Genomic DNA, 144,179 nt, shown 5'->3' with positions numbered 1-144,179 from the left:
TCTTTCCAACAGTTTATGCTCAAAATGTGTTTTGGGATGATTGTGCCTGAAAATGACACTAATATAATGAGTCACAAATGGTGACTCATTATATTAGTGTGTTTTGGGAAATTTTATTGAATAAATTACATTTTTTGTAAGGCAACCTCGCTTTTTTATTGCTTAATCATAACATGCTCTGCTGTACTGTCTTACCAGCTTTTCAAAACAATGCTATATACTGCTTTTATAAAGAAATATAATTAATATTATGCAGAATTGAGTTAAGCCTTTGGCTTGGCCCCCCACAATATTTTCTGTTTCTCATGTGGCCCCATGGAAAAAATAATTGCCCACCCCTGGGTTAGAGGGTCTGCCTGGGGGACATACTGTCCGTGGCCGATACAGGATGCTGGGTGTCCACTGTTAATTAAGTGGTGAGAACACCCAGAGCAGAATAGATCTTATCGAGATGGTCTTCACTTTCTAAACAGTGATTTTTAATCTAGTGAGGAACATAGAATATCTTTGTGCCTCTATGTAGATGATTTTGAAATCTGCATCCGTTGGGGACATCATGCAAAAGCATAAACTTTGATCAGTTTATTGGGTTCTAGGAAAGATTCTCATTCATCTCTCTCCTCGATTTATCTCTTTGTTTTTAATGTTAAAGTGACGATATAAAGACCTTTGGCTATCAGAAAATATTTCAGCCACTTTTGTATGACCGTGTCACTTTAGAGCAGGAAGGGGTGTTCATTGACCATCTAGGAGCATTTAGCAAAGTCACAGTCCAGTGTGTAGTGGCAGATAGTCTTGGAGCTCACAGATTGGCCGGTTTTGTTGAAAGTTTATCTGGAACACTGCCAACACGCTCAGAGGTTCAGTCAAAAGAGGTAAAAACTGGTTAATTTCAACTCAGAACTGAAAAGCTGCAACGTGTACATGTAGCAAGAGCACTTGAAGAAGGAAAACACTGTTGTGGTGTGAAAAATAAATGTGTTTTAGCTGAGAGCCTTTCTTACTTCAAGGTTACTTCAGGCTTCCCCCCTGATGTTGCTTACGATCTCTTCAAGGGCATAGTGCCTGTTGAGCTAGCTGAATGTTTTGGAGCTCTAATAGCCAAGAAGTATTTTTCTTTTGATGCTCAAAATCAGATGGTTCAGACTTTTCCATACAAATGGGGAGACAAGAATAATCGCCCTCATTTATTACCACGTACCTTCAAAGAAAGAAAACTGTCAGTGGCAATGCACACAAGAATTGGTGTCTTTTGAGACCGTTTCCACTAATTGTTGGAAATCTGATACCAGAGGAGGAACCAGCCTGGCAAGTCACACTAGACGTGACGGATATTGTTGATTTGGTGGTTTGCCCCATCCATACCAATGAGTCGATTGCATACTTCGAGAGTAAAATATCAGAGTACCGATATAGGTACCAATAACTTTTCCTAGAAAGAAGACTGCTGCCAAAACATCACTTTCTGGAACATTATCCAGCCATGATTCGCCACTTTGGTACACATGTTTTCTTGTTAAAGATGATATTTGAAGCAAAATATACGTTTTTGTAACAAGTTCGTAGGAACGGAAGCGTAGTGCATTCACTTGGAAAAAAAAATACCGTGATAAGTTCTTGTAAAAAATTTAAAAAAGCTCTAGAGAGTAAGATATAGACAAAGATAGAGTAAGAGTTGGATTGTGTTAACATGTATTTCCCCTCTATTATGTTCGTTATGGTAAAAGGAGGTGTTCCCTTTGACCCCTTACCTTCGACCACGGGTCTGCTGCAACTTGTGAAGGCCAATCAGGAATATTGGAAAAACTGCACCTTCCTGAACCCAAAACTCAAGTGTGCCATTTTAGAGTCATTGGCTTCAGAAATAATTAAGTAGAAAGCTTATGCTACAAGTGCAGAGTTCGCTAATTAAGCAGAAGCTTTGATTAAGCATGCATGCCTAAAGGTGCAAGGTTATATCACTGGATTCTATGATTGGAAGATCTGTTTAATACAAAATGGCGAATTATCGCACTAGCCTTAAAAAAATAACCTCTGAATTGAGCATCAATTCCCTGAAACGCAAACGAGGTAAAAAAAAACAGGAGAGCTGATATATGACTTTCCAGCTGGAGAAAGAGAGGTTGGAACTACTATCTGAAGTCAAAAAGAGGGATAACCATCAGATGATCAAAGTGAAGATGGACAAAACCTTTACCCACAGGAGGCATGAGGTTGTAATCAACATGCCCTGCATTGCAGAATTCAAGAACAGATGGCCAGCTCTTTTTTCTGAACAAGTCCAAATTAAGTCCAACTCTTTTGCAACAGATCCTGATAAAAGTGCAGATCAAGGATTTTTTCATGTTTACATATAAACAGCTAGACAATGTCCCCTGCGTCGTCTGTGTGGGATTTTCACAATTCTGAAGGGCCATTTGAAAAGCAGACACATTGATGAATACAATGATTTCCTGAAAGCTAATATTAAGCGGCAAGATGCACTGGCTGCCAAGAAAATGCAATCCACCAGTAAAGCCAAGCTAAAAAACTCAATAAGAAAGTTATAGAGTTCATCGCATACACAATGGATTGTTTTTAAAAATAAAACAATCCATGAAAAAGATAACAGTGGCTAGAACACCGACCAGTCGCCGTCATTTTGGCCGAAGTCTGTCTCCCCGAATTATACAGCGTTGTGGCTGACCACATCCATGATCTACTGGCTGGTGACGTCCCTGCCATCAGTTTCACCGCTGATATTTGCAGTTCAGACTCTAGCCCTGTGACTATGCTTAGCCTCACAGCACAGTGGATTGACACCGAGTTTAACCTGGTGAAAGCAGTGTTACACTCCCAGGAGTTCACAGGCTCCCACGCCGCAAATGTTATCTCAGAGACTTTTGAGAAGTTGTTTGAAACATGGAAAATTCCAAAATCCATGCTGACGTGAGGGTTAATGCCAGAAATATGGCAAAAGCAATGAAGGACAGTAAAACTGACTAGCTTTGGTTTCATGGCGCATTCTCTGCAACTAGTAATTCATGATGGCGTTCTGACCCAGCTCAGCGTCGAGAAAGCGTTAGCAATATGCCGAAAAATTTGTCGGCCACTTCAAACATTCACTGCTTGCCTACTCACGTTTGCAGGCTGTACATACGAAAGTTAAAAGACTACAGCAAGATGTCCCCACTCGGTGGAACAGTACATTTCTCATGATGGAAAGCCTTCTGGAACAGAAGCATGCACTAGCTACATATGCCGCTTGTTACATACAATGTTCTGTATGAGTATTTTGAGCGAGTTGCTACCTCACTAAAATGGCAAAAAGAGGTCTGGTCGATACTGCTTCAGTGTAAACTGACAGGTAAAGCCCAGGAGTCTCATTTATAACCATTGCGTTAGCACAAAACGGGGCCTGAAACGTGTGTACGCCACTTCTCTTTGCCAACGTTGGGATTTATAAAAACAAACTTGAGGGGAAAATGGGCATATTTCTACGCAAACTTAGACCCATGCGTACAAACGTTTTGGAGACGGGAAAACGGCGACACAGACGTGAGGTGGTGAACTGCAGCCAGATTATAGATCCACTTCTTCATTACCACTAAAATAAAGAAGTTATTTGTGCTGGCGCAACATTAGCACCCTTTAATCGTAAAAGATATCAAATAAATAGAAAATGTATAGTTTCATGGTTAAGTAGGACTGTAGTTTACTATTTTAATTATTATATATTTTTGTGTATAAAATCGCTGAAGTTGACATGACTGTGCTCCCAGGCGCACGAGCGCACAGACAAACTTAGCAAGGTGTGATCAATTTGTCAGATTGTTGTAAACCTATAAAAACTGCAGTCCCTGTCGTGCGTGATGATGGATGATGGATGCACTGGCTCTATTGTAAGACTATGCGAACAGGCGAATTAGGATGGAACGTGTGTTTTAGGACCACACAGACCTCCTGGCCCATGATGATGACTGGCTAATCAGCCGATTTAGATTCCCGAGAGCTGTGCTCTTGGATCTATGTGCTGAGCTGGGTCCAGCATTAGAGAGACTGACCCGACGTAACTGTGCCATCCCGGTGCCAACGCAATTACGAACAACTCTGGGGTTTCTGGCAACCGGCTCTTATCAGCGGGAATAAGCCGACAGGTATGTGTTTGATATGATCGAAAATATATAATATTTTCCTTTCCGCCAAAGCCCCTTTTGAGAATAATATATCTGTTAAATTCTATAGGTCGGGGATATCACAGTCATCCCTGAGTTTTGTGATGTCTGCAGTTTTGGATGGCATTATTAAATTACTGCTTGATACATCCCGTTCCCTTACACTGTGGGAGAACAGGCCAACATTAAAAGGCAATTTGCAGCACTGTCCGGTTTCCCAAATAAGGGCTCCATCAGAAAACGAGTATGTGAACATAATTAGAAAACACGTGCACACAAACATTCAAATTATATGCAACTCAAACTTGGTCCTGACGAATGTGTTGGCACGATGGCCTGGCTCGACACATGATTCGTTCATCCTGGCACATAGCAGTGTGGGGAGAAGATCGCAGGCAGGTGCACTGGTGATGGCTGTCTTCTTGGTAAGTTAACCACATAGTGTATAAAACATTACAGTTGTATAATGATTTTCCACTATTACCTGCAGGTGACAGTGGCTATCCCCTCAGGCGCTGGCTCCTCACTCCATTTCCAAATCCTCAGAGCACAGAGGAAGGCGTTCAGTTGTCGAGAATCCTGAAGTGCTGATGGTGGTGCCTCAGGTGGCAGGCTTCTGTACCCCCCCCCCCCAAAGTGTGCAAAATTATCAGCGCATATGCAGTTCTGCACAACATTTCCCAAAGAGTTGGTCCTCCCCTTAATCCTGACCTCAACCCCCCCACAAAATGATGACCCTGTCCCACTGCCCCCTTCCCGACAAGAAGCCTTCCACATGGGAGCGTGGATGCAGTTGTAACGTCAAACAACACCATTTTGATCTCCTTCAGCTCCTCTGCTACACAGTTTATGGCAGTAATTGTCTATCTCTGTGTCTGCAGCACAGCATCTGTCAGCACGCGCCCAGAGGTGCCATGCGCACGGACGCAGTGGGGCCGGGCACTGGCTGCCGCTCGGCAGCTGCCTCCTCCCAGAGGGCTTCCGAGCCGGGCGCATCCTCCCCACCTACTGCCCCCATCTACTCTGGAGGAAGAAACATAATAATCGTACTTAAACACTAGTGTAATTCCTAATTGAATAAAGAAATCTAATTGTGCGTTACCTGTGTTATATTTCTGCCATGTCGGTGTCACCCTCCTTCTCAGACACAATGCCACCGAGACTTGTTTCCCCGAGAATTGAGGCCATCCTTAGCTCCACTGGGGTAAGCTCGGGTGTGCCCTGGCCCCCACCAGTAGCAGTCACGCTCAGGCGGTGTGAAATAATTCTCCGCTTTGTCTCCGCTTTAAAATCTGACCACTTTTTTTTTTATTTCTGCCACCATCCTCTCCGTGGAACTTGCTTCATTAACAGCAGAAGTTACACTGTGCCACATTATTAGTGGTGTGCGTGCGCACATTTTTATAAATCAGTATTATCTTTGACGTACGCCATTTCCGGCTTTTGTACGTACGTACACTTTTAGTATGAATCCTACTCTTTTAAATAAATGAGACCCCAGGAGATTTTAGCTGAACTCTCTCTAGAACAGTGACTTTCAACCTTATTTGAGCCGCGGCACATTTTTTACATTTACAAAATCCTGGGGCACACCAACAACCAAAATGACACTCTATGGCCTAACACAGTACATATAATACGTATAGTTAGTAATATACACTGCTCGCAAATTAAAGGAACACTTTGAAAACACATCAGATCACATTGTAAAAAAAAAAACATGTTGGATATTTATACTGATATGGACAGTTTAATGTCTTAGGAACAAAAGGATGCCACATCTTTGACGGAAATAAAAGTTTTCAGCCTACAGAGGGCTCAACTTTATAGACATCCCGAAAATCATAGTGAAAAAGTGATGTGACAGGCTTGTCCATTTTGCCAAAATTAAATTTCTGAAACTCAAAATGCTTCTCAATATCTTGGGTGGCCCCCACGTGCTTGTATGCATGCTTGACAACGTCGCGGCATGCTCCTAATAAGACAACGGATGGTGTCTTGTGGGATGTCCTCCCAGATCTGTCTAAGGGCATCAGTGAGCTCCTGTAAAGTCTGAGGAGCAACCTGGCGGCGTCTGATGGACTGAAACATAATGTCCCAGAGGTCTTCTGTCGGGTTTAGGTCAGGTGATCGTGAGGGCCATTCAATTGCATTAATTTCTTCATCCTCTAGGTACTGCCTGCATACCCTTGCCACATGAGGCCGGGCATTATCGTGCATCAGGAGGAACCCAGGACCTACTGCACCAGCGTAGGGTCTGACCATGGGTTCAAGGATTTCATCCCGATACCTAATGGCAGTAAGACCGCCGTTCTCTAGCCTGTAGAGGTCTGTGCGTCCCTCCATGGAGATATGCCTCCCCAGACCATCACTGACCCACCACCAAACCAGTCATGCTGAACGATGTTGCAGGCAGCATAGCGTTCTCCTTGGCTTCTCCAGACCCTTTCACATCTATCACAGGTGCTCAGGGTGAACCTGCTCTCATCTGTGAAAAGCACAGGGCGCCAGTGGCGGACATGCCAATTCTGGTGTTCTATAGCAAATGCCAATCGAGCTCCACAGTGCTGGGCAGTGAGCACAGGGCACACTACAGGAGGTTGCGCCCTGAGGCCACCCTCATGAAGTCTGTTTCTGACTGTTTGGACAGTGGCCAGTGGCCTGCTGGAGGTCATTCTGTAGGGCTCGGGCAGTGCTCAACCTGTTCCTCCTTGCACAAAGCAGCAGATATCAGTCCTGCTGATGGGTTGAGGACCTTCTACGGCCCTGTCCAGCTCTCCTAGAGTAACTGCCTGTCTCCTGGAATCTCCTCCATGTTCTGGAGATTATGCTGGGAGACGCATCAAATCTCCTTGCAACGGCACGCATGGATGTGCCATCCTGGAGGAGTTGGACAATCTGTGCAACTTCTGTAGGGTTAAGAAATCGCCTCATGCTCCCAGTAGAGATAATGACTCTAGCTAAAGCCAACACTAATGGAAAACCAGTCGAAGTGATCAAGAGGGAGAAACTTGAAATGGCCTCCACATGCAAAACCACTCCTATTTTGGGGGTCGTCTCATTGTTGCCCCTCTAGTGCACCTGTTGTCAGTTCCATCAACACCAATGCAGCTGAAACTGATTAACAACCCCCTCTGCTACTTAACTGACCAGATAATTATCAAAAAAGTGCAATTGAATTCATGCCATACCCTGATAAAAAAGTGTTCCTTTAATTTTTTTGAGCAGTGTAGTTCCTAAATGTATTTATATGCACTCAGTGTGAAACCTGGGCCTGTTTAGATGAAAACAAAACTGATATCCTGGCAGAAATGGAAGAAAGACACACACAAAGCTCTTCCTAAACAGCTCTCAGTCTCTCTGTTTTTAGTTTTTATCGCAGTCTAGCTTGAAAAGCTCAGCTCACACAGATATGTTGTGGAAAACGGGAGCAATGTCCAAATAGCTTTGTTGGCCAGAATGGGAAACTCCTTGGCAGCAGATATCAAAGACTCAAATATGCTTAAAGGTCGCGTCTTCACAAAGTTCACTATGCGCACAACATCATCCAACACAGGAGCTAGATCTGCTGGTAAGGTCTTTGCAACGAGGGCCTCACGGTGCAAAAAACAGTGCGTAACAACAACATCTGGGTTTCTTTCTTTGACCCTACTTACGAAGCCTTTGGTGCGCCCGACCATGGCTGCGGCTCCATCAGTGCAGACACCTGTGCAGTTTTCCCCAAAAGCCCTCCTTTGTCAAGATATTCGGACGTGACACGAAAGATTTCCTCTCCTGTTGCTTTTTCTGGCAGTGCCTTGCAAAATAGGAAGTTTTCTCTAATGGCTTCTCCATCCACAAAACGCACGTTGGCCAAGAGCTGACAATGTCCACTAATATCCGTTGACTCATCAAGCTGCAATGCAAATTTCTTACTGATGCGCATCTTTTCCAAAACAACAATTTCGATGTCCGCAGACATGTCATCAATACGTCTGGCAATTGTGTTATCTGAGAAAGGCACTTTAGCTATGTCTTTGACCGCGTAAGGGCCGAGCATCCCATTTACAATAGCTTTACAAGCTGGCAGTATTAATGTTTCCGCCACAGTGTGGGACTTTTTTGATTTTGCTACGAGTTCAGCAACAAGGTAGCTAGCTTTGAGGGCTCTCGTTTACCTTTGTGGTTTATCTAAAAAAGTTGCCTGTTTCTCTTTGTTTTTTCACGTAAGCGTACAAAATAGTCCATCGGCTTGTTTTGAACAGACGGGTGTTTCGTTTGGAGATGGCGTTTAAGCTTGCACGGCACCATGGCGCTATTGGATAGCTTCTCACCACGCACCAAGCACACCGGAGTCGGTGCCGTCGCATCCCCGGTGAAAGTAAATCCGAATGAAAGATAGCTTTCGCTGTATTGCCTCTAGCTCACCGGCTTGTCTTTTTTCTTTTGTCTACCACTCATACTAGGGCAGAATTTTCTCCAGGGCCCTGTTCGGCAGTAGCATTTTCCCTTCTCAAAAACTTCTCCATCACTGTCACTGCTATCTGTGACGTGCAGCACTAACTCTATTGTCTTTTTACAGGCACTTAGCTATCTGCTACCACCCACTGGAATAGAAGAGTATTACATTATGCCACACTTTATTACAGCACAGACACTCGACAATGGTTAATTAGGTGATATTAGATAATTTCCCACGGCACACCTGACGATCTCTCACGGCACACTAGTGTGCCGCGGCCCACTGGTTGAAAATCACTGCTCTAGAACAGGGGTCTTCAATGTTTTTCAGGCCAAGGACCCCCAAACTGGTGGAGAGATGGAGCAGGGACCCCATACTATATAGTGTATAAGATTGTTTGTTATATTAAACTGGGCCTATTGCCATGTATAAACATAGCTACCCTGTTATTGTGCATTCAATACTAAACTATTCAAATATTCCACAGTTTCATATATTCATGTTTTTAATTTAAACATGTGCAAGGTACAGGGTGGCCATGCCACTGCCTGTTATAATCATAAGTCTTGCATACAACACTGAGCTACTACAATAATTCACAGATTCATGTTTTTATTTTAAACAAACATGAAGAAGAGACAGTGAACCCTCAAGCCACCTGTGGATGGCACACATACTCCCACATTAGTGAAATGTCAGACCTTGATGGGTAGCACACAACTTATCTAACCTTGGACGTATGGTAGTTGTCAGGCAGAGGGTCAAATCAGCCTCACAATATGTTGGATGCATGTTAATGTGTATTTTAAAGAGGACCAACAGTTTATAGAGGTACAAAGCAGATGAGTTAGCAGTTTGAAATTTAAACAATGTTTTATTTACCTCCGGCTAAAGCAGCAATGACACTGTACAGTATGTTCCTCCCTTTACCAAAGGTTAAAGTTCTAATTGTGTGGAACTGATGTTACAGATATCAAGGGCTTTCATATTCAAATTAAATCAGCATGTAAAACCATGAATCATTTTTTTTTTAAGTAAAGCACTTGCTAGCCTTTAAAAGAACACACACATCAAGCGTATAAAATGATTGTATACACAGAGTACTAAGTACGTAAAATAACAATATTGTAAGAATATAGTGAGATGACTTTATTCATCATTCATCATACAAGATGTGTTTCTTGTGATTTGTTGACGCTATAACATAACATTTTAATCAAACAGACTTCACTTAACAAGTTGATAGTCAAAACTCTGGTATTTTATTTTGTCCAAAGACAATGATTAATGTGATGAAATGTACAGTCAGCTCAAAGGAAAGTCCAACACGAAAACACCTGTTCTTTCAGTGTTCAGACTAACTGTAACATCTGATAAATCCTTCCTTGTTAGTCAGATTTTAGTTTGATTTTGATACACAATCTTAAGCATGACCACAACAACCCAGCAAATAATAACAAAATAACTAGTGCAACTGTTATCAAGAACAATATGACATCTACAGAGTGGTAGGAGTACCAGGGCAGTCTGTAGGACTCCGTTCTCAGGTGAGCTGCACCTTTGTGTCTCATGACAAACTCTATCCAGAAGAGGGCAGTGTCCAGTGGTTTCATTGGCTGATCTCGGTGCAGCCTGGAGAGTCTCTGCATATTCAGCCCATAAGTGGGCTCAGTCAAGACTTCCTGAATTCCCTGAAAGAAGATGTCTTCATTCATAGTAAAAAAATCAATTATCTTTCCTGCTCCTCTGACTTCAATTCTGAATAGATTATCACGTTGGTCAAAAATCAGTGGAAGTCCTAGTATAGGAACTCCATGGTAAATAGCTTCTTGAACTCCGTTTGTTCCCCCATGAGCCACAAATAGTTTAATCTTTGGATGTCCCAGGAGGTCATTCTGTGGCATCCAGTCGACCAGTAAAGTGTTGTTGCCAAGAGTGGCCGGTCTGTCACCTTTGTACCTCCAGATGACCTTCTGAGGTAATTTAGCAAAAGCTGTAGCGATCTCATCAGCTAAGTCCTGCGGAAGTGTGCTAATAAAAGTCCCCAGAGACATGATGATGACTCCATGTTCTCCAGAGCTCTGGACAAAATCCTCTAGGTGTTGAGGCAAAGGTTTTGCAGGTTTACACTGGAACCCTCCCATGTAGACAACATTAGGCATGGTGGGTCGAGGGAACTCAAACACAAAGTCCACTCTCATCAGCCACAGGTCGGCTGCTTGAAACAGTGAAATAAAATCTGCATCCGGACCTACATATTTTTTAATGAAAGGATCATAAATTGGTGACACAATATGGGCTATTTGGAATTGTGCGAATCCAAAAATCATGACGTTAAGAACTCTCTCAGGAAAGCTCATTTTATCTGATAGCTCGGACCCTGTCATTGGAATATAAGACAGAGGAGAAGGTGCAATTGAAAAATGGCCTTCACCTTGACCGGTCCATCTGACATTAAAAACAATTGGCAACCTGAGGTAGTGAGCAAGTATAACACCCAATGGGCTAACAGGGTCTGCAAGGACAAGGTCATATTTGGCATCCTGCAGTGACTGCATTAGATCTTTGTTTTCAAAAAGCAGCTCAAGCATTTTGCACATTTTCTGATTCATCTCAGAACCTTTTTGGATTAGTTCCATTTCCAGTTTAAAACGTGTCCAGGCAGACTTCCCTTCCCTCTGGATATTCAGGAGTTGGGCCACAAACTTTGTTAAAAAATCTTCATCAAATCCGGACTCAGCATCAATTGTGACTGAAGTATAGAATTGGGATTTTTCCTTGATATACCAGCTGTCGAATGATCGCAGAACAGAAACCTGGTGCCCCCTTGAGTATAGTTCCTCTACAATGACCTTCATGTTCACCCAGTGGCTCCCGTCCACTGGAACAACAAGCACTTTGCCACCATAAACCAAAGGTGCATAGATCAACCAGAGAATGGTCACAACCCAGGGACAATCCATCTTTATTCTGAATCGGGGGGGGGGGAAAGCAAACAGTGACTTAAATTATATCCTATCAAACACATACTTTTCAATACAAGTAATGTTGTCATCAAAGGGATAGTTGGTATCACTAATTCTTCAATAGAAACTGCATTTTACCCAAATTAAGTCTATTTAGTACTTTTGTTTTTAATCATTTTCAATACTCAATGCAGCATGGTATATAGTAACTTAATTTTCTCCGTATTCAAGCTATTGCAACTGTACCAGAGAGAATCAAAACAATTTGTTATTGTTGACAATATATAATGGCAGTTAAAAATGTACTTCTCTGTATACACACTTTTTGATTGCAAAACAGCTACAACGTCAGCTATTTCTGTTAGCTAAAGTTTTAAACATGTTGATTCTACCTTTATTAGCAGCCGGTGTGAAGATGTTTCAGTCTTCCTCCTTTGCCAGAGAGCAGATAATGTGCTCCAGCCCACCTGGAAGGACTTTACTACTGCAATTTTATGATCTGGCACGCCCAGGTAATACAATACAATATGGAGTAAAGGTTGTTCATGGTGATTAGCTGTTAAGCAAATATCTGTTACAAAAACAAAATAGTGTTGAACAAGAACTTTAAAAAATGGTAAGATTAAATTAATATGTCAAACATAACAGTTTGCTTATTTCATTGTGGGACAATGTGTTGATGGCATGACCCGATAGTGTGTTTGTGATCTATAATATTTCTGTGTGTTTGTTGTGGAGTCTTCTAAAAAGTGACACTTTCTATATCTGATATTTTACTCAGTGTAAATGACTGAAAAGCATAAACAGGTTTATTTTGTTAACAGTCAAAGGTACATTTTAAAATGACACTGCATAAAATTCAATGACTCTGCCTTATACAAAGTAATTAGACTTCACTCAGCAAGTTGGTTGTCAAAACTGGTAGGTACTTTAATTTTAGCTGTCATTAAGAAGGAAATTTATGTCAACCCAAAGGACAGTCCAAAACTAAAACAAGGTCTCCTTCAGTGTTAAACTGATCATCCAAACATCTTAACCAATTTGAAAATATATCCTCCCTTGTTAGTCAGATTTTAGTTTTATTTTGATACACAATCTGAAGCATGACAATAACAACCCAGCAAATAATAACAAAATAACTAGTGCAACTGTTATCAAGAACGATATGACATCTACAGAGTGGTAGGAGTACCAGGGCATTCTGTAGGACTCCGTTCTCAGGTGAGCTGCACCTTTGTGGCTCATGACAAACTCTATCCGGAAGAGGGCAGTGTCCAGTGGTTTCATTGGTTGATCTCTGTGCAGCCTGGAGAGTCTCTGCATGTTCAGCCTGTAGGAGGACTCAGTCAACACTTCCTATATTGCTTCTAGGAAGTTGTTGTCTTTCTCCACTGTGGCTAATGTGAGAATCTTAGCTCCTCCTCTCTCTTTCAGACGGAGCAGGTTGTCGTTCTGGTCAAAGAAAACAGGTAGACCCACAACTGGGACTCTGTGATAACTAGCCTATTGAACTCTGTTTGTTCCCCCGTGAGCAACAAATAGTTTCATCTTTGGATGTCCCAGGAGGTCATTCTGTGGCATCCAGTCGACTAGTAAAGTGTTGTTGCCCAGCGTGGCCGGTCTGTCACCTTTATGCCTCCAAAAGCTGCAGCCATCTTGTTGGTCATGTCAGCAGGAAGTTCACTCACAAGAGTCCCCAGAGACATGATGATGACCCCATGTTCTCCAGAGCAAAGGTTTTGAAGGTTTACAGTGAAACCCTACCATATAGACAACATTAGGCATAGTTGGACGTGGAAAATCAAACACAAAGTCAGTTCTCATCAACCAAATATCTGCATTGAGCACCAACTGCTTAAATTCATTTTCAGGCCCAAGATATTTGTCACATATCTTCTAGTATACCTTAACAAAAAAGTGGTATTGTGTTTGATTGATAAGATATGCAATCATATTTAACTCTCTGAAAAAAGGTCATTTTATCATTATTGCCAGATCCTATAATAGGAACATAGGATACGGGTGATGGAGCAAGAGCAAGATGACCATCTAGAATTAGCAGCTAGCGAACATTAAAAACCAGAGGAAGGTTCAGATATTTGGCCAAAATGACTCCAGCTCCAAAAGTGGGGTCAGTGAGTACCAGGTCAAACTTGCTGCCCTCAATGTTTCTCATCAACTCTCGGTCATCTAGCAGTGTTGATACAAATTCACCCACAACTTTGTGAATTTCAAATGCCCTGCCTACTAATTCTACATAAATACAGAGAAGCTTTATCAAGGGATGTGCATCCTGCTCAAATTGTATTGACTTGGATATTAAATTTGTGACAAGCTCCTGATCCAGGCCCCTCTCCACTTGGACTGTGACAGTGTTGTAAAAGGAGGAGTTGTTTTGGATGTACAAGCCTTTGCTTGAATGCACAACAGTGATATTGTGTCCTCTTGAGTGCAGAGCTTGAAGTAGAATATTCATGTTTAACCAATGGCTGCCTTCGGTGGGTAACACCAAGATGTTTCCAGCTTGACAGACTCCGGGAATCAGGATGAGCAGGAGCAAAGCCCTGCAGCAAGCGATCATCCTCATCTAAAATAAAAACAATGTAAAGTTAGTTAACCAAGGTTAAAAAGATATCACTGCAAAAGAAATAAAGTCTGATAATTTCAAAGTTTGTGAACACAAATACTTGTAAAAGAGTTGCAAGCCATCCATGACCAACCATTGTTATTTCTTCCATCTATCACATCCATTATCTATTCTGTCCTTTAGGGTCACAGATGGGTGCCTGAGCCAATCCCATTTGATATAGAGTAGCAGGTGGGGTACACCTTGGACAGGTCTCCAGCGTATCACGGGGCCAACATACAGAGACAAACAACGAGTATCCCCAAGGTCCATTGATAGTCACTGATCAACCTAATCACCAATGTGCTTGGACTGTGGGATGAAGCCCGGAGCACCCGGAGAAAACCCATACATGCCAACTCCTCACAGGAAAACTCCTGTCCACCTGGAATTCAAACTAGGGACCTGCGTGCTGTGAGGCAACAGTGCTAACCACTGGACCCCTTTGCTGCACTGTTGTTTCTCACTTTTGTTATTTGTTTTCAAATCAAATCAAGTTTATTTATAAAGCACAATTTAAAAAACATCCGGGGTTGACCAAAGTTATGTACAATAGTAAGATCAATTAAAATAACAATAGAATGAGAGAAGATAACAATAAAGCAATAGAATAGTAAGAGCCACCGAGTAAGCTTGAGTCATCAATTCAAATCCTTTATACAAATAGACATCATGCAAATAGACCACTTACAAATATACTAAACGGGCTAAAAACAAGTAAGTATACACATATAAGTAGATAAGACTTAGTCAGGGGCAGTTATAAGCCCCGGGCAGCCACTGGTAACTGAAGGGAGCGGAGCAGCTGTGTAGTGTGAGTGAATTGAGGTACTGTAGGTTTAAGACCAGTCGAGCTGCTGCATTCTGGATGAGCTGCTAAGGTCGGATAGCACCAGCAGGTCGACCTGCCAGGCGGGAGTTGCAATAGTCCGAAGTCCGAAGAGATCAGTGCAGTAGTGACAACCTTTAAATCATTTAAGGAGAGTGGTCTGGGGGAGTCTGTCTCTGCCTATCTCTTTCTCTATCTCTCTCTCTATCTCTGTCTCTCTGTCTGTCTCTCTCTCACACACACACATACACTGAGGCGCGTGCTGAGCAAAAACCACAGGACAATGTGCAACAGGTAAAGAAAACCTTCCCGTGTCGGACCACTCGTCAATGATAAAAACTAAATGTCGATATATAGTGACATCATAGTAAAGATTCTGTTATTTATTTCCATTTTCAAGGCAAACCGGAACAGAAGCTGACAGTGGACACTCCTTCAGTCCTACTGTCATTCAATTGGAGCCAGTTATTTATTATCTGGTGTTTCACCTCTTGGAGCCAATCAAGACGAGACCTTACAGAGAGCTTACCCCTTTTTTTTTATCATTGCAAGCCTTTACTTTTCATCAGTTCAAAGTTTTCAATAATTTTTCACAAAAATTACTCTTACAATTACTCAACTCTCAATTCTTTTTGAGCTAAACAACCTGTTAACATGTTGAATTGATGTCTAGTCTAGGTGTATTCACAGAACTTTGCACAAATACTTTTTTTGTTAGATTTTGTGTTAATTAAAACACTTTGTCAAATTGTCATTTTAGCCGCTTCCACCCCAGCATATAGCATGCTAGCAACATATACACATACAGGGCTGGACTGGGAGAACAAAACGGCCCGGGCATTTTTTGGCTCAGACCGGCCCACATAATTAGCCGAGCACATCTGCCATTAAATTGACGTAACTTATGTCTTCTAAATGTCTTAGAGTAGCTCATATTAAAAGTACTTAAGTATCAAAAGTATCTGGTGTTGAAATGTACTTAAGTATCAAAAGTACAAGAACTAAAATTAAAAATGCAAAGTGCTTTTTATAGTAGGTCTATACAGACACAAAACAACCCAAAATGTTTCTCCTCAAGATTTATCTCAACTGACTGAAAAATTACAACAACAATATGCATATAATGTATAATTTTACCAATTTTGAACCCTAGATGCTGAGGTTCAAATAGTAATGGACCAGTGCATCTGAACTTCTAATTAACTATAAACAAGTGCCTCTTGTGTCTGCCCAAGAACATTCATAAACCACAGTATAACCACTATACTATAGGCACACAAAATAAGACACTATAGCTATTCTAGAGGAAGTAAAAGTCGTAACAAGATTTCTGAAGGTGAACCTGCGGAGGGATAGACCAACCTCTCGCGCTGCACCCCCCCCCCCCCCCCCCCCCCAACGGCAAACAAGCCACCGGACCTGCACATCTCAGGAGGGAGGGGGCAGCGAGTGAGAGAGAGAGAGAGAGAGAGAGAGAGAGAGAGAGAGAGAGAGAGAGAGAGAGAGAGAGAGAGAGAGAGAGAGAGAGAGGTGCTCCGTGGGTAGAGGCGTGCGACGCCAACCTCCGCTGCTCAAGTAACGAGCCAGTTTGGAGAATGTATTGAAAATTGAAAATGCGCGCTCACATGTCTGCCTCCACTCGCTCATCATTGTCGAGTCCTCCTCGCTCGTCTCCCGGCGCACCTGCTGCTGCTGGGCTGGTGAACCAGGCACCACATAGGTCCGTCAGTTTGGCACATTTAGCAGCCTCCACCTCCAGAGACTTCAGCTTTTTTTCCCGATGCTTCTCAGCGCCACCCGGGCGTTTTTTTACTCTTATTATCCATTAAGTTAAGTTTCTGTCTCAGCAGCAGCCCGTCCCGCGACTCCCCCCCGCCAATGCCATGAGGTCCCGCCCCACCCTGGTTTGTGTTGTGATTGACAGCACTGTCAGGGCTCTCTGAGCCTGTCAGCCCATGATTGATTGACAATGACAGACAATAGACCAATAATATGTGTCGATGCTGGCAACACACTGCTAGCCCTCTGTAGCCAATTGGCCGGCCCAATTGGAGGGAATTTAGAGAGGAAGAAGAGAAAAAAAACAAAACAACATAGCGGACCAGACCGGCCCACATTGGGTCAACGGCCCACCGGGATTATGCCCGGTATGCCAGATGGCCAGTCCACCCCTGTACACATACTACATATAACATTAAGGGTACTTACTGTAGTCGACCGTATGTTGTTGCTGAATGTCCCACCTGACGAATAACTGTGTGTCTTGGACAGGCGAAACCAGTCTGTATCCACCCAAAAAGGGGAAGAGCTTAACTATATCTTAGCCTGCACCTTAACCCAGAGGGATAATAATAATCATGATAATGAAATCTCCAACTTTTCCACATCGAAATGAATGTAATTGTATGTGTTGTATTATGAAAACATTTGGCTATCAAAATACAGTCCATAAAAAAAATCCTATAGAGAGACATATTGATGCCTATATAACGCACAGTGCTATGCTCATATAAGGGTCCATTATAACCCTGGCATGTCACTTTAATATTTTTATGTGAAGTTGGATGTTTAAATCCATTCAAGCCTATGGCTTTGATCAGGGGTCTTCAATGTTTTTCAGGCCAAGGACCCCCAAACTGGTGGAGAGATGGAGCAGGGACCCCATACTATATAGTGTATAAAATTGTGTTTTATATTGAATTGGGCCTAGTGCCATGTATAAACATAGCTACCCTGTTATTGTGCATTCAATACTAAACGATTCAAATATTACCCAGTTTCATATATTCATGTTTTTAATTTAAACATGTGCAAGGTACAGGGTGGCCATGCCACTGCCTTTTATAATCATAAGTCTTGCATACAACACTGAGCTACTACAATAATTCACAGATTCATGTTTTTATTTTAAACATACATGTAGAAGAGACAGTGAATCCTCAATCCGGCTGTGGATGGCACACATACTCCCACATTAGTGAGATGTCGGACCTTGATGGGTAGCACCAGTGATGCCGGTAACGCGCTACTTAGTAACCCGTTACTCTAATCTGACCCCTTTTTTCAGTAACGAGTAATCTAACGTGTTACTATTTCCAAACCAGTAATCAGATTAAAGTTACTCCTCCAAGTCACTGTGCGTTACTATTATGTCTACTTTTTGTTACTTTTATTATCATCTACACGAACATGTGCACTTCTCGCTCTTACTCTGTCACTCGCACACATCAACAACCCTTCAGTTCCTCATTGCCCCCCGATCCCCAACACAACCAGCCAATGAGGGCCTGAAATCCCCAACAACCCCTTATATTGGTCCAAACAGTCACATGTCCCACCCCGACCCCTTCACTGACCCTCAGGATATCGGAAAGCTCCTTCAACACAGTGTTTTACTGAACATACGTCAAATCCAAACATAAACATAAACCCAGTCCGTTACAATATATTTGATTTTCTTCTTGCGTCTCTGGGAGTGAGGTCATGTAGCCTATGCAAAAATTAAGTTGAATCGCCCTCGTTTCGTTCCATAATAAACAAGATCCCTACTACTGTCAATGCCGGGCTGCCTCACAGAACAGCTTTTTGTTAAACCCCTCCTTGCTTCTCTAATGCTGTGAACAACAGGTACAATGTTCATAAAACATGTTGAAAAGTTACATTTATAAACAATGTAATCATAAGTAAGTTTTTCCATTACAGTGTTAAAAGTTAAATATGTCAGGTCAAGAAAGACTGTCTTTTTTATTTTTTTATAAAAAAAACACAAGTATTTATGTTAAGTGAATTCAAGAAAGACTGTCATTCTTTAATTTTTTATAAAAACAAGTATTTATGTTAAGTGAAGTCAAGAAAGACTGTCTTTATTTTATTTTTATAAAAACATGTATTTTTTCAGGAAATAGTTTATAAGTTCAACTTAAAATGTCATGAGATACATTATACGTTGTTATTGTGTACATTACTGTTAACAATTCACTTCTAATAAAGTGAGTGTTGGCAAAACCGGTTGTCATTTTTATGTTGAGGCGGCGGGGGTGTTGTCGTCAGCTGCTGAATGTAACTAATTAAGTAACTTGTAAACTAACTTAGTTATTTTTAAAATCAAGTAATCTGTAAAGTAACTAAGTTACTTTTAAAATCAAGTAATCTGTAAAACTGGGTAGCACACAACTTATCTAACCTTGGACGTATGGCAGTTGTCAGGCAGAGGGTCATATCAGCCTCACAATATGTTGGATGCATGTTAATGTGTATTTTAAGACATTTAAATTTGTGGAAAAAAAATTGGTTGGAAAATAAATAAAAAGTAAAACAATATTAAAAATTGTCTCAAACAAAGATTTCGCGACCCCCCTGCAGTACCTCCACGGACCCCCAAGGGGTTGCGAACCCCCTGTTGAAGACCTCTGCTCTAGAAGATAGTTTGTCTTATGAAGCGATCAAGACAGCAGTGCTTCGTGTCTACGAACTAGTGCCTGAGGCATATAGACAAAAGTTCAGAACTTTTAAAAGATTGTCTAGTAAAACATTCGTAGAGTTCGCCCGCGAGAAAAAGTCTGTTTAATCGATGGTGCAAAGCAAGCAGCGCGACTAATTTTGACACTCTATCACAATTAGTTATCATCGAAGAGTTCAAGAATAGTCTACTTGATCGAATAGTAACTTATCTCAATGAGCAAAAGGCTGGGACATTAGCGCAAGCTGCTGGGCTCGCTGATGAGTTTGTGTTATCGCACAGGCAAACATTTGGGATTCCCCGATTATGAGAGGTTTTTTACTCCTTCTGACTCGGCTAGAATGCCTTCTCGTCCGCCACGTCCATTGCCTCTCCGCTCAGCTACCTCTATTTTTGTGACGGTGACATGACGTCATACCAAATTGCCCCACCAGAAATTTCAGGCTAAAATCGCCACTGGTGTCAGTGATTATTAAAGTGGCATCTTGAGCAAAGGCGACTTCTGTGTCCAGCGGAGAAAACAAACGGAACACACACACACACAATTTGTTAAATTGAAGGCAAATTCAAGGGACACCACGGCTCCTTTACGCACACGCTGCGCTGTGAGGTTTTGAGAGCTTCTTTACGCAGACGGATTATTCTAAACCGCAGCAGTTTATAACACGTCATTGAGCTTATATCTACATTTTACAGTCTGGGCTGTTTTACATTATTATTTACACCTGATATGTGTGCATGAATTTTAATGATTTAAATTCCCTCATCCTCTGGTGGTGACATTTACGCACCGAGCCACAGACTGTACATGACGATGTGCATAACTATTTTGGTTCATCTTAGAAGTCTGCATTTGTTATTATTTTATGGAATTGTGATGCTGTTGTTAAGAAAGCTTTATATATAATTTATTAGATTATCTTGTTATTGGGTGGCCACAAATTAGTAATTCATCCACCGATGTCAAAAGGGGCTCCGTCATTTTCTAGTGATTACATTATATTGTTATATTTTATTTTAATCATTTCTTAAAAAACTTTTTCTAATATTCATATTTTTTTCGATACGAGAGGTACCGGATCTGCTCAAATAAGTCCCAGAACGCAGGCAAGCCAACACGCCGGCATAAAGTAAGCACAAAAATGTATAGAAAAATGTGATGATGTGACTGTAGGCAGCGAAAGTACAGGTCCAGACTTACTGATGATCATCTTCAAGCCATACTGAGGGTCTCAACTGCTTCCTCCCTCAAGCCAAATGTGGCTCAGCTATGTGAGAGGAAGCGCTGCCAGGTCTCTGGCAGCAAGAAGTAGGCAAGAGAAGGCATGTTCAGAAGAACCGTTCATGATCTTCAATATTCTATTTATGTTCAGAAGAACCCATCGAAGTTAAATAACTGTTAGTAATGACATTTGAGGATTTTTTTAGCAAAGTTTTTTTTGTGGAATACCTGATGTGGCCCAGCCTCACCCAGATACTGCCTCCAGCGGCTCCCAGGTAATTTGAGTTTGAGACCCCTGCCTTAGTACAAATGCGTTGAACCAGTGTCCAGTGCGCATACTAAGAGATTCTGGCGCAGCACAGTCTTTTATAGTCAGAAGTCTTCCCTTTGTGTGTGGTCACCCGTGCTCAAGCACATAGTTTGGGTGAAGCAGTTGATCTGACCTGAGTTGACCTGCAAGACTTTTTCCCCACCTGTGAATATTCAGTCTACTGCTGAGCCGAATGTCCAGCTTAAGGTTCAGGGCGATACTCCCACACATGAGACGACTAGGTTGCCTATGGTTCGAAGTAGTCTTATTGCTGCTCAGAAGGAGGACGTTACTTTAGCAAAGTTTTTTGCTGCGGCTCTTGCTCCAGAGAACGCTAAAAATAAAGAGATGGATTATTTTATGGAAATTTATATCCTGGTGCGGCGATGGAAATCCTGCGCTAATTTTGATAATGAGTGAAGTAATGTCTTTCAAATTGTTGTGCCTACACAGTACCGACAGTCCGTTTTATCTCTGGCTCATAAACATCTCTGATCTGGTCATCTAGGTATTATGAAAACCTATGACCCGAGTGTTGCCACATTTCTTCTGGCCAGGTTTGAAGCGAGAAGTGTCTTTGTTTTGCCGTACGTGCCATTTATGTCAGATCACGGGGAAGCCTAATCAGGTTATTAAGCCTGCACCTCTTCACACGGTCCCGGCTATAGGGGAACCATTTGAGCAGGTATTGGTTGATTGTGTTGCCCCTCTTCCAAAAACGAAATCCGGTAACCAGTTCCTGTTAACAATCATGTGTGAAGCTACCCTGTACCCTGAAGCTATCTCTCTTAGGAGTATAACATTTCAGTCAGTAGTAAGGGCCCTGATCAAGTTCTTTTCTACTTTCGGCCTCCCTAAGATCGTGCAAACCGATCAAGGTACCAACTTCCTTTCGGGTATTTTCGAACAAGTGTTAACATCCCTGTCGATATCACACAGGATCTCGAGTGCTTATCACCCGAAAGATTGCATCAGACGTTTAAGTCAGTGTTGCACAAATATATCATGGAGAGCGGTAGGGAATGGGATGAAGGCGTCCCTTTGGCTCTATTTGCAGTTAGGGAAATAGTGCAATAGTCACTAGGTTATAGCCCAGCAGAGCTGGTATTTGGTCACACAGTGAGAGGCCCTTTAAGAGTGTTAAAGGATCAGCTAACGGGCGAGAGTTTGCTCACCCAGCGAAACTTGCTGACCTACGTGAGTCGCTTCCGAGACCGACTGCACGAGGCTTGCAGTATCGCTAAGGAGTCTCTCTGTTGCACAACCAGGTATGAAGTGGGAGTTGGATAAAAAAGCACTTCCACGTTTTCTACAACCAGGTGACTTGGTTTTAGTGTTACAGCCCATTCTAGGTACTTCAATTAGTGCTTGTTTTTCAGGACCTTACACTATTGACAGGAGGTTGAGTGCCACTGACTGTGTGGTCAGGACCCCTGATAGAAGACGGAAAACCAGAGTGTGTCTCATAAAATGTTGAAAAATGCTTACACTTGAGGCGACGTTACGCAGTGCACCTCTTGTAGCCACTTTTGCAGCTGCGGTGTCAGTAGCAGTGAGCCCTAATGCGGTGAGTGATGAGGATGGCCTGAGTTTACGCAATGCCCAGCAACAGACCCCTCGGTTGTCAAATTCAGAGATGTTGGTGAAACTTCCATCCTTAATGCATCATTTAAGCAGGGAGCAGGAAGCTGACCTACTCAGATAGCAAAGCGATATCCCAAGGCAGTCACGCTGCGCACCATCTCTGCAAAGAGTATTGGTCAGGCAATGTTCCCCGAGTCGGGGTCCCGAAAGACATCCTGACTGACTGCAATGACCACACCAGCAATGACACACTGAAACTCAGTTACATGTTCCTGGGGTTTGCTGCTGGAGTCGTCTTGCCAGCCATCAAAAGGAGGGCCAGCTTCAGCCTACAACCTTAAGCGCTAATTGGACTGCACCATGTCTCTCGTAATCATGGGGAGGGACATTGTTTCCTTATTCAGATTTTTAGTTTTTAATCTTTGACTACTGTTTAATATTTATGTTTAATTATTTTTCCTTCGTTAATAATATGTGGCCTTATACTGGTGTGCTATGTTGTTGCCGTAGTTTGTATTCAATGTTAGTATGTTTAAGTCTATCCCCCTTCAGTAATTGAGTGGCTTGATCAGCCACTATATATGTTTACCTTGTGTCAGTTGAGGGCAGTTTTTTGGTGCTGCTTACTTGTTTTCACTCGTTATTGGAGGCTAGTTTGGTTAGTTAACCTTTTTATTTTTCATGTCACAAACACTGACCAGCATGTATCACCCAAAAACTGATGGTCTTGTCGAGCGGCTAAATAAGACGTTAAAATCCATGATCCATAAGATTATTCACATAAACTAACGCAACTGGGCTAAATGGCTTGCTCCTCTATTTTTTGCAGAACAAGAGATGCCCCAGGCCTCCACAGGATTTTCTTCCTTCAAATTATCATTTGGCAGAAAAACAACGGGGCATACTGGACCTACTTAGAGGAAACTGGGAGGAAGGTCCAAGCCCCAGTAAGAATGAAGCTTAGCGCAAGTTCAGTGAGGAAGACTTTAGCTGCAGACGATCAGCTGATCATACGGAGCGCTTAACCTGCAAAGTGATCAGCTGATTGTGGGTGTTCCTAAATGTCCAATCAGGTCTGGCGTGGGCTCTTCAGCCAATCATTCAGCACCTGTCAAACTTTAAAAATCCCTTCTCTTCTCTTCCACAGTCAGGCGTCCTTCAGTGACGCGCATAACCTCTCCTCCACCCCAATCTCCAGTAGGATATTCATCGACCTCAACTGATTATACGCTAATCTCACACAGTGGTGTATAATGTACTTGAAAGCCATACTTGAGTAAAAGTACAGATATCCTACTTGAAAGTGACTCCGGTAAAAGTAAAAGTCACCCTTCAGAAAATGACTTGAGTAAAAGTCTTAGAGTTGCTCATATTAAATGTACTTAAGTATCAAAAGTATCTGGTGTTGAAATGTACTTAAGTATCAAAAGTAAAAGTACCAAAATTAAAAATGCTAAGTGCTTTTTATGGTAGGCCTATACAGACACAAAACAACCCAAAATTGTTCAGTTCAGGATTTATTTCAACTGACTGAAAAATTATAACAACACTATATATATAATGTATAATTTTACAAATTTTGAACCCAAGATGCTAAGGTTAAAATAGTATTGGACAACTGCATCTGAACTTCTAGAGACAACAAAGAATCAACACAACAGAATAAACAAGTGCCTCTTGATTCTACCTAAGAACACTAATAGACCTGCCACTAATAGACCAAATGAACCTTTTGTGTCTATTAGCTGTATTTTGTAACTGCCTGGATGTTAACATGCCTGTGTACCTGCATCTACATGTAAGCCTGTTTATTTATGATTAGACTATCTTCACTGAATGGGCCTGCGTTTGTGTTTGCATTTGTTTCCAGCAGGGTGACAATACACCTGTAGGGTATCTTGCCTGTAGGGACGACAAAGTGAAGACACAACCCTGCTTGAAGTTGTACACATTAGCCAGTTTGTACAATACATATATAAAGACTCAACAGCTTCTAAGTTGTGTTGAGTCAGCACAAAGGGCGACTAAGGATTGGAATTGGCAATATATAGATATATAATATCTTTGAAAAGATTATATTGGCATTATAGTGAGAGGAAAACTGGGCCTGATTACCCAGGGTTCCATTTCGCGAGGTCCATTAAAAAATTGTGTGCGTGAATATGCAGTCGTCCATGACACAGTGTTTGTTTTTGGTTGTGTTGGCTGAAAGTTGTTTTTGCGTTTGCTTATATAATTGGTTGTGTTGTTTGTTTTTCCATCTCGACTTGTTTTAAATCTGTTTGTTTTGTTTACGTGGACGTGTAAGACTAAGTAGACACGGCCAACCAATGATAGTCTATTTGCCAACAGTTTTTGTTTAAACCAACTACTTTCAATATTTCTTTAAGAAAAGTTAACCACTTGCTGCTTCGAGCTATGTATTTATGTGCAGATGTTGACACGAAGCAGGAATGGGAAAACTAATGTGAATCAATAAAGAAATACCTTCAAAAAATTGAAAAATTAAAGTCACCTAATAAAAGCCCTCAAAAAGCCAATTAATTTGCCTGAATAATAATCCTTACAATTTAGATAGGGCCTCACGTCTGTCAGTGCCTGTCAGTGCTCGGGCACTAATAATAAAGACTGAAGTGAGCTCCTGCAGGAGCGAGAGAGCGAGAGAGAGGTGCGCCGTGTGTAAAGGTGCACCTTGCACCAACTTCCACTGCGCAAGTAACGAGCCAGTTTTGAGAATTTAAGAAGTAGAAAGTACAGATATTTGTGCTCAAATGTAGCGAGTAAAAGTTAAAAGTCGTCAGGAAAATAAATACTCAAGTAAAGTACAGATATGTGAAAAATCTACTTAAGTACAGTAACAAAGTATTTCTACTTTGTTACTTCCCACCACTGATCTCACATCATGCTGGCAGCGATCATCTTGATGACGGATCCCAATACTGTCAGTGGATCGTGATTACAGCGGGACCCGATCACGGTGGGAGCTGATCGCGGACTAAAAAAGCAACAACCTGCCTGACAATATACATATTACTCATGGCATCCATTGCACTTTTGTCCGTCCTGGAAGAGGGATCCCTCGCATGCGGCTCTTCCTGAGGTTTCTACGTTTTTCCTTTTAAGAAAGTTTTGTAGTTTTTCCTTACTCTTGTTGAGGGTTAAGGGCAGAGGATGTCACAATTGGCGAAGTCCAAAAGGACAATTCTCACGAATATGGGCCATCCAAAACTATCGTTTGACTGATGAACCACCACCAGTGTCTAGACCCCGGGGGGTATTCCTGTTCGATGTTCTGCTCCCCCCCTTCTAATCCTGATGACATCTCACAGGGGTCTAAATGCCACAGACTGTAAACATTCATATTCTTGTGTGTTTGCAAAATAAATATTGGAAATTGGAAATCAAGTCTCTCCTAATTGAAATGAAATTCAGTACGTCCTGGACCTGCGAGCAAACTTCCACACACTTGGACAGTTATCACATGATAATTTGCTCCAGGCCCAAGCACAGCGCCTGTGTAACAGAGGAGCCGGCCTGTGCTAATTCACCCCGGGAGAAAAGGACATGTATTGCTCCCCTCTTCTAGCTCTAAATTACTTTCATATCCAGGAACCTTATCCCTTCATGCAACTTGTGTGGTGCTGCCTCCTCAGTTTGATTTCAAACTTACGGAAAGCCTTGAATATACTTTAACATTAAAGTGCATTAGTATATGAGACAAGGCTGCAGGGTTCAAAAGGAGGAATATAAACATACATTTTTATAAACAGTCTGTACTTTACTTGAGGACAGTGGAAAATCACATTGCCAACGGGGTCTCCCAACAGCAGCCAAAGACGAACCACTTGGGTTTTAACAAGATTTTATTAGTGAGAACAGCAAACATAAATTGGCTAGCGGTTTGTGCAGGTGTCTCATCAGCTCAGGTCTCTTTTCTGAGTCTCATGTGTGGCAGCCTTGCTGCAGCCTTTTTATATCTAGGGCCAGTTAATTGGCCAACTAACATCAGCTGTGCAAATCAACTCTCCCTTGTTCACCTGGAGGTGCTCTGACCAGCCACCTCCACAGTCACTCCTAATTTTTTTCAGTGTAATTGTTCCCTCTCATCCTAACCCCATGTTAATCACTTCCCGTACTGTCATGTCTATATTGTCTCCCACACTTTCAGGATTCCTCCTGATCTAGGGCCTGAGCACGATCCGCCAACGCTAACGTTAGCCTGCGGAGTGGCCCCTGGTGCTGGGGGAACTCCTCACAGACTCGGTGCAAGATGGCACAGGTAGCGTGCACATGCTCAGCCTGGGTTTGCAGAGCGGCTCTGACTGACTCTCTGGTGGACGAAGCCTTGTAGCGGCCCTCGCACACCCCCTGCAGCTTCTTGGCCCTTCTCTGTAGAGTCACCAGGTGGTCTAAATTCTAGAGGGGGACATATAAAGAATGAGAGTAAATTTGATTTATGTTTTCACATGTTTTCAAACTGATGTCAGAAAGTGGAAAACAATGACTGACTATATCCGGTATGCTTGCTAAGTGGGAGTGGTTCCAAGAGTCGAAACTGCACTAGACAATAAATCTACAGCTGTGTCAACGTGACTTGGAAATTGCTTTAACAAATATTCTCACCACACCTTCAACACATAGTGTGTGGTGAGAATATTTGAAACATATACAGGCAGTAGACAGAAGGTGCATATTTAACTTCTGAAAGGAGACCATAATATAGTACGGCAGCTTAAACAAGAAGTCTGTATTTTGTATTAGATTTCAATATAGTGAGGAGTCAGTTACGCTCAGAATGCAGGTGCAAACCAGTACAATACATGAATATGAATTAAAGCACTGTTACTGTATATTCACATAGTAGCATGCATTCATGGACAGTATTTGCTCCTCACCCTGACTTTAGTGTCCTCGTGATCAACATACACAGGGTCCAGGGTGCAGCTGTGGCCGCACAGTTCTATCAGCTGCTGCTTCTGCTGTGCAAGCCTATCAGCCAGATTCCCCTGGCTCTCCTGTTGCTCCTTGATCACCTGCTCACACTCAGCCACATGCTGAAGAGATGAACGATGCATATGAGATAACAGTGATTCAGGTACATATGCAGAAATGGACGATCATGACATGTGTCCTACCTTGTGCACGTCCTTGATCTTGCGCCGCAGGCCTTGTGCTTGGCGGCTCAGCTTGCCCTTTGTAGCCTGTTTTTGGGAGCTGTGGACCATGGCCTTTCTACGGTTAGCAATGGTCTCCCTCCTCACCACTGTCTCTTCACTCTCCCTCAGCAACTGCTCCTGCTGCCTCTTTAGTTGGTTGAGTCGAACCTAACACACACGTATTAAATGAGGTTAAAGGGACTCTTACCTTTGTTGCATTTGAGAATTACAGCACATTCAAATCATCCCTCCTTCCTCCAATGCCCCACCCCCTCGTTCCCATCCGCGGTGTTTTTTTGAAGAAACTTTATTTACAAGCAGACTTACAATCTACTGCCTCCGCGCACGCACGTGAGTTTTTGTTTACCAAAGCAATGGATTCGGTAAGTTATATACATTAACATTCACATGCCTTGATGACGCGGGCCCGAATGCGCCACAAGAAGCAGACGGAAAACCTGCATGTCCATGCAGCAAACAGACAGGTCTGTCGGCCAATAAGGTCCTTCGGTCCGAAGAATTTTATTGGTTGAAGTTTTCACTAAATATTATGAGAGTGAAATAATTGTTTGTTTTTACTCCTGGTGGGTCTGTCTTGCAGTTTAGAGTGTCATTACCTTATTAATACCAATTTAACCTTATCCAAAAAAAGTGTAAAAATGCAACAAAGGTAAGAGTCCCTTTAAACAGTCATCATACATTTTTTTTAACATTTATCGTCTGCTTTGATGAATATTTATTGTGTGTGCAGTGTTTACCTCCATACGATGTATCTCAGCCTTCATCATCTGGATTTCTCCCTGGACCAACTCAGAGTCCAAAGCTGAACGAGTCTCTTTTACAAGCTGGATCTTCTTCTCCCACAGCATGATCTGCCACCTGCAGGTCACACGCACAGAACACATGAACCCAACAAAGGATTGCATTTAACAAATCACCCAGTAAATGTGGCGGGGGAAACCAGACTGACTTGAGCAGTCAATAACTGAATGATTTTAATCCAATTATAGAAAAAGTTTATTAAAATATTAACTCATGTACACTAGATGTAAGCCATGATTTCAATTGTGCTCTTAAAACCACACAAATATGGTCCTGTGTAAAACTCATAAACCACATCACAATAAACCTTGGCTAACCTAACTTTAGAGCAGTGGAGTCAATGTATGATCTTGAACTAAACAGCGGTTTGTCTGAGTAAATTCTTTAGAATAGCTTTGTGCCATTTATCATCCTGTATCTGATCCTCAATATATTCTTCCCTCTTCACTGTGTGGGTCACAGCTGGTTGCTTGTTCACCAGAGGTTCGTACACAGGCAGAAGATGGACCAGGATGTGATCAGATGTCCCATTAATCAATGAAATTTTGAAATGATTAGTTGACTAATTGGATTATGAATCATACAAATACTCAATGGCTCTTATTTAGCCATCAACTTTTAAATTTCGCTTGAGGTTGTTTTTTGCAAGTGATGACTAACAATAAAGAAAATAAAGGTCAATACTTCATTCAAAAATGTATTTTAATGAACTTTGCTGCCTATTAGGCTTCTATTGATTTTTTGTACATTTATAACCAAGAACAAAAAATGTTGTAAAATATTTCATAATTAAAGATAAAATATTCTAGATAATCGTCACACAGACAAAAATCTTAACTCAACCGGAACATGCAAAAACTCACTCAGCTTCCACCAGACTGTTGAGTAGTCTTTCTTTTTCATCATGGGTCTTCTCATACGTCATCTGGATCTCCACTGAGTCCTGCTCTGCTTCCTAAACACATTATATCTCATGTTTAATAATATTTACTATTAAAAGTGCAGAGAATAAAAACAATTAAAGCTGAATTTATGCCTTAAGTCTGTGGAGAAAATCTGACTCCATCAGCACATTCTCCTGCTCCAGTGCCTGGTTGAGCTGCCCGTTCTTGCTGAGCATGAAGTTAAGCTTCAGCAGGTCTCCTCTTAGCATCTTTGTGTTCTTCTCCAGATCTCTATGCTCTTGGTGCTCTGCTTCAATCTGATCTGGTGGGGGTGGAGAGGGCGTCAGAGTTTGACCGCAGATGAGAGTGTACAGGTTGTGCATAGTATCTGCAAATCCCTTTATATAGTTACACTATATACAGCATACTGCTATTTTAGTATACTACGTCTTTATATGTATGTGTGTGTAGACATCTATTTCAATATATCCTCATTCATAACAAGTGAATTTCCTCAGCGTTGGATCAATAAAGTTATAATTGTATCTGTTTTTCAAAGCTTTTGTTGTAAAATACAATAGTTCATTAGTGATTCAGTTAAAATAATAGTTACATTCTCAGACATGTCATTTAAAAGCTAAAGACCAAGAAATGTACGTACTCTTGAAATTATTTTTTTTCTGCTGCATGACAGTGTGCTCTATCTGCAGTTTATGCATGTTCTTGCTGTTGGCCTCTATCTCCCGCGTCAGTCCGACTAGAGTCGTCTGACGTTTCATCCAGAGCTGCTGGTCATTCTTGATATTCCCTGCTAGCTCCTCGATAGCAGCCTTCAACGCATCCACCTTGATTTGCAGAGGACTTAGGTCTTCATTCTGGAAAAGAAGCCAAACTAATCACAAAGATACCAAGTAATTATACAACAGCAGAGCTGATATTGTTTTCTCCGTCATCATGTCAGGTGTTTATGTCTTTTGTATATGGACAGGTTTTGATTCAAGTGATAGTGTTGGAATTGTTCAAAAAACTGCAATGAAACTTAACCCAAGCCTAGATCAAAATAGAGGCCAAGTAGGAAGATGGGTGTGGTCTGACCCATGAGCGCTGAGTGATATAATAATGTAGTAATGATTAACCAGTATGAGCTGGAAAGTCAGCATGTTGACAGGCATTGAAGCTGGTGTCATCATATCCCAAGATAATCTGTTTTTATTATATACAGTATCTGACTCTTAAGATTGTTTCTAATGTACTTCAAAATTCAAATAGCTTATTATTGAATAATACACATAAACAACAGACAACTTGGGATTTCGTCTTTCAAGATCTCTCACCCCAGTGCTGGCTGTGATTTTACTGATCTTTCTGTTGTAGTTGGCAATGGTGGTCTCCTTCTGTTCGATCAGTGTGTGGAAGGAAGAAATCTTGTCCTGGTTGGTCGTAAGAAACTTGTTGTACTTGGTGATCTCCTCATCGAGGGCTTCCTGAGCGAGGGAGAGGCTCTCCAGATGCTGGCTGACCTCAATGCTCTCCAGTCCCACTGTCACCACCTCATTCTCCAGCTGCCACAGCTGAGAGTTCTAAATGGGAGAGAGTGATAATAAGAGAGACAACACTGTCTGATTAAATTGTGTCTGTATACTTTGTGTTACGCTGATGGGGCAATTATCAAAACACTAAACACAGCAACAAAACTTAACAAAATGGGTCCTTGGGTTCCAAAAGGTTTGGTTGGCATATACTTATTTATTTATAGAAATTTAGTAACATGCGCTCATAAGTCTTGTTCACACCAAGTTGACCAGCCATACTCCCTGCATGTGCAAGCTTAAGTGTCTCAAAACAAAGTGGTATTGAGACCACTATTTGAGACACAGCCAACTTGGCACTTTCTGACAGGATGCATGGTGCCATTTTCTCATCAAAGCATTACCCCTATTTCAGTACCCCACTGGAGCACCAGCACAGTCCTCTTGTGAATGTATATCAACGTAAAGGGGTGCCAAAAAAAGATCCTTCTCCTGCTCAGCAATGAGATGCTTACGAGACATTTGAATGCAAGTTGTAGAGACCTTATCCACATTCTTTACAGGTCCGCTCACCTCTGTGGCTTTCAAAGGTAAGGGCAACTTGGAGGTTTTCACAGAGTCAGTATCACACAAAAATATCCCAGACAAATAAACCAAAATGTCATAGTGTTATCGACAATGTTCTTTGCCCTAGCACATGCAACTACACAAGATACACTCCAGGGTGGAACTTTGCTAACCCCTCATCTTCAATTTTGGGCATCTCCATTACAACTGGATTTTAGGGTGGCTGTGACTTTGTCAACTGCTAAATCATTTCCCATGAGGAATGTGACCCCTTCCACAGGTAATACATCCCTCAGGAAAACCTTCACAGGACCAGTGACAAGAACAGATTCAAAGTTCACAACAAACAATGGTTCTGTAAATCAATTTATCTCCATTCCCCCCATTAGAGCGCTATTACCACTCTCTTTATTTTTTCTGTTTAGGGTAACACACCCCTCAGCAAGATGGATTGTGATCCTGCTGTTGTCACAGTATTGTCACAGGTTGCTTGCTAGCATTGTCTCCTGGTAGAGACACAAATCCGTCTAATACAAAAGGCTGAAACTCATCTTTTACAGATTCAGCCTAGTGACAACAGCCAATTTTGTTGCCTCTTTTCTGCTACCTGATGCCACCTTAATGCCAATTGGATAGTAATTTGCATGCCACAACACTTAGAAAATCATAACACAACATATTATCTACAATAAGCTAAATGTATACATTAGACCTTTTTTACATTTGCATCCTTCTTCCCTCTAATTCTATTTTCCAAGATCTGTTGCATAATTAACAGAAACTGTAGCCTCACTCAGTCCTTGAACCAGGTCTATGATGTCTTCTATGGCTGTGAATGGACCTTACCAATGTTTGATAAATCATGTCTTGGCTTCGGCTTCAGACAGGAAGTGGGAAATATGAAAAAATTGGCTATTTAGGCAGGAGGACGTCTAATTACAGAAGCTTTTAAATTGGATTACGGGGAATCTAGGATCCAGCTCTTTTTCAGCTGGATGCTTTTTTCTATCTTCCAAAAATTACATCTCTACCTTTTCTTTCTTGAGGTCAGATTTCTTGCTGGTGAGCCTTTGGGAGTACTTGGCAGCCTTGTTGTGGGTAAGCTTCTGCTGCATGTGGGTCATGACCTTGTCCTCCAGCTCCAGACGCACAGCATTCTCTTTCTCCAACTGCCTCCTCTGATTATTCAGTTCAGCCTGGTGGTTGCTGGTTTCCTAGAATGACAAAGGAGAAGATGGGGGTAAAGAAATTGTGTGAAATAGTTATCAAGGGAGATGAGTAGAACGACTGTCAGGACAAACACAGAAGGCTTTGCCCTCTCTCCACCTTCGTGAGCCTATTGAGGGTGTTCTCGGAGTCGCTCAGGATGCGGATGCAGATGCTGTATTCTGCCTGTAGAGCCTCGTGCTGGGCCTGCTTCTGACTGATCAGATTTTCTGAGGTGGCTACATCCATCTGGGACCAGTTCAGCTGCAGAGTCAGTGCCTCATTCTTCTCCTGTTCTTCAGTGGTGGATTTCTTGAAGCCTTCAATCTCTCTGTCCAATAAGATCACCTGGTGCTCTTTTGTGCTTTGGGAAACGCAAACAGCAGAAAAGCACGTGTGAACGCATGCTTCCATTTTGATATTTGTCACCATTCCTTATACCTCAGATCATTAATATTGTTGTATGACTTTAAGAACTGTGATTGCATGTGTGTGCGTGTGCACACATAGGGGTGCACCAGGATGAGGAAATGAGTGGCTGACGACACCAGATCCTTCAGCTAATTGCTCTGTAGAGTTTGCCAGGCTGGCAGCTTCTGTGTTGTTGTTGTCTTTTCATCAGATCCCCTCCTCTCCTCTCTGTGAGGACACACCAACTCTTTCGGCTCTGTCATTCACTTACATTGCTTTTCCTACCATAGCTCTGCTGATGACATTCAACTAATCCCTTTCTTTTACCCAATCTGAAACACAGGTAGCAGCACGAATCTCTGCCTGTCTGACTGACATATCTCAGTGGATGTCCGCTAACCACCTGACAATTAACATTGATAAGACTGAATTACTTTTCCTTCCAGGGATAGGCTCTCCCACCCATGTCCTGACTATTATACCTTTGACAACTCCATGTTAGCCCCTACCCAGACTGCTAGCAACCTGGGTGTGACACTCGACAGTCAACTCTCCCTCACTGCCAACATTACTGCAACAACCCGCTCATGGAAAAACATGCTGCACAACATCAGGAGAATACGCCCCTTCTCACGCAGAACGCGGTTCAGGTTCTGGACTATGGAGACTCCCTCCTGGCTGGTCTACCTGCTAGTGCAATCTGACCTCTTCAGCTCATCCAGAATGCAGCAGCTCGACTGTTTTTTAACCTACCTAAATTCTCTCACACTACTCTGCTCCTCCGCTCCCTTCACTTGTTACCAGTGGCTGCCCGTATGCGTTTCGAAACATTAGTACTTGTGCACGGATCGGGTCCAGTCTTCATCCAGGACCTGGTCAAACATTACACCCCAGCCCGTTCAATCCACTCTGCATCTGCCAATCGGCTTAATGCTCCCTCACTGTGCGCTACCAACTCAACAAAATTATGACTGTTTGCTGTCCTGGCTCCTTAATGGTGGAACGAGCTCACCAATGACATCTGCACAGCAGACAGTCTACACATCTTCCATCGCAAACTAAAACACACCTCTTCAGACTTTACCTTGAATAAAAGTTTAAACTAACAATTTAGTAGCACTTAAATGGCACTTACTTATAGCACTTTGTAGTTTGGCTTTCTAGAAGAAATAGTAGTCTCTTGATTCTTGTTGTTCTGGGTTGTACCCTCACGGTTGAATGCACTTATTGTAAGTCGCTTTGTATAAAAGGGTTAGCTAAATGAAATGTAATGTAATATAGTCACATTTTCTCTTGCCCATCTTGCTATGTCAAAGAAAGTGAAAAAGAAAATCCTGGATCCGCACTTTTATCAGGATCTGTTCCAAAATTTTAATTGTTCTTCCTTGTCATAAACCTAACTCCTGTGGAAAATGTTATGGAAATCAATTCAGTAATTGAGTTGTTGATTAGCTGCTAACTAACAAGAAAATGTTATGTCTTTGGCAGGGGTTATAATACATAGTTATCAAGCTGTTTCTGTGGCAAGTCAGGACTTGGCGAAGATAGATTATTCTCATATTGGCCACACCTCGACATGTCCTTATACAATCTAAATATACAGTTGTATTTTCTTCATAGATCTGCATATGCTGAAACAGGTGAAAACCTGCATTTATCATAGTGACTGTTATTTTAGTTTTCATTTCCCTTGAAGCTTTAGCCTGAAAATTAGAGGATGGCAACAATCTGTAACTGAGAAAAACATTATCCCCATCTTTTTTGTGAAACATGTTTTCAGCATAGACATTACATGTACAACATGTTTGAAGTACATTTGCTTATTTCAAGTGGATCAGTACCATATTAATATTCATCCCTCTCTTGCCCTAATTCTCACCGCACATCCTCCTGCATCTTGCTGAGGTCTTCATCTCGTCTCCTCAAGCTCAACACGCTGCTGTTCCACAGCTGCAGCAGCTGTTTACGCATCATCACCAGCGACTCCATCTCCATCTCAACCTACACACACAAAAACACGTGTGGACATGTGGCAATGCCAGTGTTGTACAGACACTTCACCAACACTCATATAATATGAGAATCAAACAATGTATATATCAGAAGCTTACATTTAGAAGAGAATCTATGAATGGGGACAATGAGCCTGCCTTTAGTGCTCAGGTTGAGTCGCGTGATACTGACAGGTTCATGAAATCAAATCAAGCATATACTCTCATAATAATCTCACTGGTCAAATATAAGTTACCGCAATATATACAGTACTGTGTTTTCCCAAGACCTTGTGCATATTGATCGCAGTGATTTGATTCATGTTTTTAATCGTTGGAAGCACAGAAATTAATATCTTTACATTAACACTGGATTAAATATGTAATATGAAAGGTGACACATTCACCTGATGCTGTATCTTAGCATCTGCAGTTTTTTGGGTTTGCTTAACCGATTGCTGGCTAAGAGTTAACAAACAGCAGGTAAACACGCTGCCCCATTGAGAAGCTGAGGAGCCAGATGTTCTCAGGAGATTAAAAGGAGGATAAATGTTGGACTTGTATTAATTATGTGGCCAGAAACACAACTCCATCTTTTAGTGTACATAATTTGTTTATTTATTGTTTTCTAACACTGACATTTGTGTCATTTTATTTCTTACAGCTTGCACCACTGTTATTAAGTGGCCAAAATAATATTGAAGCTTTAATCCTTTCAATTAACTGCAAATTATTGTCCTGTTTACAGTAGCATTAATTTAAACTACACAAGGTTGATGCCTAAAGCACTTTGACCTTGCTGATGCAGTATATGCTGTCTTATTTCATCCTATAGTTACCTCAGAGAGGACCTGTCTGGCTGCCTGTGTCTCCTCTGCTTGAGCACTAGCCTTGGACTCATACATGGCAACCTGCTGAGTCAGCCTCTCCTGTTCCTTCGTCAGATGCTCCACATATAAATCCTGATGAAATAATATCGTCAACCAATGAAAGTGAATTAATGAATCAATGAATATGTATCATACAGTTAAAGCTTCAAATGAGCTGATATTGTTAATGTGCCCGACTTCATCCTGTCCACCTGCTTCAGTTTCTGCTCCTCAGCCTGATTCTTCTCGGCTCCCGCTTTGCTTTTGGTGGTCCTATTGGCTTTGACGTTAGAATGCAGATCTTCACAGGCTCTCTGTGCAAAGACGATGTGCAGCGACAAGTTGTCGACCTCTGCCTGTAGCCGGGACACTGGAGAAGATACACAGTGTTAAAACATTAACACTCTTTAGATCTTTAGTTTGGACACATGGACTGACACTGATTCTGTCTTACTGGTGCTGAAACAGTGTTCATGTCCAATGGACTAAAGTATTTTCATACAAAGCCAACTAAGCACTGAAATGATGAGGCTCAAATCTATTTCATTTAGATTTAACTGTTGAATGTTCTGTGTAAACATTCAAACTTAAAATATAAAGCTAATTTAATTAATGATTTAGCTTTATGTTGCAATTTGTCTCATCGGGTTGCACTAAAATCTAGACCCATGTGTTTTAATCCACATCTGCATATGTTTTAGATAACTGAGGAACCTTCACAGGCAGAACAAAGTAAGCTACAATGTAATCATGTTCTAGATTACTAAAAAATTATGTCCAACTTCTAATAATCCTAATATTTTATGCTGTTGGGTGAATCTATTGTTCTTTCCCTGGACATGGCAGCACTGACAAACACAAATTACTGTTGAGGATCCAGACGGGTTTCTGAATTTTAAACAAGATAATAATAATAATATAATTCACAATTTTCCTAAAAGTAAAGGACGGCCCCGACTTCACTATGGTATATTTCACACATAATTCCAAACATAAGACTTATAATTGATTTAAATTGAAATCTTGTTCATAAGCATTTAAAGAACATGGTGCAACATGTAAGAATGAAATATAATCCTAAAATAAGACCTCCAAATGGAAAGTCAGGCTCACCATCAGCTTTGGCTTTGCTGTGCTGGCTGCTAATGTTGGTAAAGTGTCTATTCCCTGCCTCCAGCTGATCCTGGGCCTGCCGATATTCGGTTTCCGCCTTTTCCCTGTTCTGATGATGCTCCTCCAGCCTTGTGTGGAGTCTGGCCAGCTGCTCCTGAATCCTGAAAATCTTTAAACCTTTCTCCTGTATGAGGCTGGCCTCTGTCTTCTCAACTCCCAGCTGTGGCAGAGGTAGAGAGAGAGAGCAAGGGAGAAAGAGCAAAAGCAGGAATCAGAACAAAGTATCCAGATAGTTTTACTCTGGGTTTCTATTGTCCTGAACCCAGTCTTTCTCAAAGGTGTTTAGTTTTTTGATTTCATTTGCTTTTCACTGACAATATTTTTATGCTGGGCCTTAAAATGTGCTAGCTGCACAAAGAAATAACAATCCCCAAATAGTCCCCATTCTAAACAGCTCAACACCACCATCTTCTGGACATATAGTTAAAGAAAAGTAAACAACCTTTTCCTTTAACTCCATCTCGATCCTCTCCAGCTCCTCTCTCAGCTGTTTGTTCAGAGCAGCTTGTTGCCTTCTGACCAGGGGCTGTCAAAAGATAAAACGTTGAAACAATGACAAATTGATAAATGAAGAAATCTGATATTATTAATATACACTCAAAATGCAAACAGTTATGAATGGAGGCAACTACTGATCACATAAATATTAAGGATATACTACACACATGTTCAGGATCAAGGACAAGAAATTCCTCTTCTTCCTCCTCCTCCAGCATTGGCTCCTCATCCTCCATGTCTTCTAACGTGTTGAGGTTGGAGAGGTTAATATTCACCGGCATCTGAGCAGAGTTGTCTTGCACTGAGAGACAGAAAATAAAAGTCATTCTTCAAATGAATCAACAAATTATGATGTAAAAAGAGATCCACACTGTTGTGTGATAATGAACTTGTGAGTATGCTAAGATGAACGTTTTTTTATTGCAAATATTTAGAGTATAAAAAAAGTTAAAGTTGACGAAATTATTGTAAGTTTATGTAAAAAAAAATTTTCCTTTAATAATTCTAAATGATTGAATGGCAATAACATTTCAACTTAGGAATCTTAGCCAAACCAACCTAAATTATCTTTTTCACGTACTTTACGTAAATTGTAAATATGTCTGCATAACTTTGCCTATTTATTTATAAATGTGAATGTATTGATCAGTGCTATGTTGTGTCACAGCTTTGTATCGAATTGTAAATCCCAGCAGTTTTAGTGGGTGACCGACCAGAATCCTGGGAGTTCTCATACTCACCACTAAGGGAAGGGTCAGGCTGAGGGGCCGAGTCTTCAGGCTCTGGTCCCGTTTGATCCTGTGAGTCACACTGGCACACATAAAACATGTAAAAAATGTATAAAGCTTCTTTATGTAGATTATGATATAGACATTGTGCATTGTTAGACAAACATAACATTACCACTTTTTCACTCTGACATTTCCTGTGAGATTTAAGGCCACACTGTCAAGATATAAAAAAGCTTTCACTCAAAATAAGCAAATTTTGCTGTTTAAAATAGGAAACGGTATTTGTCTATGTACATGTGTTTGTTTGATTGTAATTTAGAAAGAAAGAAATTCAAAGAGAATTGTAATCTTTCCTTATTTAGAGATAACTTTGTCTAATTTTGCTCTCTAGAATGATCAATTTCAAAAATCTAAATTCCAAGTCATCTGATGCTTAAAAAAGTGATTTCGTTTTTAACCTTACTTTATTGTTTGACATTAGTCTTTTTGATCTGATTTCAAGATTGTCTGTGCTAAAATATCAGGATCAGGGATAACATGACTTCTTTTAAGATATATTTAAACAAGTGCAATTTATTCAATGCAATGGGAGCATTTGGAGAAAAGCCTTGAATCTTATAGTTTGTGCTTAAATTTGACAGGGTGGTTTTGCATTGGTGGACCTTTACAGTCGCTGGAAATTGTTGTTTCATCAGATAATACTATGAAATTAAGTAGTCTACAAGTGCAACATCATGGCACCTGTCTTCACAGAGGGTTAATAAAGGAGTTAAAACATAAAAGAAAAAAAGCAGTAGCTTGACTTATCTTGATTCCTCACACACAGCATACCTCTGGTGGGTCAGTCGCTGCCCTGTCCTCTGATGCCTCTCCTTCCTGTGGCTCAGGGTCCTCGTCAACTTGGCTGTACCTTCCTTCCATAGCGCTCTGCATTGGAACTGTGATGACGAACAAGTGGTCTTACATACAGGCTACCAGTGGAAGAACCAGCACAGGTCTGGTGTGAGTCTGTTAGCTGTTCAAATGTGTGAGACAGCTTTTACTTTTTATGCTCCAAGCTGCTGGAACACAACCCGAGGACAGAGAGCAGCCACAAATGTCAACGTCTTTAAACACAGATAAAACCTACATCTCTTTAGCCTGGCTCTAGATTAACTATTGTCAGTAGAAATTATTTTATTACATAGGCCTATAGGTTTTAGATTATATTCTTGTCAGTTTTTATTACTAGTATATGTTTGTATCCCCTTCATTGACTTTTCCTTTATTTATTGCAAGTTGTTATTATTGTTATTTTAGCTTTTAAATATTTTCTATTGTATTTCGTGTCAGCATTTTATTTGTTTTATCTTTTTGAGTCATCAGTCTATTGTGAAGCACTTACAAACAGTTGTTATTCTCCTGACATGTGCTACTTTCGTTTAGTTTTAACCAGCTTTGCTTTAGCAGATATTAGCTTAGCGGTAGCGGTAGCTTGTTAGCTTGTTAACCTTAACCCTGAGCTTAATGAATGGTCAATGGAGCTAAAGCAAAAAACTTCAGTAACACGCTTACTAAATAGTGGACAGCTAACGTAAGCTACTGAACAAAGACAATAACAACAGCACATTTCTGAACGAGTCAACAGTAATGATTTCCTTTCATTCTAACATCAGCAACACTTACCAGCGGAGAACTGACAAACCACCGCAACGACGTTGCTAGGCAACCGCAAACTTCCGTCGGGAAGGCAGCTCGGTGTGTGTGTGTGAGTGTACCTGTTTTTGTTCCACTGCAGGACCTTTTCCAGTATACCAATGGCCTTGTCAGGACCAGTGCCCCTCATGGGAACCCCAGCCTGCTCCTCATGAGGCAAAATGTCATTCCTGAGCTCTCTATTTTTTCAAAGGGCAGGGAAGTACCATGTCACTAACAGCAATGGCCCAAGGCAGGGCAGATGGCCCCTGGCCCCTAATAAGATCAAATAACACTAAGATATATACACACCCGAAAAAAAGGGTTGACAAGAAAAAGAGAAAGGATAAGAAAGAAAGGAGCAACAACGGCAAAACAAAAACACTAACCAACATAAATATATATACCACCCATCCCCTTATCCCAACACTACTCACATAACCTCTGAAAACATAGGACAACAATATTTATACATCCAATGTTGGTAATAATGCTAATTGTGTCCATCATGCCTGATAACAGCATAAATAGCTAATGGTATACATAAAGTGTGAAGAATGTGTGAAGTAACCCAAAAACTATAAATTTGAGAATTAGGTTTGGGTTAGGATCTGGTTTAGGGTTGGACATATGGTTGTGATAGTGAAGGTTTGGTTAAGAAGCTAGAGAATGCATTACGTCACTTAGTGTCCTCACTAAGATAGATTTACAAACATGTGTATGTGTGTGCGCTTTCATTTATGACCGGTAAAGCTATAATGGAATTTTATATATATCATTTACACGGCTTTACAATCAAGGCAGCTTCTTTAATGTCTAAATTTAGGCCACATCTCAACATTCCATATGAATCTACCATTGATTTTTTCGATTGCTCGTGTGTTATCAACTTGTAGTTACAGGACTAGTAGTTACAGGACAGGATTTATGCAGTACTGTGACTAAATACTGCTACAGTATTACAGCACAAGACATTTAATTTAAGTATTTTTTACATATTGACTGATTACTATTATATGTTACAAGATAGTTAACAAATGGTATCTGTGTACAGGCCAACAAGAAAGATTTGTGTCGACAATTGAGGACACACAGAACATGTTTTCATCAACAGATTTATTTAGCTCTATAAATAAGGCAGATACATGTAATCACTGAATTTGGCCTTAAAATAACATTTTACATTTTAAAAACTCAATAACCCACGGATACAAATCATAACACAACCTTCATATATCCTCAAAATTCATATTTTCATTCTGTTTATTTCAAAAGATGCAGAAAAAAAAAATACAACCTTCGCCAACCTCATGTAGTCATTCAAAACAAATACTCATCAAAAAGTAGTCAGGGCATAAAGGGTAAGTCAATTATACAGAACACAATTAAATAAATTCCATTAAACAGTGTCAAGAGCAATAAATGAAAACCAGGTAATAATTCCTGTAAACAATGTTAATGCAGTTATTGAAGCACATTTGGAAATGATAACTTCCACATCAATACCAATGCAGGGTTTGTACCTTCGAGATGAGAGATCTGATCAGAGGATTTTGGTTAAGATTAGAAACAGCGTTAAACGGCCGTCTCAAAAAGAACATCTGTTAATAAGACTATACATTCTTGGAAATAAATGCTCTACTACAGAGTATGTATACTCACTTCACCCAAGTATTATTTCCCACGCTGTCTGTCTTTCTGCATTCAGTATGGCAGGTAGAGTCTTATGAAAGCATTGTCGCGTATAGAAAATGGTCATGTTAAAAAATTACTTCCAACATCATTATCGACATTGCCGCCCATAATGTATAAATGATGAATAGATTTACACACCACTTCATCAACACAACGGTTGAATGACACATATGGGAAAAATATATGCAAGATGAGTGTGTTTATCATAAATAAAGAAATATTTCACTTGTATTTGTGCAATAATTTGCATAACCCACTTTGTACATTAACAAAAGAAAGTAAATATCCATACATACATTCAATAGATGTGTTAGAGGCCTCGTAGTTCTCCTCTACACATAAGCTTTAATATCATGTCTATACATTATCATTCTAAAGCCTGTGTAGCGTTCCTGTCATTGCACTTGTTGTCATTAGAGTGGAATTTACAGAGTGAATGATGCTTCCCTCTACATTACGTATGTTTGCGTTTGAGCAATATTTTCATACAGATATGGATAACGGCATCATTGGTATACAAAGAGGGGTTTGGCAAATGAATGGGGGGTGTTCAGGGTGTGGTCACAGCACAAATTAATACTGTTAGTTAACACCTGATCAAAAACTGCTCAGATAAAGCAACTTAAAAGGTTCAACATTTTATGGCTAATAAACAAAACACCAAGTGTTTATGCTTTGTAAATACACTTTTCTTTCCCTCTCCTGCTTACACGTTATCCTCAACAATGGAACCAACATGTCTCCTTCACTCAGTAATCATTCACAACATACTATCATACTGTAAATCACCACTTGCTGTTTCTCTATTATAAAAAGGGGCTACGATGCACAATCTCACTTTCAAGCTGCAGCAAAGACTCATCTGCAGGCTGTAAGGTATCCGGTGAATGCTTCCACATCAGTGTTCATTAAGGACATTATAAACTTCTGTATCCACATATATACTTATTAACTTAAACCTCACACAACTCTCTTCCCATATCAGTCCCTATTTAATAGGTCCATATTATTATATAAATCCTTCAAAGACAAGTCACCCTTTCCTCTGGCACCGTAAATACTACTGAACAGAGCAGCAAGCAACAGTTAGTATGTCTTAAAGTATATTTCTTGGTCAACTCTACCATATTCCTTTAAATTCTTCCCCATGGTATGTGAGAGATTCACCCCCCCGGGAATGTGGCTGTATTACAGTAGTGTCTAACATATCGACTTTGGCTCCAGTTTGCATCTCTTGACTTCATAAGCTCTTGGAAATACTGTAAACAATCTTTATGGCTGGCTGGAGCTGTCGCTCTCTGGCTGTGAAGGCTCTGTGTCTCCTGTGGAGACAACTGATGGTCCACTGGCTGTGCGAGGATCCATGGCAGTATGCATGATGGTCAGCCACACATCGTCCATGTTTGGCATTACAAAGACTTTCTAATGAAGGAGAAACAGATTGAAGTGGGGACAGTGAGTTTTATAAAACTAATTTTAACAAATTCTGACAAAGTCTTGGCATCTAAAACATCAAGGGTACAGACAATTTGTTTTAATCTTTGATCTTATAAATGTGATTAGATCAAGTTTACAGAAGTCTAAATACCTGTATGTAATATTTGCGCGTTTGGAGCTGAATGCAACTGACCTATTGATATCTCTAATTCTTCTCATTTTGTGAACGTAAAAATCATAATCTAAGTGTCTATAAATACCTGGAATTCCTGGTTCAGTTTTTTCTCTATCCAGTCTGTAACATGAGGCAAAGTGACTTCTCTTTCTCCAAGCTTCGGTCGCGCCTTCAGTTCCAGGTGAGGTGGCTTCCTAAAGCCATACCTGCAACCACAAATAGTCATTACAATCAACAGCTCACAAAGGAAGAAAATGGTGGCAGCACACATTCTCAATATGCACCAGCAGAGGGCAGTGTAGCACAAAACAAAGTGCTACATTTCATTTTCTCAATAAAACTTCAAGTATCAAGGTAGAATGAGTTTTGGGTAGGGATGTTTCATATGAATTATCCAGTAATAAAAAATACAAGTGTGTTTGTCAATGAGACTGACATGAGGGAGGAATTAGATTATGAGTAAGCAATCTGAAGACCTTTGCTATCGACATACTCGCCTATGATTTCCTTTCTCTAAGAAAGTGTAATCTGTAAAGAAGATGTGATTATTTATGATTCAGACAAACATGGGAACTGACTTTGCACAGCATTCCGCAAGCAAGACAAACAACATTCTCTTCACGTACCATATTCTGTCAGTGGGTGGAGGGGGTATGTTGACAGCCAGCATTCCTTGAAGTTCCTGCACCTCTACTGTGAGCAGGAGGGGTGTGTTGGACACTTCTTCCATCTTCTTTTTGATGAACTCCGTCTCTGTAGCCTTCTGGAAGTATTTGGACTTGGTAATCTTGTCCACAAAGCGCATGATCTTGCTCGGCTTGTGGCCTCCAACCAAACTGTATTCAACATAAGGGCGGTTAAGGTTAAAGTCACCTACAAAATGTATTGTAGCTATAAGTGATTTACTAGTTATTTTTCCTTTAATGATAATCACAGTCTAAGTTTAAACCCTGTAACATTTTTAAAAAGTATTCCATACCCATGTGATTACAGATTACATGAGCATTTATACAAAGAATGTATATAAACTTGAACTCACCCTTCGGCTCCTGCAGAGTCATTGGAGAGCTCGGAGGAGTCTTCCTCATCTGATGAGCCTGCGCTGGACGACTCTTCATCACTATCAGCCAGACAGTAAGTCCGTGGCCTGTGTCTGGAAACACATGAACAACCACAAATGGATTAGAGAGAACACACACACAAATGCATGCACGCACACCTACACTCAAGCACCAAGACATGCACATGGTCCAGCAGTGTTTCCTTGTGCCAAGTAGCTGAATTCTACTCTATTGGACCAACAGAACAATGCGAAAGAGGTGTGGACAGACAGGGGCAGATGCATGTGTTTATAACCACGATTGCTCACATCAGGGCTCCAGAGTACGACCTTTTCCTCGGTCGCACCGAAGCGCCAAGCAATTAGCTGGTTTCTCTATGTGCATTTTAGCGAGATTCGCATGGCCTCGGTCATCTCTCCTCGGCGGAGTTTAAACTCACACATACTGGCCCCGTCCCCACTCACTCCCTCACACAGGGAGATATTGACAGTGAAGCAGAGATGAGAGGCGATGAACCAGACGGTAAATGTCAAACAGTGACGACATAACAAAAACTGTTTAATACGGGGTTTGCACAGTGGACCACATATGCAAAACGATTAGCTGCTGCTTCAGGATCAGAGCATCAGAGCAGACGCATTGGCTTGTTTGTACCGTGTCTCTTGTCTGAGTGTCCTCCCTCCATACTCCTGCTGACCTGCGCTCACTTTACACTTAAACAATCATCATAAGTTGTCAGTACTGACGTTAAATTTGTGTTAGTACAAAATTTAGTGCACAAACACTTTCAAACACCCCCAAATGTTTGATTGGTGAATCTCTACTGTATGGACTGTATGGACATACAGGTTAAATGTTCCAGCTATTATTACATTTACATGATTCAATGTCTCAGAGTTTTTTTAATTAGAACATAGAACAAATAAATAGTTGGAGGATTTAATATCTTGATTTATTTAACCTTGTTATTCAATGGACTTGAACCGCTTACAACTCAGGAAAACTGGAAAAAGGTGTACATTGTAAGACTTCTAAATAGTAGCAGAATATGTTGCGTTTTTCTTCATTTCTGAGGATGCATTAAGAAGAGGAAAAGAGCAAAAAACATCGAAAAACTCACTGAAAACTCTAAGAAATTGATAGCTACTTAGAACAAGCACTGGATGGTGTTATGAAATGAGACACCCCCCAAACTATGGACATACAAAACTAGAAAATGAGAGTTGAACGGAGGCGACGATTGTTGAAAATCAAGCAGCACTCACCAGGAGCAGAAATGCATCCAATTAACAGCCACATAAAGGTAGAATCCAGAGGGCAGAGAGAGCATAACAGTGGAAAGAAAGGAGAAGATACAAAATATATAAGACACTAATTGAGAAGGCAAGGTGTCAGATTGACAGATTGGCGCCGATGCGCAAGGGAGACAACCATACTTTTTAATGTACTGTAGAGGGGGGAAAAGTGACAAATCCTGACAAGAATAATCTCTGGACTTCTGTAAAATGCTCATGTGGTATGATGGAGCTTGACTATCTTACCCATCTTTGCCCACTTCCCCTAAGCGGAGGCTCTCTCCCTCCTTGCCCAGGCGAATTAGGTTCATCTTAGTCTCCAAGGTCATCAGGAAGGAGCCACTGTAAGAAATCTCCAGGTCGAACCACAGCCCTGAGGGACACAAAGAAGAATTGTTGATCTGAGATGCAGAGGACAGAAGTGAAACTGTTTAATGTATAATTTTGTGATATGAGATAAATGTACAATAAAACAGATCCTCCACCAGGGACACATACATATGTAGTTGTGTCAAAAAGTACCAGCTGACAAAAGTGTCTCATCTTAAATATTGTATTCTACAACCCGTACTTATGAGGTTTTAAGCAGAGTCGATTGTAGTGGAGACATGGAAAGCTCCTCAGGCCAGTCATCCTAGCTGACTCGTCTCTCGCTCTCGTTTTCTCTCACTCCTTTGTTTTATCATCTCTCACATTCTACCCTCGCTATTCTGTGGCACCCCTCTTTTCCTGGAGCATCAACAGAAACGGGGACCCCCGACAGATTTTATTTTCTTGATCCCTTAGATGAGAACGACACAGCGAAACACCAGGCGAAGGGAGGGAGAGGAAAGAAGGAGAGATCACAAGGTCTTTTGAAAGGAGGAGAAACAGTCGGAGAGCATGCAATCTTCCCCCTCAAGCCCCCCGTTTGATATCAGCAGGGGGGACTCGATGCATAAACAGGGCTCTCCCTCTATTCATTTTACCCTGCTCTGCTAAACCTGCTGTAATCTGGATTATACAAACTCCTCAAAAGCTTCTACCGAAAGCTTTGCTTGTATTGGGGCAAACTATGTGATCTCTGTTTTGACTATATTTTTCTCTCCTCGCAACACAGATCATGTGCGACACAAAGAGCAACAACTAACTGTAAATGTGGGTGTGGGTTCTCAGTGCACCACTGGACGGCAGCAAAAGACAACTGCTGAGATGGAGTCACATAATGAAAGTCATTAAGGAATTTGAAACAAACATTTGGCACTTGGGTATTAATAAAAAACATGCGCAGATATGCTTTGCGACAGTCCAGAAAAAATGTCCAAAAACATGGTGCCAGCTTTGTTGCACGGTTACCAGTCAACTTTTGATTAAATGAAGTAAGCTTTCCCGAAAACAACCCGGGGATATGAGTGGACAAACATGGGAAAAAATGAACGTGTTTTGAGATATGATCATGAGTGTGGGAAGGCAAACACAGCAATGACTAACAGCACTGAAGTTACGTGCCATCTCATCACTGCTTTGTTGCCTGAACACCAGCTAGTTGTGCTAAATGATGTGATAATGAAATAAGTCTGTTGTGCCAGAGAGGGAAACATTCAGAGAGCGAGAGTGAAGAAAAATTGGAAAGCTATTAAGTTAGAAAGTCAGAGGAGGTTTGAGAAAGCACTGAGTACAAAAAGACAGACAATCAGGAAGACAGAGAGGCAGAGTGAACATGCTGGGTCTGCGCAGCCAAGTGGACCCGGTTCACTCGTCTCTCCTGAGAGGCATGCTGAATAACAGAACTATGTCCGGCCGGGTCAGGGATTTGTGCAGGGCACTGTGTTTTGTTAGTTTGGGAGAGGAAGGAAAAGTCTCAGTGCACGCTGCTGAATCAGGGCATGGATTTGTTAACTGGGGTGACCACATGCCACATGGCAAAGAGTCGTGCTTCACATAGTGAACAAATGTGCTTGGGTTTATGGCTTGTATGCATTCTACAATTAACATTACAGTGTAAAAACATCATCATAAGGCAGAGTGCATAAGAAGAAAAAACATGAACGTGCATGGACATAAAGGTAGAAGCAGGCGGAGGCAATTGTTTGTTGACATATGCACACATACACAGCTGGAGAGGTTCATCGATCCATTGCACTCAGCATGCTCATTCCAGGAAAGAGTCGGGTGATACGAGGAAAAGGCAGAACTTGAGATGCCTGGAGGATACAGCAACAGTAACACCAGCGGAAATTTCAAAAGGGGAAACTAAACTGAACTGGGTCCACAATTAATTCCTGCTCTCATTACAGGGTTATGTGAGTGCTGCAGTTACAAAAGTGTAGTAGTGACTCATAGAACAGGAGGAAGGAAGAGACCTACTGGGGAATAAAGAGTGACTAAGGGTACAAAGAGGAAGATGATATGAAAGTGAATGCAAGAGGGAAGAGAAAACTAGGAAGAGAGCAGGAGACTCTGCATGTGAAAGCTGTGAAGAGACAAACCTGACAGGGATTCAGAGGGGAAAATGAGAGAAGCAACATGGTACAAAAGTGATGGAAAGCTCATTGCTGATGCTTGTCTGAAAGATCACAGGAGGATTCCTCTAAAAATGACGCAGACAAAGCTCCTTCTGATCACAACTGGAGCAGAGTTCGCTGAAAACTTCAGATATTGAGTGAATATACGATCGCTGGCAATGCTAAGACCTCAATTTGTATGATTCATGAATAATTTACTGAAGTGCTTAGTGCTGCTCTTATTACTGTGTTGTATTCAGCTACGGGTTCACCACCCAATCAAACTCTGGCACACTTCTCCAAAAGCCTTTCGATTATGAAGTACATAGCATCTTTGATGAAAGTGATTTCTTCATGTTATTCAGACACACATGTCATTGTGTAACACTTTGCAGCAGCCCAGTAACATCCTGCTGAACTTTGAGATATGTTATCAGACACTCTGGCCGCAGCTGTAAAGGAAGGCAAAGGTTTGTACTTTATTTAACCAGAGCCATCTAGAATCAAGCATGTTTCTCTAACCGTGAGGGTACCACTGCCAGACAAGCTGAGTGGGTGTAAGTGGGTGTTACACCACAGTATGATGAACAATAAAGCTAATTTGCTTCTACTTACTGAATGGAACAGTTCATATTGTTATTGGTTATGGATGCAACTATTTTCCACTGGTTGGGGCTTCTAAAAAACACATTTATCTTCACATACCCATTACTGCATTTTAATGGCGATAATGATTCATAAGTACATGTCTTCCTTACCACCAGCACAGTATGAGTACAAAAATCATGATGGGATCATTTTTTTTTAACCCACCTTCACCTCTATGGGAGGGAATTAAAGCAGTTTGTATGGAGCTTAAGTTTGATTGTGAAATATGGTATTATTCTTGCTTATAAGAGGCTTAGTCTTGTTTTCACTGTACTCACAATGACAAAATATAAAAATATACTACAAAACATAACTAGATGTTTCAAATGCATTTCAAATGGCTCTATTTCTAGCTAATCTTTTTTGAAGTGTGTGTGTGTGGGCCTCTGATAGCATACATGCAGTTTAGGTAAAACACTGACTCAGGGGTCCAGGGTGCAAGTTCATGAACTCTACTCACTGATTTCTTGTAAAAGCTGATACTGTAATACTTCATATACCAAAATGATTATAGATTATTAGCATTATTTATCTTAGGTACGCTCTTTAACTCAGCATATACTGCACAGGAAATGGAGACTTTCCAGAAAATAGCATATAAAGCTCCTAAGGTCGAGCTGTAAGCCAGACATGCAAGGTATCTTTTTATGTGTCTGGGTGTGTAAATGTGTTGCTGTTTGGAATTGATTTCTCTCTTGCCTCTGTAGTCAACTGAAGGCTTGGATGCCCAAAGGATTTTGGGAGTGGCTGAGCCCATGTCCAGTTCTGTCAGGGTAAGCTCGTTCATGAAGTAAGGCAGCTGGAAAAAGAGACAAGCAAAGAACTCAGCTGAACCCACTGCACATAAATAATTAATCTGCAGAATGATGACATAACCAATATACTAAAACAATTTGAATACATGGATGCTACACTCTTCCTTCAACAATGCTTATATGCATTGTTGAAGACAGTGTGTGTGTTCTGTGTGTGTGTGTATGTATTCTCTGTCTGTGCCTGGACACATGTTTTCAGCTGGAAGGTGAACATAACTACATCTCTACTTCTTCTCTACTTTCCACTCAAATTGTCAACTATCAACTGTTCTAACAGGAGGGTTTGTTATGGTCCTTGCTCCACTCACCCGTATCTTGCTGAGCTTCATCTGAATCTTCTTGGAGACCAGTTCAGCCCAGTAAGGTTCGTTCAGAAAGTCCCAGAAGACCCGACCAAGAGCAGCATTCACCCAGGCAACAGCCTCCTCCTCCCCTCTGGGCTGCACCTGAGCTGAAGTGCTGTTCTGAAGCTAAAGACACAGCAGGCAAAATGACAAAACATCAGAGGGTCTGTGCCGACATATAAACCCACTACAATACAATAACCCTACCCTTTTCACTCTCAGTATCCCTTGTTTTCAAATACACAACTTGTAAAACAGTGAGGCTAATCCATACTACTATGTTTTCGGAGAAGACAAGGGCTGCGGGTCGTATACGAACCCTGGCCGCTACGGTTGAGGCATACCCTTGATGGGGCAGCAGCTCTACCAGGTGAACTATAGGACACCCTGAAAACTGTGTTTTCAAGCTAAATGATGTCTGCCCACACAAGAATTTTAGTACTACATCAGTTGTATCCCATCCATACTAACGTACCTGAAACGCATATCATATGACAGATTGCTCAAATAAAATGTTGTTTTCTATGCATGTAAGGAGATGTATCTAAACTGATATGTTTTCAAAAGAAAATGTAGAAGTAATGATGAAGCCTAAAACTGCAAAATGATTAAAAAATGTTAATAGTGTAAATGGGGGATGAGAAAGTGCTACCTTTTTGTCAGCTCCAGGGCTGCTCTGAGGACTCAGTACAGGAGGGCTGGCAGTTGTAGGGCTGACTGTCACCTGTTCTGGCAGTAAACTGGCCATATAGACACTGTAGTCCAACAGCGGCTTGGTTTTGGCACTACCTGCTGCTGTTGTGGGGACCGAGGAGTCCTTTGGCCTTAGTTGAGAAATAAGAACCTCATCCAGACTGCTGCGGCTGCTGCTCCGGCTGTGAGAGCTCTGACCTGTGAGCCACAGAAAACGTGAAAAAGATGTGAGATCAGATGCTTCATTCTCACTTTTACGATTTTTAAAATACCTAAGCTTTAGTTTGGTGGTGCCACTTTTCTATCATTAGAAAAAAGACATTTTGACAATTGTAGCCATGAAAAAAACAAAAATAAGAAAACTCTACAACAGCAGGAGAGGGTTTGTGGACACAAACTTCTGCTTTCTCACCACTTTTACTCCCTGCAACACTGGGGGATTTCTTCAAGTCTGCCTTGAGCTTAGAACCTGAGAGGAACCGCTGGAACCACTCCTCCTTCTCCCTTCCAGTCCTTGCAAACAAGTAAAGGGTCAGGTCTCTACTGGATGAAGATGGAGAGCCTCGCTCCTGTGGTCCTCCACTGCCCTCTCCTCTGTCTCTTATGCTTGTGCCCTCATCGGCATCCCACCCCTCGGCCTTTGACATGAAGTCATCCTGTTTAGCAAGCTGGATACAGATAGGGTATTTTTTGTTCCACACACGCTTCCTGGCCAGGCTCAGAGGCATTAGGTATACCTGGGGGGTAAAAAGTATATCATGATATTTGTTTTCCAATCTTTTTACTGAGGTTTTTCACAAACCGTTCCATCAGCTAAGGTATACATTGTTAGGTGAATGGCATTTACATTATTACTGAAATAAGGACGCAATATAGTTATTGTAAGTCGCTTTGGATAAAAGCAGAATCATTAAAACATGTATCAGCTCAATTACAGTTGACATCCAACACTAACAAGTAACTAAGAGATAAGGGACACATGTAAGTAAAGATCTTAAAGCTTTATAGATGCACTGTATATAATTATTTTTGTATTAACAAGTCAGAAAACAGTAGGGTGACAGCATACCTTGCTGTTGGTAACGTCATATATCTTCTGACTGATGTAGTTGACATCGGGTTTTGGCTCATTGTGTGCAGCACGGCGGGGAATGTTGTGGTTGGGCTTAGACAGACGAATGATGGAGCCCTCCAACCGGACAAAGACAGAGTGGGTCAGTGTGGCGTGATACGTCTCTGGGTCGTAGTTTGATATCTCATTCATCCAGCCCTGCAAGGAAGACATAATGAATTTACATTTTTTGGATTTCATTTCAAGGATTGATGTCTGAAACTGTCACAGTAAGCTTGCACATATTGATTGATCCTCTCTCTATAGAAATTCAGCTCTTATTTATTGTGCCCTTTGAGAGAGGGGCACTTTTGAACAACTACCAATATGAAAGATGAAAGCAATCCAACACTGTGCCTGGCAAATGAGGACACTGTAAGTATCTAATCACAGTGTGTTGTCACACATACGACATGTTTCTACATTGACGGTAAAGGTTACTTGTCTCTCTCTATGAACCTCACACTGATGAGAGTACCTTGTATCCGCCATCTTTTCAAGTTACCTCATAAACAGTTTGTTGTCATTTGCTTTCTGTGAGTGAGCTTTCAATTCATCGGGCTATATTAAGGATGCACATCTAACCTATTAGCCAATTTGACACTTCAGTGTGAAAACTGTGGAAATCTGTATCTTAAATTGCACGTCTTTATTGACGACGTCCCACAGATAGTGCCTCGAATGATACAAGATTAACCTACTGTGCATGATAAACACATACAATGTGTTTTCACAATTTTACATAATAGAAAAAAACAAAACACCGGATGGTATGGTGATGCACTGTCAGGTATTGTGGACTTACATTTACATGTGTGACAGTCAGTGTGAATGGTCCTCTCTGCATGTATAGGTCTGTGATAGACTAGTCTCCCCAAGTGAGAGCCAGGGTTAGCTCCAAGTTATAATGTATTAACAAAAATCTTACTAACATATTAAAATATGTGATGCATCAGGGGTTTTTCTTAGCTTTGGTCTGTCATGTTTTATGCACTAAAAGTATATTGAGTTACAAAATAACAAATTTGAATTACAACAAATTAGTCGTACATTGAAAAATAGCGTACATAACAGATCTCATGCACTCGTTTTCCTATTTTGTTTTTAACAGGTGACCTGACATATTAATCCTTTAGAATTCAAAGAAGTAATCAACCAGACAGAGTTTTAAGGGTCTAAAGGCTACTAGTGCAGGACAGAATAAATCCAAAATCTGAAATAAACTAAAAACAGAGGAAAGATTAACTGACCTTGTAGATTTCTGGTTCCTTAATTTCCAACCTGATCAGATTCCAAAGTTTCCCATGGTGTCTGGAATTTCTAAAACCACCAGAAGGTCTTGGTCCCGTTAGCCACACAACACCGATGGCTAAAAGAAATCCAAGCCCAACCCCGAGAAGCATTCCTCCAATGTAGGTGGGCAGAGGTAACACAAAGTACCCATAGACCAGTACAGTGAGGGTTATGAGAGTATAGTGAGGGACACTAGGTACTGGAACAATACTTTCAGACTCTTCTTCACTGCACAGTTCGGTACTACCACTTAGTAGCACTTTAGTTTGACTTCCAGTTCCAGTATCATCACTTCTATCACCTCCATCTCCTTCTGTGTCAGTACAAGTTTCAAATTCCTCACTGTGCAGGATGCAAAAGTCCTCATCCTCCTGTTTAGCAAGAGCAGACATAGAACAATTTTCCAATGAAATAGAAGGTAAAGATGGTGTGTTCGGGCTCTTACTGTCAACAGTGGAGAGAACCAGGGCTTCAGGTGGACCAGAGGCCCCACTGTTGGAGCTCTCTTCCTCCCAGCCTCCTTCTTCCTCCTTGATGCAGTTATTGTTGTTACTCTCCAGGTTACCATTGATAGATGTAATGTTGGAGAGTTCTGAGGCACTGACAGAGAGGCCCTTTGGCCGGTAAATGCTGCCGCTAACTAAGCTGCTGCTCTTTTCATCAATGATCTTACTCAGCAGCTGGAGCGGTTCTGAGATGACTTCAGAGAAACGACGCTTAGTGTCTTCAATTCGTGCCTCGACATCTGAGACATTGAAGAAGCTGCGGCTATCGGTTGAGGTCAAAGGAGAGGAAGGGGCAGTTTTAGAGTCACCAGCTGACGACACGGTAGCAGACGGCATCCGGGACTGGGTGAATTGCTTGAAAAGTTGCAGGTTAAGGCGGGATTCTGGAAGACGGTAGGATGAGGAAGAGGAGGAGGAGTCCTGGGATGTATCTGTAGATAAAGACTTGACGAGAGTCTTCATTAGATGCCTGTGCTTCACTGATGTAGCAGGAACAGAAGAGACTCTGTCATGAGTCTCAGGGGCGTCCGAGGAAAGTGACTTCACCAAACTGAAAAAAGGTTTTTCAGTTGAGGGAAAGCTCAAAGATTTAGTGGGGGAGGAGCTGGAAAATAAGCTTTTCTGCTCAGCAATACACCTTGATGGAGATTGTGTGGGAGAACTGACATTGTGATGTCTCGACACGGGAGAAAGTCTGGATGTTTCAGGAATGTCAGCAACCTTGGCTGCAGAGTCCATCAGCACCCCTTCATACATCTCCTCGTTGGCTTCCACGGCTGTCACGATATTTGAGGCATCCTGCACGGTTGAGGTAGTGGCCACAGATGTACTGTACAGCTCTTCTTCCTCCTCCTCCTCCTCCTCCTTCCCAAAAGCTGAGAAGTGGATTGTGATGTTGTCCTTTGACAGTGATCTCTGTACATGGAGCTTGGGGGCCCCAGCAGGTGGCTGTTTGTCTGTGGAATTAACGCTCTCTGCATGGCCAAGATGCCGACTGGTCATTGCAGTACTCCCACTGAGTCGCAGTCTGTAAAAAAGGACAAGATGTGACACTGAATTAATCTGTTAAGTAATTCAGTTAGCAGAAAAATAATTGGCTACTATTTTGATAATAACTCAGTGACTCGACAAGTAAAACGGCCAAATGCCAGATATGGTTCTAGTTTCTCAATGTACAGATTTGCTGCTTCATCACTGAATGAATGTCTCTCAGTTTTGAAATTCTGAAGAAATAGAGAGAAATTATTCTGGGCATTTTTTTTTACCACTGTTAGCTCATAGATAAAGCTATTAATAGACAATATATCAAAGTATGCCTGAGAGAGACAAAGAGTGAGGTGGTTTGTTCTTCATGGTGTGACATGATTAGTTGAAGATACCACAAATGCTGTTTCACATGAAAGAAAAAATATTGCCTTTATCTAAATTTGAACAAGAAGCAAAAATTCAATGTAAATATGTTTCTAAAGTGCTGAAATGTGACTTAAAAACTACACAACAGGCAAGGATCCAGCATGCAACCTTTTTGGACCATACGATTTTAAAGAAAGCTCTAGTAAGTAGATGTCTGGCTATAGTTTTTTGTTCTGCAAAAATAAGTATTTGGTGGCTAATAAAAAACAACATTTACTTACAATACAAGACTGAGAGTCTGTCAAGCATTAAGTGCAAGAACAATTCAAAAAGCAAACAAATGTGGTAGCATTCCCTGGTGGGAAACCAAGAAGAGGACATATCTCCTTCCACTTCATGTGCAAATCCCACCGGCTGGTCTGACCACCTACACTCAGGGGAACTGGGATCTCAAAGACAGTATACACCTCTATACCTTCCCCATGAAGCTCCTAAGCAAAACCATTTCTCTTAGAAGAAGCTCGACGTTGTCTGCAACATCCCACCCAGAAAAAAAAGGAGCACAGTAACAATTTGGAGTGTCACACTTGGGGCAAAAGCAAGACAACCCCAAAAAAGGGAACGATTGTGCATGTGGTGGCTATAGACAATTGTTCTCTCCTTATCCTTTTGAGCTGATTCTTTTCTAGTTATGTGTTCTGCTAGTGTCCTTGTCAATACTGGTAGCATGAGGCGGTACCTGCAACCCTAACAGGTTGCACAGGTAGTCCAGCTTTTACTTTGATTTTTGGTCTGCTTTTGAATCCAGCCCTAAATGGGTTGATGATTTTGGTTGCCATTGACCATTGTTACCTCATTTTGTTCTGGTTACTGCAATGTATATCAGATCTTGATGAACAAATTATTCAAGTTGAAAAGTGTTCCCTTAAATCTTTTGAGCAGTGTATATTTCCAAAAACATTTGCATTTGTGATTGTGTGGGTGTTCATAAATGCAGTTTTGTTTCACTCAACCAGTTTGGTTGCATCAGTCTTCAGTTCCTCAATGACCAGGCATCTTAAATCACAATAGATACTGACAAACACACATCCACTGAACCCCCAATCACACTCTCCACCTGCTGACACTTGCAAATATTTAGCATAATTACAGAGCCTGCATTCAAGGACAAAGGTAGATAATCTAAAAAAGATTTAAGCCTAACAAGGTGTATGAAAAATACAGCTTCCTTGCGAAAAACAAACCACATACCTGACATCGCCGACATTTGGACAGGGCTTTACGCTGCTAATGTGAACACTGCATCTGTACCTGCAAGCTCTTGCATACTAGATTGTGAATATTTAAATCAGATAAAACAGTCTTGTCTGTGACTATGAGTCCTACTCTAAACCTTTGCCGATAAGCATCCGACACCTGACTCAAACTTTCAACACCTTTTACCACACAGGCTTCAAGGGTGGATGTTCGGAGACAAAAAAGATTAACTGAGATTGTAATGAACATTGCATAATGTTGCAGATTGTTGAGTGACGAAAAATACATCAACCAGGCAAATTGGCTGATAAGAGTTAGCCGGTACAAGCTTAACCTCAACCAACAATTTGCAAGTACACTCTGAGTTTATTCTACATACTAATGAGTGTTTCACTAATCCAACAGCTTCATAGCTTCATACCACAAAGCTAGTTTCTCCTTTCAGCAGGGGCGGATTCAAGGAGAGGGCCAGAGAGGAATTTCCCACAGTTGAAATCTGAATGAAGTACCAATGTCCTCTCACTTTCTCACTTTCTGTCAATATATGACAATTTGGTAAGATTTGTTTCTAGGCTTTTTTGAAGGACAACATTTGCTTGAACAAATAATAATTTTCAAAATATATTCAATGATGTGTGGCTTGGCTCAAAATTAAAGAGCTAACTGTAAAACAAAGAATTACTTAAATGTGCACCTTACAGAATGAGGAATTATGCTTTGATGTTGGTCATCTAACTGGCCTCTCTTTGTAAATTGTGGCCCCATTACGGCCCCTGATTTTTTTTTAAACTGGATCTGCCATTGCATTTCAGTGAAAAGGGCAGTTATATGGTTATCAGAAAACTGAAAAAGACTAGCTTAATCCAAGTAATGCAACTTTACAAAGTTGGTCATGGGTGAGCATTCCGACTCAGAAATCTCAGAATGTAGGTGCATAGAATCTATGGCAGCTATGTACTACCTTGTGGAAAGCAGATCACTGTTATGATGGAAAGGAAGGCCTGGGCATATCTGGCAATACAACCTAATAGATTTATAGCTTCTTTTTGCACAAATGTGAAATCCTCAAGTAGTGAAAATAGAATAATGATAATGTCTGGTTGACATTTGGCACTGTCATCCATGTGCTTTGTCCAGCAACAGAGGTGGCATGAGGCCAAGCTGGCTCCCTCATATACAGACTCAACTTGTCCACTCACTGGCACATGGGTCACAAGTGAGGGCGACCCAGCCAGGCAGTCTGCCAGCCACCTCTGTCCCTTGCCTTCGGTCAGCAGCAACACAATGAAACCATTCTTCTGGCTTGTCAGTTTGAAATGGTTTTCATTGTAATATGCAAAACTCAAAAGGACCTAGCTGTATTTGCCAACAGCAGTTAGGATTAGTGATAAGGTGGGGAAGTATGTGCATGTTTGTGTGTGAGGGTTTGAAAGCTGTTTCTATTTCCCAATTACATACGATGGAAATGGAAAATACTAATAGCGCTGGGAAACATCTACTTGGCTATCCATAAGAGTGCATGTACACACTGTCAGTGATGTTCTCTGTGTTGTTCTTGTGTCCCCGGAGCAGACTTACACGACGGTGAGGAAGGACATCCTGCTATTGATGATGAAGAGATCTAATTACAGTAGCAATCCAGCCTCAATGTTGTTCGCTCATTAGGGATTTACTCACACCTCTCTTCTGCTGTGTCAAGCAGCAAACACTGGTAAAGAGAGGAGACTCACAGAGCTATTACACACATTGAAGATGTCTACACAAATTAACTGAGCAGCGATACATGGCTGAGTTAGGCTCTAGTGTTCAAATGATCTGTGAAAGGACATGCTGGTGCTTTGAGAAGACACGGTCAACTTAAAGGGATAGTTCACAGAAAAATCTGCACTCATTATCGACACACCGCTATGCTGATGGCGGGGTGGAGTCCACAAAACACTCTCAGGGGTAAACAGTTTTGCAGGCAGGGTGACCCCTTCTTCAGACCCTTCTTAGTGTCCGCAAGCCCCGACATTCATATTTGACTTGAAACGGCGTCATTTACACCATGTTATTAGACTTAAAGTCCAGTACCAGTAGCAAAGCTAGTGCAGGTAGCGATGTGAGCGTGTGTGCGGTTTTTTTCTGTGTCTGTGCGTATGTGAAGGCGCCTCCGAGGAAGATATCAGAAGACTTTTGGGCTTCAAACACAGTGTAAATGATGATGTTTGGAGTCGAATTTGAATGTAAGGGCTTGCCAGGGCAAGTGTTCTGTGGACTCAAACACATCACCCACCTCTCCATCAGCATACTGGTGTGTGGATTATTAGTGCATTTGCATTTTTTGGTACAACTATCCCTCTAACGAAAGTATCAATCAAATGTGTGTGGTGCTTTGCAACAATGTCTCAGCATAAAACTTGATAAGGGGTCCAACCTAGGTGCAGCATAAATTCATTAAAAAGCCACTCCTGGTATCATCTGTGTACTCATATCAGAAATTTGTATGGGAGGTTGGGAGCAGCTGCATTTCATCTCAAACCTTCACAACTGGACTAAATTGGTGAATCACTGACAGGACTGTTTGCATGTCCTGTGCGCTAAACAAAACTGGTACAGTCATTGGAAAACAGCTTCGTAGCACGACTACAGGTCAGAAAACTCCACAGGTAACCTTTTAATGTTCTTCGTTTTATCTGTCATCTACCTAAGCTATAGTGGTGTGTTATAAAAGCCACTCTTTTTAAATCCATGCTGTAACTCTCTATAGCTGGGAGAACACAGAAGGATGTTTACCAAAAGTGAGTGGGCATGTGGATGACGTTTCTAACACTTGACACATGTAGAAGACACTGTAGAAGATGTAGAGATGTAAAGATTACAAGACTCCAGAGCTTTTGGTGATAAGGGCATTCCCTGGTGTTGATGGGCTGTAAACAAAGACACATGATATCCACAGCGGAATTTACATGTTACGTCCTGCCCCCTGCATGCTGCCCCACCCCACACCTGAACACTAGCAATTTCTGTGTTGTTGTCAACGTGTCCGACCAGAGGATTGACTACTGCATTTCGTGAAAGCCACCCCTGAAAAAGTCTGGACGCAAATGTGCGAACACTTTCCGGACTTCATGTCTGAAAACAGCTTATGTTACTATACCAGGCAAATAAAGCACAAGCACTTACTTAACAATTATTTCTAATTAGTTACCTATTTGCATTAGAAATAGAAGAGGAGAAAATAAGGATAAGATGAATTTAGCATTATTATTGTGAGTGTTGATACCACAATATCAATAAAATGAAAAAAAAATCTATATGACATTGTAGACTGCAGCTTGTTGTTATAACATTTAACCCCAAAGCAGGGTCTGGACCAGCAAGCCTATTTGTCTTCCCGACAGTGATCCCTGTACTAATGAGTCGCTTTGAGAGCAGACTGACCTATTCTGCTGACCTTTGTTCTCTCAGTATTATTTACGGATCTGTAGTCCACTCAACAAAACAAGTTTCAGAACACACAGAAGAACCCTATTTCTTATTAATCAAAGAATCTCTGCAGCCTGAACTGTCTTATTAGTTTGAATACTGTAGTTTTGAAACCCCAAATTGAAAATGTTTAATGCTACTCGCTAACACAAAACAACCAGCACTGCAGATTCGTGATTAGAGCAGAAGCATTGGTTTGTAGCTTGTCAGAGTCTCTTGTCTGGGTGTCCTCCCTCCACACTCCTGCTGACCTGCGCTCACAATATGTTAACAATAAACACCAACACTCATCACAAGTTATTAGGACCCAAACAGTCCTGAAATTTACTGTTTTTGATTCACTCCATAATTCATGAGACACGCGCACACACACACTTGTTCTTCTATCTTAGTGAGGACACACATTGGCATAATGCATTCCCGAGCCAATTACCCTAACCACCCAAACTAAATGACTAACCCTTTATTTAGGATATTTTTATATCTGTAATCTATTTTAATGTGCTGGTGCACCTAAATAAAAAAGTCAGGTGCACCGATGCAACAGATGTAAAAAGTTAATCTAGAGCCCTGCGGTAGTATGTAAAAATTAAATATCAAACTTGCAGAGGACATAAAAAAATTATAAAAAAATACAGAAGTTCTTCAGACAGACGTGTGTTATATAGTGCAATGAAAATGAATAAAAGGGATAGGCTAACTAATATTTCAGTAGCCATCGTTTGAGGAAATGGTATGAGTGTTGAACAAAGTTCAGATTGAGAAATCCTTTGTAGAGGAGCTGTTTTTGGAGGATTCTATCTTTTATCTCATATTTTCTTAGAATATGCATCATAATACTGTCAGAGAAACCTTGTGTTAGACTGCCTAAATAACCACAGTTGTTTAAATGGCATGACTCAACGTACCACACTGGGATCACCTACTCCTCACCACAAAATTGCACCTTCTCAGCCCGTTTAAAACCACACATGAGATGTTAATGTCGGGAAGGAAAGAAATTCGCCCTCATATCCTGTCATGTGTCATACTGATACTTCGACTCTTCCTCTTAACAGGTCAGGAAAGAGACAAGTCAGGTGACTGACTGAAGATGGATGACGAGACAGCTCCCAGAAAGCCAAAGCATCGTGATGGCTCCCTGGTGACTGGCTGCTGCAGGTGAGGTCATAAACCCTGATGGTATCGTAATAATATGAGAAAAAAAGATTTTGGGACAATTAAGAAAAATAAAGTAAAAATATACTACAATAGTCATAATTTAAGACTACATGTCATTTTGTAAGGGTTTTGTATTAGAATGAGGAATAGGAAACACACAGAAATGTTGAGCGAATATCTGTTATATGACGAAAGGAAAAGACTGAAAAAGACATACAAACTGATGAACACCACCCGCCTTTACAGATTACTCGCATAGAAAATGATCATGTATATTTTGGTATTCTAGACGTTTGTCTGCATAGAGATTGAAAATCTTTTCTTATTCCTTGTTTCACTGGGTAAATATTAAAATAATCAAATATAACTAACAATAGATTGACTATTATATCTCTCAACATTCTTGTCTCCATCATCTAAATTCATGTTGGTCTAAAATATCTCAATTGCCTGTTTCCTGTATTTGCAGCCCAGGGATTGCATGCAGAGGATATTTTTGCAAGTCATCCTTCCCATTATTTTCTGCCAATACACCACCACGTGCCAACCCACTCAGAGTGTCTCAAATGTCAAACACTACTGTTTCAGATGACATCAGTAGCATTAAGGTGATGCATGCTAAGGGGCAGATATTAAACTACAAGAGAAAATTATTTCAAAAAAGACAGGCATAAAAAAACTAAAATATGCAACGCACATTCCCCTGTGGATCGCACAATGAAATCCCAGACCACTATCCCTGAACCATGTTGCCTAGGAAGGGATAAGAAGTCCCACAGTTTGTTTGTAGTAGTAATGGCTTTCCCTGTGGGTACATTGACAGTTTTTCTAATGACTTTGCGACATTAATGCCCCATCCAACATCACAGTAGAAAACAGTAACTCGCCAAAGGTAAAGACAATTTACAGATACACAACTGCGCAGAGAGAAAAAAATTGTATTGTAAAATTTGAGATAGGAGAAATGAAAGCTTAACATTATTGAACACATGTCTGGAGAAAAAGCCTGTCTCATCATTGTAAGACATTAAGCCTCATTTTGGATTTCAAGTTGGATGACAACAAAACAGAAAGCAAGAATCTGGATGCAGATCTGGAGTGAAAAATATTGTCAAGTTTCTTATACAGCAACAATCCCTCTGTCTTTGTTTCAGTGGAAATATATACAGAGTAGACAATTGAGTAGTGCAATTTGGTCATGCTGGATGTGGCTAACGCAATTAGAGACCTGTGTGTGTGAGAGTGTGTGTGTGTGAGAGTGTTTGTGTGTGTGTGAGTGCGTGCCTGACTAAGAGGCTGGTAAGCTGGTAGATAGGTTTCTCAGAGTCCTTTCAGATTTCAGGTTCTGGGACAAATAAACAATAGCAGGCCAAGAGACGTGAAGCTGTTTTCTAGAATGCTGACAAACTGGTGCAACAGGCGCAGACTGAAGTGTTAGCCGATGAGATCATTGGGGGTAATCAACTGTCTCCCAGCCTTTCTCTGCCAAATGGAGCACACTTTGCCAGCGACATAAGAATAATACAGTGAACTGGCAGATCATGATAATGTTATTGCTGTTGTAAGGTCACCACAAGGTAACACTTTTATTCATTAGATAATTTACAAAATCCAGCATTCGCTTTACTCATGCCTCTCATTATCATGGCGGTTACAATCTCAAGGCTCTTTTCATGATGCTTCTTTTATCTCAAATTCAAATTTTACAGTCACAAATACATGAATGTCTCTCATGACACTTGGGCCCATTAAACCCAATAAACCAATGTGCAGTGTATAATTTGCAAAAATATGACGTCAATAAAAATATCCAGCCTAAATTATTTTGAGATACGAATTTCTGACCCATGACAGCGCATCAGCCACCTCATGCTGCAATAATGGATGGAAAAAAAAGAAGCAAAACGCAATAAACTCTTGCAGGCAACTCACATTAGATAAGGCTTTTTAAAAGTGACATACTGTCCAAAAGGTTGGCCTATTGGTTTTAAGTGTGAATTCATATAGGCTTATGAGCTTTCACTTCTTTTTAAAAAGGTCATCAGAAAAGCTGAAGTGCTCAATTTTTGTCAGCTGTGGCTCAGCTGTTGCAGATCACAACAGTGAAAACATGCTTGCTCATGGAGAGCATGTGACACGGCGTCCACTGAGACAAGAAAGTAAAATCATACGAGGAGATAAACAAGAAGAAAAACAGAGGGAGACACTATAACAGTAGGCTTTAAAGCCCTGTGACCCTGGCTCTACACAACAACTACGCATACAATACACTCCTGCTTGTAACGCCAAGAACATAAAAGAGCCTTGTGTTTCTGAAAACACTTAGCACTCTGTTCAGCCGATCACCAACCATGTCAGCTCAATGAATCAGAAGTTGATGCTCACTTAACTGATTAACCTCGTCAATAGGCCCTCATTATTTCCAAATGAACTGCTTGGCTAAAATAGCGGCAAAACTGTGACACAGAGCCTCGCTCTGCCTCTCTCCTTCTGTAACACTCACTCAGTGTCAGCCTCAACACAGACTCCCACAGGAGACACATCCTTTATCCATTACTTGACCTGTATTTACCATTTTTGTCGTTAGTTTATACTCTTGTAATCAAAAGCTTTTTTTCTGACATGCAGTAAACTCTGGATAATCTTTTAAGAATTTCTCCTGCCAGCCTACTAGTAGAAACGCTGGATAATCTCCTGGTATTCTCCGGAGGGGTTGTATGTGAGAATGCAAATGTCAGAGACATAGATTTTTTTTTGTGTGGACATTCTCCAGAGTTCATGTCTGAAATGGACAAAGTAAGTTAACTAAGCCTCTCTTAATTTACTGTTAGGGAAAAGCTTGCATCCATTTGAAGTCCTTCCTGTAAGAGTTAAGGCTCTTTTTAGAAAAACAAAGTAGAGTTAAGATCACTGCTTTTACTGACTTCAAGAGGTCATCCATGTAATCGTCTTGCAGACAAGCTAAACAGAAGCTCTCGTGCTCTTTTCGAAATACCTTGAAAGTCCTTGGTTTAAACTTCTGAGAAAACTGATTAAGTTATAGAAATGTTCAAAATATGTTCCAAAAGAACACTACCAGTCAAATTAAGTATTCGAAAAGACAAAAACATCATGAGAACATATGACTGGTGCAGCATGCCAGACCACAGTAGTGACATGAATGGCTCAGGCCATTTGGGGCAGCCATCTGCCCAGCCCAGATCGCCTATTCTGGTCGAACCCAGGAAACTAGCTTCCTGCTCTACTTTCACAAAGGTTTTTCTGTTTCCCTAAATAGTTACCACTTCTTGGCAAAGGTTAACATATTATATTCATTAGTTTCTACACATAATGGCAAACACACAATGCCAATGAAACATTCGTCCAGTGTTATTGTCTAAGTCCCAGCAGAATCAGCCTGGAGGGGATTTTTTCTCACTATAACTGGAGCTGTGGATTTGCCATTCACCACCTGGCATCCTTATCTGTAATTTAATTTGTCTTGCCACTCAAAAGATTTCCAACAGTAGGCCTCTGAAACACTGATGAGAAGCTGCTTCACCAGGTCATACAAGTTTTATCAATTATAAATTACAGTCAGAGCCGCACATTGAATTAATAGTTGGATAAACATATTGATCAGTACTGAGAGGTTTTATTATGAATTTCATTAGGTGTTAAAATGTAAAATGTTGGAGAAAATAAATTAGCTCAGAGTTTCTCAATTCTCGCAATAACTGTGCATTCCTGGTCAACAATTAGCCAAATGGTAACTTAACAATAACTCTGGAATGCAGTAATTGTACTCATAGTATTATAATTACTAGACAAAGTGAGAGGAATTGGGTAAAGCATTTCTGAGCCAAACTGTAATGACAAAAGGCTTCATTGTAATCAAGTGTGAGAGCAGCTCATGGGAGACTGAAATGGTCTGTGTTATATCACTGTATTGCAGACTAATCTGTAGAGCATGGTGAATGTGTGCTTGAAATTAGAATGCGGTGGCTTTAATCTATTAAAAGAAAGATGCACTCGTCTTCTGGGATTACATTTATTACAGAAAAATGAAGGCACTGATGCTCAGATATCTAGATTTCCTTTCCATAATTTTTTTCTCTCACACAGAAAGCTGCTTGTGAATGTGCTGCCACTTTGTGAATGTCTCCATTTCAAGTGAGAAACTCTGAAGTAATATTTATAGCCAGGCTATATTTATACATCTTTTCAGTTCCCACCTCATCTCTGTCTCCCTCCTCTGTGAACAAGTGATTATTATGACAGTGGCGGGGTGAACGGTACTGCCAGTGCACAATGGAGACAGCACCTGAAACAGGCCTGGAGACACTGCTGGCTGGCAGGCTAACATATTCTGCTGATGATTCAGTAATGGTCATTATTTCAGCGATTAGAGCAGTGAGGAAGCAGCACCTACCTGTTACAAACATTGACGTCTGCTGGCACCTGTGAAGGGGGTTGGCCTCATTCTCAGCTATTTTACAACATTTTAACTAGTGTATTCAACTTGTCTTGTTAAGCGCCTTCCCCAATGGTCAAATCACCCACTAACATCTGGCCTTGTCTGCAATGGGAATGGATACAATTGGCATTTACCATTGGGTTGAATTACTTTGCAGTAAACATGTATTTTTAAATTAATGGCAAGACAGTGAAGTGAGAGAGCGCTTCAGTTTTTGTGATGTTAAACATGACGCAACACAGGGAAAAACACACAAAGCCAAACTCCCAATGGGAAATTAGTCCCTTTCTTTTTTTAGTAGATTTACAAGCATTTAACAGAAATCAGCCTATATCCACTGGATTTGGTGTAAAAGAGGTCATATAGTCAGTTCAAGCATTGTTCACCAGTTGAACAAATACACATGCCTTGATTGTGTATATGTTACACTGCTATGTGCACTAATAGTCTCTTAGTGATTACGGTTATCTTTCAAGATCTCCAAAAAGGTGTATATGTAATGAACAAAGACACACCCGCACGAGGAATTCTGGCAAGATCACATGTTTAACAAAGCTCTGGACATTGCTCTGATAAAACCTAAGTTGCCTCCTCAAGCACACACCCATCTCACAGTAGGCTGGGCTTAACATCTTTGCACTTTGCTGTTAAGACCACTAACTACTGTATGTCAAGCTGGGCCACTGTCAATAGACAGATATACCTATCTATCATTTCCACCATTTCAACAAGAGAAAATAATTTTCTTAATCAAACAGTATGCAAGTAAACTAGAGAGAGCCTGGTAGAATGGCTGACTAACAACAGAGCGCTGAGCCCTGAAGCAAGGCACTAATCATTCAAAGCCATGTTACCGGAGTTCATATTTGAAGAGGAGGCTAGTTTTGTGCTACGTTTAATCAAAATACACCTTGAGTAGGGCCTGAAAACTGACCAATGTAGGAGTCAAAAACCAAATAGAGTAGAATAAGACAGAAAACAATCTGAACTAGAAATGCCCGAAAGCTCCTAATGTTATAGGACTTGATTGGAGGGGGAAAATGGCTGTCAGTGAAAAATATTGTTCAATACTTGAGCAATAGCTACAAGTCTTCTTTTCTCAGATCAAGACTCATTCGCAGACTAAACTGAAATTAACTGTAAAATAGGGACTTATTGCACTGCATTGTAATGGGCCATTTTGTACGTTATGCAGTTATCATATCAATAACAATCATCTATTCTCAATTTTTAAGAACACTTTTACATGCTTCCATATATTTAAATAAATAAATAATCTATTCCAAATTAAATATGGGGAGCAGCCAAAAGACCACACTTAATAACATATATGTAACACTGATTGCATGTCAGCTGGTCTGAGCTTTTGCAAAACAAGAACATTTTGGTTGCATAAAAATAGGTCAGACCTGGTGTGAACTTGGAAAGCCACAAAATGAGTCAATGCTATGAACAGGTGTACAGTCAACAGGGGTGTCAGGCAATCCTACGCAGAGAATTAGTTGCACACGTTCCTTGTCTAAAAGTGAGAGATGAACTATTAGTATTTTAAGCGATGCAAAAGGTGACATTCATTCACATTAAAGGTTAACATTTAGCAGAGAACTAGGCACACATTTATTTTTAAACACACTTTCACAGACAGCGAATAGAGGCCCGATCACCTCCAAAACATTTTGATATGCTGTTGGCTGTGCTGCTGAAGTGTGACATCTCCCTTCACCACACCTGCTGCTCAAACCCTAAGCCTCCTTCTGCCTCTCACAGGTGTGAGAATCCTGTTTTTTATGCTTTCTATTCTCAAAAACAAAATGAAACCTAACTCGCGCGCTCACTCACGCCTCCGAACATGGCAGCTTAGCACACACAGTGCACTGCTGGTGTGTCTTATCAGTGACAGATGTCAAGTCAACCTGACATTCATCAGCAATATTTATGCATTGTCCAGTAACCATTACTAAAATCACAGAAAAGAGCAGCATCATGCCCAACACACATTTTCTCTCAGCTAATTTTTGTAGTTTTTCTTCCTATGACTAATTCAGCTCATACGACCCTAAGTGTCCACCTAATCCAATGCTTTTTGATACTAATCAGGTTCTGATTAAGGTATTATTATTTAATGGAAAAAATAGAAAAGTTAGGTCAAATCAAGTATAAATATTGAAAAAGGTCTCATGTACAATCATTGATGACTTCAAAAATGCACCTATTTATTTTGTGTTGATCATTATAAGTAAGTATATCATCCAATCAAGTGCATGTAGGCATGTTCTATCAGGCTTTGGATACAAAGACTATTGTTCTTAGTAGGCTGGTAATTCTTGGTTTTAGTCCCCTCATGTAATTTGTTCTTAGTCCAACATTATCTTTGTAGATTTAATGTCACCTTTTAAAAATCAAATTCCTAGTTTATATCCACAAACACACATTCAAAATGATTGGTTTTGATGTATACCGGGCAAATATGGCAAAAATGTCAAAATAGACAAATAGGTCAAACTGATGTTCAAAGCAATGTTCTACATTTATGTGTCACAAGAGACCAAACATTTCATATGTGCGAAACCAAGTCTAGAACACTAGCTAAGGATTCCTTGCAATAGTTAAATACTAACAAAACTAGAGAATTTGCTGAATAGCTAAAATAATGTATCGATTACATTGCAGCCTACATGGTGACAGTGTACAAGCCAACTTTCAAATTTAGACCCAGTGTTGCACTTTCATGTCTCTCTGAATATCTACAATTCATTACAGACCTAAATGTTGCTCTGAAAAGCAAACAAAAGCTGAACACCGCAAAGTCTAATTATGTCCTTTATCCTCATTTTCCCTGTCGTAAAAAGTAAGTAGTCTATGCAGCATGCTTTTTAAATTATAAAAGGAGCTTCATGCAAAGATATCTAAGCCTGTTCATGGGCCCAAAACAATCAACTCAGAATATGCATTCCTGAGGGCAGCAGCTGTAGAAAGCTGGACTTCAACCATTATCTGATGAGCAACAGATACATGTCAAAAGTGAAAACTGAAAAAAAAAGAAAAAAAAACACTGGGTAAAAAGAGCTAGAAGCTGGTTTCATTCGAGGCGTCATTTTGAATGGCAATGTTGCACCGAGAATGACAGTTATATTCATTTAAAATATACCTTGAGGTATTGTGTGCAAAGAAACCTGAAAAACACCTTTGCTGCTGGAACACAACTGACGCATCACTTAGTTGACTTTAACAGCCCAAAATATTCTATAACCGATTGTAATTAGCACATGTCCTCTGATATGCAGCAAAATGTAACCTTTTTTAAAAGAAGATAACGCAGAGAAAGATGCATTGAGACTGTCACATAGGATGTCCTCCAAATCCATTATTTACAATACTCGCAGCACATGTAGTAGATGACATATCACAGCGGAGGGGGAAATGGTGAGGAGCTAAACAGCATATTCAGGGTAATTGACTAACTTCATTGTGAAATACATTGCTGGAGAGTCGATAGACAACCATATATAAACACTGAATTTTTCATTCCCGATATTTGTTATCAGTTTTACAGTATATGTCTCACACTTCACGGGTAAGCTGTAGTCAATCAATCATCCAATTTTACTTGTATACCAATATTCACAATTTGTCTTACAGGGCTTAACCAGGTGCGATATCCTCTGTCCTTAAAGGTCCAGTGTGTAAGATTTAGGTGATAGGGATCTATTGACAGAAATTTTATATACAATAATCCTAGTGATTTTTTCAAGAGTGTTTCATCTAAATTATACAAATTGTAGTTTTATTTACCCTAGAATGGGGGGGGTCCTCTATATGGAGGCCACCATGTTTCTGGTAGTAGCCCACACTGGACAACCTAAACACCCTTTAAGTCTTAATGACAGCTGAAGGCTACCACAGGTTTTCTCTCATGTTTGGAAGGGGAGGGTGAGGGGTGTTCAGCTGCCACATGCAACTTCACCACTTTATGCCACTAAATACACACTGCGACTTTAACCCTTAATTGGTAAAATGTTTCAATAAACAACAAGTCTCTATATTTGCTCAAGGCCTCAAGTTCTGGGACATATCAACATGACAGTTAGTCACCTGGAGGGCAGGTATCTTGAGCACCTACATCCCTCCAGGTCACTGACAAAGATGCCAAACCTGTTGTTTCCCATGGTATCTTGGGCATGTCTCTCTGGTTTTTTTTTTAAGAGTACAACTTGCTGTACAGTCTAATACAAAAGGATAAAGCTTCCCTTTGATTTGATCAAAGCCTTTTTGACTTTCATTTGTCATCATCATTCTCCTGAGCCATGTCGGCCCTTTCCTCTCTCCCTGTCTATCTGGACTTTGCCCTGACTGAGGTCATTCGCAGCCCAGGGATCGATAATGAGTTCAGATGTACTGGTAAAGTGCTTACCTTGGATCCTCACTGCCATTCAATCCAGCCTGGGACTCGCATCTGCTTCTGAAGAGTCAAGTTTCACATGGCCATGGTGCTCAGGGGGCTTCTAAGGAACACATCATCAGAGAGAGAGAGAGAGAGAGAGAGAGAGAGAGAGAGAGAGAGAGAGAGAGAGAGAGAGAGAGAGAGAGAGAGAGAGAGAGAGAGAGAGAGAGAGAGAGAGAGAGAGAGAGAGAGAGAGAGAGAGAGAGAGAGAGAGAGAGAGAGAGAGAGAGAGAGAGAGAGAGAGAGAGAGAGAGAGAGAGAGAGAGAGAGAGAGAGAGAGAGAGAGAGAGAGAGAGAGAGAGAGAGAGAGAGAGAGAGAGAGAGAGAGAGAGAGAGAGAGAGAGAGAGAGAGAGAGAGAGAGAGAGAGAGAGAGAGAGAGAGAGGAATCATTACGGATGCAAATGTACTTAAACGTGTGGACTAACAGTAAAAAGGGAGTGGAGTTTCTCCTTGGCGATTAAGTAGTTACAATGGTAGTGTTTGTGTCTAGTGGTTGTAAAGACCAAAAAGCAAACTAAGTGATTTCAGCTGTAGATTACATGGGTGTTGTTAAATCGACTTATTGGCCAGCTAACGCAGTCTGAACAGAGACTTGTCAAGTTTAAGGGGAAAAGCGACCAGTGAAACCAGCCTGTCTTGTGATGCCAGTGGGATAACAAGCTAACGACGTTAACACAGACACTTTTTTTTAGCATTCATCAGCTTAACCATGACTACATATTAACACGAACACACACAACTTCAAGATTAGAGAAACTCGCTTGCAATAAATTGAATCGCAGATGTAGTTATTAAAGTCTAAGCTGGACGAGGTCATTCCACCAAACTGCTTCAGAAAAGGGGGACAGGGGTAGCTTACCGTGTGCCAGCAGGGGTTTCCCTGTAAGTCTGGAACCGACGAGCAAATACAGAACTTCCGAAGCGAGTTGACGTTCTCTCGACACGTTCACGTCTCGAGTCACTTCCACGTTCCGACTAGTTTCGACGGCTCGTGTCCGCGCGCAGCCTGTTGACAACGGACGAGCCAGTTCCTTAAAGACACAAGGCTGGAGTCTGCCCAGGCCGGAGCAATCGAAACAGAGCCCGTGCGGTCCCTGCAAGTCGAGCCAGGCCAATCTATTTTTCCGCACAGCTGCTGAACGTGCCTAGAGCAGATGGAGCAGACGAGGCAGATGTGGAGAGGGCGAACACTGTCAAATGGAAATATGTGAATGTAATGTTGCACAGCACGTTTTTCCGTATCTACTCAGGAAACGCCGACGGTACCAGGGGGTTAGGTCGTGTTTGTGCACAGCCGCTGAAATGTGATAAAGCGAATGAGCCCCATTTAAAAAACTGACAAACATATTAGAGTAAATAAAATTTGATCTGACAATGTGTAGGTTCAATGATGCGATGCACATTCTCAACACCAACTCAAATCCAATAGAGGTAGTGAAACCCTTAAACAAATAATGACCCCCACCACCTTTCAAGCATGCCTGCCTTGCAAAAAAAACAAACAATATAGATAAAATATAATAAAAATTGGATATATACGTATTCACAAATTCACAGCAGCTCAGATCTGATACAGGTTATGAGCCTTTTTTCAATTAAGCTTGCCTTGCTAACCAAAAAATTTACACAAACATATTAAATTAAATTGCTATTTTGTTCGGTACATTCATGTATATATAAACATTTATATATATACATATCAATTTATCCGTTCCGTTCTTTTTTCCCTTTTTCCTCTCTGGTTTCCTTTTTTTTAGTAATTGATCTCATAATGTTTAGGTTAATTGGTGTGATGCGTATTCATTTAAAGCAGCTCAAATCTTATAGAGGTAATGAGCCCTTTATCAAACAAGTTTGCTTTGCAAATGTATGAGTGAAAAATATTATGAAAATAAAGACATTTTAATCTTCTTACACGTGAAGGTAATTGTTATCCGTGGTATACATGAAAGCTTGATATGATATATTTGGTTAAAAAACAATTAATTCTGGTTTCAGAGTAGGAAAATATTAATTATGCTCTTAGCAGTAAATTTTATCTTGTGATTGAAATAAATCTGTTAATAAGAGTGTTGCCATCTTTTGATAATGATTAGGAACTGTTCCAAAAAAGCTAATGTAATACTGATTTATAATCATTGTCTGATCCATAATCTTTCAGTGATATGACAAATTTGTATCAATAATACACTTTTAAAAAACGAAATACTTTTCACTTCAGTTTTATTCACTTTAGTATAAATTCAATTATTTGTCATAGGCTCACAGTTTGTAAATTCATGTTTATCATTGATAACTGCTTTTCAGCTGCCACAGAAGTTCAAACACCTCATAATTATGCTTATGAGTCAGTGCACCTGTCAAATTACCCAGGTTTAGTGGTTCCTGAGCATGTGAGTCATAGCTAAATCATGTATAAATGTCATACAGCTGGTCAGATATATAAATCTCTTTGTCTTTAAGCCTAAAATATAAACAACTTGTATTGTCTTACAAGTCAGACAGAGTATTTACACAGCAACTTTTAAGAGCAAAATCATCTCTTCAAATATACTTTATATATTCGTAAACACATGATAACCTCACCCAAAATCCCAAGACTATACATAATCAATGTCACATACAGTGCATTTAATGTGATGAGTTATTTCAAGTATGACCCCTGTGACACAGTAGTTTAATGGAAAAGGCAAAGTCAACAGTGTAGGCTAAGAGTGTAACACTGGCAACAACTGTTTCCATTATAACCAGCTGAACACCTTTGCCTGGATTTCTTCCTTTTTCTCTCAGGTGCAGGATGTCAGTAAAACAAATCACTGTGGCCAGCATGTAGAACAGCACCCCAGTCAGATTGAAGCCAGTCATACATTTGTCAAAGGGCAGGAGACATCGCCCAGCACAGTCACCTAAAATTACAACCACAGTGGCAAAACAGGTAAGGACACAGATGGCATATGTTATGCTGGTAACCCACAGCTGCCAATTGTGTTCCGAAGAAGGCAGCACACAGACCACCTGCACAAGCAGGACAATCATCTGACAGCCTCCCCAAAGCTGGAATATCTTGAGGAGACCAGGCATGCTGCCCATGTAGCCTCTTTGTTCTTGGGCTTGGGTGCGAAGAATGTAGGACTCTGAAGAGTAGGCCAGGAAGGTGAGACAGGAAACCACAGACGCTGCCACAGAGCGCGGCGACGCATTATGGTGATCCATGACGATCCACGGGAAAAGTATAGAAGCACTAAGGGACATCAGTGCGCCTGACAAGGCCACCGTCACAGTCAGGTTTTTCCAGGAAACTGGGATGAGGTTGTGGAACTGGATGACGCTGAGGATGTGAATGAGGAGAGTGAGGGTGAAATAAAAGCACCAGGTAAACATGCAGAAGATCCTGAATGGGTTGGGGTCTTGGCAGAGAGTTCCATTGTTTAGTTCCACATGTTCAAGCGAGGACACGAGGCTGAAGGTGGTACAGCTGGATAAGACTGCCCATGTCCGCACCAAAAAAAGTGGACTGGTGAAGTCTTTGGTCTCAAGTATAATCACCGGCATCGTCACAGAGTTGAACCAACAGTACCTGCGTGGTGAGATAGCATCAGATTTGTCAAATAATCCCGCAGTCTCCACTCCGATGGATGTTTTTTTATCCTTGTGGTTTAAAAAGTTCTAAAGACTAGTCCAGTAGAGTCCACGGAAAAAAAACACCTCAGACAAATCTTAAAAAGAAAAAAAACCACGTCCTTTCTATTCTGTTCACCAATGCTCCATCCTTTTCCACTTGCAAAGTACAACCTCAACATAGTAACTCTTCACATATATATATTGGAGCCCTGCTGCTGTTAAAATAGGTCTCGCCTACTTCCTGTTTGAGGTTGCAGTACTTTCAGTCTTACTGGAGGTAGGTGCAAATGACCACATTAAAAAACAAATGCCAACAAAGCTATCTGTCTCCCACTTGATTCTCATAAAATGTTTTGTTCCCTTTTCTCTAAAGTAATAAACTGCAACAGTTTAGGGCCATCACAAACAGTTCATGACTTAAACTCACCTCCTTTAGGTGTATAAGTATAAATATATATATATATTTCTTTTTTATTTGTATTACTTTTATATCCTATTTTATATATGATTTATTCTAATTTTTTCTGTTTGCTTGTAATATTCTGGGCACTGCTAGGAGAGCCTGTGACCCAAGAAATCCATTGCCAGCAACTGCTTAATGTAATTGTGCATATGACAATAAACTCTTGAATCTTGAATCTTGAGGGCATTAAATATGGTCATAGGTCCTATAGTTCTAGTTGTTGACAAGGTGCATATGTGTAGGATATGATCAGTTGATTTGTTAGTGCTGCAAATCTAGTAAGTGAAGTGTTGCTAAGAGGATCTATTGGTGGGTGCAGATCTGCTCTTACTTGATGGGGACTAAAAAAGCATCTTGTTTCCACTGTCTACTGCTAATTTGAGATTCTTAAATGGGAAATAATTGTTTGTCTATGTTGGTGCCTGTGGAGAGCTGTTTTTATTTTGTTCAATGTTCTTGCGTGTGACTACTTTAGTCTCAAATGCATATGAGTGTGCATGTATCCGTCTAAAATGTTTCCAATTAATAAGAAATGTGTGTATGTTTTTGTGCTTGCATGTTTATATGTGGTAGATGTGAGTATAAAGTATATCTGTTGGTGTGCATGTGTATTTACACAAGCACAAAGAGTCTTCTACGGATTCCAGCCAATCACTTTGCCTCTGTGTATCAGCACACCTGCTCTCTGTGTTATAAATAGACGGTGGATGCATCAATTCCCTTGTGTCGCACAGCTCAAGTTAAAAGAACTTGGGTTTTCATAGAAGGGAGAAGACACACTCCACTAGACAGATGAGCGCTGGTAAACAGAGGTTGACTGTCGTTGCAGGCTCATGGCTGTGAGTTGTGTGTCAGGGGTTTGTGTTAATCTGCATTTAAAGTCTAATCTGATCTTTTCTGTAGTTCAGCTAGTAGTACATTACGAAACAGGTTCCTTTGAATATGTCACAGTGAAATAAATGGAGATCCATTTAATTTATTCATTTGGACCAAATGTAATGTTTCTGAACATAAACTGAAAATTTAAATTACATTTACCAAATTTGAAGTGGATGTGGTCAGCCTACTGAGTGGTTATCTAAGTGTTATAGCAGTTGTTTCCTGTTGCCATGAGATGCCGTTAAGATTAAGACTGAATATTTTCATGTCGATATGTTAAAGCCGCAAGGTTTATCAGACAACTGAAGTTTAATACAGATATGACCTGCATGTACAGGCCAGTAGTAGTGCACTTAAATTCTCATAAAAAAAACAAAAACACATGGAAATTCCAAGCCATGCCACAAAGCTACTATTCAATGAAAACTTACAATGGCCATTTAGCATTATCAAAATATTATAGGTAGACTGACATAAATTTGAAGCCAAACAGATGAATGCCCAAGGAGTTTGTCAAAGTGCAAGGTGTGGAAATGACAAAAAAATTGTTTACCAGACCGGATGTGTGTGTAAAGTTTTGTGAATATGCAAGCCTGTTTGGGTCCTCACAATGTGTTGAAAGAAACACAAATTTAGGAAACAACTGCAAGGAGTAATGCATAGAAAATAAATCAATAAACTAAAAAAAATACAGCAAAATAAGTATTTCTAATTTCCATAGAAGTCCATTTTGATTATACAAAAGTGTTTCGGTACTGCATATAAATAATCAAGATTTCATAAGCCTGCCACACATCAGTTAGATATACTGTTGGAGATTTTGTGGTCTGATTCTTAGTTGGTATGCATCTGCAAACTTGCAGCACTGAAAGAAACCACAGTTTCAGCATGTGACAGGAAGTCTGCATGCATGTCTTGAGATCATAGTTCATTCCTGCACATATCATTTAAAATATTTAGTACATATAGAGATAGTTTTGCCATTAATATAATTTGGATATGTGTGTGTGTGCGTGTGTGTGGTTGTGTGTGTGTGTGTGTGTGTGTGAGATAATTATCTCAACACATTGGACAGATTTTCTCCAAACTTCGGAGGTATGATTAACTGCTGAAGCTGTTTGGTCAAAGTTCAAAGGTAAAGGACGACAAAGAAAATTCAAGATGTCTCTTGATGCTAAAGACACAACCTGAACCTCATTAAAATCAAAAAAATCATTCATCATTATATAGTAGTAATGGCTTTATCATGACATCACTCTGATGTGGCACTATTACAATATTAATATTATATATTAAATATTGGGTTATATACAGTGTGTGCAAGGGTGTACATTGCCCCTAAGATGCTATTAATTTCCACATATATCAGTTACACCTTGACCTCAAATTAACACAATATTTATTTTATATAAAATCAGTTAGACTCGTAGTCTTTGTTGATGGTTAACAAACAAAAAAAAGTCTATAAAGTAGATTATCCAATTTATTTCTCACAAAATTGAATATACAGATTAAGTTTGAGGGATTGATAATGAGTGTTTATTTTTGCACACAAAAGTTATAGAAAGACTAGTTTGACTGAAACTGAAAAAAAATCCTTTTCACTTTAAAAAAAAATATTCACCCTAACATCAAATTCATATTCTGTCATCACCTTCACAACACTATGTCACATTAGCACCTGAGGGACTGGGCATGAATATCCCCTGACTCTACACATCACTTCCATTAAAAACCCTGACCTCCACTAAACTGTTTGTCTGACCTCACCTTCCACCACACAGTCCCAGCAGGACGGCCTATGGACCTATTTCTCCAACTGTTGCTTCAGTCCGACCCTTTCAGAATGATCACTTTGCAGGATGGTGTACATGGGGTTTTATTTTGTATCAGACAACATCAGATGGGTTTGTAAATGAGTAACACCTGTTATTATGACATGTAATTCATTGGCCAGAGTTTTACTTCCTCTTTTATTTTCACTTGGCACTCACACTGTCTGTTTGCAAAGGCCTCAAGTGACGAACAATGCTTGGCCTCGGTGTCTGACAGTCCATTAACGGTTACCTTGTCCTGACTGCTTTTATTTCACTTCTAGAAACAATTGATGTAATGTGTACCATATGTGTTGAATGGATTGTAATATAACGACTCAGTTATATGTGAATGGGAAGGAAACAAACTGAAGGCTGATTCACACTTAAGATGCAGCGGAGGATTCGTTGCCAGCCAGTAATTATGAAGAAAAGGATTGTAAAAATATTTTAATCGTAAACCACAGTGCAATGATATTTACTTGTTACTGCTAAAACCAAATACCAGCGCTGTACCAGTGCTTTACTTTTTGAGTCATTACTTTACTCATCCAATCTATAATGAAATAGACATTCAGAGTTTGTATTATTGAAACGGTTTTTTTTTAACTTCGATTAGGCTGTACATTTTCCCATACAGATTGGAAGGCTGTGGCCTCACTGCTCCTCTGCAGGGCATGGAGTCCTCTGTGGTTGTTCTCCAGTGGAAGCTTTGTGTGTGCAGAGGCTGAAACATTGGCCTTGACTTTCCTGAAGACCCCCTGGAACTGTTGGGGTTGGGGGTAGCTGTGGGTCAAGATGAGTGGTGGTGAGTGTTAAATTGATTTGTGTGAATTGACAGTGACAGGAAGCTGCTAAAATATGGTCTCTTCTCCTGCAGAGTAGAGTGTCCAACAACATGTCCCCGTGCTAAATATGATGTTCCAAGGTCCATGTTGGAGGGTCAGGGGAGCAGTATGCTAAATCAGTGGGGTGGAGGTCACCTGCTGATTATGAGATGAAATGATGAAAGATAATTTCACGTAACACAAAAAGTTTTTTCACATTATCAATTTGTTATGTTTTGGCTTTTGAGAAATAATTCTGAATATTTTCAATTTGTCAACTTACCTCACTTATGTTTGTGGAAAATGTTGTGTTTATTTGCAGTAATCCTAAGAATATCCCCATTGAGAAACAAGTGAGCCATTGGTAACATGACCAGATAAAATAAATCTTTATCCCTGCACAACCAAGTGGGGCGCTATCGAGTAGGACTTTCAGTACTTATTCAAATATGTAAATTCCATGCCAAAAGAGTACAAGATTATATATATATATATTATAAAACTACTTATTTGATCTGTATACACTCAGAACTCAAGGATAAACATTGCATAGTAACTGCTGCTGAAAGATCCCTCAACCACGAACCTACCTGCCCTTTCAGTTCCTCTTAATATTCTCTATTGGAGTCTAACGAAAGTAGAATCTGTACTTCTGCTATGATTGACCTATGATGAACCTTTGGAAGTTTTGGTCAGTTTTCTGCTGTTTTAGAATCAAGGCCGGATATTTATTTTTATAGCCATATCAATGGCACCATCTTCTGGTCAAACTGGGACTGCATAGATGAAGACAATGATATTCTACCTACCAGTTATGTATGTTTAATTCAAAAGATAAAGATAGTTTATCCCAGGTTATCCTCTCCAACCACTAAGCTGGATGCTGCTAAGTGCAACAGGGGATAGAACTTATTTTGCAGCAAGATGTGGCCAAATCAAATTTAAGACCACAAACCAACAGTGTCAGGACTTCTTTATCAAGGAAGCAGTAAGGACCACTAGTGCCGACTTTAATCCAAACATTTTTTAAAGGTAATAATAGTTCATATATTTGAAAAGGACTAACACTTATGATGACTGCGCTCTATGATCAAAAGTGGGTTGCTTGTGAATTTTTCAGGGCCCAGTGTGAAGTACTCTTAAGCTGTTTTCAGACATGAACTCTCGAGGATGTCCCCAGAATTGTTTCCAACTTTCTCCAGAGTGTGTCTTTCACACATGAACAGCAAAACAGGAGATTTTCCGGTCGGACGTGTTCACAGAAATCTCTGGAGTTTGGTTGTGCAACAGACAGGGGCAGGATGTGACTTATTAATTCTGCTGCAGTGATCTTGTAATTTTGTCAACCGCCCATCTACCCTGTTATCACCCAAAACTATTGACGTCTTGGTCTGTGGCTTCTACATATTATTTTTTTTTATTCTGAGAGATTTGTACTTGCTTTAGGTTTTTCTTTTTTGTAGTTTACGTCAGTCGCATGCTAGAAACATCCTTAGTGTGTCCAGTTCATTTAATCCTTGAACTTCTGCTATGTTTTTCATCTCCATGGTCTTACTAGGGGGCTGGTGAAACTCCGCTGAAAGTCCGGAGCCTCTCACTCTGACATTTGCGTTCACACATACAGCTTCTCTGGAGAATGTCGGGAGGTTCTCTGGAGTTCTGTGCATGTCTGAAAGCAGCTTTATTGTCACTGCATCGCTTTGTTTTTTATATAGGGATACTTCTTCCCAGTTAGGGGCCAGGTTTGTTGTTTTTGGTATACAGTGCACCTTGAGCTACATACTTTAAGGAACTCCATAATTTGATGCATGTTACTTTTAGGCACACTTAATCTATATATCCTTCCTATATTTATGAATCCCTTTCAAGTCTGTAGGAAGCTGGAGTGTCTTCGGGTCATGGGCATGTGCACACGCAATAAAGGTCATCAGTCTATGACAGGGAGGGGTAATGTTTACTGACAAACATTTTACTGAAAGTAATATGAAGCCTAGGGTGTGTCAAAAGACTGGAAAGACGACCTTGATACCCCTGCTGCCACTACTGGTGTTGAAGGTTCCGTGAGAACCTTTGGGAGGAAAATGTCAAAACAAGAAACTCCACACCTTCTTTCACTAATCTGTCAACTAGAACGCCGACAGGTGAGTAGTGAGCAGATGTTTGTCTACCTGTCATTTCGGAAGTAACAGCTATTTAGTCAAAAGTGAAAAATTATCCAACTATAACATGGGAGCAAATTAACATTGTTATGGCTGCAGTGTCTGTGCTGCACAGCTAGAAACTTGCAAAAATATCCTCCGCTGAGCTTGAATCGTCAGTTACCATCTGTCCTTTTCACCTTAAACCGAGACGTTCTATGATAATATGATTGACACTTTACAAGTTACATCACTCAAGGGTTTCTGGGAGGTGAGATAAAGGGCATCACTTCCATCAGAATCTGCGAGGCTGCCATGAATATAGACTGTGAAATGAAATAGAGACGGAGGTGAAGGATTGTTTGTCAGCCGAGCTCATGATTTGCAAGGGGCATGAAACAATACTGTCTTGAAACTAGGAGAAAGTTCGGCTCTGGTCAACATTTCAGTGTGTGTTTGATGAACAACACAGAGGTCATTGGTGGTGGAAATATGAACAGAGCTGATATCTCATTTAAAAGTGAAACCATAATACTTTGTGGTGGAATAATCTTTTTTTTTCAGTGGACCTCTGACACCACACCCAAAAACTAAATGGCCTGTACAGCGCTATTCGAGTCTTGATGACCACTCAAAGCACTTTACAGCTCAGTTGTGCCATTAACCCACACATTCATACACTGCCACCAAATACAGGTGCATCTCAATAAATTTGAATATCATGGAAAAGTTTGTTTATTTAGATAATTAAATTCAAAAAGTGAAACTCATATATTATATAGATTCATTACCCACAGAGTGAAATATTTCGTTTATTTATTTTAATGTTGATGATTATGGCTTACAGCTAATGAAAATCCAAAATTCAGTATCTCAGAAAATTAGAATATCGTGAAAAAGTTCAATATTGTAGACTCCCGATGTCCCACTCTAATCAGCTAATTAACTCAAAACACCTACAAATGTTTCCTGAGCCTTTAAATGGTCTCTAAGGCTGGTTCAGTAGGATACACAATCATGGGGAAGACTGCTGACTTGACAGTTGTCCAGATGATAGTCATTCACACCCTCCACAAGGAGGGTAAGCCACAAAAGGTCATTGCTAAAGACGCTGGCTGTTCACAGAGTGCTGTATCCAAGCATATTCATAGAAAGTTGAGTGGAAGGAAAAAGTGTGGTAGAAAAATGTGCACAAGCAACAGGGATAACCGCAGCCTTGAGAGGATGGTGAAGCAACTGCCATTCAAGAATTTGGGGGAGATTCACAAGCAGTGGACTGAGGCTGGAGTCAGTGCATCAAGGGCCACCACACACAGACATATCCAGGACATGTGCTACAACTGTCGCATTCCTTGTGTAAAGTCACTCCTGAACCTGACCTGAACCCCATAGATTCTCTATGGGTTATTGTCAAGAGGAAGATGAGCGACACCAGACCTAACAATGCAGACAAGCTGAAGGCTGCTATCAAAGTAACCTGGGCTTCCATAACACCTCAGCATTGCCACAGGCTGATCGCCTCCATGCCACGCCGCATTGATGCAGTAATTAATTCAAAAGGAGCCCCGACCGAGTATTGAGTGCTTATACATGAACATACTTTTCAGTAGGCTGACATTTCTGTATTAAAAACCCTTTGTTTTATTGGTCTTTTGTAATATGCTTATTTTCTGAGATACAGAATTTGGGGTTTTCATTAGCTGTAAGACATAATCATCAAAATTAATAGAAATAAACACTTGAAATATTTCACTCTGTATGTAATCAATCTATTTAATATATGAGTTTCACTTTTTGAATTGAATTATCGAAATAAATGAACTTTTCCATGATATTCTAATATATTGACATGCACCTGTGTCAGTGGCAATAGGGGCGCAGTATCTTGCCCAAGGACTCTTTGGCATTCGGAATCAAAGAGACTGGGATCAAACTTCCGACCTTCTGGTTAATGGATGTCCCGCTCTACCTCCTAAGCCACAGCCGGTGGATTGGTTAAAGTTTGGTTAAAGGTCACTAAAAGTTTTCGAGTGTCTGTTGGGGAACATCAACATCCCAGACCCCAAGATACTGTCCACTTATTTACTACTTATTTTAAAGTTTGCAGTTTACATCCTGAAAACTCCAGAAACAGTTGGTTCCCTGATCATGCTGAAGAACAGGCAACAATTCTGAAAAAAATAGACAGCTTTGTGTGAAAACAATTGAAGAGCATTGGTGTGAGTGTGAGTGTGTTGTTTCAGCTACCACAGAGACAATAATCTGAGAGGTCCAGTTTGATATACAAATCTGTAAATTTGAAGACTTGGCGAAACACTATACTACATTTTTTCTTGGGTTGTAAAGATTGCGCCTTACACAGTAAAATATGACATTCACATTACAAATTGTTCCACAACATATACTGAGATAGAGAGATTTGCAGTGTAGTATTGTTACCCTCTGTATTGGGCCATCATTTAAATGAGATGTGTTTTTACACCAGGCTGAACATGACCACTAGACCAGTACCATAGAAAAAGCTGAGATAGCAGATTTCTAGAACTCATCTTACTGTCAACAAACTAATTTCCATTCAGTTAATTTTAATATTGGGAGTAGGTACTTCCTGTCTATGCAATATTATTTTAACATTACATGTGGACATTTGTTATGTTTCAATATCTTATTGAGGTAAAATGGTATGACATCATTCAAGGAGAGAGCAAGCATTCTCATCTCCAAATTTAACAAGGAGGCGATCTAAACATGTGGAAATGTGTGGTGCTGTCAAAGCAAGATTTACTTCCTTTTTGGAATTGCAGCAGTGCTTTAAGTCTCATTGCAGGTAGATGCAAATTACCAAAATAAAAAGCAAGAGCAAACACAGAGATTTGATAAATTATCACATCAAGACTTTATCTATTAAATGGCTGACGGTAAATTACGAGCATCACAGGTGAATATTGGCAAATCAACACGGCCAAGCAAAAACTGTGCTGCTACAACACAAGAGAAAAAGCTGGGGTGAACACAAATCGATCTCCCTCACACTCGTGGCTCTCGTGAAAGGCTGTCATTTTTTCCCCTGTGGTACCAGTAATAAATCAGTGTGGGAACAGGTTGTTCTTACTTTGCCGCCGACAGGCTGCTTCTTCTCAAACTCTTTGACCTCACTGTTGAAGTCATAAAATGTGTTCTCTCAGTAGCAGTTTACATTATTTGAAGCTGTATGAGGTGCATTTTTTGTCCGGACAAGCTCAGTTGATTTGTTGAGGGCTGTGGATCACATGAGTCAAGTGTTGTTGCGTTGATCTGTTTGTGGGTGTGGATCTGCTCCACCCTCAGGGGAGAATAAGCCCCTCGATCACACTTGGAAATGAGCTTGAATGTAAATGAGAGTTTGGATATCTGTGTGGGGGACGCAACCTTTAAATCTCTGATTGTCTGCATGTATATGTCTTCATACTCATGTGTGTGGATACATTTGTCTTCTTGTATGCTTCCAGGCATACATGCGCCCACCTACAATCTCATAAGGTTTGATGCACAGTATATAGATCAATGTATGTGTGTATGTTTGTGTGCTAACATGTTTTCACAGGGCGGATCTAAGTGTGTGTGTATGTGTTTACACAAGCACAAAGAATTTTCTAAGGATCCCAGCCAATCACTTTGCCTCTGTGTATCAGCACACCTGCTCTCTGGGTTATAAATAGACGGTGGATGCATCAATTCCCTCGTGTCGCACAGCTCAAGTTCAAAAACTTGTGTTTTGACAGAAGGGAGAAGACACACTCCACAAAGACAGATGAGAGCTGGTAAACAGAGGTAGCCTGGCGTTGCAGACTTATGGCTGAGAAGTGTGTATTATTTGTATTCCTTTGCCAACCTTTATTTAAACTACAATCAAAAAATTGGGAAATTACTGTAGTAATATAAACTAAAGCCAATATAACTTATACTTAATAAGATATAGTTTAGATTTTTTTTTTCAATATATTTAGATTTCTTGTGTAAAAAAATGAAAGGTGTTAGGAAACTTTAAACCGATTTTTCTTTTGCAAGCAACTTTCTTTGTGTTTTCCAAGTCTCAGACCCTTTTAATAAAAAGGATTTCCAGCTCCAGGAAGAGAAGCAGTGGAGGGTGAACATGCCCTGTCTGTATCAACTTCATGTGCACCTCTTTATGTTGCGTATTCATGTTGCAGTGGAGCTATCTCTTTCTCTCCAATGTTTATGTATACCATGTTTGGGGGACTCCACTTTCCCACTGACGCTCCATTTGGTGGCTGTGCAGGTGAGTAGGTGATCCAGAGACAAAGCAAAGACAAAACAGGGTTAGGGCAAATCATGCAGGCACAGAACACCGGACTGAACAAAGACTGGCAAGAGCTCGGACAAAGGAACGATATTACAGGAGCAGGAAGCGGTGCTCATGTCATCAGTACACACTCATTGGAGAGAGGGAGCAGAGTGGGGACAGGGAACAAAAACATTAAACAAGCCAAAATCTAACAATCCCAACATTTTGCTGCTATTGAGGAATAATGAGGGAGCTTGATTATCTCCACTATAGGAGGTATTGATTTAAAAGTGTTTGATTGTTTCATTATTCGCAACATTACACTTTAGACTGGATCCAGATTAACAACAAGTTTTTCGATACCACCACTGATTTATCAGAGCATTATTTACGAATATTGCTGAAAAAAATTAGACGTGTTTAGTGGGAGGGCCAGAAGGAGTGACGTGATGTTTTTAACAGAAAAAAAGCAAAAAACGCCTATGTTAATAATAAACATATGATCTCCACAGAAGAATTTAAATGTTTCATCCTGCCTCTGTATCCCGCACCACCCCATACCTGAATACTCCACAGATTTCTGTGGTGCTATGAATGCGTCCTTGTAACAAGTATCTGAGCGTTATCTACACAATGAATAATGTTTGATGTAAAAGAAAAAAATAATGAATAGCCTTTAGTTAAGAAAGAAAAACAAAATTGCCCAGTATTTAGGTGCAGTAAATGTTTTTTTAAAGCCACTCAAGTGATTACAACCCATCCATTTATTTAAATCCATGTTCACTAAATGAAACCACATTAACACTTCGAACTTCTTACTTTTGTTTCGTTGTTAATTCAACATGGTTCTGAACAATACTTCAACATATATTTCACAGTCAACTACATGTAACAGTATGTTTTGTTGTATATAGTGGTCTTCAGAGGTCTTAGACCAGCTGCCTATCCACTTGAATGGGAAAGCCTTCTTAGACTTTTGACCACTGCATATAAATTCATATCTGAAACTTAATCACATGTTTACATTGATGTCATGCTGTGAGCATGGCTCATATTTAGGATAGTACGGATAGTGACTTTGATTTAATACTGATATAAGGCAAATTAAATACGAGTCCAGAGAGATAGATATAAAGATAGGTAGATAGATACACATACATTATCACGTCATGCATAGTAAATGAAAGCAGAAGGAGCAGCATCAAAGTATTAAGATCCACCCTTTTATCCTCACTTTATTTTTGCCTGCTATCAAACAATGACCCCTTTACCAGCACCCATTATCCAGATTCGCCGCTTCTTCCAAAACAGGTCATCTTAGTTCTTCAACTTGACAATCTCCTGTTGGCCTGGCTTATCCACACCACATTCCTTTCTCCTTCCTTTACTCCTAGAAGAAAAGAGACAGAGACAAGGGGATTTGCCTCACGGTAGGTAGCTGTTTTATGTGAAGCATATGAGAAAAGAGAGAAGAAAGGGGAGAGGTTTTTTGGTGAAGCTTGGCAAAGAGAGCTAGGAGCCCACTTGAGGAGCTGCGGGTCTTAGAGCTGGATGATTTGTTTGGAGAAGCCCTCTTCAGCCAAAAGGAGGATTAGCTGCACACAGGTTCCCATGGAACCCAAGCGAGATGGAGAGGGCTTTTAGAGGACATGGTTACACATTAATGCATACATGTAAACACAAATGTGTATGCAGAACACATAAGCAGCAATGTGCACACACAAGAATACATGCCTGTCCTTGAAGTTCATTATTATGGGTGTAGAACACAGGTGGGTATGTGTGGCTAGTTTCCTACCATTTAACAATATGCAAATAATTTGATCTATTGAGAAACGAAACCATAAAATATCACAGATGAAAATAAACACCTGGATTTGTTTATACAAGTTAAAACATGATGAAAGTAACACATGTTCTTACCATTACAAGAAATATTTACAAACTCAGTATCAGAAAGGATTAAAGCAAAAAACTCACCTAATGTGTGGGGTACCTGAAGGATCTTCTATAAGCATTGCATCCTTATGTGTTTTTCAAAGCTTGAACATTTTCAGAGCTAGAGCACAGCGCAAGGATACTGTTGGTTTACATGTTGCGACTGCTGCCATCTGCTGGACAAATTGAAGAACTGTATTTTTGTGAGAATTATGTACCAATTGGAGGTGTCACATAGTTTTTTATCAAAAACCTCGTGTTTTATAGTCTACCTTGAATTTTGAGATTGAATTGCAATTCACACCATGACTAAAGATTTCTCATTGTGTCAGTGGGCTACGCCTTTATCACAACTTGTGATTGATTTCACAAAATTTGAATGCTCTTCCAGGAACTAGTCTCAAAAGTCTTATGGGTAAGGGTTGATGTAGGGTTCTATGCATCCATCCATTATCTATGCCACATATCCTCTTGAAGGTGGTTGTGAGGAGATGGAGCCAATCCAAGCTGACATCGGGCTCAAGGTGTGCTACACCCTGGAACCCATCACAGGGTCTACATATGAGACAATAACCATTCACGCTCACACCTAAAGTCCAGAGTATCCAGTTACCTAATCCCCAACGCACTCCAATATACATGTTTTGCGAGGAAGCCAGAGTATCTGGACCAAACCCACACAGACACGGGGAGAACATACAAACTACACACAGAAATCCGGCGATTTGAAAATTGGAACCATCAAGGCAACAGCACCAGCATCAGCATGCCACCTTCTGATGTTGGGTTGATGGATGTATTAATTTATGCCCAAATATGTTTTATGTGTTAAAGGAACGGTATGGTGACTTTCTCCTTTCTTCTTTACATTTTTTCATCTCTGATTTCAGAGTAAACTCAGAGTCCTGCCACCTGAAAATGTTTTCTGTTGTCTGCAGTTGAGGGGTGTACAGTTTGGGGAAAGTGGTTAGAACAAGGGCCTGGTTATGGACTTGTGGTAGAGCTGTGCTTTCTGGGAGTACATCTGAAACAACTGTGTGGAGTGAAAAAGCAACACTGAGGCCGTCAACACATGGTAGACTACCTGCTAAGAAGATGTACTTTTAGCACTTCAGCAACTTCATTCAACTGTTCTCCCACTCCACACCAGTGAGTGTGGTGTTGTATGCAGTAGTGTGCTGGGGCTGGTGACTGTGCTAAGAAACGCAAAACTTCCTCAGAGTGGCCATCTCCAGTGGCGGCTAGTTAATACCAGGCACCGCCCCCCCTCTGACATCCTGAGACAACATAGAAAAATGTTAAACATAATTTTATTATATAATAATATTTTTCTCGTGCAATGCTCCTGGTTGACCGATAAGCACCAGTGAGCATTCAATTTAAGTTGTTTTCAAACAGCATTTGTTTAATTTCTGTCTAAATAGATTATACTTCCTGGTGTCAGGTACCTGCCATATGAAAGTGAATGGGGGGTCCTGAAAGTTAACCAGGGGACCTGAGGCTGCTCTTTAATTGGTTTGTGCAGAGCTTCCTCCAGACGCAGCTCTCTTCACCCCAGACACTCCCACTGTTATTTACAGCCAATAGGTATTGATTTAGTTTTTTTTAATCTAATGTGACTGGTCGACTCCCTCCAACCAGTCTCAGGTACATCCGCCTTCATTGAGTTACTTCCGCTGCGAGCTGACCCGCCAAGATAATCTGATAATTACTCCACAAAAACACCCCAACAAGAAATAAAGAGGATAAAAGAGCTTGGTCTGGACCGACCCCGATTACCGGGATTCAGCAGCAAGTGTTGAGGACGAGCTTACACCAGGGGCTCCTCCTGTTCTTGTTATGAGAAACAGAGTTGACTAACTGGATGTGGTGTAAGTAATGTAATGACAATGATATGGGTGCGAGACCTAAAACATCTCTCTGAAAAATGCAAAGGGCATAAAGGTTTCCAGAGTTACAATGAGGCTACATTTATGATGAGGTTACAGGATTGGCATATTGTGTGTCGTGTTGTTTTTGTTAAATCTGGTTTGTTTTCCCCCACTCACACACAATACATGTTATCACCAGCCACCACTGCTCATCTCTCTCCAGTGGTGCTGTTGGACACTAGATGAGAGGAAGAAAGAGTAATATGTACTCCCACCCCCTCTACACCTGCTGCTCAGCAGAAAGGGGTTTGTTCAGCAGGAAGCTCCATCGGCGGAGATGCAGAACCGAGGGCTGCAGGAAGTCATTGCCCCAACATTGTGTCTGGAAATTGGACTGAAAAGTAACTGTTTCTTTACTGGTATACTGTGAAGGAGAAAGGTTTTATTTTGTTATTGGGGCTATCTTGTCTCACCTCATATTGTAAAGCACTTTGAGCTGCATTTTATCTATGAAAGGTGCTGTATAAATAAAATGTATTGTTATTCATACTATATTATTATCTTTGTTCACTCTGTTTTGTTTTTCTATCAAATGTGTAATTCATCAGTGACTTACTGTATATCAAAATATTTAACTAGTTGTTAACGAGTAACAGCTATGTGTGGGTGAACTATATGACATTTATGTGAGGACAAGGATCAGACTTCTGTTATACACAAACCCTCATGTTGGAAATATTGTACATGATATCTCCAACAGCATCTGGCGGGACAACCGCCCCTCGCACCATCGACTCATCTAGTTGTGTTTCTGTCTGCAGCAACCTGCAAAATTTCTAGTCGCTTTCATCAGCAAGTACCACCCCAGCGGAGGATCGAACAACTGGTGGCACTACTGTCAACACCTCCTTGTACATGCCACGCACAGCTCAGCTTAGCCTTGTGGCAAACATAGAGCAGATTAGCATGCCAACAGTTCTCTTCCCAAACATCTGACAGCATTAGCACATGCTAAGTCAAGGGCGTACGTCAGAGCCAGCTGTCAAGTGGAAGGAATTCCTAGTGCTTCACTCAAGGTCGCTCCCACCATTCAAAACTATTGCGCTCTGTCATGACTCCCACGCTAGGTGTTAACTCGGCATCGCTAACAGTTTAGCTTGGATGTCCTGGCATGTTTGAAAGAGGGTCTTATACAGTGGCTGGTGCTTTACATTCACACAGCAGTGTGGGATTGTCACCTGTCGCACACATAAAACACAGTGTGTCTTATGAGGAGGAACCTGCTCTTCAAGGCAAAATGGCCAAAACTCTTTGAAGAAGCAAAGAAGGTTTGAACACAGAAGACACTCCTCCATACTGCTCTTGTGGTGTCATTCAAGTGTCCGCAAGCCACGACATTCAATAATCGACTAGAAATGGTATCATTTACACAATATTTCAAGGCTAAAACGATGCTAGCGGACGCAGCCACACAAACGTGTGCCCTTGGGCGAGAGTGTGTGCAGTGTTCCAGTGTGCCTGAGGGTATGTGAATGCGCCTCCGAGGAGGCTATCAAAAGACAAAAGCTAGAAATATGGTGTTTCGAAAAAAAGGAATGTCAGGGCTTACGGACACATGGATGACAACGCACAAACAGGTTTTTTTTCTGTTTTATTACGTTCCAAAAGGAGGTCAAAATGTACCTAAATTGTAATGGTTTCAGATGCTCGGTTGTTTTCCCCTGAGACTCCAAAGGTGTTTTGTGGACAAAAACACTTCACCAACCGACTCAAATAGTCATGCTTCCACATACATGAGCCTAAAACACACAACATACAAAGGTTCTGTCTTAAATTATTTTCAAGGGGAGGCTATCATCTGGATTTGATCCCCTCTTTTTAAAATCTTTTTCCCTTTACTTTTGTAAGAGCCACTAACTTCTCCAGTATGTGCGTGAGTACAAATAAAACACAAACAGAATAATAAATGAAGGTATTGAGATGTTCTGTGATTGCAAAGGGGACATTCATGCAAGTCCAAACATAGAGCTTGTGCAGTGAGGGTCTGAAGAGAGAGTGTAAGCTTTAGACAACAATTCATGCTGATTTTAATTACAGCCAAGCAATATTAAAGGCACAGGACACACAGGCTACATTTCAGACAAGTCGTCCTCTCTCGGTTTTCCTTCTTTATAACTCTTTCTTGTCCTTCCACCCTTGGTTGCCCCCACCTTCACTTTAATCCAGTGGCGGAATTTCACTCGACAAGTGATCAAAGACCAGTTGCACGATGCCAGGTGCGGCTGCAGCTTCAACCGTTGACAACCACCAAGCAATTTTTCCTCCCTTCCTTTTCTCCCCTCTGAAAAAAAAGAGGAAATCTAAACAAAGCTGGGCGAACTGCTGGGTGTGTTTGAATCAGTAGAAAACTGTTTTCTCCCCCTTACTCCATTATTTTTTTAAGACTTCATTCTTCTTTCCCCGAAATGTTTTTTCCTCTTTTTTTCTTTTGACGGTGATCTGTGTTACCAAGTCTGTGGTCCCCCTCAGTGCACTGTGTGCTGGCTGGTTTGAGGAGTTCCATGACAGTAAATTACGACACTCTTGAGACAGTCAACCAGCAGGAGTTGGGGAACAGAGAGAGGATGCACGGCGGGGATTAGGCTTTATTAAGACTCAGCCACCACGGATGGGCACACAACAACACAGCATGCTGGTGTGTGTGAGTGAATAAGTGAAGGATACAGCACAAAGTATCTTTCTCAACCTATAGGTGGTCCCCTCAGTGAAGTAAGATGCGCATCAGCTCTAATAGGAACCTCATGTCTAAAAGTGTTGCTACACTATAGTATTATATACAGACCTGGCTGTACAAACCCAGTATGTACGGCGGATGTCTTGATTCTGATAGATATGTAAGGAACTTATCAGTCAGAGTGAGATGATGGTATCATTTCTAGGAACAGACTTTTGTTCTAAAAATTTGATGTCAGATTTACTCTATGCCTGAGTTTTCTATAGAACAGAATAAAACCTTTTGTTCAGTATCATCACATCAAATTAGGCCGACAACGCTGTAAAATAATGCACAGTTTGTCGAGGTGCCATAGGGGGCTCACTACACACGAAAGCCTTGCTGAGTTGCCCTTTGTACTATATTTAATTAATGCGTATGTGTGTGACTGAGTTGACCTTGCATATATCTTCATATTAAACATGTGTGTTGTTCAAATGTGCCTGTGTGGGTGTATGTGTGGATTTAGGCGGTTTACTGACAGGTGGGAAAGCAAGCGAAACGCTGCCGGCCTCCAGCTGTCGTTAGCCCCCCTCCCAAACGCTCTTTAACACACCCTCATGAGGCCCACCGTCCTTACTACCCCCCTGACTCTGTCATGCCTCAACCATCCTCTCTCAGTCAACCACTGCTGTGTCCAGCTGGAAGCTTTGAGACAGTCCAAACACGCACTAAAAAGAAATGAGTTTGTTTCTCACCACCATTAGTCCATCTTCCCATGAACTCACTTTGGTCCAAGAGCCTCCATTTATCCTTGCAGCTGGATGAAACATTACGCTCTGATGTGCTTTTGACCATTTATACTGTCACTTTGTGTAACATAGGTGGTCAGGATGACTTTTCTGAGGTTGACGTTGGTCGTTGATTAAGAGTCAACTGTAGTTCACACTATGTTACAATTTGCAGTAACTGACACTATAATCCACATTTGGCCCATGGAGCTATGCAGACAGTGACGTTTAATACATCACGACGTATACTATGTGTTCCTTATCTTCACTGCCGGAAGAACTGTTACTTCTTCATGTCATTCTGAGACTTTCATAAATATTGTTCATGTTATCATACATCTTGGAACATAGAATGTAGTGTCGCTATATGTGAGATATATTTCATATGTAAAAAATTTCTGCTATCTCTGTACATCACAGCAAAAACTGTAGGTAGTCAATATATGCTATTGGAGCTGCCTTTAGACACGCACTGATTTTGACTGATAATGAAGCCGTTTAATGGACACCATAAATGCTGTTTGACCCCAAACAATCACAAATTTAGAGCTGTAAAGGCTCCAGTATGCTTCTACGTATCCGTTTCTCGGAGAGGGCTCCACGGTGGGCAAAGAGTCTTTTTGATTTTTACCTCTCCGACCACTGTACATCGAAAAAAATTCACCGCCAAACCCATAGGTGGCGCAACGGAAGACGAGCTCAGAGAAGCCTACCCCATTTGGGAAGAAGAAGTCCACGTGTGTCTGTTTACCTCTGTCAGCTGGTCTCTGAACCACGGCAACTAACAGAACTAAATAAAATGACACCCAGTGGGTCAAAATGCTGATGATATCGTTTCTTAGCGCAGCAGTTCCCCGGTCTTGTTTCGGAACTGTGTTGCTGATTCCACAGCTTGAATCTGCTTGAGGCTACACGGAGCTAGCTAGCTCCCCCCCAGCTTCCACACACAGTCAGCAGGGACTCCCAGCACTAACTACTACTATCCAGTGTTTGCTTTTAGCCTGACGGTATTATAGAAACAGTGTCATGATAGAAGTGGAATTAAAGTCGTGACGGCAGGTTTTTGCACCGTTACAACCGCAGTTAGCATGGTGGCTAGCCCGCTAGCCTAGCACGCTAGCGCCGTTTTGAAAGCTCGTTATAACCGTATGTGACCGTGCACGCATGCCGTCAGTACTCTAACGAGCCACCGGTAGCCGGACAACTCCGCTGGCTTAACACACACGTCACATTAATCGTAGAATCATAGTTGTGTTTGTGTTTGTTCAGACACAGGGAAGGAAGCAGGAAGTTTGAGGTCCGGAAATTATGTCGTTCGCGGACCAATCACAGCCAAGGTCTGTCCGTTGGGTCTCCGAAATAAACACGGACAGTTAGAAAAATCAGAGGTGTACGAAAAGCTGTCCGAGGCGCTCAGAGAGGGCGTTCCATGACGGATAGGGCGGTCTTATCTATCCGTTTTAAAAAAGACGTAGAAGCATAAATTGGCCTTAAATAGGTTAAAAGAAATACCAAAAATAATTTTCAAATGCTGTTTGACCCAGCAGTTCAGAGCAGGTAAAGGGGACCTGTGCCACAAATTGAAGAGTATGTTACGACAACCAGTTTAAAGTGAAAGAAAAGGTCTAGCGATATTGTTGTCCTTTTGAGAAACCGCTTGTTTTCACCTTTGAAGAACTGGTTGTGAGAGTTAACCTGACAGAAAATTACCAGACTAAAAGAATATTACTCCAACACGCTGAGCAACTGAAACAGTGATGATCACATTAAAGAGAATCAAGGGAAAATATTCCGCCAGTTCCTTTCAAGTTGATATGAAAATGGATTGTTGCGAAAAAAGAAAGAAGGGGGCCAAAGAAGTCTTTTCTGGCTGTTAAATTGGATGTGCATATGACAAATTTCAAAGGCTGTCAAAATAGAAAAAAGGGGGGGAGAAGAAGAAAGGGTTGGAAAAAATACATTTACATCATAAATGCACAGGTTCCCTTTCAATGGGCCTCTTCAAAACTCTGTCAGGCTTTTAATGGTAGGCAAGTTCAAAGTGGCACTAGACTCCCACTGCTTCCAAAGATAGAAGTAGAACAGTGTGTGTGTGTGTGTGTGTGTGTCCACATGTGGTCTCACACACAGTAGCATGTGAACTAATACCTCCTTCCTCCTGTCCCAGATCCTGACACCAAAGCTCCTCTCACTACTTCTCACTACTTGACCTATTGTGTGTGTTTGTGCGTGTGTGCAAGTGTGTTTGTGATTGAAGGGTGTACACAGAGAAGTGATAGGCGACATTTCTCTGTGACTCTCAATTTTCCCCTCCTCTACCTCCATCACCATTCTTCTTTTAACCCCTCTTCTTTCCGACTGTGTGCTGCTTTCTTTCTGCATTCTTTTCTCGTCTGTTTCGCTCCCTCCTTATTCCTCCCAGTTCGTCCCGGTCTAGCGGGGAGGGACTGCTCTAAAAAGCGTCTTGGGGAACGTAGCAAACATTCTGATAGCGTTCCGGATCCCAATACCAGCCGGCACCAGCCGACCAGCCATGGCCCAAGGTGATATTCCTGCATCAAAGCCAAATCTTCCCCTTTTTCTTAGCCTCCCTCCCCTTTCCACGGTGGCACTTCCAGCGGCTCCGAATGTTTAAACTTCATCTATCAGCCTCATTATGGAGCCTCAAAGACTTCCATCGATTCTAAAGGCACTCATTTGAATTTTTAATCACACTGTATGTACGAGTGCTGTGCTCAGCAACTCTCCAACGCAAGCGTGCACATACACACATCCTCCCGCTGTAATCTCCGCTCTTTCAGCTCTGCCTCTGAAGTTTTCGAGTTCAGACATCCACTTAGAAAAAGTTTCAGTTAATATCGCTCCAATGAGTTTGAATTTGGAGTGATGAGCGCGGGTGTGCACAGTTCTGACTGCATTTTGGGCAAAGGGGTATTTCTTGTGGGTGGCAGAGTGCTTGACTTAGGTTAACAGTAGCATTAGATTGCGTAGACAAGGTGTTACTTTAGCGTTACTGTTCTCTTTGATGTCAAATATGTAGCTTGGGCATAGAGAATATTATATATAAAGTATAGAGTTATACATCACTCAATCCCCTTGGTGGATATTCTGTAGCTATGTAGGGCCTACTCACACTCAGTTACCATGTGCATACAAAGTCCTGGCTAAGCTACAGAGAGACTTTGTCACTCAAGCAATAACAGGGAGAGGGAGAAAGAATCCTTCAGATCTTCCTGCAAGAAATACACCTTTGAATCTGAATTTCCTTGCAGAAAAAAAACTGCTTTGAAAATCTAATGCATAAACATTATCTTCTTTCCCCCACCCTTCTACGTCTTGCTCCCTCCAATCCCTCCCTTCACCTAAAGCGCACAAGCTTCTGAGCAACTTTGGAAGAACTTCCCTTTTTTAGAGTCCTCAGTAACTTAAATAAGAGTCAGTCGGGGATTTGGATATTGTTATGTCTCATCAAAGGCACAGATCTTCAGCTATCCTCCCTTGCCTGTTCTCTTGCTGTCTGTCAACGCCCAGTCTTCAAGAAAGATGCTTCTCTCCGAGACTGACGTACTGTAATTTGATACCCCCCCCCACACCTCCATCTTCCCCACTCAAGGGTGTGTTTTTTTTCAAAAATCATTGTTAGGGCCTCAGCTAGCTCAGGGGATTGCAGGGGAAAATGTTAATGCTGGTTCAGTCAGTTAGTTATCCTGTTTTACAGTGTAATAAAAAAAAAAAAGCTGTTGAAAAAGGGTGCGCGTTACTTTACTGGCACTATATCCATTTTTGTTGAGAACATCTAACTACTAATTCGCAAATGTCTGTTTGTCTGTCTGTCTGTCTGTCTGCCTGTATCTAAAACGCCCATCTTGTGAACTGTTAATTCTTCTCGGCTCCACACGTGCAAATTGGTGTATTCTCAGTGTCCCAGAAAAGTGCAGTGTTAAGTTCGGTGCGATTTGGACACAAGATTTGTTCAATATTAATAGAAATGGAATAAACAGGCGACCAGCGCTCTGCAGCAGTCAGTGGAGGTGGGGCAGTGTGTCTTCAGTCTGATCGAGCTAAACATGTCTTTCTCTACATTCTACAAGAAACTACAGCACCATCGGCAGCTCAAAATCAGATGCCAGATGATTTTGATCATTTGTTTTTTGTCATTTCACCATATTGAACTGATAGAGACATTCATGGTAGTTGCTGGTGCTAGTCAAGACAACAATATTCATAGAATATCTTCCTGTTTTGCAAATAAAAAAAGTAAATGCACAACATTCGGTTTGTGGCTATAGTGCTTTATATCGAGCTGAATTGCAGAGCCTATATTTTGATAGGTGGTGAACTTGGGTCTGGAGATTGTTTAGATGCCCAACAGTTGATATGCAATGTATAAAAAAATCTCACCACTAAGGTAAATCATTCAAACGTATATATCAACCAGACACGTGGAAAGCAATAAAGCAAATTCAGTTTCATTTTATGAAAAAAAATTTACAAAAACATCTTGATTGCAGATAAACCAGGTGGGATGAATGGAAAGTTTCAAACCTCACTCTCCATAATAGTCTGTTTATAAAAAGCTCTGTACACAATGTCCAGCACCCAAACATACAACAAAAGTAACAGAATATTGTAGAACGCTCAGCCAGTAGAGAGGACAGAAAACAGACAGGAAGGGGACTGCTACGACCAAAAGCATAACATGTTCCAAGTAGCATGAAAGAATTGTATCATACTTTTTGAAAATTCTGCACAATCTTCAACCCGCTCAAAAAGTATTTCTTGATGTGTCTTTGCCAATCGACAGCCACTCGCTGCTATCTCTGCTGTTTACTTTCACACAGCGGGCAGCAGGCAGCACAGTGTGAGCCTTCCTGCTGTTGTCCGTGTTGACTTGACTTCCTCTCCCAGCCCAGAGCGTCATCAGCGCGCCCAAGTTTAATGGATCATAATGAAAAGCCTCATGGTATCACAAAATCAAACAGTGATTCCGTTTATTGGAACCCATGCAGGGTCTCCATCTCATTGGTTTATGTTCACTGGGTTGATTCAGTGAATGCTGCGCATATGTTACCCACACCCCTCCCTCCCCTTCACATGCTTTCTTTCTCCTTTCCACAAAACCGCCCGTAACCCCCCTCAATAGCCCTCCACCCCTCACCACACTCCCCTGCACCTGCTGCTGTGAACAGCAGGATTCCAGTGTGTGTTTCTGTCCATTCCTCGCTTCCCTCCCAGCTTCCACCACTCCATCCCTCCATCCCTTTCTTTCATTTGTGCTCTGCTGTCAAGCCCAGCTGGATCAGGCCTGCCAGTCTGGTCACATGCAGTCTTAGTTCGTGTGGAAACAGGCTGTGATAAACCACTGATGTTAAACTGGCAAAACTTCTGTCTTTTGCAAGCCTTTTATGTCTATGCAAGAGCATGTTATTTATGATCAAGTTTATGTTCAAATGATGTTGAAAAGCATGTGCTTTAACTTACATTGTTCTTTTTTTTGTGCTGATATGATTATATATAATATTTTCTGTATGTTTCTGTGTAGAGAAGAAATATGTTCCTATTAGTCTCTCTCTACTGGAAAGTACTAAACAGTTCATGTCGTACATTTTCAGTCTGACCCTAAACGTATGGTTGGTAAGTTATTTCTGAAAACACTTCTTAATCTTATTTGTTGAAAGCCTCTTCCCGTCCCCACAGCCATATATAAATAAAGCTGTCGGAAAAAAATAAGTAAATTGTGGTTTCTGTGGCCCTGGCAGGACTCTATAACACGACCAATCATTTCAATCGGACCAAATAAAATAAGACGCTGCTTGTTTCTTTCTGTCACTAAGCGACCTGCCAGCCCGTGCTGTCACTGCACGTGACCGGAGTCTGGAGATACTGCTGAATCAAACAAGCAAGTCACTGAAAACTCGGCTTCTAGCAGTTGTCAGTATGTCAGTGTGTTTTGGAGGCATAGCTTTGATGAGGGGGCCGATAGGAGAGGCTGGGATGTGTGCTGCATATGTTGTATGATGCATTCCAGGATAACCAACCCTAGCCTTAATCTCCAGAGCCTCATACAATAAGATAAGATAAAACTTTATTGATCCACACACTGGGGATATTCACTTGTTACAGCAGCAGGCAGGTCAGAATGAGGTAGACAAAATAATAAAGACATATAAAAAGGACAATAACATAAATATGAATTAAAGTTAAATAATAAAAAGAATTCTGCACTGATATAACAAAACTTCCCCCTTTAGAGTAAGTAAGACCCTTCCAGTGCCGGCTGATGGAGTAAAACTCTACAAATGGTTTGTTTACAGTGCTCTCGTCTCTGGTCTGTGTGAAAGTCTTTGCGTTGAGTTCTTATAAGGATCAAATTTGAAAGTGTGCACCTTGTTTCTATTGCATTGGCTTTTTGGCTTGCTTAACCAACATGAACCTACCAATGTTGGATTATGGTGTAGTCACAGGACCCAAAGAGCAGACGTTGGACAGGGTCAGCAGGTGCAAAAGCAAAAGAAGGGTCAGTTTTTGGCTGGTTATAGCAGCCAGGACATTTAATAGGGAATCTAAAACTTCTAAGTAAGGCAACAAAACAGGCAAAACTCAGGTACGTAACCCGAAGCAAGAGGAAACACCAAAGAACCGAGCAGGAATAAACAGACAATCTGACAGAGAAGCACACAGACTAAATTGACAAGGAATGCACGAACAGTTGGGCACAGATGAAACACCAGAAACATCAGGGCGAGGCAGACAATGACAGAAGTGGGAAATGAGACAAGGATAGGAAGTCATTTTGGCAAAAGACACACAAGGTAAATAATTCCAAAACACAACAGGAAACAGCAAGTCCAGCGTTGTGGACACACAAACACATTGATAAATGACACATTGGTACAGTCAGACTGACTGAAAACAACATCATTTGGTCTTTGCAAACAGAAATGATGTGAGATCCAATCACAAGTGCCACGAGTGAAAGGATGAGTTGTCCACTTGGGATCGGATCCCTTACGACATATTAGTACCAGGCCCATGACACTGTTTCATTCTTGAGCTGGTGGAGCCTTACTGTGGTGAAATAGTATGCACAAGAAGTTAAATCTAGGACTATGAAAAGACATTTTTATCCTGTATCCTTTGCTCTCCATCCAGATCTGTTCCCGCTGTGCCTCAACAATATCTCCTCAACTAGCCACAGATAGTGGAATCAGCAACATGGTATTTATTTAGTCTCAAAATTCATGGACTCAAAACCATAGCCCTGCTGGAGCATTTTTACTCTGCAAGCTCACAGAACAGTATCCGAGTGTGGAAAGGCATACTCACGAGCGAGCATTTCTGCTCTGCATTCTGCAAAAATGGCGCTGAGGCCTGGTCAAACTGTCACATGTGCATTAGAACATGTCTTGCTTTTCATTCAGGGGCTCATGTAAACAGGTAAGAGTCGCCACAGCGCTTGCGTGAGCCGCAAGCCTTTTAGGGTTACTAGTACTCAAATGGTAGATGCACTGCTTCATACAGTATTGAGTCCTGGCATTTAGTTGAGTACATTAGCTACTTTTATTAAAGTAAATACAGTGATCATACCAGAAACCTCATGTAGCTGCTCTACTGCACAGACGCAACATACATGCAGCAGTCACATTTGCTGTGTGAACAGTAGACTGCGCAAAAACAACTGCTAAACAAGCTCCACAGAAAATCGTCATGTAGAATTTTGAGACTTTGGAGGCGGGACAATGGCCATAATCTCTATTCTTCTAATCCCCTCCTCTTCATTTTCTTCTGTAGCAATTACAAACTTTGTGGATCATATTTACCACTGCTGTTGACACAGGCCTTTTTTTTCACAATATGCACACACACACGCACACACACACACACACACACACACAAATCCTCATTCAAACTCCAACTTCACCCTAATTCCTCACAACACATCTGTCACTTTCTTGATGTTTCATTTACTTGCACAGAAAAACGAGGAACAACATCAAAGATGAACACTTCAACAATCAGCTATCACTCAATTAGTGCTCAACAATTTCTCTCTCATGCACTCCAGAGAGAAACGCGTGCAGGGTGTTGGGGAGGAGGGGCAAAGTCTTTGAAAAAAATTCAGACTTTTCCTTTTATCACTTCATCTCATAGCAAAACAATTTCTTCCTATTATCCTCACAGCAGGGGGTCCACTGTCCTGTAAAGGTGTACCGTAACGCTTTATAGGCAGAGAGGAGTAGACTCTTTTATTCTTTGCACCTTGTACCCCGGATACATTAAACAGAATCAAAGACGACATTTACATACCATTTGCGTTTCATGTTTGAAGAGTTGAACACAGAAACAGTGTTCATCCTGCGCAAAAGTAGGGTTGCTTTGACTTTCTGAACTTTCTGCAAGGAAGTGAGACAGAAGGGGGGGAGGGATTATTGAAGGCTGGGGAGGGAGGTAGGTAGACGAGAAGCGAAAGTACTCTCAAACTTTTTCAATGCATTTTCCTTTTGTCATGTTGTCACCACTTCTCCTCCTTCTTATCCAACTTTATGGGGAACATGTCATAAATTACTGAGCTCCTGAATTTGATTCCTTCTAACTTTCCTGTAATCATTGTCTGTAATCCAACAACACTGAACAGTCTTCACGTCTGGAGCACATCATCATGTATTTGTCATGTTACATTTGAGCACATTAGCAGTAATCTTTGACTGATACAGAACATAATTCCTACAAAATGAAATCAACAAACCCAACTTATCCCCTTTAGCTTTTTTATTTTCAAACTCAAATTTTGCATCTGTTATAAGTTACAAACATCATCAACACACCCACTTGCTCGTGATAAATCCTCAGGAGGATCTCCCGCTGTATTCTCACATAGGTTTATTCGGACAATCTCTGGAGGTTTTACCAGGGGGCTGGCTGGAGTAACTCTGGAGAAAGCCCAGAGTTTCTCACTCTGACATTTGTGTTTTCACATTTGTGCATATTGCCAGGTGAAGTCCGGTGCATGTTTGAAAGCAGCTTATACGTCACCAGTACATCTGCCTCAGTGTAAAACATGTCTCTCCTCAATTTGCACTTAATAGATAGAATGGTGGGTTTCATCCATGCAGTTACCATCCTGTGTTTTATATGATGTCAATGAGACCATCAGATAGTGATACATTGAAGACATGAGGGACGGTGAAATTCACAGATTTGCATTAGTGAAGACAAGTTCCAGGCCTGGTTTGATTTTTTTTTTGGTGTGAGATTTTTCTTTTGCAGAACACAGACCTTGTGAAAAGGCAGTCAAAAAGAAAAAGCATAAATGAGATGCTCACTGAGTTTCAGCACTAGAGAAACAAATATATGAAGTAAACCAAAGAAATCAAATCAAACCATCTGTGCTATACTGACATGTTTGTTTAGTTTTCTTTTGCATCTTGTTAAATCACATTGAGTTAAATCAAATGTGTCAAATCTGCTTTGTAATGCAGGTGAATGGCATTGTATTGCTTCATTCGCATTTATACAATGTATCAGAACATTGGTGGTGCATTAAGGACAAATTCGTCCTTTTCTTACTTGAACTCCGGGTAAAATCTGGAGAATTTGTTTCGGATCTTACCCGTAGTCTGGCTTTCACACATGCACAACACAGTGGGAGGTTCTCTGCATATATGTGTTCACAACAGCAACAAATCATCTGCGTTATTCAGAGTAGAGGTGGAGCAGCCGGGTGCAGCAAACAGAGACCAAGTGATGGTTTAACTCCATTGCGTAGATCATGTGACATTGTTTACAACACCTACTTGACATCTTCATCGGTGTCTTCTACGTGCGTGACACCGCATTTTTACTGGGAGATATATGTTTTATTTTTGTTTTTAAAATTTTGCATTTGTCCCGAGTTAGAAGCGTTATAAACACCTGACTCGCTCGCGGTGAATCCAGCAGGCGATCCACTGCAGCTCTAATCCATCACATGGATTCAATTGCTTAATTTGATTCACTGCACTGTCACAACACAGCAGGAAGATTTGAATTCTGGTTCAGCTTTCTTTCTTTCTGTGTCTGTGAGGGTTATATGTATTATATTATATTGTTTATGTTTGTATGTTTGTATATCCTGCTTCCACAGTGCACATTGGGGTTAGGTTAATAGTTAATTGAAGACCATAGGTGTGAATGTCAGTGTGAATGGTTGTTTGTCTCTGTATGTTGGCCTTGTGATATTCCTGCGAACTGTCCAGGGTGAACCCCCGCCTCTCCTGTGATGTCAGCTGGGATTGGCTCCCTCAAAGGATAAACAGTATCACATATCTGATCGACTTCAAACTTGGCATGCGTATTGCTAAAGGCCTGAGGAAGTACGGTGTTGAATTTGGTGCGAATGAGACACATGATACGCTAAATATTAATCAACTTTGTATAAAGTAGCAATCAGCGCACTGTAGCAGCCGAGGCTGGGACTCATAACGTGTCATTATTGATCACAACAGTGCGTTCACTGAACTTTGAAGAAAAGGGTGAAAAGCTCTTTGTGCCGCTGCAGTGGTGTGGCGTCAGGGTTGGCCAAGCAAACAACCCGTTGAAACAGACATGTTTAGAACGAGCACTACTGCACAAATCATCATGTTGAGGGTGAAGTTTGTATCCTCACCTATCACATGATGCCTTGAACTAAGAGCTACATTCCACGGGAAGTCCCACCTGCTGTGTATCCACAGTAACCTTGACATCTCCGTCCTCATACTCCTACATTATTTTAACTCAACATCCAGCACACTTTGAGAATCCACCCTCTTTTTCCACTTTCCGCAGTCCCCCCACTCCTGGTATCTAGCCCCTCTGCCTCTCCCTCCGCGTTCCTCTCTCCTCCAAACACTCCCTCCATGTTCCTGCACCATTTTTATCTCTCCCTCTCCTCCTTTTCCCCCATCCCCCCTTGCCCCCCTTGGTTTTAATGAAGTTTGCTCTTGTGTAATCTTCCTGCGATCGGGGCCCTCTCACCTCCCCTCTCTGACTCAGGTGTGTCCTCCAACAGAGAGCCATTGTTCTCCAGATCCTCCGCTGAAGCCTGCCTGGCACAAGCACACACCTGCAGCCAACAATGATACCTTTATTCACCTTACACACACACACACTCACACATATACACACACTCGCGCTCTCACGCTGCTGACACGCAGAGGAACGCTCTCTCACGCAGCATCTGAATATGGAGAGACTGAAATCACCTCTCGTTATCTCTGGTGAAGGAGTGAAAAAAGAAAAAAGTAGCCGGGCAAGGGAGGAAAAGAGGGGGAGTAAAGGGAGGCAAATGGCACAGATAACATTGCCAAGTTGTTGTTTGCACAAGCTGGTGTCATATTTGATTACATCGGACAGAGGATCAGCTGGGTTAGTGAACAGAGGAGGAGGGAGGGTGGAGCAGTGGTGGAGTCTTCTGCTATTGCACCACTAGCAAAGCACAGTTAATGTTTAGTACGTATCAGTGACAGACACATAACTCTATTTGCATTCCCTGGCTCACAGGTTGGTTGTGTGTGCTCTCAGGTGATGCGTCTCAAAAATCAAAGGTGATCATCGCTACACAACAGTAGGACTGGGGGATTTCCAATGCACCTGCTGCAGTTTATGTTTAGGGAAATGGCCGACTAATCCTCTTTTTCCTGTGTCTGCCACTGAAACCTGAAGTCACTTCTTACCCCGGGGCAGGAAGAGGGGAAGAGACGAAGAGACGATGAGGCAGAAGGGAAAGAAAAGAGGGGGAAAAGGACAAGGAGCAAAGACAAGATAATGGAGAAGATAAGGGGAGCAAAAGGAAAGGGGCTCTGTGTCTTGTTGCCGAGTCGTCACAACGGCATCACCTGTTAAAGGGTGCAGGCCTGAAGGCAGGCTTTTTAAGGTCTCAGATATCTGAGTGTGTGTATGTGTGTATATGTGTGTGTGAGAGAGGAAGACAAAGTCAGCCCTGGTTGTGATAGGATACGTGTACAGTAAACACACCATCTTGCCGGAGGATGACACTGAGTAGAATCTCTCCACCCATCCCTTAGGTTAGACGGTGACTGTGTGAGGTGTAGCTTTCAAATCATGGACGTAGTGATGCTCACATATATGTACAACAACAGCGTTGAAGGGAGGGATTCGGGATGAGGCAAGAAAAGGTCTAATAACACCATTGCCATGTGTACACAGCGTGTGGCACAGTGTAACTACAGTACACGGGAGGGTTATCATCTCCTCTAGGAGGGAATGACTGGGTTAAATTAGGAGAACTGCTTGTAAAAGGAGTTCACAACCTCAGCTTTCCGGTCCCAGGTTTTTGCCTGAACCCCAATTTGCGGTGGTAACACTGTAAAGCTGTGAAGTATTTTGAGAATAATCTAAGTGGGTTATATGCCTCTCAGACGCTGGAACATGGGGGGGAAACGAGGGGGTGGATATGAGTGAAGAGGAGGGGTATGGGCGGTGGTGGGTAAGAAGGGGGTATAGGGGCCTTTTGTAATTTTACATGTGACAGGAGCGAAGCGAGGGATGGAAATAGAACAATGGAAGAAATGCTGAGCTTCTGAGGAGGCTCTCAAAGACTTCCAACTCAGAGGCTGATAAAAGCCCTTCTACTTCATATCCCAGCATCCCTTTTTCTGTCTCTCACACACACACACACACACACACACACACACACACACACACACACACACACACACACACGCAGCCATACACGTAGCTCTCTGAAGAGAATATCTTCAAGCTTTGAGCGCGTGCAGCTGAGCGACAGATCGTCAGGGTGTGACAACGATGATGGTTTCAAGCTGAGGAAATGTCTTGAAACAGAGTCACGGCAGTGTCACATCCTGAACGTGGCGTGATGAAAGTAGAGTAAACATGGTAAACATGCCAGGAAATTTTGGTCAAAACTCTGAAAGTGAACGATACAATAGAAGGTTGTGAGTCTCTGAAAAGTGAAACAGTCTCTATCCACACTCGGGCTGAGTGGACTATAACTGTACACAGTCTTTCGGAGGCACAGCTTGTCGGTGAACAGGAGTGTCGCTACTCTGGAATGTAATCTGTGATGAATGAAAGGAAAAGTAGCTGTTATTAACGACTTCTTAAATATAGTGAGAAAACGGAAAGCTGATGAAATGTCACAAGATGTAGCTCTGAAATGTCCGACTTGAAAAATAAAATCAAGGATGAATATTTTCTCCATCACTTTCAGACATGCACTGAGCTTCAGATAAACTCCTGAAATCCTACTTATACTCCGGAGTTTCTCCTGGATGAAGTCCGAACGAGCACACAGCGGGAGATTATCCGGGTGCCAACATGATGCTTCAAACAAGCAATTATTTTGTTGCTGAAAAACACAACAAAAGAATACAAATATCTAAAGATGAAAAAGAGATGCCATAAACAGGGATGGGCAGTATTTATGATACATGTTTTTAAAATACGTATTTGATAGGTTTGAGGAAAATAGATTCATATTTTGTCATAAAACTGAAAATCGATGCATGCAGCCTGTGATTGGTTTCTCCTCAGTAGTTTGTCCCGTCTTGTTGGGATCATAACATTGAGGTTCAGAAAATTGATGATCCAGCAAGAAGCCAGAACCAAAGAACAAGGTAGGTATGTGTCGGTTGCGTTTAAAAGTTGTTGTTCAACATTATTTTACAGTGCAAGAATATGGTTTAACACATATGTTTTGTGCCTTATTGTCATGAAAAACATTGTGCTGCAAAGCCACGAAATAACAAGTTCTTATCCCATATACCACTGGTTGTTGCCATAGCCCAGAACTTCTCTAAGTCTAAGTTTGTAAATAAGTGGGGGCTGTTGAGAATTGTTTTAACTCTATGCTACTTCGTGGGCAATTGAATGATTGAATAATTAATTACTTAGCACCATTACCCGTAGCAACTTCTTTTTATCAATTGTCTGCATATGAACGACTACAGGTACTGTAGGTCAGACTATTTGAACTGTTGACTGGTTGCATGTCAGATTTATGACTTGTATGCCTCATTAGCTGCTTTCAAAAATGGTCCACTTAATAAATTGAGTCAGTGTTACCGCTGAATGGATAGATCTAAGTAGGCTGATATATGGTTTGCGATGAGATTCCATGCTTCATTGGAAAAGTATTTTTTACATTTTAATAATACAAAAATACAGACTACACCTTAACCCTAAATATACCCCTAGTTTGTAAAATGTGCCTTTTTGAAGAGTACATTTGAATACACGTATCTTTGCCCATCCCTGGCCATACAAGTAGAAGACACTGACGAAGATGTCAACTTAGAAAGACATCAAGATTCAAGAGACTTTAATAATACAGGCTGATGCCATGTCGATGTGCTTTTAAAAAAAAAAACATGCAATATCTGCAGCAGACTTCATACGTTATGTCCTGCCTCCTGCATGCTGTGCCACCCCTAACCTGAACGCTCTGCAGATTTTTTTGTTGTTGTGAATACCTCAAACCAGAGAATCTCCTGCTGCGTCCTTCATATATAACAGGAAAACTCTAGAGAAAGTCTGTGGGACATTAGAGTTCATGTCTAAAAACAGCTTTAACTAAAAACAGGCATTAGGGTTTTTGTTAAATAGATTTGTGGTGAAAGTTTGTAATAACAATAATAATAATATAAGCTGGAATTTATAAAGCGTCTTTCAAGAGACCCAAGGACGCTTTACATAAGTTTGCGAGGAAGAAACAGAAGAGAAAAGAAAAACAAAGTAATTAGCGCAACATATTTGTCTCAATACAAACTGAATTAAATCACAGCCTTACAAGCAATCGACAGTTGTTTCATACAAACAAGACCGGGCCTCTCTATCTGATGGAACGGGGAAACATCGGCACTTTTAATGATCAATGTGAAAAGTCAGTTCTGATAAAACACCCTTTTTTATTTTTTAAGTTACACAGTACTACATGTTCACAAGATTTCATGACACCCTCTTCCTTTTTACAAATCAATCTAGACTCAGTGCCACAGAGCACTTAAACTAATACCATGCTAATTTGACAGCTACAGTCAGCCAAGGAATGAGAAGTACACCTACCTGCATGTGACTTCATATTGACTGTGAACATGCAGGTTGTGTCTGATGTTAAAATCCAATCAACATGAATAGCTTCAATATGTATTCCCGTTTTAGTTCTTAAAAAGAAGACAATGATTATTAAAAATATTATTAGGAGGGGGTTATGTGTCATACAACCTACATGTTTGGAGTTGGGGACCTTTTGAATGTGTATTTGTTTTTCTCCCTTATAACGTCTCAGGTTCACTCCACAACTCGGAAATACATTTTTAAGGGTTTTCTTTTGATTTGATCTTGCAACAGCCTCCTAAAAGTGTTGTGTGGATTTCAAGCTAAAGGTCATGGTTGCACATATGTGTCAATTTCATGAAATGTTACGGGCCGTATTTTTGCTCATGTGTAAATAAAAGGGCCCTGGATATTTACCTTATATTTTCTAATTTTATCATTATCGTATGTGGGCATTTTCATCAAGTTTATTAAGTTGGTTTCATTATGTTTCCCATTGGGAAAATGGCATCAGTATTTCAACATATACTCAAGTCAAAAACCTTGCATTCAACAGATTGTGTTTGCCGGCTCTGTACCATCTTGTAGTATCCTTGCAGACTTGTTTGCTGTGATCATTTTGGCCAGTACTACAATGGCACCAACTGTGCCTGTGCTCCCAGCCGACTAGAGAATTGTACAATAACAACAGCAAAGCATCTGTGGTGACTAGTTATGGTGCCACTAAGTGGAACTACCTCGAGATGCCTACATTGATTCTAACCAATCTACGTTCAAACACTTTCTAATGTGAACTGTAATCCAGACACACCTGATCAACAGACTGTAGGCATTCAATTGAATATGTTTTAATGTTTGTCTGTAGTATATCAAAAGAGATTTTAGCTGATGCACACAAATACGAGCCTCCTCACAAGACAAACACACACACACACACACACACACACATCAGAATAAAACCCAGGTGATTGCTGACTATAGGCTGCTACACACTTGAGGATAGTCAGGGTTTTTTTCAAACCAGATTTTACCCAATCGTGGGGGCATTACCGATTTGAGGTCACACGGTGCCGATTATCTGCCCAAATAATCCCGAAATGTTTGGAGATTACAAAATAATCTTAATGCTACCGATTGAGTCAGGGGCTCCCCAATTTAACCATAAATATAAAACACAATAATTGGCTGCAACTAAACCAGCAAAAGCCAATGCTACCAACCATAAAACTCAATTTAAACTCACATTGCAAAATGTATAAGCCAATTCAGGCCTTAAAGCCATGAGTTCATCCAGATTTTTGTTTTTTGCTGCAAAACAGAACACACAACGTCGGCCCTCCTGCATGTTTGTATTTCTTATGAAGTCTCATCCAATCACTCAAGTGTTCCACACTCTTGCACAGAAGGTGGCGGTAATGCACCCTTAAGTTGTTAGCCACAAAAAAAAAGAGTTTCGGTGAGATTTCATTCGGCACGGTGAGGTCGTTTCTACCACCAGCAGGTGTGTGGTCTTAAGGCCGGAGCATGCTTCTGCGTTGTCAGGGGCCCGCAAGCACGCAGTTGTAACGCAGGACTCGTTCTCATTCATGGTTTTCCAACCGTTGCGCGTGTTGCCATGCAATTCCCCGCCAGAACACTAGGCGGAGTAATGTTTTTTGTTTAAGTCGGCTCTTCTTCGTGTGTGGCACGAAGAAGAGCGATTTATTTACATCGCCACGGCGGCTCCTCAGAGCCTTTTTCTGGCGGAAAAATCCGCCGGTCAGTGACGGGTAATACTAGTGGTCATAGTTTCGGATCTCTTCTGCCAAGTGCTCTTCGTGGTCCATATTCGTTCTTCTAAATCTTCCGTGGTTTCCGGGCATCAACCGGAAATGCGACTCCGGAAATGATGTAGTTAGCAGACCAATCACAGCCCTTGCGGGCGGGTGATGCTTGCGGGGCTTTGCCGTCTAGTTAGAAAAATTGGCCGATGCACGTAAGGACGTAAGAAGGGCTACGTTAGCACGTAGGGGGCCCGGCAGGGCTCTTGCGCTTCCGGGCCCGTGAAAACGCAGAAGCATGCTCCGGCCTTTACGCTCTGGCCAAATCGTCGAGTGTGTGTTCTCACGATTATAAAATTAAAAGTCTGTTGATCTGTCATTATGTCTGTAGTCCAGAATGAAAAAATGGTTAAGAGTGGAAAACCCTCAAGGATTCAGCAGCCATTACCAGTCTCTGGTGCAGCCAGTTAGCAGCAGGACAAATACAGTAAATACAACCATTTACAACCAGTATTAGCATTTCTTCTGTTTTGGCACAAACTAGTTTCCACCAGCCTAACATGTGCATCACACTCTAGTAAAGATTTCCACAGACTATCTTTTCCTCTGAAATGCGTTTTTCTGTGTAGGCTTGATATGTTACTTTTTAGTGTGGCTCATGTATCTGGTTCCTGACAGTGTATTTAGCGCCTAGCTTCATGCTGTTTTTTTTTCTTTTCATATCTTTCTTGGTTCCCTCCTTCTGAATCATGTTGAGAGGGGGAAGCTAATTAGAGTTGCGCAGCCTTGGAAGTTGAGGAGTAGGGGGGATAGTTAGCTGGCGGACTCATGGTGGCTCCCTGTGACATGATTGATTTGGACTGTCACAGCGCTCAGCTGGGTGTCATTGCATGGCGACAAATAAAGGATTACATCGTCTCACGGTAACGCCCCCCCGCCAACGCCGCCACCATTGTTCGTCCCACATCAAAGCACAAAGGAAAGACATTAGCATTTTTAATCAGAGGCGAGGCCGGGCACTGTGCAGGCACCCAGCGCTGGGTTGTTCCTTTAATCTCTGGGCACCCCCACTTCTGCCCCAGAAATTATCTCACCCAAAACACTGAGTGCACGCAAACACACATACAATTGCACACACACCCGTATAAAGGACCATGCCGGAGGTTACGGCGTGACCTGGTGGTGGAAAATTAACGAGCCCCATCTGCAGTCAGACTTCAATTAGCACTTGAGAGTTTGTCCTCGTTTCTCTGGACAAAAGTCTGCACGTTTTCCAGCTCAACAAACCATCAGACCAAACCAGGGCCATCAGAAGGGCCACAATGCAATTGTCCTGCTCTGCCTGGTGCATGGACTCGCTTGGAACATGCGGATGGATAATTAGGCTTATACTCCTGGTGAGCGGACAAAGATGATGCTAATTCCATTCATAAAGAGGTCTTCCGCTAATTACACACAGAGTTGCTCTCTCTTCTGAGTGAACAATTGCACAGCTGAGTGGTTAAGGTTAAAGGGAGCAGCGTTCCTGTTTGGAATCAAACGAGATTAGCTCTGATTGGTGTCCCTTCAGCCCTCTCAGGAATAATTTACCTAATGCTATACCTCATGTTTTCTTGTGTCACACTGAAAGGGAAAATATGAAGTTTCAACTCACGGCTGACAGTCAGATGTTCAGGGGCATAGGTATGTTTTTTTACTTCTTCCAAACAAAAGATCAGGCTAACCATATGCACAAAGTAAATATGTTTATTTTCAAATTGATGCAAGTGAAATGACTCACAGACTCTACTGTCAGAGTTTGGGCCTAAATAACAAGTGACTCATTAATCAGGACTTGCTAGAATAAACCAAAGGAACACAGAGCGAAGGAAAGACTGGAGACATAAACAGGTGTGAGAGGAGAAATGTTCTGAGTAATTTCCAACAACCTTTCTTTTAATAATTTAACTAGAAAAAAAAGCACACCATACTTTTTATTACTGCCACCATTTTCCAGGTCATTGCAAAGGTTGTTAGGTGCATACATTTATCCATTTTATGGAGTGTAAAAATGTCACATGCCAGTGTTGTGCTATAAAATTAAAAGGCTTTATAAAAATCTTTTTTGGTGCTCTTATTGATACTGTTATAAAATACTATCTACAAACACAGCATTGGCAAATATGTTTTTCATAGAGTCAGGTTTGCAGATCCAATTAAGTACTGCAGACTGTAATTATAAATTAAATGATGAATGTAATAAATATTTTCATCAGATTCATCACCTCTTTATCGCTAGATAAAAACACATATGGTTCATTTAAATTTAGCAAAACAAAACAGAAACTGAAACAAATAACATCCTTGTCTTTGCAGAACGGTTAAAATGCATCTTCAAACTGTTTTTAGTGTTTGAATAATACACAGGCAGTGTTTCCAAATTAAGTCTATTTTGTAGAAAATTCCCAGGGTGTGTTTTCTTTAAAAGGCAATTTTGCTAAATTCTAATCAGACTCTGGGGATATTAAGGATTATCCATCTAGATCGTCTGCTGCGAAAAAACATATTTCATCAGCAAACTGTGATTGATTACCTCTCTCAAGCAAGTTTCAAAGGGCTGTTTGATTTTGTTATCCCAAAAAAACAATAGTTGTCAGGGAAAGAAGGTATTTAATATAAAACATAAGAATCTCGTATTTCTACTAGTGCAAAATTAGGTGTTGTTTTACCTGATACCTGACTACTACTCTAAATGCAGATCTACATTTTTATTTCATAACCGATGTATTTCTACCCTAGGACCTAAAGTTTCAACTTTCCTTTGGGAACATGTCACTCTTGAAAAACCACCACTTAGGCTCCTCGCAACACTTGCAAGAGCAGCAAAAATGAAAATCCCAAAACTATAAAAGCAAAGGAGTTTAGAGGAGCGGCTGGAAGAAACAGGCCTAATCTGCATGATCATCACTATGGCACGCGCTAGTGATCAAATACGGTGGGGGGCTAAATAATAGATCACAATGGGGCTGTCACTGCCTTTTGTTTTGATGTGTGCACTGTGATGAAGCAGGGAATGTGCCTTGCAGTGTAACTTACAGACTGCCGCTCATCGAGAGGAGCGCGGCACATCTGCCCTGTCACCCGATGCACACGACTCGATTTGGGAAGAGAAAGGAGTGGGATAAGAGAGAGCTGTCACACTCAGCCACGATATGATCGCAACTAAAATTAGACAGCGATAACATTTTCTGGAGAGAGGCAGATAGAAAGTGAACAAACTGAGGCAAAAGGTTGTATTACCCCACTGCAACTGGTAAGAAGACAAGAAAAGGTGACTGTTCTGCCAGAAATGAAAGAGACAGAGATGCAGAAGGTGGCAAACGGGTGCTGATTACAGTGATGAAGAGAGAGAGGGAAAGAGAGAAACAGAGAGAGAGGAGGAGAGAAAACAAACTTGAGTCATCATAGCTAATCATGTTATCATACTTTGATGTGTCAGTGGCGTACACAATGTACTTCTATCATTTTTGACTTTTAGTGAACACATAATGGCAGAGGATTATATTTGTCAGTGGGGGGGTGGGGGTGCTTTGAAAGAGATATGCTAATTTAGCCAAGGAGCAAAGGAACAACATCAAATATGTACTAGTGAATAGCCAAAGGACTTTCAAGCCTTAATATCCTTTAGAAGTGCTTTATCTTTGCACCACAACCTGCATTTACAGCACAAACAGGAAAAGAGCCAGTTGTAGCTTCAAAGCACTGCTGGTCCATGAGTTTAATTCCAGATCAGGCTTAATAAAGGTTATCAGCTGGACCACTAATGATTCAAAGGCAAGTGCACATATGCAAACAGTGTTAGCATGTTTCCCATCGCCCCCTCTTTCTCTTCTCCTGTCCCTCTCTTCTCCTTTCCCTCTCTCCTTCTTTCATGGTACACGTTTGATTTTTTTTTTTGCCAGCGTTTTAAGTTCTGCATCAAAGTGACTGGAAACAATATGCGACCCGCCTGACTCCGACTCTCTTCTCGCTCTCCCGCAGTCAGCGTTTGGAATCATAGCAGGGTGGTGCTTGTTTGATAGCTTGATAGTCATTTGTTTTGATCTGCGACTCCTTTGTCTCTGTTTGGGTCTGAAACAATAAGAGATTAGAACCCTAGACTGAGGGTGCAAGCGCACAGAAAGAACAATTGCTTTTCTTTGTTGTTTGCCTTTCAACTTTTTGTCTTTCTCGTCACAAATCTTGAAATCTTTTCTTTCGCCTCCTATCGCTACTCGCTGTGCTCTTAAAGCCCCTGAAAAGTCTCTCTCAGAGGGTTGTTATGAGATTGGAAAATAATGATTTTGAGCTGTTGCATGTGGAAAAAAGGTTGCCTTGCTATCTTTGTAGCACACACTCAAAACAAGCTAAATTGGTTCACGTGGTTCAGTGACGGTATCCCAATTATGAAGCCATGAAAACAAAGAGAAAAGATGCATGAGAAGTGTGCATTGCATTGAGGAGAGTGGTTATCAAATGGGGACCATATTAAAAGATCTTTTTCTCTGTCTTCACCATCAAACATCAAGGCAAGAGACAAAGAAGAGCAGAAAGAGAGAAAGTGCAGTCTATCGGTGGAGGCCTTGACTGAAGATGAAAGCTTTCTAGGAATCAAAGAAGCCCCATCACTCATTATACCTTGGTGGGATGCCTCAATCCCCATTTTCCACAGTCACGGTGCAGGATGCCACACTGGAGGTGGACGCAGGGTTTCAAGTGAAAGTTCAAACTTTTCACAGTCTCTTTTTCGACTGGTCAAACACAAAGATCTCCAAAAGTTTGATTTTCCAGGTTGAAATAGCCAAAATGTGAGCCTCTTTGGAAAGGACATGACTATTTATATGTCCCAAAGTGCCTGAAAATCAGTAACAACATTTGGTAAATAGAGAGCGGAGGCTGCAGCGAGGCCTCGTATGAAAAAATCCAGACACAGATGTCTCTGTGTCTTCACTCAGAGAGCCCGGAGATAAGGTTGTACGGAAAAACAGAGAGCTACAGTTAGGAGAGCAGGAGCTGTGGCGGGGTTGGCAGCGAGGTCAGTGGTTTTAATAAGCAGGACACACAATCTGATAAGGATGTGACTCCACATTGACACACATTGTCTCTCTGGCGATGCTAGGTTCCTCCCATCATGCCTTCTCCCTCCCTCCCTGCCTCCCCCTTTCTGTCCCCTCCCATCCCTCTGTTGTTTCGTTTTATCTCTGTGAAAAATAATGAAAGCAAGCACTTGCAAGCGCGTCTCCATTGATGTTCGAATACACAACCAGCAGATTCAAAAACACATTCGGGGATCAAAGTAAAAGGGGGGTGTGGTGTGTGAGCGTGTGGGTGGGGGGTGTTCTTCATGTCTTCTTCTTTCCAATGAAATTATGAGCGCAGAGGAGTCTGGGGTGCAGAGCTCATTTACTAAGACTGTGAGGCAAATAGTCGTTAAAGAATGGCCTATAAGTAGGCATTAAATGGAAATGCCTGCGATTTCTGTGGATTAGCATAAGAACCTTTTCTTGCCAGGCCAGCTAATAATATTCATTTAAAATAAATACATGGGAAACGAATCTGTTTGAAAAGCGGGCCGATTGCACATATTTACTGAAGGGGCCGTCGAAATGAAAGAATGGAGATTCACGGAGCGCTTGGAGGGATGTGGACTTGCAAATCGTCAGTTCTTTGAAGTTCCAGAGACTGGAAAATTAAAGTCTTTACTAAAAATTATAGGAGGAGAAAGGTTCCATGATTCAGTGGGCTTGCGAGGGAAAACTAGGCTAAAGATGTCAAGCAGTTACAGTAATGTCAATTAATGTATTAATTCTGTTTGTCATAATGGTGCCACAAAGCAGATGGTCACCTCTGATCTGTTACCTTTGGCAGCCGTGACTACCTGGTGAACTATGAGGAAGTTCATTGTACCTCCATAGGTTGTTGTCCCTGATTCAGCATGTAACACTAACAAGAGATGTGAAAGTTTTCTTTTGTTAGCAAAGTCTTGAATCTGGGACATGAAAAAGCAAGTTCTAAGTAGTCCAAACACATCAGGTCACTTTTGCTCATAGGTTCTCTGTTGCTCGTAAGTTCGTAGGCCAAGCCAATTAAAATGACCCCCGTACCCCCCTAAAAACAAACACAACCGCACATATACACTTCCACAGGGCCTTGTTTATACACCCTGTGTCAGCAAATGTGTCAATGTGTGCCCTGTGTGCGCCGGCTTCTAATGATGCCGGCCCATCACTATGGCCCAGTCAGACACTGACAGCCAAGCGCTAAAGTGGAGGAACTCCAGCCGTTTCTATGGCTTCTGTGGAGTTCAAAGGCGGCCATCTTTTTCTGAGCATAACAAGAGAAGAAAGAGGCCATCACAGAGCAGGAGACCAAAGACGACCTCCAGGGTTATACGTCAAACCTAGCCCCCTCAACCCACGGATCCTCACAGCCCCCCCTTACCCCATGGTGTGAAGGCATGGTCCCAGGATCTGTGGCTGGACTGTCAGAAACCTCAGATGAGGTCAACAAAGCCAGGTAAAGATTCTCATATCAGTATTATATTAGCCCACTTTCTTAAAGTCAAAGCTTTGAAGTGACACCAAAGTCTGTAGCAAGTATCTCTCATCTTATGTCCTTTTCTCTAAAACACTGCAGTGTCGACATTTCAAGCATCTTTCAGTGTTTAATGTTGAGCCTTTGATTTTTTTAAGACACTAATTTTAACATCTTCAAGGGAGAAGTGAAGTCTCTGCATTTGGGTTATTTTGTCTTTTGTCTTCTGCCCTTTTCTCTCCCTTTATGATATGAAAAGATCTTAAAAGGAGAACTTGTTAAAAGGAGGATCTGCATCAAAAGTATTGCAGAATGTGCTTTTTGGTGACATTTTTGCTACTAGGCCATTTTAACATGATGCCTGTCATCCTGGGGCTACTTCCTCTGTTCTCGAAAAGATTTTTTTTTTTTTACAAAGCACAAAGACAAAGGCTGTATTTCAAGAGGCAAACAACTTAGATTGGGAAACCTTTGATATATTAGTTTAACAGCAACCAATGCAGAAAAATGCCAAACAATTCAATTGTGTTGTGAAATGTGGGTTTTCAGCGTTGAGGCATCTGCCAAACATCTGGTAGTGATATCATCTCAGTATCTGCTGGGTGAAACTCAAGACGTATGGATTCACAAATTGTTACTGGCGAGAGCGAGAGGGACAGAGCACATCAAACTTTCATTGGGAGCTTTCCATCCTTCTATCCAATGCAAAGAATGGATGTTTAAAGGTTACGTTCTTTATCTGATTACAGATACATACCATACATTATGTATGGCGAAATAGCTCATGCTAACGGGCTCTACAATGTAAAGAAACCAATTCACCATTAGTGGAGTTTCATGAATCTACTTTATATTTGAACAAACCTGAAAGGGAATTGAAGAGACCATCAAGCTAGGGTATGGAAGCTGCTCTGCTTTTTTTCAATACCATAGAAAGTATATAAAGATAGACAACAAGACAGCTCCTTAAAAGTGAAGCCAAGGTGTCCTGAATGCCCCCTGGTGGCTTTATTTATTCAAGACGGTGTATTGTTTGGACTTTAATACATGGGTCCATACCTCGATCGCTACTGCACATACTCTGGCTCCAAATGACGTCATGGGGGCAAGATCAAAATTTTTTCATCCTTGATATTACCTCTGCTTCAGTTTTTAGTAGTGGGTGGAAGTGAAGATGCGTTGTCTTTTTTTATATACAGACTATGGACTTTACACATATTTAGAGATGGGGACAAAATCACAGGCCATGTTTAGCCTAAAAATGTTGGCATGACAACACAGAGGTTGCATTAGATGCTGAAATGGAGATAATAAAGTTGAACCTGGTACACATATACTCATGGAGCTTCACTCAGACTGAATTTCGTGACCATATTTGTTTGTCTCTCAAGTACGTTTAACAAAGGCAAAGTGGTCTCCTGTGTTGCTCTAATGCACAACTTTCTTCACTCACTCCCACTATGGCATTTAGCAACTATTGCTTGTGTTGTCATTGGCAGTCCATCCGTCCAGAGGGATTTTCCTGGAGGTAGGTTTGTTGCGATAAACCATATGTGAGATAATGATCATAACTGCATATCAGCTTTTACTGGACCTTAAATGTATTTTTTTTTTGCTGCACAAAACAATGATTGAAATTTTTGTCACATTTCTTACAGTGTCATCGCTTTAGAAAATGGTTGTCTGAGGGCCAATATGGGCAGAAGAATTGATTACTGACTCTAAAGGCCAATTTATGCCTCTCCGTTTCTTCTATTACGGACAGATAAAATCGCCCTATCCGTCGTGAAACGCCCTCTCCAAGTGCTTCGGACAGCTTTTCGTACACGTCTGATTTTTCTAACTATCCGTCTTCATGTTGGAGACCCGACGGACCGCTCTTGGCTGTGATTGGTCCGCGAACGACATCATTTCCGTATGACGTCATTTCCGTATTTCCGGACCTCAAACTTTCTGTTTACTTGTAGCAACAAACACGAACACAACTATGATTCTACGATTAATGTGACGTGTGTGTTAAGCCAGCGAAGTTGTCCGGCTGACGGTGGCTCGTTAGAGCACTGAGGGCATGTGTGCACGGTCACATACGGTTATAACGAGCTTTCAAAACGGCGCCATCAGGCTAAGCTAGCGGGCTAGGCTAGCCACCATGCTAACTGCGGTGGTAACAGTGCAAGAACCCGCCGTCACGACTTTAATTCCACTTAATATCATGACACTGTTTCTATAATACCGTCAGGTTAGAAGCAAACACTGGATAGTAGTTGTTAGTGCCGGGAGTCCCTGCTGACTGTGTGTGGAAGCTGGGGGGGAGCTAGCTCCGGGTAGCTTCTAGCTACATGTAGCCTCAAGCAGATTCAAGCTGTGGAATCAGCAACACAGTTCGGAAACAAGACCGGGGAACCGCTGCGCTAAGAAACGATTACATCAGCATTTTGACCCGCTGGGTGTCACTTTATTTAGTTCTGTTAGTTGCCATGGTTCAGTGTGTGGGAGGCGAGCCGATAGAGATAAACAGAGACACGTGGACTTCTTCTTCCCAAATGGGGTAGGCTTCTCTGAGCTCGTCTTACGTTGCGCCACCTATGGGTTTGGCGGGGAATTGTTTTTAGACGGATAGTCGTCGGAGAAGTAAAAATCAAAAAGACTCTTTGTCCCCCGCTGAGACCTCTCCGAGAAACGGATACGTAGAAGTATATAAGAGCCTTAACTCTTTCATACGTGTACATATGTGAGAGATGTTGTTAGACAGGCTTGCAAAATCAAAGCTCTAAATCATGTTTGCCTTCATCTCTTAGCTGAACCTCAACAACATGCTCTGTAACAGGTAACAGGTGTATTGCAGCTATAATGTCAATCTTGTCCCTTTTTCCATCTGCGCTTCCCCCCTCTTTTCCTTCTCTAACTCCTATCCAGCCAAGGATACTGGTTTGTATCTATGTATGGAATCATCAAACAAAAGTGAGCTTCACATCACATCAGGTAAAGAAGGCATGCCCGGGCACTTCTAACAGCCTCCCAAAGATGCCTGTTTCAAGTCCTCACAAGAAGGCTGCCTCTTATTGAAGTTCAAATGGATAGCTCTTGGGCACAAGCTTTTCAGAGGGGTGGGAGGGAAGCTTACTCACCTCTGTACCAAACTCGCACATCCTACATGGCAGCTACGTGATAGAGAAAATGTGCAGCCATGGCCAATGCAACATAATTCATCTATTCTGAATCTTGAGGAGCCCACTAATCACTTTTATTAGCCAACCACCCCATGCTGCCCCCATTCCTGCTAGCTGCCATTGCAATGTCAACAACATTGGGTCTTGTAATGTGGCCACCTGATGAAAATCAGCTTGCTCAATGGGATATTCATATGAAAAGAACAGTATCTCAGCACAGATTTTCAAATCCATCATTATGAGCCCCCCCAACTAAAATGAAAATGAACTAATTGTCTAGTTATTGGTGCCTTGCTATTTTTTTTGATTAAGTGTTTTTTGTAATGAGGACCTGCCATTGAATAAACACAATTAAACTACAAAGGGCACGATTACAGTTCTGGTACTTTGATGAGGGAACAATAATTCCACCAATACCAATCCTTATGAGTTCCTCAGGGTTAAACATTAAGGGGAAACAGTGTTAAGCTGTATCAAATTAAGTCAGAGGGGGGAAAGTTTATTTAATAGCTTAGAACTCCTGATCTCAGACTGAATATCTTTTCCCATGAGCCTTTGCCTGCTCTGCCCCTCCTCCCTCCCCGCAGTGAGGCCTAATTTTCCTGTTTTTACCGAGAAGATTATATGGTTCACAAGATCAAAAGCTTGCATAAGCTCTGTGTTTGTTTACATCAGCCTACACTCAGGCAAATAAAGCAGGGTTGACTATCTTTCTCTTTCTGTTTCCTGGCTCGCACTTGTCCACCATCACTCATGACCTCCAACCTCCGCTCACAGCACATGTTCTGAATCACTCCCAACACCCCCAGCTGGAGGACGGGATTAGGAAGATGAATCCCTTGTCTTTTTTCAAACTGATCCATACACAGAAGTGATTCCAATGAGTTTTACAGCTAAAGCGAATGCTAGACACGAGAGCGGTGAAGACTTTTTCTCCAGGCGGTGCATTGTGACACAGCTCAAATTAGGTACTTTAACATTTAAAATGGAAACGTGAGAAAAGGGGGAAAAACGATCACTCAACGAATACATGAATAAACAACGTGTTTGCCTTTTCACTCTACCATTTTGTAGAACCACAGGCCATCCTTCCTGAAAGAGGTCTGTGACTCATTTAGTGCAGAACTGTTTTGAATGAACATGTCCCTTTGATGTTTGGCTGAGTTTTGACATGTCTTTATAGTTCTATTGTTCTATAATTTTCCACAAATCCGAGCCCCTATATCAAAATTCATGTTAGCAAACATCTTGAACAAACTTAATGAATTACATATTGTAAAAGTTAGGTTTTGTGTCAGAGCGGAAATCTACACATTATCGTCCCTATTATAAAAAAAATGTAACAACTGAAACTTATTAAGTTGCAAAAAAGATTTGTTCGAATGTTAGAACATTGCATGTGACAAAATTAAATCTAACGGTGCAGACATAACAAGAAAGAATCAAAGCATACAAGAAAAAGAGAGAACAGTAGTTACCAGTAGTAAACTTGCTAGCTAAACTACTTAACACATAATTAACAAAAATACTTCTTCTCATAATCCATGCAAACACACCTCATCTCTGTACAATGTACATGAGAGCTAGAGCAGACGGCTTCTACTTTCAAGAAGCACTTGCTGGGAAATTACAGAAAATACTAAGCATGACTCAGTGGTAATTTCTAGATGTAGTATCTTTTACTGTGTCATCAGGTGTAAAAAGGTGATGTATTGGCCTCACAAACATTTCAATAATTACTAAGCCAGTATATTATCTACAGAATGTTTGCTTCAGAATTCCTTTGTTATAAATTTGAACAAATAAAAAACTATGGGCACCATTGGCACACATGTTCATCTATTGTTACTGTTATTGGCGCCTCCATACTGCCGCATTGTTTCAAAAATAACTGTTGAATGCAAAGAGATACATTTGAGTACAGACCTTAGGATCATATGTAGTGTTTGATCAAATGAGCAAGAGAAAACACTACATAAAAATACACACATACCACTATGTTGTTGCAGGAAGAGATCCACAATGGAGCGAGCAGTGATGGAGGCATGGTAGAGTATTGTTTGAGAAGGTCAGTGGTGCTAGGAGCAGGCAAAGACAAAAACAGGGCTACTTATAGCCGACACAAAATATAGTTAAGAGTTATTCAAACGTAAATGTTGAAATGCTTTAAAAACATAACATGCAACATATGACAACATGTACCAAAACCCATAAAATAAGTTCAGATGAAATAAATGTAAGTTTATTGTATTAGATAACTTCATTATACAATATTTTTGACCAACATGTCTTATCACACCCACATTTAATGCAACAACCGAGCAGTAGCTACTGCATTTGAAGAAAACGTAAGAACCCATTGTGTGCACCGCCAATATGTCTGGGTTTTTATACATGTCAGTGCTGATTGGGGAACACCTCTCAAACAAACACCAAATGAAAGAAAATGTACCTTGAAGCCTTTTGCACATCATTTCAAGCAAACCTGTCGTAGAAAAATGGTACAAAAACGTTTTGAGATTGAAAGTGCCCCAGGTTAAGTTAAGGTGGAGCAGCTATGGAGTTTGTTGGTTGGCTAGTGCTTACCTAGGAAGGGCTGTGGCCTGAGGTCTTGATTGAACAATGAAACTCAGGAGTGTTTTGGCGGGGAGATCAAGAGACCAAAGGCCACGCCCAGTCAGGAAGAAGGACCCAATTGAGGACATGCAGACAGAGCAGGAAAACCAGAAAGTGGCAGAAGACAGAAAAATTGATAAATTTTGACTGGAAAGCTGCCACTGATTTGACCCTATGAAGGTTCAGTGTTTAAGGCTCATGCTCATGAGTGCTAGCTCTTTTTTGAAGAGTATTTAGCGTCACTGTCAAGGTCTGCAGTTTGATCCCATGTTTTACCTATCTTAATGCAGTAGTGTCCTTGGGCAAGATGCTGAACCCAGAATTGCCTCTCATAGAACAAAGAAGTGCTGCTAATAGATGCACTGTATGAATGTTTGTGCAAATGGGTGAATGTAAAACTGTACTGTAAAGAGCTAAGAGTGGTCATCAAGACTAGAAAAGTGCTATATAAATACAAAACCATTTACCATTGCTCTCCAGCGAGTGGACAGTGCCATTCCTTTAGATTTTTTGGATGTGGGCGTGACTCTCCTTGTCCTTTGATTACTTATAACATTAAATCTAATAAATAATGTGTTATGATAGTTATACATCACATTATTTTTTTCTACTCTAAAGGATTCATATCTTCAACATACGTATGTAAAAAACATTTTGGGGAAATTAGTTTTATATTTTGGATTGGTTGCGATGGACTTATCATTGCACTATACAAGTGACTTACCATGTGCTCATGTCTGTTTGTTCCTTACCAGCAAATGTTATAACATATTAGAATAATACTGTTTGGAGTGGATGACACATTTTTGGGATAAGAGTCGATGTTGGTATTCCTTAGCATCATGTATATACAGGGTAAAATCATGAACTCAAGAATTGCAGATGACGTACAGTGGATGAAGGGAAGATGGGTACACTTAAAATCGGAATTACACCTCAAACTGCTGTTGCTTCCTGCTAATTTACTTTACACACATCACACAATAACACCTGGAATCACTGGACGATACTATTTTACATTGTCAGTGTATATAAGGGTGGAGACACTGTTCAATAAAAAAACAGGCCCACAGGTTCAATTATTTCACACACAAACCTCTACCTCCCACAATCTGTGGAAATTACAAGGATCCTTGACGATAATGCTTCCCACAGTGTATGTAAAGTCTGGTTTCAAGCAGATTATATGCCAAAGGTATGCAAAGCAGAAGGAAATGCCCCCCACTGCCACCGCTACAAGGCAATTGGACAAATAGCGTCTCATGTGTGTATGTGCTGGCACAACTCAGAGACAGAAGAGGAAGAAAGGGGGAGCAGAGTACTTGGTTTTGGTTCTTGTTGAGGTCTTATAATGGTGAGACCAGTGCCAGAAGTGGAGGTGCCCAAGGCGTACAGAGTGAAAGAGTTAGAGCAGGGGAGTGTGCTCCATTGAGCCTCGACTAAAGAGAGCAATGGAGAATGTGAAAGAGGGAGACTTTATATTACTTTAGAATAAGCAATCATAAAAAACCAAAATAATCAAATTCAGTAAAATGTCCTTCAGAGAACCGAAACTTCAACTTCTATGCTTTAAAAAAGAGAAAGTAGCTCTTATTTTTATCTGAAGTATATCTATGTACATGAAAACTAAGTATTTTGTATATATTAATATAAATATCCAGTTTCAAGGAAAAGCCTCACCACTGCCTAGGGAGGAGTCAATGTGAAGATGATTACAAGAACGTATTTCCCTCAGCTCGTCACAGGAAACAAACAGTCCGATTCTGAATTTAACTCCACAAACAAGAACCATATGCATGTCTTTCTTCTCCCGTCATCCTCTTCCACCACCCTCTTTTCCATGAGAAACATGTAAATACAAAGGCCCAGAAACACATGTGGTTAGTCATAAAGCTGCAAATGTAACCCCCCTCCCTTTCCCTCGTTTTTCTTCTTCCCTCTGTTCCGCCCCCAGCCTCGACCTCCTCACCCAAGAAACAAACCCGCAAGACAGAGGGATAAAACCTAAGGAACAGGAAAACAACAAAAAACAAGAACAATGAATGTTGGAGGGGATCACAGCATTGGGAAACTGATTTAATTGCTTGTGTGTTAAAAGCAAAGGAGAAGAGGGACAATCTGGCGACAGGGAGTCCGTTGAAAAAAATAAATAAACAGAAGTGCTGTGGGCTCCTGCATACTCCAAAGCCATTTCCTCAAAATGGTGGCCTCTTGTTGTGCCAGGGGGGCATGTTGGCGCATCAGTAAGTGGCATGTGAGATGAAGAACACAAACAACGGAAATGACTGAATTGAGCGGTTGTCCACTGGCTTGTCAGAGACAAACAGATTCTCTCGGAGGTTGCCATTTGCGCCCACAACTTTTTACCTTCTCATCCAACTTAGTCCCTTCACATCATCATGGACTATTAGCCTAATCGTTTGTGCCATAGGGAGAGTTATCTTCTTGGGTGTTAGATGAAAATGGCTTGCAGCTGGGTTGTGTACAGCTCAATCTCTAACAGGTGCTGAGCTTTGTGGGTAAACAATGGTGGCTAAGCCCCGAGCTTCGCAAAGGAGAGCCTCAACGATGGGAAACAGTCAGGCTTGAGGGTTCATACACTCACAACCCAGGTGGTTGAAGAGTTCTATTTAGGCATGTGTAAACTCCTGGTTTGGTTTAACTTGTTTTGGATGTTGAAAGTCTGTGAAAAAAATAAAGGATGGTTTAGATCATTTTAGCCACTAAATGGTTTTGGAAACTAATCTTTTTTTTGCTGCAGGGCAATGTATGAGATAGGAAACCAATGCTTCATGGCTTCATGAAATAAGACATTTCCATATGCATACTGGAATTCCTCATATATCAGTATATTGAATGACTTGATTAAAATCCTCTGTAACCTCTTTGCCTCTCCTCTTCACAGGAATCCTGTTCCGCGAGAGTCATGAACGCATCACATGACAGAGGCTACTTTTCATCCCTGTGGCTCCTGGGATGCCTCCAAACCCAGAGTGGCCTCACCGCTTTTCCCACAGCCGTCTGGGGAATGGACTGCGGACCTGAAGGTATGTGTGAGGCACAACACTGAAGCACCAGGCCTGTCTCAGGATAAAAGCACAGAGAAATTCCCCCGTTTCTAAAAAAGCACTCAGTTCAATATTGTCCGTGGCAGCCACACCCAAGCAAGACATGCATTGTTGACAATGTCTGGTTGCTGCAGAGGGTTCTTTGTGGTTTATGTTGGTTGTTTTGGAACATGAACTGCTTTCTGAACAGGCTTGATTTTTAAGATGGGACATATCTTGTATATGTAAATATAATCAATGTTTGTTTTATGCTGTGCAACCTATTTATATCTTGAACTAATTTGCAGCACCAGCACGTGGGGCTGTACTTGTGCACAACAACAGGAACGATTTCATTGTTCACTTTTGCAATAAGGTTGTTGATTCGAGTTTAGCTGAAGTGATAATATGTTGACAGTAAAACTAAGAGTAAAACACAGCCTGCTCCATGTCGTAGCCTATATCCACACCAAACAAAAGAAAGAACAAACAAAACAACAAAATCTGAATATTCCTTTATCTGAATTGTTTTTTCATCTCGATACTTGAATTGGAGGTGTGTTTTACCTTGATCCCAGTTGTCTTATTAAGTTAGCTATTGCACTTCTAGTAGCAGTTTCAAAAGCAACTGCTTCATGCGCAGAGAGGCAACCAGAAACAACCATTGTATACTGTGCATTTCCATCTTCCCACTCATCAACTTTCAGGGCTTCAGTGTAATTCTAGTTTATTGAGTTTCTTTCAGACATGAACTACAGATAATCTCCGGACATGTTGATGTGAGCGAACAAATGTCTGAATGATAGGCTCTGGACTGTCTCTGGAGTTTTTACTGCCAGTACCCTTATAAAAACTTCAGAGAATACCTGAAGGAGTCGATATGAGAACACTGCAGGAAGTGAGTGTGTTGATGACGTTTCTAACAGGCAACAGAGTACAAATTTCTCAGGATAAAAAAGCATTTCTATACACGTAGAAGACACCGATGTAGATGTAAGAGTTATTGGTGATAGTGGATGTGCTGTAAACAAACATGTGATCGTTGCAGCAGAATGTGTGTTACGTCCTGCACCGCCCGCTGCATCACCTCTTACCTAAACGCTCCAGAGATTTCTGAATTATTGTGAAGGAATCTCACACTGCGTAATTCATTTGTGAAAGGGAAACTTCGGACCCAATTGTGCAGACATCTGCCGGATTTTATCTCCAAAAACAGTTTTTGTCTCATCTTCCCCCGATTTAACTTTATTATGGGAGTATGTTTCGCTTCAAAGCCTTTTCTGACCCCAAACTTATTTCTCTGTTTGTACAACAAGCGGCCCAAAATGTTATGTGGGCCACTGTTTTAACGAGACTCATGGTTGCCATATCTTGACAAATTAACATATTTTGTGTACGTGCAATGCCCCAAAGAGTGTTCGGTTAAAACATTCATGTGAAGAAAAAAACACAAAGCCTTAAGCTTTGCATTTTTAGAATTGCCGCTCCCAACATTCAGGATGGTACAAGAAAAGACAAGAGTCTGAGGGATTCAAAATATACCACACACCCTCGGAACTGAGGCCACAGGCGAAGCCTTTCGAGGGACTGCATTCCGATGGGTCACTGAGGAATGTGGGCAAAGTTGCGTGCCATGACAAACTTGTGTTATCGGATCATTTGGCATTTCTTGAGTTCTATACACTGGCGGTCCGAGTGGTGGTCAGCATAGACCAACTCTGGGCTGCATGCTATAATCCTATCTCTGTTTCTCCTCTTGAGATCTGAGAAAGATACCGTCCTGTGGTTTTTACTGACGAAAGAAGACTGCTAAATGAAGCCGTGGTTCACCAATCTGTAAATATGGCCCTTGCCAGCCAAATTGTTCCCCTTGTTGACAGTGGTTTGGGCCTAGAGCTCTGTCTAACCCAAAGAACACAGGCTTCCCTTGGGGGTGGTTTGAGACCTGACAGGGGGTCGTTAGACAAAATAGACAATGCCTATCCACAGCTGACACAAAGTTGGCAGAGGTAGAGAGAAAGCCTAACAGACGGATGGATGCTCCCAAAATAAATAAAGAAAAGTTGTCCTAAAAGAGTACTCTTAAAACCATTGCATAGAGGGCCAGAAAGCTACTGAATGCTGTTTTGGAGTCCTTGTGGGTAATTTTTGACGACAGTATGCAAAGAACTGTCATAGTCATGATATAATCAGCATTATCCACAATTTCTCAAGAAATCTGCTCATAATTCACAAGGGAAAATTAATACTTGACCTGGACAAAAACTAAAATCAATTTGAGGTTTTCTGAGAGACATCTTTAATTAGAGACAGTTTTTTGATTTGTCAAACTGTTGTCCAACTTCCTAACTTTTTTCTGGTTGTCCTGCATCTGCGTCACATTTTCTTAGATCAGAAGGTGCATATATATTTCCAAACGGCTAATTTCTTTCGTATTTTGCTGTTACAAAAGACCAACAATTTACAGCAGACAGAGCAGGCCCTAGTGAACACACTAGCCAATTGAAACTGGGATCTGGCATCTCCATCTTGCTGACAGATGACTTCCAGCCCTCTGTGTTTTCTTGTAAATTTCCCTTTTTGTTTGCAGTTACATATTGGATAATCACTGAGCATTTGTTTGTCATTTGGCTATAAATGTATCATTCATACATTATTAATTTTAAATTTAAATGATTTCTGATAATACTTTATATCTATCTGTTTTTAACCTGGTGTCTTGTGTACATAATTTTAGAAAGACAGATTTCGTTTTGGTAATGCCAGTAAAAGGAGCAGAGTCATGAACTCTCTCAACCGGCGTACATGCTTGTCAAGGTTATGTTGAATGTAGATATTCCCTCCAGATAGCAGATACCACCTCAACACCCTCACACCCACATACACACTACCCTCACAACAGAATGACAGAAAGAAAAGATAGTTCAGGGAAGCTGGAAAGATAAGTAAACTTCGACAACACAAGAGAAGTGGGTGAGACAGACAGACAGACAACCGGAGGAAAGTGAGAGAGTTGGGGGCTGGGTGGGGGGATGCAAAGCCAGAAAGAGAGAGTTAGAGAGATCTCCAGCAGTGCCAGTCGAAAGAGGATCAAGGTGGTTTTGGATGAGTTTCAGAGGTGAGCTGTAGTTAAAGCCTCTAGCTTGGACTGTTCACACGCAAATGCCAAAACCCCACCACACACATCATGAAACACAAAACGGAATTTGGGCGTTTTGGTGACAGGCGAGTGGACAATATCCACTTTTCACTTCATGAATCCAAATGCAGCATCATATCCAGTATCTTTCAAATTATTCTCATATTGCACTTTGTGTGTTTTCTTGATACTAAAATCTAACCCGTCCCGTCTTCATTGAATAAATATTTATTTGAGTCTGTATGGTTGTTGATGCTAGAGAATTAAGTGATGATTTTAATTGACTTTTTTTTTTTTATTCAATTATATTACTTTTAAGGTTTGAGTGTAATTATTGTTGAAAAAATATATCTAATATGTTTGACTATGTAGTTTTATAACTTATTAATTGTTGTGCAAAATGTCATCAAGTGTAACAGTGAAGGATTAAATGCAATGCATTTTCATATTCTAATACTTCTTAAGACCCAAATTTGTGGATAAATGCAGGTTTTTTAAACATGGATCAAGCCCCCAAACAGAAACCACTGATCCCTTTTCCAATTGCCAATAGAGGAGTTTGCCCTTCCGTTGCTCAACGGCACAAATGAGCTAGAATCTCTTTATTGCATTTTGCAGAATAATGATAAATACACAAAGGTGTTATTGACGTGCTCTCGCCCGGAAGTTATTAGTTGCATTTTTGGTAGCCTGCTTTTTCTAGCTTTTCCAGGAATACCAACTCTAGCTTTAACTGTTACTGATTAGAAACTTAATTTAACCTTAGCTTTTAATGTGGCTAGATGATATGATGGTACGCTGGAGCAGTGGGTCAATTTGTTACCTTACAAGTCATCAAGACTTGGTTTGATCCTACTGGTCAGCAGGGGCCTTTCTGTGTAGATTGCCCTTACCTGCATGGATTTGTCTATTGTCGGCCCTGTCATAGACTGGCGACCTGGCCAGGGTAAGCTCTGCCTCTTGCCCAGTGTCAGTTTTGATTGGCTCCACGCCCCCTGCACCCCTCAGAGGGTAAGCAGTATAGATAATGTCCTCCTGATCTCTGCAAACCTCCAGTCAGTCCATTTGACCCATCTTCTACATTACTCATTCTTCTGTCATTACAGGAAATGAAAGTGAACAATTCAACTTGCTTTCCTCGCTCTCACTCTCCTTGTCTCTGTTCAACCATTCTATCTGGCACCGGGTCCCAATGTTTATGCATTTACTGAGATTGCTGGCGGGATTGTCAGAGAAAAAGAAGGGTTTATTTTTTTTTCCTTTCTCTCTTTCTTTTTTTTTCCTGTGCAATCTCTTGCCTTCAGAAACCATTAATGCCCATTCAACATCAACATCAAGGCACAGCTTTGATGTCTATTCTGGCAACAGACCTCTTTCTTTCTCTGCTGCGTGCTGCTCTCGCTCTGTCTCTCTCCTTCCCTCTATCCCCCTTTATCCCTTCCTCTTCCCTTCGCTTACTCTTTACGGTTACTGTACAATCAAATAATTAAACGGATTGTCGACAAAATGATTTTACCTGGCAATTAAATATGCAAAGCGAGTCGGCAGGGATAGTATGAGAAGGCGATTAAAAGGGGCCCACTGCAAAAATCTACAAAGGCTTCACCAGCACAATAGGCAGCAGCCCCAGCCTGCCTCGCACACTGGCTTAGCCTGGGGAGTGAGTGGTGCCTCTTTATACCAGTCTCACATAGCCATGTTTACAATAGCCTCAACCATGCTATGCCAATTACCACAATGCAAGGAGAAATGAATGCCATATTTTGGAGAAAAGACAGGGATGAAGATAGCGGAGTTTAGGACATATAGACGTACGGAGCGACGGGAAAGCAAAGCTGCCAGTGAAATCAAAGTTACATCACTTAATGTTTCTCCGCTGATGAAAAGACAAAATGAAAAAAATTCTGTGCTTCGAATTAATATCTAAGTCAAAGGAGTCAAAGCCGCAAAATGGAAGTCGGGTTTCCGCGAAAACAGAAACTTCAGAACATATGTGTAACCTGCGATGCACTTCAACAAAGCACCTATTAGAACTGGAATGCCGGAGAGAAGATAGGGGTTGAGCTCCTGATGTGCAAGAGGGGGAATGCGACAGTCAATGTCCATCTATCAACACTTTGGTTGGGAAAAATGCAAGCAATTTTCCTGGATAGGTTTCCCTTCAAAGCCCAAGCCCCAAGAGGCTGTAAAAATAGAGAGGGAGGGAGGCAGGGCGGAGGGGGTAGAAGGGTGGAGGGTTACACCTGCCCCGTTACAGGGATTCAACAGAAACTAGCTGGTTCAGCCTGATTAAACCCTCGTCATTGTGAGGTTAGGACCATGAAGGGGATTATAATAAGGTTTGGGGAGTTTGTATTATGTTGTATTAAAGTGTCGAAGTTTCACCTCTCTGTTCCTTTGATGAAAAGATTCAGGGTAATCAATCTCCTACTTGTTGTGGAAACCCCCCCCCCCCCTTGTGTCAAAAAAGTAGTTTGTATGTGCTTTAAGAAAGGGCAAAAAAAACAGTATCTCATAGATGTGATAAGCATTGGCGGCTTGTCTGTTTTTCCTTATTTATTTTTTTTTGCCATATTTCCAGGAACAGCTATCAGGGTAGACAGGAATCAGAATTTTTTTTATGGGAAGTGAAAGCTTCTGAGTAATAACTGTTATTTCTTTTTTTGTGGATACCTCTGCTTTTTACCAATTGCCATTTGCTTTTTTTTTGTATACAGTTTGAACTGAAAGACAGCACCACGCTTCCCACCACAGAATGATTTCCTGGTATTTAACGATCGTTTTCCCCCACCACTGAAATACAGCCAGATAATTGAGGCAAACATGGCAAGGCCGTCTTATAGGGGATGCAGGAGGCTTCATTAATGTGTTGACTGTCAGAGTAGCGCCGGTCCTTGTTGCTCTTAATAGGACCAATTAGCCCATGCCCCCATTTCCATGCTTAATGTCTCCCATTTAAGTGTTGAATACAGAACCAGCACATTTAACCACAGAGGGGCTGTAATATATCAAAAGGTTACAGGCTTTTAGTGATTACTGTTTACACAGTGAATTAATTGCTTACATTGAATGTTACCTTTTTTTTCCAGTAAAGGGTCTTTTTTTTCAGGTTTTCGTACGGTCCCACAATGACAGACTGTTTTTTATTAATCATGTGGTTTAAATGAAAAGTGACCTCTCCATCTTCCATCTGCATTGTGGTGTGATCACAGCACTACGCATCTGTACTTCTTTAATGGTGACGCCGCTAACAACATTTCACGTTGCTCATTACTGAGGAAGACATGAAGGTTAGAGAGAAGGCAGGTAACTGTCAAAAATAATTCTTGTGAGTATTTAACAACAGGTTCCATAGACGTTTCCTACTCTTCTGTCAGTCGCAACGAGACTGTAACTTTTTACTAAAGTAGAGTGTAAAGTGTAGTTTCTACTGTCGTTTTCTTCTCTAGTGCAGCTGATACGGATGTCTCTTCATGGATTTCCACTATAAATAGATTTTCTTTATGTTATGTTTACGTGTGTAATCCCCTTTCTACTGGTCAAAAAACCCTCTAACGTCTGTCTTTTGTCTGCAATGTGAAAAGATACAATCACCATCCAGCCCACAGTCGAACAAATCTGTAGGAGACACAGGTTTTTATTGACTCCGAGTTCGGCAGTGACAGAAATGTGTTACATGGGCGAACATGCTAATTTGACAGACAGCGAGTTGAGAGAGTTGTCGGTCCATCCGTAACATTGAACATGAGCCACAAGAAAATAGAAAAAAACGAAAGGCACATCCTCTTCTGTCAATGGGAGAGAAGTTAATTGCCTTTGTATATCTGCTAATTTTGGTGTAAAAGACGGATATGTTTACAGGACACAAGACTGATATAAGGTATGTTTTTTTCCCCCCAGAAATATTTGTATTAAGTTGTCACATTGCACACATTAAACATTTATACCCCACATCCCCTCCCAACTACAAACCCAAGTGCCATGCCTGAGGGAATATCACATTCTTGGAATGATATAGTAAGGTGCTGGACGCCTGGTTCAGTGTCATTACAAACAGATATATACATTAGAGCGAGAAGAAAAACTAGAAAAGACATGGAATGAGAGAATAATTTGTTCATACATATTAGGGAAATTTTTGATTTATGTTAAACGACATAATATGTACTAAAGGGCTCTTGTAAGAATTATGTGGGGGACTTGCCTATATAAAGTATGCATCAAAAAAGAGTAGGCCAGCAGGACAAATGGAGGCTTGGTGTTTAACACATAGTTAAATAAGGTGCTCAATATGGGAATTTCCCTTTTTTTCTTATTTGAACAATTACAAGAACCCTGTTATTTATGAAAATTTACCTGGTTTCCCTGACTGATCCTCCACCATTGTGTTGCCAAAAGGTAATCTCTTACTAATGCCGGGAGGCTTGTTGCACAGTATTGTCTATAATATGTAACAATATCATGTTGACACAAGAGGAGGTAGGTGAAGTAATTCTGTATCATGAAAGAGACAATTCACACACAACTGCTTTCATTTGAAAAATATAAAACTTTAATAAAGGCTACATCTCTCAATAATTACAATAATTATAGGTCCATGTAAATCTTTAAATGAAACTCTTTATATAATGTATAATTTACAGTTTAGATAGAATGAAACAAAACAATAAAAGGCCATGGTGTAAAAACAAAAACATGATTACAGGATATTATTAAAAGCATAAAAATATCTTTTCAACATAAAACCCTTCTGAGAATCAAGGGATATATATTAAAACCCTGAAACAGGGTAGCACATGGTATGGCATCCATGTAGGCACAGGTGCTGTACTCATATAACACCAGCGATAGTGTTTGATGTGTATTGTGTCTGTGTATGTACTCTAAGCGTGCATCACGTGTATCAGTTTCCATACTTCAGAATGCATAATTACAATGTATACAGGAACTCTGCTATATACGATGCTATTGTAACAACATTCAAAGGATATCGGAGTCAGAGTTCTTCGATGTTCATTTTTCTTTCCTTTTTTTTTGTATTTTTTGACACGCTAGCTGGCTTCTGCAGGAAGTCATTCTCATTGACCCAAGCTGGTTCTGGTTAGCACAAGTTATTTTGGTGTGCGGGCTGTAAACACTGCCATTATTAGATGGTACAACTTGTGCGACAGGTCTCTGCTATGTGTATCTGCAACTATATTCAACCCCCCCACCCTGTGCAATGCCTGGTTTACAAACAAAGGCACAACAAAAAAGATTTGAGCTCTGTCGCTGGACTGACAGAAAGTGAGAGGGGGAATCGGAAAAGCTAGTGTGACAAACGTAACATTACAAATTATCAGCAGCATTTAAGACTGGGATTGCCCATAAGGATAGTGGAGGGAGAGCGCCGCAGACGAGACCACTGCTAAGGTTGTTAGTTTGGGTCAAACGGGGCTACAAGGCTATGGGAGGTGCTAGGCTAGTGTCACATCCTTTGAGTAAAGTAATAACAAACAAAAAACACAAACTTATACAATATTACCACAGTATTCTCCCAACATTCAAAGCAGCTTGCCCATTGGCTGGAAATAGGGAGGGGGGAGGAAGATAGGTTTAAGAAGACTTAGGAAGGGAGAACAAGGTAAAAGGAGTTGGTTGTTTTTTCAATAAATACTTAATAAAAACTTTCATCTCATGACAAAAAGCATCTATATATATAATACATGTATATATACATATATGCATGTATGTATATGCACACGTACAGACGTTTTTGTAACGATTTTTCGAGCGTAACATTAAGAGCAGGTTGGTGGAGCTGCGTCTTCAGCTCGTGCTAGTCTGTTGCACTCGGCCTGGAAGCCGGTGAGACACTCATCTACATCTTCAGTGGTTATATTCAGGAAGAGGTGCCCCCCCTCATGGGCTCCAATCATCATCTTCATCATCATTCTCATCATCCTCGTATTGGCCTTTAATTGTCTGTCGTGTCATTCCCTTGTGTTTCTAAGGCTGATTGGTTGAGAAAGTCAGGGAGGTGCGGCACCTCCTCTGGATTCGGTATACTTCATTGGCTCATCTTCCTTCAATCACTCCTCTTGTGCTGGATATATTAACTCTGTTTAGCTTAATATTAAGAAATATATAAAAAACAAAAAAAACAATAAGGAAGTCCAGAGTGTTAATTACATAGAGTCTCTTGCTCTAGTTTCTTAACGGACAGTTTAGCTTTTGGTTGGGCAGGGAAGGGTGTTGGTTGGCTGGCAATGAAGTGGCTTTTAGTCCATCCTTTCCACCTTGCCCAGGACCTTGCCTTCATACATTGGCAACATGGTGGCGTCTTCCCACACCTCCTCGAACACGGCACCACACTCAAACTCATCACTTTCCTTCTTGAAATAGTACCTGAGGAATAAGAAAAAAGTATGTGATTAGAAAATGTTTCATGAAGGTTTACATAAGAAAGAAACAAAACAAAACATAGAATTGAACTCAAACGAAACCTGACAGTGGCAGCAAGAGTGCATCTGATATATTTCATCGTGTTTTAAACCGCTTTGAGGCACCTACACAACTACTTCCATATACATGCTCGTGCACAACTCCCTCTTGTCCAAATCAAACACAAACACACACACCGAGAGCCAGAAATGGATCCTGCTCAAAACAACTTAGTCATAGCCTTCAATGCCATCCCTTTTCACTTCAAAGGTTTAGCCTGACTCTACATCACACCGCTGCACAAACAGAGCTCAACCTGCCGTTTAAGCACTCCCTGTGATAATTTAAGCTGCTAGAAACAGCCTGTGTATTTTTGTGTGTTCATCCATGTGTGCTCGTCTCCTCATCCACTTGTTCATCTTGACTGCTGGCCATTCTACAGATGCATATCTGTCCTGCAAGGTCTTATTAAAGTTGATGGGTTAATTAGAGGCTGTCTTAAGACCCCCCCTCCCTTTCCCGGTCCAATCTTGAATGGTGACCCCCCTTCCCTCTCTGTGTCTCCATGGCTTCTAATTGGGCTGGCTGTCAAATGAAGGGCCTTTCTGTCACACAGGTTGACATTTCAGGTGCCTGAGAGTCTGCCTGTGACTGCAAGACCACACTCCGCTGCTTGCACATAAACACACGCCCCACGTTTCTCTCATAACACACACAGGCACATATGCGCACGCGCACATACACACAAAGTGCAGTTATCTGATCACGAGCCGAGAACAGAGGGGAAAAAGCAGGGGCAGGAAGAGAAGAAAGCAGATCGAGTGGAGGCCTTCCCCCGGCTTGGTGACCGGGTGTGATCGGTTGGGATGCCGTCCGAGCCTGGGGGCTTTACCATGGGATGGGGAAGGGGAGGGGAGGGTGGTGACCACTTAGACAGTCTCCTGGAGGTCACGGGTCACCTAGCTAGCCCACTCTTCTTCTTCTCTCAAGCAGAGATAACTCCCAGGGTTAGCTTAGTCCCAGTGACTGTGAAGTCTCCTGGAGCTCCTAATGATTTCTCCTCTTTACTTTAAACCCAGCAAAAGATCAGCGGGAGGGGATTTAATGATAAGCTTTGTAATGGAAAAATGCCTCATTTTGACCATGTGTGCCTGCATTCAGAATACAAAAAAAAAGAAAAAACGGGTGGGGGAAAGTTCTGTTTTATCACTCGCTTAAAGTCATTCAAACACGTGTAGGAGGGGGATACAAAAATGTGCACATGCTGTTTTATTTTCCATGTTGATTGTAATTACACACAAATGAAGGAGGAGGTTGCGTTACCGCAGCTGCAGGACTTTCTACCAAAGTGTGCAGCGATGTGACAGAGGATAGCTAGCTTTGTTTGATGATATATAATTTCAGCAAACATTTCCTCTGTTGTCTCAGCGCGGCTGGACAAGATTAAGTCTTTTCATCTTCATTAGCAGAAAACAAATCAATTCAATATCCTCCTAAATTTGAATGGCAACATTTTTCACTGCTACATTTTTTACACAAATAGTTCAAAGTCATCACTTTGTTTCAGAGAGTGAGACCGAGGGAGTCTTTCCATTGGAACATGTTTTATGTGGCAGGATTTTTCTCTCTTCGCAACATCTGGCACCAATATTGTCTGGCAGAGCCTCGGCATACTGTTCTCCGCTGTATCGCTGCCATGTCCAAATTAACCAACTCCACACATTCTGCTGCCATTGAAGCCAGACGCCTCATCAACCCCCACCCCCTTCCTTCTCTCTCGCTCACTGAAGAGTTATGGGATGGGGTGCAATGACTTGTTTGCAAGGCCACCTTCTCTCTCTTGCCTAACAAGCACATGTGGCTGTAACCTAATGTTGATGTCATGGGCATGCAGGCTTATGTTCATGCAGTGGCATACACCTACATAACACTGCACACTACTAGTACAATTGCTTGATAAATCAAGTCTGGACTTCCTCAGTGGTGATTTAAAATGTCTTCTAACTGACCGGCCATTGTATTTCAAATTACCTTAAATGTCCTGATGTTTTTTAGGATTGTTTTGGTTAGTTTCAGATATTTTTGCTGTGTTAACCGCAGCCAATCATAAACAGAAGAAGGAGCTTGCGGCATTTGATTTTAATGTCTGATGCAATAGTGCAGAGGCCTCGCAATGGTCTTTGTGCACAAAATAAAATGGCCCAGGCTTCAAAGCCATATTTATTGAGGCTGCCTTACCATGGAAATCAGTACCAGATGTGAGACCCCCCCCCCCCCTAGCTCCTACAGTGGATCAGCCCAGTTTCTTTTCAACTATTGGGCTTCAGTATTTCACACTCCCACTCAGGAGACAAGCATACAAAAATACAAATACATTCGCATATAACAAACCCTACTAAAGTAACAACCCCATCCAAACAGTTGTGAATAAACATCTGTCTGAGGCTACATTCATACTACTGCCTTTTCGTTAGAAAGCGGTGATTTCAAAATAAAACAATCTCTGTCCACACAAGCATTTTGGCTCCATTTCAGTTTTAATCACCGCCCATACTAACACGCCTGAAAAAGCATTTCACATGACCACTCACATACAGTGGGCATGCACGAGCCATGTTCACATGAGTTGATAGTTGCAGAAATGCAGTTTGCTTGAATAATAGCTAATCTCTAACGTATGTACAGTTGTATCATTGTAAAATGCATAATTTAACTGGTTAATAGCTGTAAGAAAAGGCAATAGGTTCAGTAACGCTAGAAAATTGTCGATTTGTTGTGTTGGAACCCTGGAAGCTGAGGCTAATGCCAGTTGTTTTATTACGGATATGTCATGGGACAGGAGCCTGACGAATCTGTGAAGGCTACGTCTTGACTGAAATGACCCAATGAGAAAGCGGTTGTGACTGTCCAGACTAAAATGTGACTCCTAAGGTTTCAAACTAAAACAGGGACATCAATGTTTAAAAAACCTCTCTGTTTAAGTGACCATAAAACTACACAGCAGTGTGGATGGCAAGTGTTTCCATAGCGAAGTTTATAAATTTTCAATTGAAAACCGAATAATGTGGGTGTAGCCCAAGTAGGTGTCAATGCACTGTGATCTGTGTGTTGCTATCAGAGAATCATATTTACCTGTAGTTGCCTTTTTTGCTAAGCTGCTCCTTGAAGTGTCCCAGGGTGAGGCAGTGGGTCTTCATCATGCTACGATAAGGAATCTCCTCACCACAGAAGAAGTAGGTGACCACTAGTTCCTTAGACCTGAAGATACAAAATGATAAAAATGTTTTTTAAACAGCTGCAATTGTAGGTGAAGAAGACAAAGAATCTATGCTGTGCCGTTAATTAAAGGTGCCAACAGACACATGGCTCAGTGAGGGTCATCCAATTAAAAATAAAGAGGCCTAACAGTCAGGTGGCTGTATCTTCACATCAAACAACTTCCTCTTTTAACAACATATGTATGAAAGGGGCCGATAACTTTGAGTTACCAGGGGCTGCTTGTGTGTAAGTTGGGAGATGGGTGGGTAGTTAGAATTCCCCACTAAAGCTTGTTTAATCTTAAATGATTAAAAAGCAAGAGAAGAGGAGTTCAAAGACATAGCTATGCTGACTCACAACATCTCTCTTTGAAGGAAAGAGCAAGAAAGTCTGTGAGGGAGAGAGTGAAAGCACAAAGCTAAGAGAGGGGGAGAATGTGTATGAGGAGTGAAATCTGGATAACTACTAAGAAATAATGAGTTTTAGAAACAAAAACAATAATGTGTTTTGTATTCAAAATGGGAGAGGTAAAAGAAGACAAACGTACTCGTCTGCTTGGAGTCCAGTGATGGCTAGAGGGCTATCTCCAGAGGGGAAGGAAGCTACTGGATGGTTCCTTTCTCGCTGAAGACTGCTGGCTGCTGTTGAATGCCTGTCAAAGTTAGAGATCAATGGCTAATCAGTACTCGCATCAATTTGAAGTAACCAATGGGCATCATTTACAATCTGGTTGAAGATGGAAAATATGGATGATTGACAATTTTGGTTTATGTGCAAGAATGTCTGGGTTTGACTACCTCTGTTTTGGCGGCTTGGAGACCTCTTCAAGTCGGCGGCAGGCCTCCTCTAGCTGTGCCAGGGTGTTGGGTGGGGGCAGAGGTGGCATGGCTGGGTCCTGGATGAATGGGTGGCCAGGATGATGGCTGCGGAGGTGAGTCCCACTGCCAATTCCGCCTCCTCCCCAAGAGTAGGAAGTCCGACCAGGCAGGGGCTTGGAGTCAAGTGGGCTGGACTTCTTCAGGCCTTGAGTGCTGATAGAAAAAATACATATATTATATATAATAATACAAATTAATATATAACATAAGATGTGACCTTAAGACTCGTGGCTCTTTAGTATAATCTGATTCCAGGAAGATGCTTACCTGTGTGGCTTGTGCTTGCCCTGCCTTTCACTCTCTAGGATCCACTGCCAAACATTCTGAGATCGATCAGTGGCATCTAGGGGAAGGAGCGGTGAGGACACGCCCTCATCTGTGGCCTTGACTGGCCGTCTGGACAAAGTGCTGCAGCGACTGAAAGGAGAAAGACAGGCACATTTAGACCAAAACCAACTTTGCCTCACGGAAAACTGAAGAAATTAAGTGTTACAGGCTACTGTACAATGCTAGTTAACAACTGATGGAATCACGGCCAGGAGGTAACACTTACGCAGGGGTGAAGTCAGAATAGTTGGCACCCCCCGGAGGGCAGAGGCACTGCACACGCTGAGCCGCCTCTGCCTCGATCTGCTCCTTGGTCTTCGGCCCAGTGTGGTGATGGTGGATGTAGTGATGGTGGATGTGCTTTGTGGATGGCCTGCCTGTCATCAGAACTTTGGTGGCCCCGGGATAAGCATCAAAGAAGGGCCCTTGACCAGAAGACACCATGGCACCTGACCGATCTGGGGACCGTGAGCGCGGTGAGTGCCGCACTACACCTGGTGACTGGCAGCCAGGTGTCTTCAAGACACGGGATAGGTGCTCGTCTAGAATAGCCTGGGGGTCTTCTTCGCATTGAGTGCTAGATGGGAGCAGAGGGTGATGGAGGGATGTGTTGCTGGTGAGGTCACTGCCCTCCTCTCTTTCCTCCTCCTAGAAAGGCAAAAGATAAAAAGAATAAAACAAAAAAGTTGAGACTGTTGAAATAAAGCAAGCAGAGGCGTTTATTTCCCGACTTACACCAACTTATATCATACTCTGAAGCCAGTGAGAGCAAATGCTGGCATAACTTGATTTGGGTTTCCTTTTTGCTGCACTGTTATCTTCACTAACAGGCTTTGGGTGCACTTCATCTATAATGCAGAGTGTGCCTGTGCTTCACAAGAGACTGGCACTACACATACTCAGCAAACGTGCCACTGGAGAGTATCTAAGTGCTAACTATTTGAGGGAACTTCAAGTCTGTCTAGAAACATAAGTTTGAAAGTTCCTCCAGATGAAATAATGGTAGGACAGAAAGGAAAAGTTAAACCAAGACAGACTTTCAAATCCCATGGTCCTTTCCCATCCTTCCACATGCTAAAGCTGGCAAAAAGGTTTTAGAAGTGCAATAGATAACCAAGCTAATTTGGATACAAGTTAGAATTGCCCAGTGGCCGCCATGCTTCACATGGCTGTTTAGATCATGTTTCTGTGCATCCATACCTCCTGGATCTGCTGCAGCCTCTCCTCCAATGAGCTCATGGTGTCCTGCTCTCGCTTCAGCTTGTCCAGCCTGGCTATAAGCTGGGCAGCAAAGGCTGAGGGCTCCACAGGGGTCATCTCCTTGGGTAGCCGGTGTGTCCTCTGCAGGGTAAGCAACACAGGGGAAGGACACTTTAGTTTGTGTGTGAGTGTGATTGCTCAGTGTTTCTGACAGATGCAATATGGTGCATTAATCCGCTGCCCTTGCCCTAATCCCATCTTGTTCCAAAAACCCTGTTACCATTCCAAAAGACCTAAGCCAGATGCCCTTGCCCTCGAGCTAACCTGAACCTTCTCCACCGCCCATCACTTCCCAGATCTTCTCATGCCCAGTGCCCTTGGCAGTGCCAGGCTGCCGGGTGAGGGGAGAGAAGGGGGTAGTGATGGCGGGGTAGCAGTTGGTCTCGCTCGGAGGGGAGGCCCCCTGCCTGCACCCTCTGTAGCCCAACCAAGCCATCAGCAAGGCAGCCTCTGAAGTCAGCACACTTCAAAGGGCCCTTGTCAAACATCAAACGCACACTAGGGGTGGGAGGGACACGCAGCTTTAAATCTCAGAATAAAAGCCAGATATCGACGGAGAAGAGAGTGAGGAGAGCAGCAGAAAAAAGGGAGAGGGGGACAAAATGAACAGCATGAAAAAAAGAGGAAGAGGATTGAGATGTGCGTTTGTGAAGTGGCAATGGTGGCAGGGAGAGAGCGAGACAGAGAAGGAGGGAAAAGAGGGAGGGAGAGGATAGAGGAGTCAAATACTAGGAAGATCTGAGGGGAAGTAGTAATTTATTTCCTGGCTGCATGCAGGGCAGCTCAGAGGTACTCTAGTCACATTATCCTCCTTCTTTTTAACTATATGCGCCAGTTTCCCTCTCTCCTCTTACTTTTTTGTTATTTGGCACACTGGCTTTCTTGATTTTGACTCTTTTTTTGTTGTTCCTCTCATCTCTTTGTAGACACGATGAAGGGAAGAAGAAGAAAGGCAAGCAGAGCTGCTGGCAAAGGAGCGCCAGCCCTGCACGGGGCCCCTGCTGCCTGGGGCTGGTGCATCATGGGAGACAGAGCCATCTCCAAATCAGGAGGGAGACATTAAAGGAGTGCAAGTGGGAAAGGAAAAGAGAGAGAGATTGAGAGAGAAAAAGGAAGAGGAGAAGAAGAGAGAAAAAAGAGGGAACAGACAGCTCTTTCAAATGTGCGCACAAACATGCACACAACTCTTACACATACACATACCTGTGTTTGGATATGAAGACAAAAGAATTTCATATCTCTTCTCTTGCCTCCCCCCCCCCCCCCCCCCCCCAAGACCCACCTCCTAATGTGTGACAGTCTGTAGTAACCTAGTTCCTTCAACCTCCTGACTACAACTTCAGCAGGTCAACGAAGTGTTGACTTCATAGCACATACACTGTCTATACCAAATACTAATGTGACCTGATATCAGGGTGCGAGTGGAGGAAAGTGGAACTTAATTGTGATATGCCTCCTATTACTTTGCTGGGATGTAGACAATAGTTTTTGTAGTATTTCAAAGATTAATCTTAAAGTTGAATTTATCATAATGTCCATTACCTACACCATTACCACCACTATCATGGATGCATAAAACAATTGAAGTTATCATGCTTTGAAACACACTATAGCTACTGAGGCGGAATGCAGAGACAACTACACAAGTTTATATTTATGGCCCTAAAGAAGCTACAAGGGATGTGGAGAAAGGAGGGGCTTGAAACAGCTGAAGGAGTGAAGTGGTATGCAAATCTTGCCTTTCATTTACCCTGACTTTTATATGAAAACGAGCAGGGGAATGAAATATAGTATTCTGTCACAACACAAGCTCTGAATTTTTTTTTTTTTAAATAAAGCACAACTCCTAGAGGAATCAAGACCCAGTTGTCTGTCAGTGTGTAAAGTTTTAGTTTAGCTGATTACAAAAAAAGGAAACACTGAGACAGAAGTAGAAGTTGAAGAAGTAGGACTTACAGGAAAGTGGGGTAGTGTAACCTGGCCGTTGATCTTGACACTACGATGCATCTCTCTGTGGAACTGCTTCTTGGTGCCCAGCTTGTACGGAGGGATTCCATCTCTGTAAATACCAAAGATGTCACAGGTTTATATTTGGTGTAAACAAGAGGTATATGGACGGAAAAAAATACTTGTTGTCCTTATTTGTTATTAACTGTTATATTCAACTATCTAGACGCTGTTATTTTTGCTGATGTAGGTCACTGCTGCTAATCACACAGGTCACAATGCTTCCACACCAGCAGTTGGTGCATTAGCACCATTAGCCAATCTTGTGGAAAAGAGCCCTTAGGAGGCAGTTTTATCATTGAAGTGATCGACAAAGCGCCACCCAGTAACCACCCACTAGGCACATTAGAGCTAAATCAAAAGGCCATGGAGCCCTTGAAGCCAAGGGAACAAACAACACACATAACAAAACACATGAGGACAATGGGAGAGATATGCTAAACATCCCTGTGGGCTTCAAAAGAAGAGACTCACCGATAAGATTACATCAAGCCTTGTCAACTCTGACAGTGGCTGCTTAAAAACAGAAGAATTAACACATAACCTCAGTTGCTGGTCTGGGTCACAAACTATAGCAGGTTAAAGCAGCCTGGCAAATGTTGCATTAGCACTTTGTAGCTGATATATTAATACGAAAATAGAGATGTAGCTAGAAACACTGGTAGTCTCTGGACAATTAAACGTTTATTCAGAGAATCTTATTCTCCATTTTTCATCCTATGTCTGCAAGCTTTTCCAGTCAGCTGCCACTTAGGCTAGGCCAATTATCTTGGCCGTTTTGGCTGCTCAGAAGTGTCTGACCTAGCCCAAACGCTACTTTTTCTGCTGCCTCTTTGAAATCTCAACACTCATGCACATATGCACCCGCTGCCATCTTCGTTTGGCAAGCGCTCTGCTGTGAGCCTCTGATCTCAGCTACATCAAAAGGCTGGTTTGTAAGATAAGGTAATGTTTGAAGTTGGTGCAGCAGCATTCCCCAGCGTCCAAGTAAATCCATAAATAAGATATAAGCAAAAAGAGAAAGAAAGAAATTCACCCCCACCCTTTCTTTCACCCCCCTTCCCAAATCCTCCTCTTCTTGTTCTTTATCTGAGAAATGAGATTCAAATTTGCAGTGTGCCTGTTAGCCACCATAAAAGGACACACTAATCAAATTGTTCCGTCAAATGAGAGAGGAAGAAGCTGTGTTTTTTATTAACATCAGTTCTGGGTAGAGAGACACAAAAACTGGGGACAAGGACAGCAGAGATCTGTGTCAAAGACCTTGGTGATAACTATTAAAAGAATATGACTTTGACAAATAATGCTGTTCAACAATGAACCCATTTTTCTCTTTTATTCATCTGAAGTTCTGCAAGTCACATTTCAGTGACATTGTAAAGAGGAATCGGGTAGTGGAGCCACGCTACTAATATCGCCCAACTCGAGTTGCAGTAAGCTTCTTGTAAGTGGGGCCTACTACCAAAATCAATGTTTCACAAACTGTACCCTTGAGAGTACAAGCCATTATCCCTCAAGGTGCAGGAAGAAACAGAGGAAACTCTTCAAAAGTAAAACTCAACAGCCCTAAGGAGCACGAACAGTAACGAGAACCCCAAACTTAGTAGCAAAACAGCATTAACAAACAAAGCTCGCCGAATTCACACTCACTGACTATGTTTTATCTGTCTAAACTGTTCCCACCCTGGCTAACCATGTCACGGCTGGATGTTTTGTCCAGGTTGGGAAAGAGAAAATATCTCTGGACGCTTTCATGGGTCCTTACTTTATGGGGATCTCCTATTCAGTTGTGCAAGTCATTTTCAAAGCAGCCAGCTACCCTCTTATCCCCCTAAGCTCCCCTCACCTAACAATAGGCTGAAAGTGATTCAGTTAAGCCCTTTATACTCCATGCACTTTATTTTCTCACTCCCTTGCACTTGGAGCCTCACCATTCCTGCTATTGGCTCTGGAGGCTGGAGGAGAGGAGCTGTGGAGGACTGGGTGGATGGAGGAGATTTTTTTGGGGTGCACTAGACTGGCCATTGGAGTCCCGTATGCCTTGTCCCAAGGTCTAGAAATGAGTAACCCATGTGAAAGCCGTGCAGACACATGATCTCAGCACGCCGCAGAGGCCAGTGGCAGGAAACCGACCCACCATGTGAGTAAGCCTCCTTTCATTTGGTGCCAACATTTTTCAATGAGTTTGTCTTGAGGCCCAAATGGCCATTTTCCTCCCCCTCTTCTCTAGCTCTTCAAAGGGAAAAAGCGATTAGATAATATGAAAAAAACAAGTCTGTTGTGGCAGAAGGGTGGGATGGATACATTTCAACTTTGAGGGAAATGAGGCAACGCCCCCACCCACATCAAGACGTTCTCATTTTTTCTCCCTACTCTCCAGCCTGTAACGCATCAGAATATACTTCAAAAGGTCTTCAGACATAATGACTTTCCCAGAGTTATCTCCCTTGAGGCCACAGCAACAACTACACTTTAATAGAATTACCTGGAGTCAATCATTGAGGATAATTAAAAAACATTACAGTCTATTATTTTGCAACAGAGGAGTCCCCTGGCCCCAAGAAAAGCAGAGCCTCTTAAACTAAGAGGCCAAAATTTGTATTCACACCCATAGACTTTGACTGAACTCGAGGCATGTTTAAATACTATGGAAATTATTGAAATGAATCTAACCAACCAACTTTTTGTGCTTTCAATAAAAAGAAAGAAAAAACACTTACACACTACTGTCTGTCATGGACATAGAATCATCTGTCGTAGCATCACTGGAGATCTCGCTGTCATTGGCACTGGTGGCGGGGGCAAAAATGTAGCCGGAGTTGACAAAGTAGGGGCTGGCAGGGTCTCCTCGACGATGGGACCTGCGGAAAACCCAGGAAAACATGCTTTACTGTGAGGCCACTGAGTAGCTTTTAATGTGAAGACAATGGTAAGGTGTGACACAGTTGAATGAAGTTTTTTTGACATGGTTCCTTCTGTTTTTCACATCAGATTTTAAAAGCAAACGTGGAAGCTAGGAGTTTGATCTGTTTACATTCTCTGGAGATTTCTGTAATTAAGAGTCACTTTAATTTGGGGGGAATAAACAACAGCATTTCCCTTTTTTCTCTCTGTCTTTCTTTCTCTTTTCCTCCATCTCACACGTCACTCTTCACACTCTGCCACTTCTATCTCTGCTTCTCTCTATCATCCAGTCTATGGCCCCCTCCGTTACCCACTCTTCCCTGCTTTCCCTTTTAAAGTCTCTCTCTCTCCCTGTCTTTCTTCTCTCTCCTGCTGTGTTGCATTCCTGTTCCAGTAGTGAAGGGGGTGGACAAGGATGAGGGAGGGAAGAAGAGGGAGGGGGAACTTGAGCTTTACAGAGGGAGGGAGAGATGGAAAGGGGGAAGGGGGGCCCCTTTCTTTATGAGAATGCCTTCTGCCGGGAGTGCTGAGAGGAGAACCCCAGCATGACTAAAGCCGTAGGCCCCAAGCACAAACCTGACCTTTAGAAGGTCCATGCAAAGAGTCAGGTATTTAGCACAGCTGGGCTCTCTGCACCCCTTGCTCC

The 144,179-nt window shown here is 41.4% G+C and overlaps 5 protein-coding genes and 1 pseudogene across 8 annotated transcripts in view; all 6 read right to left on the bottom strand.

The window, feature by feature from the left end:
* Positions 1-9,983: 9,983 nt before the first annotated feature.
* Positions 9,984-11,558, bottom strand: LOC133024495 (UDP-glucuronosyltransferase 2B14-like). The gene has a single exon (XM_061091628.1). It carries the CDS (start codon positions 11,556-11,558, stop codon positions 9,984-9,986), a length of 1,575 nt encoding a protein of 524 aa, XP_060947611.1.
* A 794-nt stretch (positions 11,559-12,352) lies between these two features.
* On the bottom strand, positions 12,353-16,883 carry LOC133023650 (UDP-glucuronosyltransferase 2A1-like; annotated as a pseudogene).
* A 9,872-nt stretch (positions 16,884-26,755) lies between these two features.
* On the bottom strand, positions 26,756-39,349 carry ccdc40 (coiled-coil domain containing 40). Its single transcript, XM_061085534.1, has 18 exons — positions 39,260-39,349; positions 38,411-38,507; positions 37,865-37,998; positions 37,642-37,725; positions 37,140-37,359; positions 36,239-36,396; positions 35,997-36,119; positions 35,046-35,167; positions 32,876-33,119; positions 32,581-32,763; positions 30,788-31,033; positions 30,115-30,328; positions 29,606-29,775; positions 29,433-29,524; positions 28,506-28,626; positions 27,727-27,915; positions 27,487-27,645; positions 26,756-27,007 (listed from the first exon to the last, which is right to left on the bottom strand). Exons 1-18 carry the CDS (start codon positions 39,347-39,349, stop codon positions 26,756-26,758), a joined length of 2,898 nt encoding a protein of 965 aa, XP_060941517.1.
* Positions 39,350-41,201: 1,852 nt separating this feature from the next.
* LOC132997132 (testis-expressed protein 2-like) lies at positions 41,202-70,934 on the bottom strand. 4 transcript variants are annotated; one of them, XM_061067423.1, is made up of 13 exons: positions 70,655-70,934; positions 69,765-69,812; positions 53,110-54,685; positions 51,818-52,018; positions 51,161-51,485; positions 50,708-50,946; positions 50,020-50,181; positions 49,596-49,695; positions 46,012-46,138; positions 44,449-44,556; positions 44,036-44,245; positions 43,495-43,615; positions 41,202-43,219 (listed from the first exon to the last, which is right to left on the bottom strand). In XM_061067423.1, the coding sequence occupies exons 3-13, from the start codon at positions 54,658-54,660 to the stop codon at positions 43,070-43,072; spliced, it is 3,294 nt and encodes a 1,097-aa protein (XP_060923406.1). In that variant the 5' UTR covers positions 54,661-54,685; positions 69,765-69,812; positions 70,655-70,934; the 3' UTR covers positions 41,202-43,069. The 4 variants fall into 4 exon arrangements, with proteins under 4 accessions (XP_060923406.1, XP_060923404.1, XP_060923403.1 ...); XM_061067421.1 differs by having other exon boundaries at positions 44,449-44,562; positions 69,765-69,855; positions 70,655-70,932; XM_061067420.1 differs by having other exon boundaries at positions 44,449-44,562; positions 70,655-70,932.
* A 1,120-nt stretch (positions 70,935-72,054) lies between these two features.
* Positions 72,055-73,561, bottom strand: LOC133028397 (myeloid-associated differentiation marker homolog). Its single transcript, XM_061095594.1, has one exon. The coding sequence runs from the start codon at positions 73,345-73,347 to the stop codon at positions 72,445-72,447; it is 903 nt and encodes a 300-aa protein (XP_060951577.1). The 5' UTR covers positions 73,348-73,561; the 3' UTR covers positions 72,055-72,444.
* Positions 73,562-131,074: 57,513 nt separating this feature from the next.
* Positions 131,075-144,179, bottom strand: part of LOC133021985 (axin-2-like) — a 17,385-nt gene continuing 4,280 nt past the window's right edge. The window contains exons 3-11 of the mRNA XM_061089002.1: positions 143,350-143,490; positions 140,579-140,681; positions 138,563-138,703; positions 137,589-138,010; positions 137,303-137,452; positions 136,955-137,188; positions 136,705-136,809; positions 136,032-136,157; positions 131,075-132,863 (exon numbers count right to left, since the gene is read on the bottom strand). Of these exons, the coding sequence (XP_060944985.1) occupies positions 132,737-132,863; positions 136,032-136,157; positions 136,705-136,809; positions 136,955-137,188; positions 137,303-137,452; positions 137,589-138,010; positions 138,563-138,703; positions 140,579-140,681; positions 143,350-143,490 (1,549 nt within the window). The 3' untranslated portion in view covers positions 131,075-132,736. The remainder of the gene's footprint in view (positions 132,864-136,031; positions 136,158-136,704; positions 136,810-136,954; positions 137,189-137,302; positions 137,453-137,588; positions 138,011-138,562; positions 138,704-140,578; positions 140,682-143,349; positions 143,491-144,179) is intronic.

Source organism: Limanda limanda, chromosome 2, assembly GCF_963576545.1.
Source record: "Limanda limanda chromosome 2, fLimLim1.1, whole genome shotgun sequence".
NCBI lineage: Eukaryota > Metazoa > Chordata > Actinopteri > Pleuronectiformes > Pleuronectidae > Limanda > Limanda limanda.
Note: the sequence above shows the minus strand (reverse complement) of the source record. Positions and strands in the feature narration are given on the sequence as shown.

Excerpts from the sequence above, each read along its gene's own strand:
- LOC133024495 (XM_061091628.1), bottom strand. The coding sequence starts at position 11,558 with ATGGATTGTCCCTGGGTTGTGACCATTCTCTGGTTGATCTATGCACCT.
- ccdc40 (XM_061085534.1), bottom strand. The coding sequence starts at position 39,349 with ATGGAAGGAAGGTACAGCCAAGTTGACGAGGACCCTGAGCCACAGGAA. Across the intron at positions 36,397-37,139 it reads CAGCAAAGCCAAAGCTGATG|TGTCCCGGCTACAGGCAGAG; the intron begins GTGAGCCTGACT and ends TATCTTCTCCAG. Across the intron at positions 32,764-32,875 it reads CCCTCAATAGGCTCACGAAG|GAAACCAGCAACCACCAGGC; the intron begins GTGGAGAGAGGG and ends TTGTCATTCTAG.
- LOC132997132 (XM_061067421.1), bottom strand. The coding sequence starts at position 54,660 with ATGACCAGTCGGCATCTTGGCCATGCAGAGAGCGTTAATTCCACAGAC. Across the intron at positions 50,947-51,160 it reads TGTTGCAGGGAGTAAAAGTG|GTCAGAGCTCTCACAGCCGG; the intron begins GTGAGAAAGCAG and ends TGTGGCTCACAG. Across the intron at positions 50,182-50,707 it reads GCCCTGGAGCTGACAAAAAG|CTTCAGAACAGCACTTCAGC; the intron begins GTAGCACTTTCT and ends CTGTGTCTTTAG.
- LOC133028397 (XM_061095594.1), bottom strand. The coding sequence starts at position 73,347 with ATGCCGGTGATTATACTTGAGACCAAAGACTTCACCAGTCCACTTTTT.